We start from the raw sequence: 139,276 nt of genomic DNA on the forward strand, positions 1-139,276 counted from the left end.
AATGTCACTCAGGTGGAAAGGCAGCTCCCTGAAATGGGGAGAAAATAAGAAAAGGATAATTTTTTTCTTGGTGAATTGGGGAAAGGGATTTTCTATACTCTTTTTCATTTTGTGTATGTCTCCCATTTCTCAAAAGATTTTGATCTTACCAACCACATGGGAAAGAACAAATGGATAAAAAAAATGTGTTTTTCCTAGATTATCACATGATGGCTAAAGTTTAGAATGTATTCATTAATATGTATAGAAAAAGAAATAGACAAAGATTTGGGTATAGAAATGAATAAGATAGTGGTTAGGTTGTCTTCAGCAAATTGCAAAGATGTTAAATTTCTTCAAAAAAATAAAGTCTTGGGGCAGCTAGGTGGCGCAGTGGAGTCAGGAGTACTTGAGTTCAAATCTGACCTCAGACACTTAATAATTACCTAGCTGTGTGGCCTTGGGCAAGCCACTTAACCCATTACCTTGCAAAAACCTAAAAAAAAAAGTCTCCTTACATCACCCTCCCCCCAAAAAAGAAAGTTTGGCTAGAGAGGGATTGATTTCAATCTGAGATATGCAATCAATAGTTTCAGCACTGATGAAGATGAGCTGTTCAACCCATCTATCCAAGATCATGAAGATACTATCACTAATCAATGTGGCTCTATCAGCATTGAGTAGTTAAAATGTACCATACATCTTTGACCCATAGATAGCCTTCAAGGACATCATAAAAGCATTTTAGATTGTTACTATTTGCATAAAACTGAATTTCATCTGCTTTCTTTCTGAGCCAATAATCCTGTGCCTCTCTATTTAAAGCTTCACTTGTATTTTACTTTTGATAAAGTTAAATAATTCTTAGAGACAGAGATAGATTGACTTGTGACAATCACAAAGTGGGGGGGGGTCTCTCTCTCTTAGTCATTGATGACAATGATTCTTGCCAGAGTGCTCCTTAATAGTCTGATCCTTTACCTGGAAGATGGGCATCTACCTGACAGCCAGTATGGCTTCAGAAAGAACAGTTGATGTGTTGTTAGCTACCTAACAACTGCAGGAAAAATGCCAGGAGTAGAACAGAGATCTGTGCACAACATTCATCCATCTGACTAGGGTCTTTGATATTGTCTTGAAGTTGTAGGGAAATTACATCAAAATTTGGTTGCCTGAGGAGTTCATCAGAACTGTACTTCAGTTTCATGCTTGCATGGTTTTTGCATAATGGATGATGCTCTTGTACCTTCTCAGTCATCAGTGGAGTGAAGCAAGGTTGTGTTCTTGCTCTCATGCTTTTTAGTATGTTTTCAATAATGTTGTCAGACACTTTCAAGAGGTGACAAATACGGCATCAAGGTCAGTTACTATACTGATGTTAAATTATTTAAATGGAAAAGGCTTACAGGGGCAGCTAGGTGGCCCAGTGGATAGAGCACCAGTCCTGGAGTCAGGAGGACCTGAGTTCAAATGTGACCTCAGACACTTACTAGCTGGGTGACCTTGAGCTAGTCACTTAATCCCTTTGCCTTGCAAAAACAAAAAAAATTGAAAAGGTTACAAGCCAAGACTAAAGTGAAGGGAGATTTGGTACATGATTTTCTGTTTGCAGATGATTTCCTCTAAAGCTAAGATGCAACAAAGTATGGATTGATTCTCCATTGCTTGTGCCAATTTTGGTCTAACAAACTTGGTTATTTGGTAATTTGGTCTTACCACCAAGAAAACATAGGTTTCCCCACCAGTCAGCATCACACCATTCATGAGTGGAACCATTGGAAATTTTGAAAACAATGGATAAGTTCACTTACCATGGCAGTATACTTTCCAGGGATATTGCATAAATGATGAGCTTAACAAACTCATTGCTAGGGCCAGCTCAGTGTTTTGGAAGCTCTGAAGCAAAGTATGGGAGAGAAGAGGTTTTAGACTGCCTAATATACTGAAGGCCATTGTGAATCTCATTTCCATATGCTTATGAAATCTGGACAGTTAGCATCATGCCAGGAAACTGAATCACTTTCCTTTGAAATTTCTTGGGAAGATTCTGAAGATCACCTGGCAGGAGAAGATATAGGCCAATGAGGTTAAACTGCAAGCATTCAAACTCTATTGCAGATAGATGATGAATTGGTTATGTTGTTCAAATGGCAAATGTAGGCTTGCCTAAAAGACTATTTCACTGAGAACTCACATAAGGCAAGAGTTCATATTGTGGTCAGAAGAAGCAATACAAGAAACATTCTCAAAACACTTAATCACACTCTGAAGAACTTTGGAATTGATTGTATGACTTGGACTGCCCAGCATGGCATGCCTTCATTAAAGAAGGTGATGTGCCCTATGAATGAAGTAGAATTGCAGTAGTTCAAAAGAAACATGACATGCACAAATTTAGAGATATCTATACTCCAAAAATGCCTGCGGACTATTTGTGCCCAATCTATAGTAGAGCATTCCAAGCTTGTATTAGTCTGATCAGCCAGTCGGACCTACCATAACCTGACTACAACATAATGATGTCATTTTGGTCCTCTTCAATAATGAAGGATGTTCGATTGGGGAGTGGCTTAACAAACTGTGGTATATGTATGGTATATGTATGTCATGTTGTTCTATTAGAAACCAGGAGGGATGGGAATTCAGGGAAACCTGGAAGGATTTGCATGAACTGATGCTGAGTGAGCTGAGCAGAACCAGAAAAACATTGTACACCCTAATAGCAACATGGGGGCGATGATCAAATTTGATTGACTTGCTCATTCGATCAGTGCAACAATCAGAGATAATTTGGGGCTGTCTGCAATGGAGAATACCATCTGTATCCAGAGAAAGAATTGTGGAATTTGAACAAAGACCAAAGACTATTATCTTCAATTTAGGGAAAAAACCCGCTATCTTTTTATGTAATTTTGTTATCTCTTATACTTTATGTTTCTTCCTTAAGTATATGATTTCTCTCTCATCACATTCAACTCAGATCAATGCATACCATGGAAACAATGTAAAGACTGACTGCTTTCTGTGGGGGTGGGGGGAAGGAAGCAAGAATAGGGGAAAAATTACAGAACTCAAAATAAATAAAATCTTTCTTAAAAAGAAATAATCAAGGACAACAACTGACTCTGTGTGAGGCACTCTCCTAAGTACTGGAAAGGGAAAAAGGCCCTCTTTGGTCCTGTCTCCTTGGATTTTCAAATCAGAGTAGAGAAAAGAGGTAGGAGAAGAGGATATGGTGGGGGGAAGGGACTACAAATTTCTCACTTTCCATCTCTAGCTCCCCAACCCCAACAGTAATGATAATTTGTAGGAGAAACCTATGGTGAGGGAATCTCCTGGACCTCCACTTATTGGTTACCTTTCTGTTTCCTTTTCTGAGAACAGGTCAGAGATGAATTCCAGAGATACTTGGAGGGGATTACCTCTTGGGAAATCCCAAATTCCTGTATTCCTGAGTTCCTAAGGAGTTCTAATCTCTAGTTGGCTCTAAGCCAGACCAATTTGGGAAAGATTTCTTCAATAGCAGTTGCCATGAGAGCAGGGGAGCGGGGTTAGAAGTGAAGTGGGAACCCAAAGCTGGAAGGCTTGAGTCCTAACCTATGGGGTCTGGAGGGGCAGGGAATTGGGAAGGTTGGAACTTGTCAAGCCTCTTCCAAATTACCACCAATTACTTAGACAATTGATGGGAAGTGAATGATGGTTTAGTATACACCCAAATGTCTTTGCTTTCCTAAGACTTTGAATGAATTTTCTGTTTCTGTATGTGGTCATGGCTTCCTAGGAGAATTTTTATCTTAAATACAAAATAAGTTAAATATATATTCTCCCATACTCAATACCTATAATACATTGTACAGTTCTGGTGAGGGAGATGAAGACCCTGTTACCTGAATTTTGGGTAAACTAGACATGAGACACATCTTTTAATCAGGAGTAAAGTTTCAGGGTAAGGGACTGGAATGAGTCAATGAGAGAACCTGAGCCTTTGGACTCAATTCCTAGAATTAAGCCTGGGCTATGAAAGTACAGAATCCTCAGTGGGTCTGGTCATACATAATATTCTTTTCTAGTTCTAGCATCTTATTAGTTAACAAGCATTATTTTATTATTATGTGTTTACCGTGTGCCACTGCGCTAAGCAAGGGACCTCCAAAAAAAGACAAAATACTGCTTCTCTGTACCCAAGGAGTTCACGTTCTAACAAAGTAGACAATATACAGATGACTGTGGACATAGAAGAAATATATAGAGTATAGTATAAATGGAAAGTCAATCGATTATTCTGTAGATGTTTGTCCTTCCTTCTTGAAGAAGATTATCTCATCAGGGAGAATATGCCATGAAATGCATGCGAATTAGATTTGAGTGGGGGAGGGGCTGTTCCAAGCCACCTACCTACTTTCACCCTCCTGAGTCCAGTTGTCAGATATGAATTAGGAGAATTGGAGATGACCCTGACTGAGAGACAATCAGGGATGAGTGACCTGCCTAAGGTCAAGTGTCTGAGGACATATTTGAACTCAGGTCCTTTAAACTCTAGGGCTGTATCCACTGTATCATCTATGGTGGAGAGTGAGAGGAATTTTGAAAGGAGTAAGTTTTTAACTGAATCTTGAAGAAAGCTAAGAAATCCAATTGTTGATAGGTTTAGCAGCTGACTAGTGAAAATTCCTGGAGATGGGAGGTAAAGTGTCTTATGAGGAAGCAGCACTTTGTATCTTAGAGTAAGCTGTAAGAATACTGAAAAGATAGGAAGGGCTGACTTTTAAAAGGCTTTAAATGTCAGCAAATTTTATATTTGATTCTGCAGGAACTAGGGAGGTACTGGAGTTTAAAAAAATAGGATTTGGGATGGTTTGCCATAGCCAGGCATACCCTTTAAGAAAATCACTTTGACTTCTAAGTGGAGGAGAAATAGGGAAGGGAAAGACTTGAAGTAGGGAGAAAGAGATCAGTTAGGAGGCTGTTTTGCCTGTCAGAGCAATAAGCACTCTACTATCATGATGGCTGTGAGTGTGAAGAAAAGGGGATATTCTACGAAAGTAGAAATGACAAGACTTAGTGAAATATAGAGAATGATACCAAGGTTGTGAGTCCAGGTGACAAGGAAGATGGTGGTACTCTGACAGTATTAAAAAAATTGAGTAAAGGAGAGAGGGGTTCTTTTGTGGGGTCTGGGGATGGGAGTGGGAATAATGATATGTTGAGTTTGAGATGTCTACAGGTCCTCCAGTTTGAGATGTCCAAGAGGTAACTGGTGATATGGGATTGGAGCTCAGCAGAGATGGATAGATATGGCAATGAATTTGATAAAGGAGTTGAAGAGCTCACCTATGGAGAATGCATATGTGGTAAGGAGAAAAAAAAATTCAGGACATGACAACCAGTTGAATTAAAGGACCCTCTGTAATTCTTTTCATCCTAGACTCTAAGACAAAGGCATAGTACCTTCCTTCATAAAACTTATAGTTCGGGGCAGCTAGGTGGCGTAGTGGATAAAGCACCAGCCCTGGAGTCAGGAGTACCTGGGTTCAAATCCTGTCTCAAATCCAGTCTCAGACACTTAATAATTACCTAGCTGTGTAGCCTTGGACAAGCCACTTAACCCCATTTGCCTTGCAAAAACCTAAAAAATAAAATAAAAAAAAACTTATAGTTCACCAATGGGGAAAAACAATTGGAAATGTTGAAACTAGACAATAGCCTGGTCTAGGAGAGTCCAGAGTCCTCAGTGGGGTCTGGGGGGGTAAATGAAACCTGCATTGATGATAGGTGCACTGAAGAGAGTCTAAGGGATATGACTGTTGTCCAGGGGCATTGGGGAATGCAGCTTGTGTTAAGGAAGGACCATAAGATAGAGACAGGTAAAAAGAAAAGCGGAGGATGAGACACTGTCGTGGGAAGAAGTAGACAAATTAGAGAAGGCTTCATAAGGGGTGCCAGAGTGCAGATCTTGGCACAGATATTGAGTCTAGCCATGCCTGGCGGTAAATGATTTCCTCTCTCAATCTGTTTCCTTACCTGTAAAATGGACATTATAATTCCTGCCTCATCATTATGGCATGTTACAAGTGTGACAGCCCTTTCTTATTATATGGTACTTTTGCCAGGGTTGTACTAAGTTATATTTAAAGTCCCTTCCAGCTAAACACTGTGATCCTAACTTGTTAGATACTTGTTGGATTGGATTGGCCAAGTCACTTTGGAGGAGACAGCAGCTTGATCACGCCTTGGATGGCAAGCAGAATCTGTAGGGGTGGAAAGAAGCATTTCTGCCCTAGGAATCAGTTGGAACAAAGGCACTACATTGGGGAACCACCCAAAGCATGGGAGTGCTCAACCATGGTGAGGATGCAGGAGAGCCAAAGTGGGCTTAGAGATTGTAAAGCCTTATCCCTAAATCTCATCATCGCCTGCTCATCCAAAGCACTTGGGAACTAGCTAAGTTCCTGCTATGGTCCTGTTTACCCAAGGACCCCTAGATAATTCCTCCCTGGTTTCTAGTTATGCCCAGATAGTTCAAAACTTTCCTAAGCCCCTGTTGGTTTGGGAAAAGGGAAGGAGGTTGATTCTCACTTCCTTCCCCTGGCTATTCCCCATCTATTGGTGAGGAAACTGAATACCCCTGGGTGGGGTCATCACCTCTCCCCAAGGATACCTTTCATACCTACTCAGTCCCTGGCCCTTGGGGGATGGGGTATGAAATTTCTGGATGTTCTTCAGGTGGGAAAGTTGAATTAGAAAGCTGTACTAATAATACCTGTAACCCCTTCCTCTCCCTACCCCAAGGAGAAGCCAAAGGTGGAGAGGGTTAAATCAGCCCTGCTAGGAAAATAGCTTGGGGTCAAAGGAATTAGAATTGAGAGGAAATCTGGGGAATCAGCTAGTCTTGGGATTCTTAACTTGGGTCTAATAAAAAAAAATTATTCCAATATAATTAGTTTCCTTTGTAATCCTATGTATTTTATGCATTTAAAAAATTATACTAAGTAGTTCACATACTTTACTAGCTGACTAGGTGCCTAAAAGAGAGCTTTTTCCTTTTCTCTGCCCATTTTCTCCTCCTCTGTTTCACCCTTCTTTACTCTCTTTCTCTTTTCCCCTCTTCCCTTTTTTCCCCTCGGTCTCTTTTCCTCTGTTTCTCTCTCACTCACTTTCTTTTATTCTATGTTACACAAAAAAATGTTAAGAACTACTGATTTAATCTAGCCCGTTTATTTTTCGAATGAAGTAACTGGGGCTCAGAAAAAAGAAGGGATTTTACTCAAGTAACCCAGTGACTCATGTCATAACAGAATTGAGATTTGAGCCCAGGTCTTTTGATTATGATCTTTTGATTCCAAAGACATATACCCTTTCCACTGCATCATGCTATTTCTCTGGTGATCATGCTCAGCTCCTCCTTGCTGGCCATTGACCTTCTCCAGCTGACTCCCTTCCTCCCCCAGCCTCCTTCCCTTCCCTTGCATTCCCAGGACTTGGGGCATACTGCCTATGTTCTTGTGGAGGAATTGTGCAAGGGGACTTTTAGCTCTGTCCATCCTAGAGAATTTCTCTGTTGAAGCTAGAAGCAAAACAGGCCCAGCCTGGCCCTGCATGCCTGGGGCCCTTGCCATGTTCTGAGGGACCGGCTTGTCTGGGCTTGATGGAGCCTGGGGCTCCTGCAGCTGCACACCCAGCCACCTGGCCCTGCAGGTTTCACCAGCTTAGGACCCAGAGCACCGGCTCCCTCCCCCCACAGAGCAGCCTTGGTGGGGTTGGAGCTTGGAACTGGGATGCCCTTTAGCTACAGTGAAGACTCCACCCCATCCTTCCCCTTACCTGGTCTCTGTCTCTCTCATTAGAATTTAGGAGTTTGGAATTGGAAACAATCTTAGAAATCCAATGCAGCCACTTTATTTTATGGATAAGAAAACTGAGGTCCAAGGAGAGTAAAATAGCTCACTTAGGGTCATACAGCCAACATCAGAGCTGGCTTCCACTGGGATCCAAGTCAACTCTTTCTTTCCATCACCCTCCACTGCCTCTCCTATCACCTCTGGCCCTGCCCTGTTTCTATCCCTGTTCCTGTCTGTCACCCTGTTCTTATGCCTTTATCCTGTCACAGGATCAAAGGATTATGATATTTTAAGGTTGGAAGGGACCTTGAAGATCATCTGTTTCCTCTCCTGGAAAATGAGTGGGCTGAATAGGCAGTCTCTAAGCCCTCTTCAGTTCTGAATTCTAAGCTCTAGTTTAGCCCCCATAATTTCTAAATGGGAGAATTGAACTCACAGAGAAGTCCAAGCACTGCCCTGTTCTCCCTCTCCTCTTGTCCCTGGTCCTGACCCTTACCTCTCCTTCTCAGCTAAGAACCTGACCTCCTATTTTGTGGAGAGTAGCAAATCTCCCTCCTGCTCCCCTATTCTCATTTCTCATTGTATTGTCCCCCTGAATTTTTTTTCCTTTCCTGAAGATCTGGCTCTTTTTTTCTTGCCAAGACCAACCCCATCTCTGTGTCCTTGATCCCAGTCTCCTATCTTCTTTTAAGCCTGGGCTTTGGACATTCTCTCTCTCTCTTCCATTTCTCCCTTTTTTCTCTTTCCTTCTTTTCTCTCTCTCTTCATCTCTCTCTTTCTATTCCCCTCTCTTTTCCCTCTTCCTCTTTCTAGAATTCCCTCTCTCCATCCCCTTCTCATTTTCTTGATCACCACTATACACAAAGAGCCCTAGATCTCCCTATCCTCTTTTACTTGTTTCAGATACCATCCTCAAATGGGAGTTCAAATCCAACCTCAGGTCACTTGCCACTTACTAGCTGTGTGACTTTGGGCAAGTCACTTAACCCTGATTGCCTCACATTCAGTTATCTTGACTCATATCTGACCACTGGACCCAGAAGGCTTTGGAGGAGAAAGTGAGGCTGGTGACTTAGCATAGCACTCTCTCACTCAAATCCAATTTATGTGTTTGTCATGATATCACCTTCCTGATGTCATAGTCTTCTTCAAAAATGAAGGACAAACATTATAATTACCATCCTCAAGCAATCATATGTTTTCTTCTTTTCATACCCAAACTTAGTAGAAAAGTTTTCTACACTTAATTGCCCTTATTTTCTCACCTCCCACTCCAAATCTTTGCAAACTGACTTATGATTCCATCAATTGACTGCAATTGGAAAGGGTTACAATGATCGTTTAAATGGTAAATCTGATGCTGTTATGTTGGCCTTGAATAATCTATGGGACCTCTCTCCAGTCCTGTGCTCCCTTGACTTCCCTGGCATAGCTCTCTCCTGGTTCTCCTCCTACATGTCTGTCTGCTCCTTTTCAGTCTTCCTTGTTGCATCATCCAGCAAACTCCAACCCCTCTGTGTGGGTGTAACCCAAGGCTCTGCTCTGGGGTCTCATTTATTTTCTCTTCACTCTCATCAGTTCCCTTGGGTTCAATTACCTTCTTAAACAGATGATTTTCAAATTTATGTAACAAGTCTAATCTCTTTCCTAAACATCCAAACCACATTGCAAATTGCCTGCTAGAAAGCTCTACCTGGACTTCTCCTAATCAACCCTTCCAAGACAGAACCCTTGTTTCCTTCCCACATCTCTAACCTGAACCCTCTTTCTAACTGTCTCCTGTTAAGGTACTATCATCAATCTAGTTGTTCAGATCTAGAACCTTGGTGTCATCCTTGGCTATTCTAGAACCTTGGTGTCATCCTTGGCTATTTATACTTCATTTATAATTAGTTGTAAAATCTTTTCTCCACTCCCATAGCTACCAGTTCTAGCTCTCTTTAGGTTATTTCCCTACACATATACTCTCTTTTTCCTCAAATCTTCTTCATAGAATCTCTACCTTCCTTCAGGGATCAGCTAGGGGGAAGTCTTCCTTGGCACTTATATCATTTCTGTAAACTATTATCAGTTTATTCACCTGTGTACTTACTGTTTTAAACAAGACTGTTTCTATTGGAATGTTAATTCCTTAAGGGCAGGATCTATTTCATTTTTGGTTACTAGCTGTGTGACTTTGGGCAAGTCACTTAACCCTGATTGCCTCACATTCAGTTATCTTGACTCATATCTGACCACTAGACCCAGATGGCTTTGGAGGAGAAAGTGAGGCTTTGGTTTAAAATGGAAGCACTGAATTTTCATAGACCAGATTCAATAAGGGTAGCTTCTCACTCAATTTTTTTTGGTCCTTTAGAATATAAGAATTTCTCTCATTTTGTTTTTATCTGGTGTTCCCATGGAAATATCAAAATTTAGTTTATGTCTAGACCTTAATAACAAAAGGAAATAGTCCTCATCTCCTTTGCAAGTACCGAACTCTCATAGAAGATGAGTTGCCTTTTATTAAACACATTTTTATTTGTATTTTTTCAATTATTGACCTTTTTTCCTCCTTCTATCTTTTTTTTCACTGGGAAGAAAGTAAATATAAAACCTTTATAACAAATAAATATAAACAAGCAAAATAAATTCTCATATTGGCTTTGTCTAAAAATGTATGTCTCATGCATCTCATGCATCTCATCCTTCTTTATTGGGAGGTGGTTAGAATGCTTCCTCATATATCCACTGAAAACATGATTGATCATTGTGTTAATCAGAGCTCTTGAGTTTTTTAAAACTGTTCATTTTAGGGGCAACTAGGTGGTGCAGTGGATAGAGCACCAGTCTTGGAGTCAGGAGTACCTGGGCTCAAATCTGGTCTCAAACACTTAATAATTACCTAGCTGTGTGGCCTTGGGCAAGCCACTTAACACCGTTTGCCTTGCAAAACAAAAAACTGTTCATTTTTATAATGTTGATGTTATAGTATAAATTGCTCTCCTGATTCTGTTCATTCCACTCTACATCAGTTCATACAGATCTTCCAAGGTTTCTCTGAACCCATCTCTTTTTTCATTTCTTACAGCCCAAGAGTATTTCATTATATTCATATACCATACTTTGTTTAGCCACTACCCAGTTAATGAGTAACCCTTTAGTTTCCAGTTCTTTGGATATATTTAAAGAGTTGCTCTATAAGTATTTTATACCTACAGGATCTTTTCTTCTTTCTTTTATATCTTTGGATCTGGTAGTGATATTTCTGGTTCAAAAAACATACATAGTTTATTAACTTTTAGCTCTTAGTTCAAAATTGCTTTCCAGAATTCTTGAATCAGTTCACAGCTCCACCAATAGTGTATTATTGTCACTTTTCTCCCACAACCCTTCCAATATTTGTCATTTTCCTTATTTTTTGTCAGTGTTGTCAATCTGATGTGTATAAGTTGGAACCTCAGAGTTTCTTTAATTTGTATTTTCCAATTATTCATGATTTGAAGTTTTTTAAAAATATGGTTATATATGACAGCTTTATTTTTTATAATCCAAAAAAATGCTCAGAACTTGAGCCCATAGTATTCAAATCATTTCCCCTTTTTTCTCTGGTTAATCTTTTATACTCCAGGGACTTTTACAATCCTCCAACAGCCCACATTGTGCCTAATAAGTAAGTGCTAAACAGATGTTTGTTGAATTAATTAAATTGATTTGAATTAATTTTCCTCCTATTTCTCCTCCTATTTTCCAGGTCCCTATCCCTGTCATAGCATTAGAAAGGGAGAGGAGTGTTTATGAGACATACCCAATTGATGGTTATCCTTAGCACCTTCAATACCTTCACCCTCATCTTGAACCATAGGGAAAATAATTTAAATAAATTAGAGAGCAGGATAGAACCAGTTATATTCCTTCCCTCAAGCAAAGATTTTGCAGTCCCTTCAAAGTTACATATTTACACATTTGCAAAAAATACTTCATAAATTATCATCATAGACATTATTATCCAATCTATTCAGATTGATTATTCTACCATTACAGGTAATTATCCAATATTAGCATTACATGCATTAGATTCAGCAAAATTCAAACAATTTCTTGGCTTGCTGCATCAGCATTAAGTAGTTATCTAAAGTATATGCACAACATATCACATGCATACATATTGATGACATAAGCACAACATAAAAAATGCATAGTTAATAGTAAAACAACTCAAGATCTAAATAATGATATTACATGCATAGCATGATTATATAAGCAAGTAAAGACAAAAAAATGCAGACCTAATCTAATAATGAACATGTGGAACACCAATACACAAGCAAAAAAATATGAACCAAAAAACCCAGAAAACATGCAGTAATAATTGGTACATGGAACAACATATGCAGTTTTATTCAAAGAATTTCTGGAGTGGGAGATAACTGTGACCTTTATTTCTCATACTCACTGATACAGATTGATAAAATCACTAAAGAATACAGGTAACCTGCATATGTTGTTCTATGCTAATGTTTTAAAACAACGTGCATTGACAATTACTATTATTACATACTTAACAGAGATGTCAAACCTATAGGATAAAATATGAGTTTACCATGCAAAAAGGCCATTAGGCCTCCCAAAGTGCCAAAAGTGTGAATGGCTTTGTTCTTTATGTGTGTTCCTCACTACTAGTATTTATTATAGAATATATCACAGGTTTATGGGAGGAATGTTTGGTAGATACAATTTTACTATTCTGTCTTAATAAATGACTTTGTTGTAGCTACTGGCTTGACTATTAAAGATAAGTGCAGAGTAGAGCCAAGAGAACAATTTACACATCAACATTATGAGATGAACAGCCTTAATGGAAGTCATCGCTCTCTGCAATCTAGAGAGCTAGGACAACCATTTTTGACAGATTGTGGACTATATTATCCCCAATCAGAGGAAGAAAAACAAAAGGAAACAAAACTCACAGAAAGAAAAACACCCCTACTTGAATCTGATGAACACTTTATAAAAATGATCTCTTGTGTATCTATTTCCCTTAATTCTAATTCCTCATGCCAAAAATGACTAATCTGTAAATATGTTCAACAAAATATATATGTAAAATGCTAACTTGGAAATATGCATGTACAAATGGATGAAAATAAATAAATACAAAATAAAGGAAAAAAAGAAAAATGCTACTGATGGGAGCTTATGAGCTATAATTTTATGATTCTGGAGTCACAGAGTCCCTGAAACTTAGGAGTGGTCAACTCCTAGATCTCCAACCTGTAATCCTAAAACATAAAGATCTGTGTATATATGTGAGGGGAGAGGGTGCTAGTTCCCAGGGGGAGCTGCTAATTTTAATTCACATATAATAGTGTGGCAGTAAATGAAATCACTTCTAATAAATTTGCCTGTTCACTGGTCCAAATGGAATCTTGGGATGGAAAGGACCTTAAAATTAGCAGGGATATAAAAGTTATTCAAATCCAACTTCTCATTTTATAGTGGAGAAAGCTACAACTCAGCTATTTCAGATGGCTTTCTGTCCAAGGAAGGGAAGGAGAGAGAGGAAGGGAGAAAAAAACTGCGAAACTCAAAACTTTGCCCCCCCAAAAAATGATTGGTTAGAAACTATCATTACATGTAGGATAAACAAATAAATAAAATCTTTAATTTTGTTTAAAGCTACACTAGGGTCAGCTAGGTGGTGCAGTGGATAGAGCACTGGCCTTGGAGTCAGGAGTACCTGAGTTCAAATCCAGCCTCAGACACTTAATAATTATCCAGCTGTGTGGCCTTGGGTAAGCCACTTAACCCCATTGCCTTGAAGAATCTTAAAAAAAAAAAGCTACAATTAGAGAAAATGATATGACTTATACAAAACCAAAACAACAGCAAGCTGCAGAATTAGGATTCAAACCCAACTTGTCTGGTTTTCAATCCAAGATTCTTTGCATTTTACTCTGCTACCTATTAGTTCTGCCACAGCCCCCTTTCTTGTTCCTGTCTTTGTTCCTGATTATTATTGCTCCAGTATTTCTGTTCTAGACAATTCCCTGGTTGTGTTTCTCCTACTCTCCTTTCAGCCTTGTCCTTCCTTTCCTCTTCTCTTTGTCCCTGTTCTTATCTCTTCCCTTATGCCTACCCTGCTGCCCCCTCCCCTCCCCGGCCCCCCACCATGACCCTACCCCACTCCTTGCTCTGCTTCTACTGGGAAACTTGATCTTGTTCTTTCTGGTCCTTGACAACCCCATACTCCTGTCTTCCTTAGGAAATCTGGGCCCTGGATTGTTTCACAGGAATGGGTGGGAGTTGTGTCCATAAAGGATAACTGAGTGAGGAGGAGGGGAGTGTAGAAGGGCATCTTTGCCCTGGGGTAGTTTTTGGAGCCTCCAGTCATCATCCTTCCTGGGTCCCATGTGGAAGTTGAGGCTTCCCCAGAGGGAAAGGACCCCAGAAGGCCTGGGGTGGGGTGAGCTTGGCTGGGCTCTTCAGGGGCTGTTGTCTGGGAGCTGCGTGGTCAACCTGACTAACCAGAAGCTGAAGGCTTCACTTGGAAAAGTTGAGCTCAACCTCTGGCTGAGAGCCCCAAATTGAATGTTAGCATTAAACCAAGTCCACAGCAAGTGGGGTTGGGTGGGGAGAAATTGGAGGAGGAGGAGGAGGAGGGGGAACAACCCCTTAGAAGGGCTGATTCAGCGCTTTAGGAACTGGGGGGGGGGAAGGGAAGTTTCTAGCCACTTCCATGCTAGGATAGAGCTAAGAGAGTTAGAAAAGAAATTTAAGAGAAAGGGTAAGAGAATTTGGGGTCCAGCTTGCCCCTTATAGACTTGAAGGCTGTGTTCACAGGATGCCCTTAGTCGTTGCCAGCTGTCTCCTTCAGTCTCCAGGCATCCTGATTAATAGCTGGTCACTGGACCCAGATGATTCTGGAGGAGAAAGTGAGGCTGGTGACTTAGCACAGCCCCTCCTCACTCAAATCCTTGTCATGGCATCCCCTCCCTGACGTCCTGGTCTTCAAAAATGAAGGACAAACATTCAGTTCCCCATCCCAGGCCAACTCAACAGTCCTTGAACCCCTAGCTTGGTCCCCTCAGGATGGAAGAATCCCCTAGGAGAGTGTTTTCTCCTAAGTTTCAACTTCAGACACTGTCCCCAAATGAGCCCAACTTTCCTTGAAAATCCCTTTCTCCTTCTCTTAATCTCTCTCACCCTCTCTCTTAATTTCCTTTCTAACTCTTAGCTCTATCCCAGTTTAGAAATGGCTAGAAACTTCCCTTCCCCCAGCTCCTAAAATGCTGATGGTGGTAAATCCAGCCAAATTTCTTCAGCGGTTGTTTTTTTTTTTTCAGGGTAAATGGTTTGAGTTTGTTAATATAAAAGAACATTTTTATTCATGTTTTCTGTGATTCAGTGAACACCATGCTGAAGCTGGAGCAAGGAAGACTGGCAGACAACTCTACACCCTATCTAGCTGTAGGCTGCCCCCCAAAAGTCTCTAGATCTTCATTTCCTCCTCTCTGTAGTCCTTATCTCACAGTGATATTAATGAGGAGTGAATGAAATATGTTGGCAAAACAACATGTTATATGAATGACCAATATTATTATTACAGCTCATGGTCAAGACTCCCCTCCCCCTAAAGACTGGGGGTCTGACCTGAAAGAGTCAGTTCTCTTTCTTTGGTTTATTGCCTTCTTCTGGAGCAGGCCTCAAAATTATGCCCATGGTAGAGTTTGTGTCTGTTTTACCAAATGGGAGTAATGGGGTCCCCAGCTTACTCAATGGGCCAAAGGAGCATTAGTCAACTTCAATGACTTCCAGTGCTGTGGGAGCAAATGCAAAATGGTCTATTTGGTATTTGAAGCCCTTCATAAACTGGCAATCCAGTGACCTGGACTTCTGACTTTTTCACAAACCAAATGCCCCATTTCTCCCCTCTGGGCAATTTCTCTGATCTTCGTCCATGTCTGGAATATTCTCCCTCATCCACTTCAGTAGGTGACCTCCTGATTTCCTTGAAGTCCCAACTAAATTCCCAAGTTCTACAGGAAGCCTTTCCCACTAACTCTTCATTCTGATACCTTCTTTTTATTCTGGATATAGTTTTGCCTTTGTTTTCTTATTGTCTCCCCATTAGATTGTAAACTCCTTGAAGGTAGGGACTGTCTTTTGCCCCTTTTTTGTATCCCTGGAACCTAATTACCACAGTGCCTACACATAGTAGACATTACAGTTTATTGATTAATTTAGATATGGAACAGCTTTTGTTTCAAACACATAAATATAGAAAAAAAACAGAAATACAAGAGACTCCGAGGAGAAGCCTGTGAACAATCATAGAAACCTAAAGAAATTCTTTTTTTTTTTTTTTAAGTAATTTGCTTTATTAGTACATGACAAAGTTAGGCCTAGAATCTAGGTCTTCTAATAAACAGTTTGCCTATTTTTTTTTTTTATTCTGGGTATATTTTATTTATTTTTCCAATTACATGTTAATGAAAGTTTTTCAACATTCATCCATGTGCATATACATATTTTTAAGTTATATAATTTCCTTTCACCCTCTCTTCCCACTCCCCTCCCCTCAGTGTCAAACAGTCAGGTGAATATTGTTCATACACATTTGTGTTTAACATGTTTACATACTAGTCATTTTCTTTTTTATTATATAAATATTTTATTTGTTTTCCAATTATAATGGTAAGATTTTTGGTATGAGGAATTAGAATTAAGGGAAAGGAAAGAAAACCATGATTTAGGAAAGAAATATATAAGAGAAATTTTTAATAAGTGAATGTAGTGTTCATTCAGATTCTTTTATTTTATTTATTTATTTGTTTTTAGTTTTTTTTTTGGCAAGACAATGGGGTTAAGTGACTTGCCTAAGGTCACACTACTAGGCAATTATTAAGTGTCTGAGGTCATATTTGAACTCAGGCCTTCCTGACTCTAGGGCCAGTATTCTATCCACTGCACCATCTAGCTGCCCCCTCATTCAGATTCTTGTAGGGGTTTTTTGGGGGGTTGATTTTGTTTTGGTTTGTTTTTCTTCCTCTAGATGTGGATAGCATTGTTTGTAGCCAGGGTTGTCCTAGCTTTCTGAGTTGCTGAGAGGAGCTGCATCCATCAAAGTTGATCAACTCATAGTGCTGTTGTTAATGTGTGCACTATTCTCTTGGCTCTGCTCCCTTCGATCAGTATCAGTTCCCATAATTTGTTCCATGCTTCTCTAGAGTTCATAGAAATCTAAAGAATTCTAAGCAGCCCATTAGATTGTCCCTGGAAGTTAAAGATACTTTGGGAGGCTGCTGAGTGATTAGGAAGGAATGACAAGAACCAATCAGGGCTCCATTCCTCCATCAGCTGTATCCCCATTGGCTTGGGGATGTGCCACATCCTCTCCACCAGTGGCCCCCTCTGAAGATGCCATCACTCCTGCAGCTCCTTCCTCCTCAAATCTGGTGATTTACTCCTTGTAACCTTTTTTTTAAAAAGGATTTTGCAAGGCAAATGGGTTTAAGTGGCTTGCCCAAGGACAAACAGCTAGATAATTATTAAGTGTCTGAGGTCAGATTTGAACTCAGGTACTTCTGACTCCAGGGTTGGCACTCTATCCACTGCGTCACCTAGCCGCCCCTGGAACCTCCTTTTGAAGAAATACTCAGTGTGGCTCCTGAGTCTTTGGAATACTTTTCCCCCCTTACCCTCCCTTCTCCCCCCACCCCAACTTTCCTCTTTCTATTTCCCTTTTATGTGTTATCTTCCCCATTAGAAAGTAATGAGATTAGGAATTATCTTTTTTTGCTCATTATTTGCCTTTTTAGAGCTTGGTGCTGGGCCTGTCTGTGGTATGGTTTTAATAACTATTTGATCTTGGTTTAGAAGACTAGATTCTGGAATCCTGCTGCCCAAGACAGAAGGATCCTCACTCCTCCACAGAGTAGTTTGGGATTCATGAACAACATCATCCATGAACTTACCCTCTGGACTTTTGCTATGGGCTTTTGAAACAAAATACCCCCATTTGATTTTATGCTCCCCTTTCAATCCCCACATCCCTCATGCTCAGAATGAAGATTTGATCTTCTTTCTCCCATCTGAAACAGGAAAGAAGGAAGAAAAAGCAAGGGAAGGTGGAATGATCAATTTACTTTTCTGGATAGTAGGCAAAGGCAACTTTGCCCACAAGACTCTGTTCCCCCTGATTCTCAGTCAGCAGTCATCTCTGGAGCAGCCCCAAGAATGCTGAGAGCCAATTAGAGGAGTTACATTTGTCCTTTCAGAATTCTGCTGTCCTCTATAGAACTTGTCCTTCACACAAATCCATAATTCCATCAAGCTGATTGGGGAAACTCAACTCATTGATTGGGGTTGCCCTGGTTTTTACCAGATCCCCAGAACCAAGAGGGTGGAGTAGTGGTTTCAGACTTGGAAATTCTGAATTTGATCCTTGACTCTAGTATTTGTGTGACTTTGGGCCTGGTGGGAAATTAAACAATTTTTGTAAGACTGCTCATTAAGCATTCTGCATTTCACGGCTGTTGAGCACAGCCCCATCAAACACCCATCTTCATCTTCTCTCTGGTGGCCTCTTCTCTTTGAAGTCAAAAATTCCCTGAGCTCCAACCCTCTCCTGCTCATGTTTAGGCACTCTCCCCCAGTGATCATTAAAATATTGGGTCCAGGAATTTCCCCCCATCATCAGCCACTGCCAATACAAGGGATGCCACTGTCAAAACCTTGCTAGTGAGGTATTTGCAGGTATTTTAAGTTCTCTCAAGGTCTTATACCAAAGGAAAGACCCAAAAGAGAGGTATCTCCATCTCAGATTCCAGCTTGCCTAGGCCATACATATGTGCCCATAGCTTTCAGCTATGTGGGTGAAAAGCAACCCCCCTCCAGTCACCCCTTTAGTGTATCTACACTGTTCCTGATCAGCAGCTAATTAGAGAATTCAACCAGAAGTAACCCCTCCTCCAACTTTCAGGAACGGTGATTGAACATGATCCTGTGTTTGTGTTCCTGTTTGTGTGTGTGTGTGTGTGTGTGTGTGTGTGTGTGTCTGTTTGTGTGTGTGTGTGTGTGTGTGTGTGTGTGTGTGTGTGTGTGTGTGTGTGTGTCCTCTTGGACGCTCAAACTAGTAGGAGGAGAAGATGCCCAGGCAGGTAATAACATACATTGCATAATAAATACATTTGAGTTGCAAAAGAAAATACTTGGGGTTGAGGGGGAGGGGTGGTAATGATAATAATGGTTCATCTTTATATCTTTTCATCATTATAATCATATGACAAGTTGCTTAAATAATACATTTCCCTTTTTTGCATATGAGAAAAAAGGAGGCTCAGAGAGTTTAAGATATTCCACCAATGTCACACAGTCAATAATGTCCAGGGTAGAATTTGAACCCAATTCTAAGACCAGGGGTCTTCTATCTACATTCTGAACTACCACAGCAATGGTGTCATTATGGAAGTGGTGAACTGGTGTTTAAAGGATAGGGAGGAATTTACCAGATAAAGGGTCACCTCCCTTCTCTTCTATAAATAGACAAAGTAAAAATAAACAAATCCTTCCACACCTCCATGGTAAATATAGCATAAACCCTAGTTCCTTAGCCTGGCATTCAAGGCCTTGCATACCCAGACAGCCTTCCCTCCTTATCTTTTCCCAAGAAGGAAACTTACACTCTAGTCAGGCCTTCTCAAAGTTTCCACCACAGGAATTTTGGGGTATATAAACTGTAAAGAGTTCTATTACTGCCAACTGTAATGATTCACTTGACATGTCTGCCTCCAGCTCTTGGTTGATGTTATCCCTTGCCCTTGGGATGCCCCATCATTCCTTTCCAACTTAGTCATCTTCCAAAGACTTCCTCCTGCTGGAAGTTTCCAGTATTACCATGAACCCTCAGCCCAGTTATCTACTGTCTGTTCTGCTCAATGGAGGCAAAGGATTAAGGTCAACTCTGTCTCCTCTTTAGAAACTTTTCTAGGAGGCAGCCAGGGGTCAAAATTGATAGGGGTTTGGGGCTTGGAATCAGGAAAACTTGTGTTCAAACTTAACCTTAGGCATTTACCAGCCATATGACCCTGGGGAAGTCACTTGACCTCCATCTGCTTCAGTTTCCTCAATTGTAAAATGGGGATAACAACTCCCAGGGTTATTGTGAAGATCAATTGAGATAATATTTGTTTGGAAGTTCTTAGTTCAGTACTGGTATTTACTAAATGTTTCATATTTGTTTTTGTCTTTTCTTGTGAACATTTGTTTATCCAAAGAGACTGTGCCTCCCAGGGGGTAGGGCATGAGACCAAGAATGCACTATCTATAGACAGTCATTCCCAAGTTTCCTCAGACCTATATTTGGGCAAGCACCACCAGTTTGATAATTAGGGTGGACAAATTAGGCAGCATATCTTGGCATAATAAAAAAGCAAGAAACTTTTCTGTGGTCAGCCTGTTGCACACATAGAGCTATAATGATTTTTCAAATCTCTATAGATAAGGTTTTGGTTGATAAAAGACAGATTCACCTTGAAGCATTTCTAAACTATGGCATTTTGCATGCTGAGATTAAAACTATTACTGTGTGGAGGTCCACAAATTTTTTAATATTTATTTTATGGTCTGGTAGGAAATGAAGACACCATTATTAGTCATTGCAATAACATTTCATTCAAAGTGTTTAAGTAAAGAACAAAGTGAGCAGTCCTCATTCCAACTTGTATCAAGATACCAGTACTTGGAAATTCAACAAACCAATTAACAAACAGTAATTAAGTACCTCTTACCAATGTGCTGTACCAAGAATCAGAGATCTGAGTTCAAATCCATTCTCAGCCACTTACTAACAATATCACTCTGGGCAAGTTATTTAACCCCTACCTGCCTCAGTTTTCTCATCTATAAAATGAAGAAAGTAATAGGCTGTTTTGAGAAAAAAGGAAGAGAAAAACATTTGCATTCTTTATGGCTCATATATAAATATTAGCTCCTATGCAAGGGAGGGCAGGTGGCATTGTGGGTGGAGGGTTGGCCTTAGAGGAGCCAGGCAGTCCCAAGTTCTGACTCTGACTCCTACATACTAGCCTGGTGATGCCAAGAGAGAAACCTAACTTCCCAGAACCCCAGGCAAATTCTGCTTATAAGTTATAGAGGAGTTCCCCTCTACCTCTCCTAAGGGAGTTTCTACTTGATTTCCTGGTTACACTGATGAAATCATAGATGTGGACCAAAAGAAATTCACAGGCACTGTGCCAGGTCCTGGGGAAACAGAAAACAAGATAAACCAAAACAATCCTTGCCTTTAGGGAGCTTACGGTCTATTTGGATGAGGGAGAGCAATATGTTCTCAAACAAATAGAAGATCATTTGAAGATGAAGCCAATGCTTACTAATAATTAACACCAACAACATGGGGGGGGGTGAGATGGGAAGAACAGCCAGGAAAGGCTTGGGGGAAGACATGGTACTTGAACAAAGCCTACAAGAAAGATAAAACATTTAGAGAGGGACAGACCTTAGAGGCTTATAAAATCAACCCTTCCCTATCACTCCCTCTCCCCATTTTGTAGATGAGGAAACTGAGACCAGATTTGTCTTAGACTCCATACTGGAATCAGAAGTAATATTTGATTGTTCCTCTTCTTGACTCTATTTATTACCCCAGAGTCACAAAATTGAGGAGACAGTGCATTTGGGGCATGAGGACAGATTGTTTGTATTCAAGGCAGGGAACTGGGAAATAGCACATTGAGCCTGAGGATCCCACACTGTCCAGTTCTGAGGGAATGTAAGGGAGCTTGAAGAGGAGAAGGTGAAATTCATTTGACTGAAGTCATCTTGGGGGAAGTAGTTTCCTTTACTCCAGAAGCAAAAGGGAGCCACTGAACATTTTTGAGCAAGGGAGTGAAGTAATAAGACTTACGTTTCCAGGTTACTTTGAAAGCTGACTGGGGAATTTCTCCACAGATGGTCCTGTTCTTCTGAGTCATTGTATCATAGAGATAGCTTTGAGCACCTGACTATGCCAGAACTTACTAAGTGTGGGTATTTTTCTTATTAAATCGAAAGGGAAGGGAATTATTGACAGGGAAGGAAATGAACATTTAAATAGTTCCTCTGTTATGTGCCAGCCCTATACTACTAATTCAAACATTTGAATTTCAAATTTTAAAATTTTATCAATTCGGAAATTTTCAAATATTATCTAATTTGATCCTCATGATAACCCTGAGATGTAGGTAACATTCCCACTTAACAGTTGAGGAACTGAGCAAACAGGTTCAGTGACTTTTCTAGGGTCATACAGTATTGAGGCTGGATTGAATTCAGGTTTTCTTGTCTCCAGGTCTAGCAGTCTATCCAATGTGGCACCTATCTACCTGTTGAAAAAGCTTTCAATGTGATTCTAGTTTGTCTATCTAAGGTTAGTATATAGGCATCTAGACAGCACAGTGAATGTTGGACCTTAAGTCAAGATAACTCTTCTAAGTTCAAATCTGGTCTCAGATGCTTGTTTGCTGTGTGACTCTAGGTCAGTCACATTAACCCTGTTTGCTTGGGGTTTCCTCATCTGTAAAATAAACTGGAGAAGAGAATGACAAACCACTTCAAGCATTTTTGCTAAGAAAACCCCCCAAATAGGGTCATGAAGAGTTGGACACGACTGAAAAATGTCTAAACTACAACAACAAAAAATATCTGGAGGAAATATTGCTATTGAGTCATGAATTAGGCCTGGAATCTTTTTTTTTTAAATCTGTTTTATTTTATTTTTCCCCTGGTTACATGCAAAAACAAGTTTCTACATTCATTTCTAAAACCTCAAGTTCCAAAATCTCTCTCTTCCTCTCATTCCACTCCCCCTCATTGAGAAAGCACATTACTTGATATAGGTTAAAAATGAGAAGTCATGAAAAACAAAAGTAAACATTAGCCCCCCCCCCCAAAGAGAAACCTCAAGAAAAACAAAGTGGAAAAAAATGTTTGAATCTGTATTCAGATACCATCAGCTCTGTCTTTGGGGTGGATAGTATTCTTTTTCATATGTAAGCCTAGAATCTAATGGGAGTAAGCACTTGGGAAATTTGTGAGTGATTTGAAAGCTATCAAGATGATCAACACAAAAGCCTCATTCCCTTGTGTGTTTAAACACAAATATTCTCTCAATGACACTATATGGCTGAGAAACTCAGAAAACCACAGTCTTCAAAGAATCAGTTACTATCAGTCCAAAGTAAGGTACATTCTGGTGGCTGTATTTCAAGAATGACCTAACCAGAAGGAATGGAGTAAGGGATATCCTAGGTTAAGAAAAGAAGTTTCTGGCTGGAAAAAAAGAGAGGGCAGTCTCTAATACAGGTTAACAGATTGTTGTTTCTTTTGTTCTAGAAGAGGATCGATGACATCAGGAGGGTGATGTCTTGACTTGCAACTGAATTGGATTTGATGGAGGCAGAGCTGTGCCAAGTCATCACCTCACTCTCTCTTCCAGAGTCATCAGAGACTAGTGGCAAGACATAGGATAGGAGGACTGGCGATGGCCCCCATGTGTAAACAGACCAACTTTTAAAGGATAAAGGAAAGCTTCTAATTACTGAGTTTTGGACACCTTATGAGGAAACTAGATAGGATGGAAAGCTTTGGAATGGACTGTGTGATCTGCAGCGAAGAAGGAAATGTCCATGCTAGGGAGAATGCAGATTCCATTTGATTTGAAGCAATGGGGGAGTGGAACAGGGAGGTCAATTAAAAGATATTATTGGAGTGATGAGGAAAATTAATAAGAATCCACGAGAACAGGTAAATGGAGAGGGTGTATCATTATTGCAAACCTTGATATGGTGCTTTTAAGGTAATGCAGTACAGTGGAAAGAGCAACTTGTGAATCAGACTTGGGTTCAAATTTTATCTCTGTCACTATAAATACCAGGGCAAGTCACTTTCTCTCTTTGGGTCTCAGAGTCTTCCTCTCTAAAATAGGGGAGAAGGGGAGGGAAGATTGTGCTAAGTGGTCATTAAAGACAAGACCTCTTCCATCCAGCCCATCTTCCAGGGTTAGTTTGCAATGCACTTTATCTACATGATCTCATTTTGTCCTCAAGAACAATTGGTGAGATCATCACCAATATTACCCACAGTTTATAGATGAGAGAATGAGCTTGAGATAGATTGTTTAATTAGACTTAAGTCACAGAACTCATAGATGAAGTAGAATTTGACTCCGGATCTTCTTGACTTTCAAGGTTGACTTTAAGTTGGTTCTAAAGTTTCTCACCAAATCGAATCCTGCTGTGTTCAATCAAGTGTGCACGTTTCCTGGTACAAATCTGACTCAAAACATTTCAATGATTGACCTTGGGCAAGTCACTTAACCACATTGCCTAACCAAAACAAAAACAACAACAAAAACTTCAGTGGTTCCCTCTTGCCTTCAGGATCAAGAGCTGTTAGACTTTTAGGCATTCACAATATGGCCTCAACTTACCTTTCTAACTTTATTGTGCCTTACTTTCCTACTCACACTCCAAGGTCTCTTGGTTTTCTTTATGCAGAATACTTTTATCTCTCATCTCTATATCTTTTCACTAATTGTCACCTATCTCTTGAATTCACTTCTATCTCACCTGAGTCTAAAAAAACACTTGATGTCCTTCCAAACTCTACTCAAAGGTCATCTTCAGCCTTTCTTTATGCCCTCCCCACAGTTGCTAGGGTCCCCCTAAATTTATTCTGAATTTAGTTTGTCTTAAATATGTCCATATTATCTCCCTAATATAATCTAAGCTCCTTGAGACATTTGACATTTCTGTCTGGATAGTTATAGCCTAGTGGTACAGAGAAAGTACTTAATGATATTTGGAAAGGCTTAAGAACTCAGACCAAGGAAAGGACTGACGCCAGTTAGAATTTTTAAAGGACTCAAAATGAAGCATACTACCCACCTTTTGACAGAGAGGGCTTGAATTTGGGGTACAGATTTTTTTGGGGAGGAATGCATGTATTTGACTGTAATCTCGAGTTTGGTTTGGTTTTTCTTTTTCATGGGGGAGAGGGAAGAAATGGGAGAGGACTTCCATTTGTTGAAATAATAAAATCACTGCTTAAAAAGGCTAACGTTCTTCTACATTCATTACACTTTAAAAGGTTTTTTAATACTGTGAACAGCATTTGTTGATGAAGTGAAAGCTTACGACTTTACAACGGAGGTTCTCAACTGCAAGAATCTGACAGTGCTGAACCACAAAATGTGACGAATGAATGAGTGGATGAGAGGGAAGGTTCTGGAGCAGTGGTTCAGGAACAATCCCTGTGCGGGATGATCAGTGTGGAAGAACGTAGGTCCCGACTGGGGCATAGTCCAGGCTGGGGGAGGAGGAGCGGGAGGCCGGCCCGTGCTCGGCTCCGACGCCCCGCGAGCGCCCCCTGCTGGGGGGCCCCGGCTCCCCGCGCCCGCACGGACCCCAGCCGCATCTGCTCCAGGGCCGCCCCCGGAGCCCCCTTGGCCTTCCTCCATTCTCCCGCCTCGCGGGGCCCCCCAGGCTCGCCGCGGCTCCCCAGGCCCCTCCCGCACGCACGCCCGCGGGGGCGGGGCCTCGCAGGGCCCGGCCTTCCGGGAGCGGCGGCCGCCAAGATGGCGCTGGCGAGCGCGGCCCGGGCGGCCGGAGCCAGGGGCCCCGCGGGAGCCGGAGCCGGAGCCGGAGCCGGGTGCGCGGCGGCGGCGGCGGCGGCCGGGCCGGGCCCCGGGTCCGCGTGAGCCGCGGCTCGTCCTTCCCGCCCGCCAGGCCCGCCGGGGCATGAGCGCCCAGGTAGAGGGGGCGGGGCGGGCGGCGCGGGGCCGGGGCCGGGGCCGGGGCCGGGGGGGCGGGCGGCGCGGGGCCGGGGCCGGGGCGGGCGGCGCGGGGCCGGGGCCGGGGCCGGGGCGGGCGGAGGGTCCTGGGACTCGGCGGGGCCCCGGTCCCGGCCCCGGCCCAGCCCCGCTCTCCCGCCCGCAGCCCGGGCCGGGGCCGGGCCCATGAATTCCGTGTCTCCCGCCGCCGTGCAGTACCGGAGCGGGGCCCAGGACGACGCCTGCCGCCCCGAGGCCCGGAAGCCGCCGCGGGTCCCCGCAGCGCGGGCGGCGGGGGCCGGGCCCGGGCCGGGCGGCCGCCACAACGGCCCCGCGGCGGCAGCGGCCCCCGGCCCCCCCGGCCCCCCCGGCCCCGCGGCCCCCGGCGAGCCGGCCGAGGTGGACAAGCTCAAGAGGAGGCTCCTGTCCGCCTGGAACAACATCAAGTATGGTGAGGGCGGGGCGGGGGCGCGGCCGGGGCGGGAGGGGGGCGAGGGGCGGGGCCGGCCCCTGCGCCCCCAACCCATCTGTCCTTCCCGGAGGCTGGACTGTTCGCACCAAGACCAGCTTCAGCAAGCTGTCCACTGTGCACCTGTGCGGCCGGCGGTACCGCTTCGAGGGGGAAGGTGAGCCGGGCCGGGCCGGGGCTGGGCGGGCCGGGCCCCCCCCATGGTCTGCAAGGAGACCCTCTCCCACAGGTGACATCCAGCGGTTCCAGAGGGACTTTGTGTCCCGCCTGTGGCTCACCTACAGGAAGGACTTCCCGCCCCTGGACGGGGGCAGCTTGACCTCGGACTGTGGCTGGGGCTGCATGCTGCGCAGCGGGCAGATGCTGCTGGCCCAGGGCCTGCTCCTGCACTTCTTCTCCAGAGGTGAGGCCCCTTGGCGAGTTCCGAGGAGGAGGGCTGGGCACCAGAGTCCCAGCCTGGCCTGACCCTCTGCCCTCTGACAGATTGGACTTGGTCAGAAGCAATTCTACCCCCAGGCCCCAGGGAATCCGAGCTTTTCAGAAGCGTGTCTCCCTCCCGGGCCGGGGCAAGCTGGCAGCGGGTTCCTTCGCCGGCCCCGGACCCGGGTTGGGCCGCCTGGACCGCCAGCGGGGCCCAGAGCCACAGGGAGCCGGAGCAGGAGGAGCAGCACAGGCGCATCGTTTCCTGGTTTGGCGATCGGCCCGGGGCTCCCTTTGGCTTGCACCGATTGGTGGAGCTGGGCCGAAGTTCGGGCAAGAGGGCAGGGGACTGGTACGGCCCCTCTGTCGTGGCTCACATCCTCAGGTGAAGTAGTCACTTGGCTGGGAGGGAGAGCAGGAGCCGGGGCTTGCTGCCAGAGCTCAGGGCTGCCATCTCATCCTCAGGAAAGCCGTGGAGAGCAGCTCCGAGGTGGCCCAGCTGGAGGTGTACGTTTCTCAGGATTGTACAGGTGAGGGGCCGGGCACCACCTTAGAGACCCAATCAGAAACTTTGCTCTTGCGAATATCTCCCTGATCCTAGGCCCTGTGGCATGGTGGGAAAAGCAGTACAATGAGAGTCTTGGGGGCATAATGTCTAGGTCTCTGGGCCTCAGATTCCCTGTTTTCAAAATAAGGATGATCTAATTCAATTCATCAGCCATCTAATAAACCCCTCATTTGTGCAAGGTGTTATGGGATACAGGAAAACTACACAGGCCCTGCCCTCAAAGAGCTTACACTCTACTTGAGGATAGGAGATATAGCTTCATGTCACTGACTCGAGGGTGTCAGATTGAAGAACAGTTTGGCTGGATCACAGAGTGACAGACCAGAGGCATGTGAAATAAAGCCAGAAAGTTTAAGCCAGGGACAGCTAATGGAGTAAATAGAGCACCAGCCTTAGGATCAGGAGGATCTGATTTCAAATCTGACCTCAGACATTTGGCACTAGCTGTTTGACATCGGACAAGTCACTTAAAAAAGAAAATGTTGAAGCCAGGCTGTGGGAGGCCACTGATCAGTTGGGGGAGTAGGGAGATTATTTCAATGGGTGTTTGAAGAGGCTAGAGGCAGGGAGGTGAGAAGGCCATGAGTGGCCTATCAGGTTAAGGCCAGAAGGATTGGGTAGGACTGAACAGATAGGACCTCATAAGCCAGTTGAATTCAGTGAGCTTCAGCTTTCCAGGTTGGATAACTGAGCAGTGGGGTATCTATGCCTTCGGAGAGCTAGGGAAGTTGGAGGGTGAGTTTTTTCAGGGAAGGTGAAAAGTTCAGTCTCAGAAGCTAGTGCTTTCCGGGGTTGTGAGGATGGGCAGCAAGTCTTCCAAGAATCAAAAGGTTTTGGACCTTTACCTTGAACTCCCAACAGGAAGGAAGGAGTGCCTCTGAGAAGGAAAACCAGAGATGATGAAGCCAGGGTGACAAAACTGTCCCTTCTCAGAAAAGATCCTGATGTAGAACCTTGTCACCTCTCATGATTATCTGACTCCCCAGCTTTGGGCAGATCCAAAAGGGCAGGAGACAGGGGGAAGTGGCAGCATGATAAGGAGGGAGGGAGGCAGCAAAATGAGAAGTGCACACAAAGCCTGGGCAAGAAGCATACAGTCAGAGATCTTTGTGTAGAGTGGGCACTTAACAAGGCTTTAGAGATTAACTGGACCCTCCCCCTCATTTTACAGAGGAGGAACCAGGTCCAAGTTCATAGGGCTAAGAATGAACTGACTTCACATGCTGGCTCCTTCCTGATACCCATCCCCCCCATCCTCCCTTTCTGTTGATATTAATGTCTTCCCAGTCTACAAGGCCGACGTGGCACAACTGGTGGCCCAGCCAGACCCAAGCACTGAATGGAAGTCGATTGTCATCCTGGTGCCAGTGAGGCTGGGTGGAGAGACCCTCAACCCGGTCTATGTCCCCTGTGTCAAGGTAGGACCCTTGGGTGACCCTACAGGTGATTTGGGGGAAGGGTACCTAGGAATTAAGGCATCAAACACCTGCTTTGATTCCCTAGGGGAGCTCTCATTTATGTTTATTTTGAGGGGGGGTATGGAGGCAATTGGGTTGGTGTGACTTGCCCTGGGTCACACTAATAAATGTCTGAGTCCAGATTTGAATTCAGATCCTTCTGACTTCAGGCAAGTCACTTAATCCTGATTGCCTCTCAAAAAAAAAAGCATAAATTTGGATCTGAAAAGGGCCTTAGAAGACACCTAGTTGGACCTTTTACAGATGAGGAAACTGGCCTGGAGAAATGAAATTATTTGCCTAAGGTCACAAAGGTAGTGAGAGTCAGGATTTGAACCAGACACTACTAACTCTCAACATTGCAATGTGCTCAAAAACAATCCCTACACGGTTCAGATATTGGTGACCTGAGAGCTGGTCCTCCAGAGAGGACCACTCAGGGAGGAATGCCGGGTCTGAGTCTCTTCCCTTTTCACCCTCTCCCCCAGGAGCTCCTGCGTCTAGAATTGTGCATCGGAATCATCGGTGGGAAGCCTCGACACTCCCTTTACTTCGTTGGCTATCAGGGTAGGCTTTGCCTTCCCCACCCCGTCCCTCTCCCCCTGAACCCCTCATTCAGTCGGTTGCTTCCCCCCACAGATGACTTTCTGCTCTACCTCGACCCACACTACTGCCAGCCTTGCGTGGATACCTCCCAAGAGTGCTTCCCCTTGGAAGTGAGTGCATTGCTGGGCTGGGGGGGGGGGGGGGGGGGGGGCGGGACAGCCAGCCAACTTGGCCAAACCTTCCTTTGGTCTTCAGTCCTTTCACTGCACATCCCCCCGGAAGATGGCCTTCAGCAGGATGGACCCCAGCTGCACGATTGGTTTTTATGCTGGCAACAGGAAAGAGTTTGAGCTGCTGTGCTTGCAGCTGACCCAGGTGAGTTGACCGTCTCAGGTTGAGGGGCAGCCACAGGGCCCCTGCAGTTCTTCTGACCTGGTCTTTCTCCACAGGTACTCAACTCTTCCTCAGCCACAGAGAGGTATCCCATGTTTACCCTGTCTGAAGGTCATGCCCAGGAGTATGGTCTGGAGGAGGTCTGCTCCCAGCTCACCCAGCAAACACTCCACCTGCCACAGGCAGGAAAACTTAGCAAGGCTAAGAGGCCCAGCTCAGAGGACTTTGTGTTTTTATAGGGGAGAAGGGGAAGCAGAGTCTGTAATATATATCTATTTTTTATTTATATAACTTTGTGATGGAGCTGCCCCTTGTCCCTACAGATGGGAGGGGTGGCAATATTCTCAGGCTCATCGGGGGTTTGGGGCAGATTACTGATCCCCAACACCTTTCACTCTGCTGTGATTCTGCTGTAGCAAGATTTCCACTGGAAAAATGGTCAAAGCCAGAGGGTGGGAGGGCCTGGGCTGGGCTGTGCTCTCCCTTGCCTGTGGCCAGATTGTGGCCCAAGGGTGAAATTAAAGTACTACTTGAAGAGTGTCTGGATGCATTGAGGTGCTTCCTAGGACAGGTCATCCAATCTGTTGGGACGTCTGCCCTGTGGGGCTAAGCTCAGGCTGACACCCCACTGGTGGCCCTCACTAAAGCAGAACATTCTACCCCTTACATGCTCGAAAACAGAGGGACTTGTGATGGTTACAAACTCAAGAATTTAGAGCCTCAAGGCCATTGGCCAGTTGGAGCCACAGGATCAAGAGCTGAAAGGCACCTTGGAGGTCATCAGCCTCATCTTACCCTGAGAGGAATTGGGGCCCAAGAGCAAGGCTCAGACCAGCCCCCGAGCTGCTCAGATGGGATCCTTGTCCATCCGAGGATGCTCAGGCAGTAGCCTGGGCCTGAGGCCGGGCTCGTTTTCTCCGTTCTCGGCCCAGCTGGCGGTAGTGCAGCCGCTTTGCATTCAGCCCATAGGCCTGCAACCTCTGGTGGCTGAACTCGAAGCCCCCCAATTTCACTCTGGGTCCTAGCAGTCTCCCTTTCCTGCCCCGAGAGCTCTTCTTGGGTCTTGGAGGGGGGGCCTCCTGAGTCCCAGAGAAGGGCCCAGTCCTATCCAGCTTCTCCTGGGTCTCTGTCCCAGAAAGGGTAGCTGTGCCTTTAGCTTTGGGGACCAGGAAGTCCTCTTCCTCCTCAGAGCTGATCTCCAACCTGGGCTTTTTCCTGCTGCTCTCATCTGGGGATTCCACTTCTTGGCCCCTTTTCTTGATGGTGTGTTCTGGATCAGAGGTCTCCTTAGCCCTGCAGGGAGCAAAAAGCCCAGGGTTGCTCTGCAGCCCTTGCTGGGGTAAGGGCCCAGGAACATTGAATTCCCCCAACTGCCCAGTGCACCCCTGGGCCTGGGGTCAGCCCATGCCACTCACAGTTGGGCCAGAGACTGCAGGATCTGCTGCTTTTTCCTAACGTTCTTTGCCTTCAGGGTGTACTGTTTCTGCTCTCGAAGTTCCTCCTGCTCCGATCTGCAGACCCCAAACCCCATTGGACCCCATCAGCTGGGATTCTCCCCAGTCCAAAAGGCTTTCAACAATTCAGCCCCTGCCAGAGGATAAGACCTATTCTCAAGGAGTTTACAATCTATTAGAGGAGGGCAGCTGATCCATAGGAGAATGAAAAGCTTTGTCCAGGGTTATCTTTGTGCTCTGCACCCATTTCAAAATACTGTTTTTAAATGCATAATAATAATAGACAGGATTACAAAAGAAGCTAAGGACAGGGCTTACTTTCTGGTGGGGGGAGTGGAGAGGAAGACCCAGGGAAGGCTCCAGCCATCAATGAAATTGGGCTTTAGAGGGTAGGGTAGGAAATGATCTCAGATAGGTGGAGATCAGGAGAAAGTCTACTCCATCTGTGGGGGGAAAGATCCCAGGGTGCAAGAGTGGGAAGAGTAGGGAGAGCAAAGGCTGGCCAGGTAGGTTGAAGGACCACCTGAGTAGGGAACAGGATGACTACAATGATGAAATTTCTGCATGGGGGAGGAGACAACTCTTGGAGACACCTTGGAGACCATCCTAACAGTAATCAAGGAGGAAGAAGCAGGTCCTTGGGAGATGGTCACAGGGACAGAAGGGGAGGAGACTTGGAGGCAGGTGTGATAGGACTCAGCAAATGGGTTCAATGGGAGGTAGAGGAGGTTGGGAGCCAGAGAGGCTCATAGCCACAAATGCAACATTTGAAGCCCTGAGCTGAGTGCTAGGCCACTGTGGCAGTCTCTCTCCCTGCCCAGGGGCCCTCACCTGTACATGCAGGTCTTCTTGAGGGAGCACCAGCGGTTCAGCTCCTTGTCATCCGAGGCCAGGATCTGCATGGGCAGGAAGAAATACATGGTGTCAGCCTGGCCTCCATGGGCCTGAGCCAACAGAGGGAAGGAGGGAGGACAGGGATAGAGGACACCAGGACCAGCTCAGCTACCTCATCGGTGGTCAGGCCGAAGTCGCAGGGCACAACGGAGCGATACTTGAAGCGACAGGGCAGGTCATCGATGATGTCCTCATAGTCCAGTCTGTAGTATTCATCCAGGTACTCCTCAAAGGTCTTGTCCTCTGATCAGACAGAGCAGGGGTCCTTTAGACTCTCGGGACTCTGCCCTTGCCCACAAACACCCCCAGAGCAGGGCTGGGGCCTGGCCAGGCTCTCAGCCACTCCATTCACTCACTTAGCCACAAGGGGTTAGGCAGTGATTACCCAAGCTCTGGCCCTGCCCCACTGGAGCACAGTCTAGTAAGGGATAAATGGTACCCAACATCAGACAATTAGATGAAAAAAGGACACTGGACCTTACCGGGGTCAAAGACAGGCCTCTCCTGGCTGACCACTTCGGCAAAGTGGGATTTCCGCCTCTTCTTGCCAGTCAGTGGCATATCCCACTTCTTTTTCTTCTTCTTCCCACTCGAGACAGATGGTTGACTGGGGTCATAATCTGCATCCATCTGCCAGAAAGGTTTGTGTGGGTCGTCACAAAAGGCTCGGGGAGGGAGAGGCCCAATTACAGAAACCAGAGAAGTGGGAGTGGGGAGACCTGGGGAGGTTGACCCAGGAAAGGGCTCTGGGATCTGTCCAACCATCTGCCTCCCTGCAGGGGCAGGGGTTGGTCAATAAAGCCCTTGCTTCTGTTCTCAGAAACTCTAGGTCAGGGGAAACGTACATTGAAGTCAGGGTCCTCACAGTGGGGCTCCTCCCCGCTCCAGGTTCCATTCTCCTCAGCCCCTGTCCATGTGTCCCAGTTCCATTCATCTGGTTGGATAGAGAGGAAGAAAGTGAGAGATGGTTGGCTGCTTGTCTACCCTCTCCAGGGCTCGGACAGGACGGGACGGGACAGGACAGGACAGAGACAGGCACTGAAAGACTTACCATCAAACCCCTCCTCCTCCTCAAATTGAGGCTTCTCCTCCTCTCCAATGCCATAGTACTCATCTCCAAAACATTTCTGCAAATGGGAAAGGGGGAGGGTGGGAAGAAAAGGTCACAGAACACACCATCCCCAAAGGAACAGTGTGGAGCCCTGGGAGACTTAAGATACCCTAGGGATTCATTTCCTTCTCAAGAAAGGGGAGAGGACACTCAAAAGAGTCTTCAAGTGCAAGTTAATTAGCAGGAATCCAAACCAAGTGTTCTAGGAGGCCTGAGGGGAAGGACCCACAGAATCCAGAGGTCAGCAAGGTCCCACCTTAGAGGGAGCAAGGGGCAGACAGAGAACTTAAACCAAGTTCTTCTGACTCTAGGGCCTTACCTGCATGAGCTTATCATGCACGGCAGGGTCAAAATCTCCCTCCAGGTCGGCCTCCTCAAAGACACCATCCTTGTTGCCTGTGATCTCCTGGAGCTTCTCCAATTTGTTTAGAATCTCCCGGCGTTTCAGATTTTTCAGTTGCTTCAATTCTTCCTGTTTTTTCAGCTTCTCCTGTAGAAGAGAGAAAAGGTTGCAGGCCCTACTGCCTGGCCCAGCCACCCCCTTCCTCCCCCACCAGGGACTCCAGCATCCCAGGTCTAAAGAGGAAGGTAGCTTCAAGAGCCTCCAGTCCATTTCCTCTCATTTTACAGATGGGGAAACTGAGACCCAGAGAGGAGATAGTGCCCAAGCCAAGCCAACCACTTCTGGCTCCAGGTGTAGTCTTTCCACTCCCCACCCTGGGCTGCTCACAGGCTCCTTACCTTCCTCTTGCGCTCCCGAGTCGCCTCCCGTTTTTCCTTTCTCCTTTCATCCTTTCTCCTCACAGATGAAGCAATGGTCCTAGGATAAGTCTTTACCTGTGAAGGAGAGGGCAGGCTGCTGCCTTTGGGATTCCTCCAGGGGAAACCTGGGACTCTCCTTTCTCCCCTCCTCCACAAGGAGGCTCTAAGAGGGTTACTCATCGGTGGATGGGAAGGGAGAGGCCAGGGCAACAATTCTTCACAATAGGACTAGGAGGCAGGCATTATACATATTATTTTTCCACTTAAACAAAACAAAACTAAACTATTTTTGGTTTAAGACCTGGAGAGGAAATGTCTGCCATTCCCCAATGAAGATGAGTAATTGTTGTGCCACCTTTTGTCTCAGGGATTGCTTGAAGGAAACTAGATGATTTACCCAGGGTCACACCATTCAGCCATGTCCAAGGCAAGGCTTGGACCTTGGCTTTGCCAAGTCTTGAGGCCAGCTCTCTTTCTATTATGCAACCTGCTGCCAGGTCCCTGCTTTATGGACAAAGAAACAAAGAACTCGAAGATCGTTTCAGGGACTCACTCAAGTGTCAAAGAGAGGATGTGAACCCAGACAACTCCCGGACTCCAAGTCTCTCTCCCTTGTCGCTATAGTAAACTTTTGTTAAGCTACCATATGTGAAGAGCCCCACGTTACACAGTGGGTCAGACCAGGACTCCTGCCCTCATGAAGCTGTCAGTTTAGCAAGGTCCTCACCTGCTCAGCATCTGGCTCCTCAAAGCGGAAATTGTATTTCCTCTCAAAGTCCTCCTGCTTCTTCAGGAACAGCTCTCCCTCATCAGAAGAGTCATCGACTTTTAGCTGCCCCCCAGCACTGGAGAACCTGAGGGGAAGAAGAAAGCAAGGAAGGTGAGGCTCAGCCCCTGACCCCAGCTGGAATCAAAGGTTCTAGACCCAGCCCCTCCCTAACCACACTCCAGATAAGCATGTCCCAGCTTTGATAAAGGGCCAGGGAAAATCTGCTGCTTACCCTCTGTCATCCTCATCCTCCTCCTCCTCCTCCTCCTCTTCCTCCTCCTCCTCATAACCCCTGTTCAGAATATAGTCTCTCAGAAATTTCTCCCCATCATCCAGCTGTGGGTTACTCCAATACTCTTTGAGATGGGTCTGTGGATGGAGAAGGCTAGAGTTGAACCCCCTGAAAATCTTCAGGGCTAAGGCCCAGTCTTGCCATACTAGAGCAGAATTTCTCCTGGGATTGGGGTCTAATCTTACTCTGTCAGGGATGAACCCCAGAGACTAAGGAAATTTAGGGACAAGGTCTGACACCTCACCACCAGAACTAACCCCAACATTCAGGCTGAGAGGGTGACAAGGAATCTCCATGGAAAAGGAGTTCAGGAGGAATGTGTGGCCTATTTCCCCCTCTAGAATTGTTGTTGTTTGTCCATTTTTTTTTTTGCAAGGCAATGGTGTTAAGTGGCTTGCCTAAGGCCACATGGCTAGGTAATTATTAAGTGTCTGAGGCTGGATTTGAACTCAGGGACTCCTGACTCCAGGGCCAGTGCTCTATCTACTGTGCCACCTAGGTGCCCCTGTCCATTTTTTTTTTTTTTTTAGGTTTTTGCAAGGCAATGGGGTTAAGTGGCTTGCCCAAGGCCACACAGCTAAGGTAATTATTAAGTGTCTGAAGCTGGATTTGAACCTAGGTACTCCTGACTCCAGGGCTGGTGCTTTATCCACTGCGCCACCTAGCCACCCCTGTCCATTGTTTTTGAAGAGAACTTTCAGAGTCACTGAAGTCCAGTGGCAAAACAAAAATCAATATGACTAAAGATAGCCCAGGATGCGGTGGATGATGTTGGCATCTTCTGACCAAGCTCTAAGCCTCTGCCTGAGACTTTGACCCTTAGACCATCCACCCATTCTGTCTGGATGAAGTCTTCACATGCTTGGGTAGACACCCCCCTACCTCACTAACAGATCTGGGGCCTTCTGATTACCCTCAACCTGGTTTGGCTGAGACTATTTACTGGGGTGTAGTTGCTTGGAGGTGAGAGGTAAGTGCTAGGAAGAAACCAGGGGCGAAGGGGAAGCCCTCACACCAATAGTGCCAGTTCTTGAACACACATGCACCTCTACCTTAGAACAGAAGCTCCATAAAGGGACAGAAGCAATTTTATCACTGACTATTCAGTACCTATCATACACAGTGGGCACTGACTGGCTATACTTGTCCACAGGCTGCTGGTTCCCAGGCTGTGTAACCTATTTCCCTCTTCATCACGAAGTGGGCTTTCTTTGTGTCCCCCCCCCCCCCCCCATCGCTAACTCTTTCCAAAACTTCCCAATTCTTTCTGGAGAAGAACACCACACTCCCATTGCCCCAAGGTCATAACCTCAGAGATACCTTTGACTCCCCTTCTTTCTCCATCCTTTTCTCTCTACTCATAAGGGCCCCTGGTCCAGTTCAGACACTCACTGCTCCTTGCCTAGATAACTTAATTGACTGACTGGTCTCTAAGCTTCCTCGTCTTCTGCCTACAACCTAAACTACACAACTGCCAAAGTAATCTCCTTTAAGACACACAAGTGACTTCACCATTTCCTGCTCAAATACTTCCAGAGGTAGCTACTGCCTATGGTGCCTATGAGATAAATTGCCAACACTTTTGTCTAGCAGTTGAAACCCTTCTTTCCTTCATAAATTCTACATTGCTCCAGACCAGATGAACTACCAGCTACTTCCTGATAGCTGGTGATCCGACTCTCCACCTCCAAGCATTTATCCAAGTCTCCTGCTTGGAGTGTACTTGTTCATCCTCTCTGCTTCTCAGGAATTTCTACCTATCCAAGGTTCAGTTCAGGCTCCACATCCTCAAGCCTTTCCTGATCCTCAGCTCTCAATTTCTTTTCTTTGAAGGCAAAAGGGATTAAGTGACTTACCTAGTGTCATAAAGCTATATATCTGAGGCTGAATTTGAAATCATGTCTCCCTGGCTCAGGGCTGGTGCTCTATCTGCTACACCCCCTTGCAGCCTGCATTCTCAATTTTCCTGGAAAATTCTCCTATCTATACTATCCTCACAAGTTTTTCTTTACCTCTGTACTTTATGCATAGTGAAAAGTGGACTCCATTGAAATGAAATGCTTTTCTCACCAGTTCCCTCAGGTCTTCTTTGTCTTCAGAGTCTTTCTGCCCCTTTAACCAGTCTACATAGTCAGCTTCTTCCTGATCCTGGAAGGAGAAGCAGATGGTTTAAACTTTGGGCCATGAAGTCTCACTTTCAAAGCTGGAAGAGATCAAGCCTCTTCTTTCCGCACAGGAGTAAAGTGAGGCCAAGCAGTCAGGATCTGAACCCATGCCCTTGGAGGAGCTCTTCCCTCACCCACCTGCTGCCTCCCAGCACAGGGGAAGGGCCCTCTCTCTCACCTTCTCCTCCTTGGTTTTGGTCCGTTTCTTCAGCAGACTGGAACCTCCCTCACCAGCACTTTCTTCCCCATCACTGTCTGCAACAAACTGCCGGAAGCTGCCCCAGCACAGAAAGGTCAGCCTGGTTGAAGTGCAGAACCCCCAGGTCTCCCCTCCCTCTGGGTCTCTCACATGGCCCACCCCACAAACCTGGCCTAGGAATGCTGGAAGGGGCCTCATGGGGCTGCAGAATGGCCAAAAGGGCCAGGGATTGAGGGGAGCAGGCAAGGCCAGGAACCTTATCTAACCTTTATTCTGCCACAGCTTTTTGTTAATGAACATGAATTTGGAAAATAGGATTTTTTTTTACATCCTAGTCACTAATTGACTTTTGCCCAAGTGCCTTAAAAAACTCTATAAAAGTGTTTTTAAATTCTTTGGGATGTTCGTGCCACATGATGACTTGGGCAAGAACTTTGGCAGTCTGATTCATTTATGGTTTGAGTGGATTGAGTGAGTGAAGCTTAAGGAGGCCCTTTAAGTAGTATTCCGTGTCAAACTAGCCCAGATGGGCCGAAGTGCTGGCCAACTGTGTCTAGCTCCAACTTGGAACAGGATTTGTGTCTCTGCTCAGTCATTCACTGGGTCAATGCCCCACTGGCAGCCCCTCAAAAGCCTACTTCAGTTAACAAATGTACCTCTCCTTGAGGCGCTTCTGTTCTTCGATGTAACTTCGGGAGGTGGTTTGCTGGGCAGGGAAGAAAACAAAAAGACGACCCCTTGGGAGGCTGCTGCCAAGAGCCTTTCCCTCTCCCAGACACAAGGGCCCTGTGGTCACAGCTCCCTGCTACCAAGGCCAAGTCTACCTTTCCATCCTGAGGTGGGTACCAAAGAACTGGCAGGCAAGCCTGCCCTTTGTTTCCCAGGCTCCTCCAGGGGCAAGGCTGAAAGCCATTCTCCTCCCTCAAACCAAGAAACATTTATTATACCCCTAAGACATATCAAACACCCTGCCAAGAGCTTCATCCAGAAACAAGGCATTTACCTGATGCTTCTGCCTTTCAGCTTCCTCGTCAGAATCTTCCTCATCTACATATTTCCTGCAAGAAAATCAAAGACATTAATGGGTGTGTGAGGACACTGCTGTCCTTTCTCAGCTCTGCAGAAGGACCCCAGCCAAAGCAGCTGAAGACAAATCAGGTTTCCAGGGCACCTGAATGGATTCACAGAATCCCTCTTTTAAAAGTGAAAGTGGCCTGAGAAAGCCCTCTTGACAGATGAGGAAGAAATAAAATAATGTGCCCAGGGTTACAAGTATGTGGCCATGTTGAAGCCTGACCCAGCGTCCTAGACTCCAAGCCTGGCTGCCTCCCTGGTATGGACAGCTGCTTTTGAAGGCATATCAAGCATTCCTCTTCCCAAGACCTTGGGGTCATCAAAAGTGTAAGGATTATCCCTTATTTTACATATGAGAAAACTGAGGCTTAGGTGAACAGTAAAAGCACTAGAATTTGAATGCAGATGCTCCCTCATTCTATCCTCATCCACCACAGCCAATGGAGAGAGTAGCAGTCATCCAAAAATCAGGAAGACTGGAGTTCCAATTCAGTTTCAGACACTTGTGTGACCTTGGGCAAGTCCCTCAAGCCCAGTCTGCCTCAGTTTCCTCAACAATAAAATGGACTGACTTCCTGGGGGGCAAAGGAGGTAAAATTTGCAAAGTACTCAGGAGGAATCTGGCACCCCACAGGCACCTAATCAATGCTTGCTTTCTTCTTCCTTTCCTTCAGTTCTGGGGGCTGCTACGGGGTTTGATGCTATGTACAGAATTAAAGATCAGGTCTCAGCAGTCATTGGACCCAACTCAAGTGGGAGTAGGCATGCCCTGCAACAACCCTGCTGATAAGCAAGGGGAGTCACTATGAGGCAGCCCTTTCCCCTTGGGTCAGCCACAGGCCAACAGCCAAATTGGCCTCAATGGCCAAGCAGTATTCTAGCCTGCTGCGTGCCAGGGCAGCTAGGGGGTGCCAGAGTGCAGTCAGGAAGACTGGTCTTCCTGAGTTCAAATCCAGTCTAAAGGATGTTAACTGTGTGACCTTGGACAGTGAATTCACCCTAACTGCCTAGGTTTCCCCATCTGTAAAATGAGATGCAGAAGGAAATGACAAACCATTCCAGTATCTTTGCCAAGAAAATCCCAAATGGGCTCTTGAAAAGTCGAGCTGAAACTGAAAACCCAACAGTTACTAAATTGAGTAGAGAGACAATTCATTCACAAGAAAATCCAACCCACCCACATAGAAAATTCAAAAAAGGTGGGGGGGAGGGGTCTGAACCATTTATGCAAAGATCTGGAGATGGTTGATTCAAGTAGGTCATATAGAGAGCAGCTACAAGCTGGTCAGTTTTATGGGGAAAAAAAACATAAGGAAAGGATTACTGGGCGGGCTAGGTGGTGTAGTGAACAAAGCACCGGCCTTGGAGTCAGGAATAGCTGGGTTCAAATTCGGTCTCAGACACTTAATAATTACCTAGCTGTGTGGCCTTGGGCAAGACACTTAATCCCATTGCCTTGCAAAAAAAAAAAAAAAAAAAAAAAAAAAGCCTGGTCTGACAAAGGACTCATTTCTAAAACATACAAAGAACTGAGTCATATTTTAAAAAAAAAAAACAAGCCATTCCCCAGTTGACAAATGGTCAAAGGATATACAAAGGCAATTTACAGATGAGATCAAAGTAATCCAAAGTCGTATGAAAAATTACTCTAAATCATTAATTATTAAAGAAACGCAAATTAAAGCTTCTCTGAGGTACCACCTCATACCTCTCAGATTGGTCAATATGACCAGAAAGGATAATGATCACTGTTGGAAGGGTTGTTCGAAATCTGGGACACTATTACACTAAACCAACCTTTCTAGAGAGAAATTTGGAACTATGCCCAAAAGGCAACAAAAATGTGCATACCCTTTGACCCAGCAATACCACTACTGGGTCTATACCCTGAAGAGATGATGAAAAAGGGTAAAAACATCACTTGTACAAAAATATTCATAGCAGCCCTGTTTGTGGTGGCAAAGACTTGGAAATCAAGTAAATGTCCTTCAATTGGGGAATGGCTTAGCAAACTGTGGTATATGCATGTGATGGAACACTACTGTTCTATTTGAAACTGGGAGGGATGGGAATGCAGGGAAGCCTGGAGGGATTTGCATGAACTGATGCTGAGTGAGATGAGCAGAACCAGAAAAACACTGTACACCCTAACAGCAACATGGGGGTGATGATCAACCTTGATGGACTTGCTTGTTCCATCAGTGCAACAATCAGGGACAATTTTGAGCTATCTGCAATGGAGGATACCATCTGTATCCAGATAAAGAACGGTAGGGAAGCTAGGTGGCGTAGTGGATAAAGCACCAAAGAAAGGTGGAGCTTGAACAAAGTTCAAGGACTGTTCTTTTTAGAAAAAAAAAAACAAATATTATTGTCTGATCTTGTGATCTCTTATACTTTTTGTTTCTTCTTTAAGGATATGATTTCTCTCTCAACACACTAAATTTGGATCAATGTACAAAATGGAAACAAAGTAAAGACTGACATTGCTTTCTCTGGGGGTGGGGGAGGGAAGATTGGGGCAAAAATTGCAAAATAAAATAAAATCTTTAACAAGACAAAAAAAAAGAAGCCTGGAAGAAGAGGAAGAGATTGCAGGTTTTTAATACCAAGCAAAGGCCTATTTTATCCAAGAGGCAATGGCTTGGAAGATTTTTTAGATTTCTGGAGGAAGGAGATCAGTGTAGGAATTTATATTTAAAATGTTCTGGCTGTGTTTCTTCCCTTGGACAGCCCTGCAAACACTTGAAGCTAGCTCTCCTGATCCCTTACACTTAAAGACTTTTATAAGTTTTATTCAAACAACAGACAATATAATTTGATTTGTCATTTTAGGGAGAGCTCTGCCTGGTAACTCAATTGTTTCCTAAAGCATTTAGTAAACCCACAGGCTGGCCCCAAGTGCGCCACATTTTGGACAGCCTTGCCCTAAGTCTTTTCTTCTCCAGGTTACAAGATATCAGACTGCAAGCTCCTTGAGGGCAAGAACTTTGGAATATCCTGCTCTTGAATGTGCTTAGCCAAACAGTGCCAAAATAGTAGATGCTTAAATGTTTATCCACAGATTGACTGTCACAGACAGAACCCTGACCCTGGTTCTGATCCAAAGAACCCTCTTTAACTCCTCAAGAACTCACCCTTCCTTTTCCAGAATCACCTTTCTCTCATAGTCCTTTAAGTACATGGGTTTTTCTTTCTTTTTTTTCTTCTCCTTCCCGGAGGGTTTCTCATCTTCCCCTGAAGAGGAGGGGTCTACGAATGACCCCAGAAGGAGACTCTAGATGAAGCATCACGAAAGCCACCCCAGCCCACAGCCCTTCTTTCCCTGTTCGGGTCCCCAAGCCCATCCCCATCGAGCAGGGCCTTATTCCTTCCCCGCCCCCCATTCCGGAGGCTTCTTGGGGTCAGAGAGTAACCCACCGGGCTCCTTATAGAACGTGGCCCCCTCCTGGTAGATCCTGGGGTCCTTTTTCTTCAGCAGGGACAGGGTTCGGTAGAAACCCTTGTCAAGTTCTGGGTCAAACTCCTACAATGGAAACCCAGACCCGGGGGATCGGGGCGGGATCAATTCCCGGGCGGACCTGGAATTCGGGGCTGGAGAGATCTCGGGAGGGCCCTCCGGCTCCAACTCGCCCACCCGGACCACCAACTGGGGCAGGTAGGGAAGCGAGGGTGGCATAGGGACACGGGGGGAGGGGCCCGAGGGGCTCAGCTGGGGGGTCCGGGCCCTGGCGGGGGCGCCCGGCCGGGACACGGAAGGGGCGGGGAGCCCGGGGGCCGCGCCTGGGCAGGGCCGCGTGGGGCCACGTGGGGGAGGGCCGGGCCGGGGCCGGGGCCGGGAAGGGCCGGGGCCGGGGCCGGGCCGGACCGGCGGGGCCTCACCACCCGCTCGTCGCCGGAGTCGGAGGCCGAGCTGGACTCGTCGCTGCCGCCGTCCCCATAACGGTCCTTGACTGGGGGAGAAGGGCAGAGTCAAGGGCTCCCGAGGCGCTGCTCCCGCGCCCGGCCGCCCCGCCGCCCCGCCCGCCCGGACGCCGGCGCCGCTCTCACGTCTCTGCAGCTCCTCGCGCTGCCGGTAGCGCCCGTAGCGCGCCGCGAAGGCCTCGTTCACCCGCAGCTCGGGGCGTCCGCGCGGAGCGGGCATGGCGGCTGCGGCGCGGGGCGCGGGGCGGGCCCGGGCAGCCGACGCTCTGCGCTGCGCAGGCGCCGGCTCCGCCCCCTCCGGGGGCCTTAAAGGAGCCGCAGCGAGGCAGCGCCGCCCGCCCCTCCCCTCCCCCCGGCGGCCCGGGAGACCCGCACCGCCCCCGCCCCCGCCCCCGCGGCTGCTCCGGGAGGAAGCCTTCGTCCCAGCTGGCCGGGCCGGCGGCCGGGATCCCGGGATGCGGGCGCGGGGCAGGCGGGCCCCTCCCCAGCGCCGCTCGGAGGGCACAGCTGGGGCTTCTTGCTCCATCGGCGGTTTCCTGCCGCCCTTCCGTTCCCGGTGCCCAAACCGCTGCCCCACCCAACCCCAGCTGGACCCCTGGGAATCACCCCCTCCCCCCTCCCTGCAGGGCTGGCCGCCCCGGTGCCCCGAACAAGCCTTCCCCGAGCCCCTTCTGGGGGTGCCGCACCGGAGACCCAGGGAACAAACAAAAAAGCCCCTCCCCCACCACACTCCTTCCCTCAACGTTTGTCCCCCGAAAACAGGCAGCAGAAGCTTGTCCGTCGAGGAATGCTCAAAATTAATTTAATGGTTAAAAACATTAAATTATCACACAACATTTCTTCAGAAAGCATAATAAATAGAATCTTTTAAAAACTCTGTACAAGAGGCTGGAAAGAGGCCTTTAACGAAAGAAAACAACACTCCCCCGGCCACCATTCTCTCCTTTTGATCCCCCCCTCATTGGATGGTGTTTCTGGGTTCGCAGAAAGAAGCAGCGCCCTTCTCTCGCCTCCAGCTCCCCTGAGGTGACTCTGCCGAAAGATAGCTGCTTCTGGGGGCCTAGGACTCCCCTGAGGTGGGGGTGGGGCGGGGTGGGGGGCGCAGGGTGCGGAGAAAAGAGGAGCCTCCGCACAGGCTGGGCCGGGCCGGGATGGGGGAGCCCAGAGCTGGAGCGAGCTGTGCCAGCCCGCAGCAAGGGCAGAACTGAACCGTTTCCCGGGCCACCTTCCCTGCCGCGGCCGGGGGGGCCTCGGGCCGGCCCGGGCCGCCTCTGCGTGCCCGCCGGCTCTCGGTGGCCCCGGCCTCCCCCAAGTTTCACATCACACCGAAGGGGAAAATAACCACACAAATAAACACCAACAAACCAGAACTGGGGGTGGGTGGGGTGGGGGCGGGGGGCAGGAAGAGAACGGGCCGTTCCGGGCCTCCCAGAGACACAGACCCCCACCCCCACCCCCGTCCCCGTCCCCAGGCTCTGCTCCGGGGCTTCCCGGGGCCGGTCCCACCGGTGCCGAGCGGCGTCCAGCTGTCCTGGCTGCTCAAGGGGCCCCCGCGCTCACAAGGACGGGCTAGGGAGGTGCCTCTCCAAGATCCGCCCCAACTGCCCGGCTCCACACTGCCGGGCCAGCTCCAGGGGCGTGAGGCCCCCGGCGTCCCGGTGCTGCAGGTCGGACTCGGCGGCCAGGAAGCTGACCACCGCGGCGTGGCCCTCCCGCACGGCCAGGTGGATGGGCAGCGCCCCGGAGCCGTCGGGCACGTTCACGTCAGCGCCGTGCTCCATCAGGACCCGCAGAGTGTCCAGGAAGCCCGTGCGCGCCGCGTCGTGGGCCGGGGAGGTGCCCGAGCCGTCCTGCACGTTGGGGCTGGCCCCCTGCTTCAGCAGCTCCAGGGCGATGGGCGAGCTCCCGAACATCATGACCTGAGGAACCGAGCACAGAGGCCTTGGACCGGGGTCAGCGGGCGCCCCGCCGGCCCCCGGCGCCCAGGCCCGAAGGGGAGGCAGCGCGGGGGGGGGCCCGGCGCGGAGCGGCGGACCAGGGCCCCCCGGGCCGCCGCGGTGGGGCAGACACCCACCTGCAGGGCGGTCTTGCCGAAGCGGTTCAGGGAGTCGGGGTGCACGAGCTCCTGGTGAAGGAGGCGCCGCACTTCGTTCACGTCTCCCCGGGCCGCGGCCCCGCTGAGCCGGTCCCCGGCGCCGATCTCCTCCAGCAACATCTCCGGCCTGCGGGCCCGGCAGCCTGGATCCGACAGGAGAGAGCGCGAGCGCGGAGCGGGGTCAGGCCGGGAGCGGGCTACGGGGCCGCGGCCTTCCCCGGGCGGCGGTGCGGTCCCTCGGCCCGGCTCGGCCCGGCCCCCCGGGCCCGGGGGAGGCGAGCGGGGTGGGCCGCCGGCGCCGGGAGAGCTTCGGGAGCGGCGCGGGGCGAGCCAGCAGGCCGTGCCCTCGAGTCCGCCCAGCCAGGCTCGGCCGCACCGGCGTCCCCCGTCTCTCCAGGAGCCGGCGGCCTGCGACCGAAGCCGGACCCCTCCCCAGCGGGCTCCTCCCACCTGTCAGCCGGGATCCAGAGAGGGGTTGGGAGGCGGACGCGAGGCCCAATCCTCCGGCTTCTCCTACGGCTCCTCCGCCTCCGCCACCCGGCCGGCCCCCGCCCCTTGGGGGCCGGGCTCCCCTGGGGTCTCCCCCCGAACTCACCCTCCCTCCTCCTCCTGAGCGGGCGGGGTTCGCTCTGAACCCAGGCGGCGGCGGCGGCGGCGGCGGCCCGGCAGGGACGTGAGGGGGTGGAGCCGCGACCCCACGTGGGCCGCTCCGAACGCGGAGTATTTGTTTTCTTACGAACTGACACTTTGTATCGGTCCCCTTTGCCCGGCTCCCGACCCTTCGAGGCCCCGCCTCGTTCTCCCGCCACGGCCAATGGCGACGCGTCTCCGGGGCGCCTTCGCGAGCAGGGGCCCGCGGCGTGGCTCCTGATTGGTCGGTGGGCGACGACCGGCAGGGCATCGGTAATGGCGGGGTTTTCAGTTTCAAATGCCAGCGGCAGGCGGGAAAGAGGCCGCCGAGGTAACTGACCGAGGGAGCGGGCGCTGGGTCAGAGTCAGAGCGGGTCCTCTTCGCGCCTCGGATCACCGCTCCTTCTGACCCAACCGGACCAGGGCCACACCCCACCCCGTCCCAACTGTGCGCGAACCCGGGACCCTTCCTCAATTCTGCGGCTCCCGAAGGAGAGACCGCGTGTGACTCGGGACCCTCCTCCGGCCCCAAGTGCTCACAGTTCACAGTCCACCCATTCATCCTCAGTCGTAGCCACACCGGAACTCAGAGCCCCTCCCCCTAAGACCTAGCCGGGGGAGCCTATCCACATCATTATTGGGGCCCTTCCCACCCCAAGGGACCCGTGTTCCGTCTGCCATTCAAGCATCCTCGGCTCCTCTGATGCAGGTCAGCCCCAGAACCCTGCCACCCTGCCACCCTGCTTCTCCTGCTCCTCTGCCTTTCACCAAAGCTAAACAAAATCGATCACTCACTGCAGTCGACTGATCAGGTCTCAAATTTCTTTAATCTTAAATCCCAGAACTAGATAGGGAGGAGAAACAGACACCCACTCTCAGAATAGAGAAGAGTGGAAAACTCAGGGGGTCCAAGGCACAGCCGGTTCTCCCGACCAGGCACTGAGGCACTGGAGGGAGGGGATAGGGGTAAATCAGTTCCCCCACCTTTACTTCATATAAAAATAGGGAGACAGCTCTAGGCAAAGCTCAGCCCCATCTTCAGTAAGGGAAAAATCCTACCTGAGAGTCAGGAGAAGGGGTTCCAGCTCCTTGAGGTCACCTCCAGTCTTGGGCCCCCCAGATCAGAAGTGGGGACAATGAAGGGACTGAGTGAGACTCCCAGACAAGGGCCACGAATGCCCACCCTCCCAAATACAGACAAGGCAGTCTTCATAAGCAGGGATCATGGGAACCCCTCAAATAGATAAGGGCCAAAGTGGCCCCCTAAACACACAGAAAGGGTTGCCTTCCCATTCACAGACACAGATGGGATGTCTCTCAAATAGATGTAAGAATAGGGGTCATTCACTCTCACAAACATACAGCAAAAAATAAAAAATAAACTGGACAAGAGGGTCCACAGGATAAGGCATCGGCTTCCGCTGGTCCAGGATCTGTTTCTTTTCTAACTGGTACGAAGCTGATAATCTACAAGGAGAGGGGACAAATGCCTTAGAAGAGTGATTTCAACTGATCCAACCATTCTGTAGAACAATATGGAGCTATGCACAAAGAACAATAAAACTGTTCACCCTCTGATCCAGTAATCCCATTTCTAGGCCTAAATCCAGAAGAAATAAACAAAAATGGGAAAAGTCTCACATATTCCAAAATATTCATAGCAGCTCTTTTTGTAGTGGCAAAAATTTGGAAATTGAGGGAATGTCCATCAATTGGGGAATGGTTGAACAAGTTATGGTACATGAATATTATGGAAAGCTACTGTTCTATAAGAAACCATAAATGGTTGGACTCTAGAGAAGCACAGAATGAATTGCAGAATCTGATGCTGAGTGATGGGAGCAGAACCAAGAGAAGACCAGATACATTAATAACACTGAAATTATCAACCTTCATGGATGCAACTCCTCTCGGTAGTTCAGAAAACTAGGAAAACCCTATTAGATCAGCTATAGACAATGTTATCCCCATCCGGAGCAAAGAAACCAAAAAAACAAAACAAAACAAAACAAAACAAAAAAACCTTCAGAATCTGATGAACAGCACATTCACTTTTTAAAAAAATACCTCTTGTAGTTCTTTCCCTTAATCCTAATTCCTTTTATGGAAAATGACTAATCTGTAAAAATGTAAACACAAATATACACATACAATGTTCACCAGACTGTTTGTCACTGAAGGGAGAGGGGTGGGAAGGGAGGGTGGAAGGAAATTTTGTTATTTAAAAATATACATATATGCATATGGATGAGTGTTGAAAAACTTTTATAACATATATTTAGAAAAATAAAATATCAATAAAAAAATATTTCAATTTTACCACTTCTAATAAATACAAAACATTCTGCGGGGAAAAAAATAATGATTTCAAGTAGGGGTGGGAACACTTCCTTTTCTCCCTCTTCTCCCCACCCCCCCACAGTGAAGACAGAGAAAGTCTCCAGGGAAAGAAGATCAGACCTAGCCAGGTACCCCATCTAACACTCATACCGCTAATCACCTATTACCCCTTAGTCTGGTGTATCCTTACCCCCACTCTGGGTGATATATCGAACCCAGGGAAGGGCCTGGTACCCACTCTTCTCAATGATCTTCATGTACCGGACCTGTAAGATACCAGGAAAAATTGTTTCAACAGGAATAATAATTACTTATTCAGTCACAATATATATAATCACATATGTTTCTGCCTCTGTTGTTTTCTTCCTTTCAAATCACTCTTCATATCACCACCAGAATATTCTTTCCTATAAGGTCAATTTTTTTTATACAAGTCTAGTCTTGCCCCTCCTTATTTCCCATGGTTGAACTTCAAACTCCTCTCTGCTGCATGGTTAATAAGGCCTTCAGCAATCTGGTGACACTTTTGCTCTTGCCTAGGTATCCCTCATCTTCTCCAGCTGTTCTATGCTCCAGGAAAATTAGGCCTCACTCTGCCTTCTGAAGACAAATTGTGCCTTCCCACCCCTAACCCGTAGTCTATTCATAATGTTCTCTGTACCTATTAAAAGTCTACCCATCTAGTAATTCGTGGATCAATAGCCAACAAGTTTTCCTTGATCTCTCTGATTAACAACTTAGATAGAACCAGAAAGTCCAGAAATTTGTTCTTAACCTAGGTCTGTGGGCTTTTTTTTTAAGGTTTTTGCAAGGCAAATGGAGTTAAGTGCTTTGCCCAAGGCCATACAGCTAGGTAATTATTAAGTGTCTGAGACCAGATTTGAACACAGGTACTCCTGACTCCAGGGCCGGTGCTTTATCCACTGCACCACCTAGCTGCCCCCTTTTTTATTATTTTTTAAATAATTTTGATAATGATTTTAATATAATTGTCTTCCTTTATCAGCTAGGTGGCACCAGAGGGTACAGAGTACTGGGCCTAGAGTCCTTGAGCTGGGATTCAGTCTTAGACACTAGATGCGTGACCTTGGGGAAGTCACTTAGGCTTTGTTAACCTTGAAATAGTAACACCTATTTCCCAGGTTGTTATGAAGATCACATCAGACAACATTTGCTGGTTGTTGTTCAGTTTTTTTCTTTGGTTTTTTTTTAGGGTTTTTTTTTTGCAAGCCAAACAGGATTAAGTGGCTTGCCCAAGGCCACACAGCTAGGTAATTATTAAGTGTCTGAGACCGGATTCGAACACAGGTACTCCTGACTCCAGGACCAGTGCTTTATCCACTACGCCACCTAGCCGCCCCTGTTGTTCAGTTTTGTTTGACTTTGTGACCCTACTTGGAGTTTTCTTGGCAAAGATACTGCCCTAACACTTTGCAAATTTTTACTTGCTGTATAAATATTATTACAATTATTCCTTTGTAATCCTGTGTATTTAATTTTATGAATTTTAAACATCATTGGAAAAGGGGGTCAGGAAGCCTAGAAGATGCACAACACAGAAAGGGTTAGGAACCCCTGATCTCATCTAATCCCATTTTTTAGATAAAGTAATAGAGGCCCAAAAATCTAAAAAAAAAAAGTAAAACTAATGAGAGAGGCAGGACTAAAAGTGGGGGTTTGGTGCTCTTTCCATTAACCTATGCTCATTCAGTACTATGTCTGCATCTCTTTTATGAATTTAAAATAAGTAATACCTGATGTCATATTTTCCTGATCATGTCCTCCAACACAGGAGATCAGGGACTGTCACTGTAATATTCCTTCCTTTACCCCATCACCTAGCACAATGCTCTGTATTTTTTTGTGTTGTGAATGAATAAATGAATGAAGGGAACCTGCTAAAGACATTGCCCTGGGGTCAACTTTCCCTTTTCTCCCTTCCCAAACTCTCCCTCCCACTTACCTGAATCCCAGAGACAGTGAAATAAGGAATCTCAAACTTGACAGAGATGGGTGGCCGGCCCTCCACCTCCTCTTTCTCCACACTGGGTAAGCCAAAGTGAGCTCTCATTAGGTACTCCTTTCCTCCCTGCAAGGACAGATGGATGGTGAGGAACACAGACAGGTAAACAGGTAGAAGAAGGGTGGGATTAATGCCCCTTAAGGGAATCTCTCTCTGGATAGAACATAGATTTTAACACTGTCCTATACCCCAAAAGAGCTTCCAGTACAATCCCTCCACTAAAAGAAGATGAGACCCAGGGAGTTTATAGAGAGGGCTTACTCAAGGTCACACAGAAAACAGCAAAGCTAGGATTTCCACCGAGGTCTTCCTGAGACCCTAAGTCTCTTGTCACTTCATTTGGCTGGTTAAATGAGACTCAGGAGGTTCATTTCAAATAGGAGTCTAGCCCCTTCCCACTGCTCCAAACCTAACCCACCAAGCCCCTTCTGCTGTACCCTGGACCCCTGTTGTTCCCCTCCCACTGTCCCCCTGACCCCACCCACGACCTGCTCCTCCAGTTCTCACAGGAAAGGACTTGATGTTCCAGATAACCACATTTTTCTCAGGCAAGTACTTGGCACTACCAACACTGGTTTTGAATCGAGGGGAGTCTGCATCGCTGGGCACTGGGACTGCAATCTCCACACTGTTGGCCACTGACTGCTTCTTAAACTGACCCTTAGCCTGGCAGAGGTGGGAAAGGAAGTAGAGACTCATCAGACTTGGATGTTCCTGCCTTAGTTTCTACGTTCTTTTCCTCTACTGGTCATCTCTCCCATCTTCCCAGGACCATCACCACCCCTTGCCCTTCTTTCACCCACCATACTCCAGCCAGGTAAATGTCCTCATTGAGATAATGAGAATAACTGCAGTCTGGTTCACTGTAACCACCACCCAGTCTTCTCCTTCTGCCCTTAAATTGGGAGCAGAGCAAGACCATCCATCCTCCTTCATTCCCCCCAGACAGCTCATCAGATACTTGAAGATAACTATTTTGACATTTCCTCCCTTCTTCCATTGTCTCCTCTTTTCCAAGTTAATATTCTCTAATTCCTTCAGTGGATCTTGGTTATGATGATCTTCAGTCCCCTCATCACTGAGCTTATCTTCTTTTGGATTTGCTCTAATTTTCTATTTCCTAAAATGCATTTACTTCTGAATGTCACAGGTTTCAAATGTGGCCTGATCAGAGCAGAGGGGAGAGAGAGAGTAACACCTCTCACATTATGAACCTTAAGCCTCTTTTAATGAAGCCTACTTTGACTTCATTCTTTTTTTTCTGACACTGTCAGTTCAATAAGGCTGTGGTTAACTAACATGTCTATTTTTTTTCAAAGGAATTGTTATCTAAGCATGCCTCTACCAGATGATCTTTTTTTGGACGAAAGCTTTTACAGTGATTCCATATATGTCAACTTATGAGATGCGATCTATTCTAGCCTGGATCATTCAACATCAAACACATTAGGGAACAATGATCAAGGGTGGAAGATGGGCAGGGAAAGTCCAAGGCCCTACGTACCTTAACCATAATTTCTACTCGGCTGTGTGAAAACTTCTCAATGACAGACTCAATCCAGATCAGTGGTTTTACCTGTAGAGATAAGGAGTCTCAAAGCCTCATCCTTAGGGCATGGGATCAGGCAACCCCCCCCAAAAAAAAACCCCATCAGGGCTGGGGTGCTTGCTTAAGTGAAGAGACCCACCTGGGTGTTGAGCCGATAAGACATGAGTTCAAAATCACCATCAGGTGGGATGAAGGAGATGGTTCGATCATTGTCAAATCTTGAAAGCCGTACACACTGATGAAATTTAACATCTTCCAATTCAACAGACTTGTTTTTGTTGCCTGAAACTCAGAGAAGATAAAAATGTTTTAGTTCGACTATACCATCTGGGTTCAAGTCTATAGTCTGCTCTAAGTGACCTTGGACAAGTCACTTTATTTATAAGAGCCTCAGTTTCCCCAACTGTAAAACAAGGGAGTTGGAATAGATATGGGTTTCTTAACTTTTTTGTATGTCATAGACCCTTTGGCAGGCCAGGAAAAGCTACAAACTCTTCAAAATAATGTCTTTGAATGCACAAAACAAAACATATAGGATTATAAGGAAACATTGAAATAATAGTATCTTTAATTACTAATAATTTTTATCAGGACAAGTTTACAGACTCCAAGTTAAGAATCCCTGGATGAGATAATCTAAGGTCTTTTCAATTTTAATTTCAATGATGCAATATATTAAAAGTTCATCTAGTCTAAGTTCTTTATTTTACTGGTGAAGCAACTGAAACTCATAGAAATGATTTGCCCAAGTTCACATGGGTAGCAAAAGAAGACCCAAGGCCTGTTACCTTCCAGATCCTACCATATCACTTTGACTTCTTCACTCCCTCTATCACTGCTAGTCATCCCAAAGGTTGATATTCCCTACCAGCATTCTTATAGGGTGACCCTCCAAGGTTATGCTACCCAAATCCTCCAAAGCAGGACCACTTCCATTCCCTCCTCTCCCATTCTCTAGACCTCTCAAACCATATTAGCCATCCGCAATGAAAATTTTTGACTAGTGAAGGGCTGTAGAAGGGATGTTGATAATACTCCCCTCTATCCCTCCTCCCCCAAGGAGCTAATTCTAAGGGAGAACCTCAGATCCCAGAACTTACGGCCCGTGAGTTCAAAAAGCACTCTGTCATTGAGGCCCAATCTCAACTCTGGCATGCCAGACAAGAACACCTTCAGCTTGATGGTACCCACAATCTCACTCAACAGCACACTTCCATTGGCATTGACCTGAATCAATGGGGAGTAGATGTCAGCAGAGGATGATGGAAGATGGGAGGGAGAGAAGATTCTCATTCTTCTAGTTCCTTTCCCAACTAGTAGTTGCTATTAGGTGGTGGTAAGCACCACCTTGCCCCCCCCATTCCAATAACTGATAATTCCTGACCCTCCCCCCAAGACAGTCACTTGGACTCTGACTAGTGATAATTCTTTTTTTAAATTTTTTTTAGGTTTTATTTATTTATTTTTAGGGTTTTTTTTTTTCTGCAGGGCAATGGGCTTAAGTGGCTTGCCCAAGGCCACACAGCTAGGTAATTATTAAGTGTTTGAGGCCAGATTTGAACTCAGGTACTCCTGACTCCAGGGCTGGTACTCTATCTACTGTGCCACCTAGCCACCCCCTGACTAGTCATAATTCTAATCCCCATTACACCTCCCTACACCATTAGCTTCCCAGGGACTTACCAGGAGGTTGACAGATTCAATAACATCAATGAAAACCTCATTCTTCTTATATTTGATACCCTCTGAGCGCCAAGACACAGCATTGGTGACTGTTGGGGGTACCCGAGATTTTCCTGTCTCTAATTTGTTGCCCTGCTGGGTAATGTACCTAGAGAAAGGAAGGAAAGGGATTAGGTTCATGTTCTTATCTCCCCTCTTTTTACTTCCCACCTGGAAATGCTTCTAGAATGTTACCCATAGAATCTCATTGATCTTCACAACAACCCTGGGAGGTAAATGCTATTATCCCCATTTTACAGATGGGAGAAAAGAAGTAGACAAGATGACTTACCCAGAGTCACATAGTTAAGTATCTGAAGTTGGATTTCAACTCATCTTCCTGACTCTAGAATCAGCTATCTACTAGGTTACCTAGAAGCTGCCTTATGGCAGGTAGTTAATAAATCCTTACTGATTGCTTACACAAAATCACAGATATAGTGACTAGTCGAGCATGGATTTGAACAAGAAACTCTTACAAAAAATTTCATCTTTTTTGTTTCCCTGCTATACTTTCTCCCCACTTTTCCCCACACTAACCCTGTGAGGGGTGAGTAGTAAAATGATTATTATCCCATTTTTAAAGATGAATCAATGATCTCAGAAAGAAAACAGATGGCTGATAAAAGTCAAAGTGAAAACTCAGGTGCAGGCCCAATGTTTTCAAATGCAGAGTATACCATCACATCAGATGGCCCAGGCAGTAAAATCATACAATCATAGACCAAGAGTTGGGCAGGATTTTAGAGATCTTACATCTAACAGATAAAGAAACTAAGAGCCAGGGAAGTCAAAGCACTTGCTCAAGTTCACCCAGATGGTAGGTGGCAAAGATAGAAACAAATCTGTGAATGCCTGTTTCCCCTACTTGTAAAATGAAAAATGAGGTTAGGACCGATGAGTTCTAAGGACCCTTCCAAAGCAGCTAGGTGGTGCAGTGGATACAGCCCTAGCCCTGGAGTCAGAAGAACCTGAGTTCAAATCCCAGTCTTAGACACTTAGCTGTCTGACCCTGGACAAGTCACTTAGTACTCTTTGCTTCAGTTTCCTCAACTGTAAAATGAGAAGGGAATGGTAAACCACTCCAGTATCTTTGTCTAAAAAACTCAATGGAGTCACAGAGTCAGTTATGACTGAAATGGTTCAACAAACAAAGTACCCTTCTAGTTCTGGTATGTCTTACCTCTAGAATCAGCCTCCCTTGTGCTGGTAAAAAGAGCAAAAGGGAGAAATGGAGTAGGTTAGGAACTGGGGAGTAGAGGTGGCCTTGTGATCTTTTGCCAGGCACCTGAGGAAATAATTACATATGATGTCCCTAGGACCTGGTGGGCCTCGAGGAGGTTGCCTTATCTCAGTTCCACTTACTCCTGGAGGATTTTGCTGTCTGTGGTCTGTGGAAAGCCAAAATCCATGAGCTCATCCAACAGTTCATAGACTATGACGAAATTGTCTCTGATGCTCTCCTCCTCTAGCTCCTTGAAGTACTCAGAGAATACCTGTGAGGGAGGGGAAACACATGGGTTGGGGATGGGGAGGCAGGTGGAATAATCAGAATCCTTCCTCCAGAGGGCATATCAGAAAGTTAAGGACTAGAAAATGGAACTAGGGCTCTCACCTCCACAGCCTTGTAGAGGAATGAATACACCAGGGAAGCATTGGCATTCTTGAGCGTAGTGGCTACCACTGTTAGCAATCTAAGGTCAAGGAAAAGGCACCAACATGATGGGGTGGGGGAGTGATACAGGAAATACTATCCCCACCCCCATTCTCTTTCTGCCAATCTGCAGCCCTCCCAACCCCAACAATGGAGTTCCTGCCACAGATCTCAATGTTAGCTCTTGACTGACCTTGTGATACGGGGTATACCACTCCCCTCTTTGAATCCTCATTCACTTCACAGTTCTAAACCATGGGACAGGTGAAGAAGACCCTAGTCAGTCTTTGGGTGATATGATGTAGTGGAAGGAACACTGGGTATTGGAATCAATCAGAGGGTTTGGATAGGAATGCCTAATCTGTATTTGACTACTGCAGTAAACCTTCCCTGAATAACTGAAAGGGTTTTACTAGATTATCTCAAAATACTCTAAATCCTATAAACAAAGATGAAGGGCTACTTTGAAAGTAGGAGAGGAAGGAAAATTTGGTGCAATGAAAAAGAGTGTATTTTTGTCTTAGGTTTGTGTGCACTTCTGACACTGAAAATTTTGTGTACTCTGGCTAGGTCATTTCATCCCTCAGTCTTAATTTTCTTATTTGTAAAATTATAAAAAGGATGAACTTCCCTTCTTTATCCCCTTCCCAGGTCTGTTGTTCTAAGCGTCTCATGAGATGTGTAGAAAATACTTTGTAACTATAAAAAATCATTAAAAAAAACCCAAAAGTATATAAACTACTTTGTAACCATAAAAAGAGGTCTGAAGACCCAAGATCAGTGATCTTAGGTCTGGGCTAGAGCATCAGGGAGGCTGAACAGACAAGGACACAATCCACTTTTTCCAAAGCCCGGGAACAAGGAACCAGGCAGCCACGACTGTGGGCCAGGTTTTGGAACCCAGAGGCAGCTCTAACATGATTGCCTTCCACCCCAGTCCCACTTCCCTCTCCCCAAAGCTGTGGCAGAAGAAAGGATGCAGTAAAGATTGCTGTGTTTGATCCACAAGAAGTGCACTCTGCCGTGGGTCAGCAGGGGGGTCAGGGCTCCCTCTTCTTCCTTCTGCATCAGCAAGGGCATGAAGTGGTCAATCTCTGCCATGTTCACATCCCCCTTGTAGTTCCGACAGATCAATGGCTGGTAAATAGGAATAGGAGGACCGGAGTGAGGTTGCTCCCCAGTCCTAGCCCCACCCCTTTTCCTTTGCTCAGCACTTTCATCACACCCAGTGGGAGAACCTGTGGTCACCTGGGGTGGGGGGTGGGGAGAAAGGAGGGCCCTCACTCGCAAACGGGGTTAGAAGGCCTCCCTTTCCAGGGAACTCTGCCCTCTTTCCAGCTGCTCGACCTCTGGGGCAGTAATGGGCCCAAAAGCCCGGTCACTCGGGACGTCTAGATTCTTCCCTTCGGTCACCTAAAAGGGCCTCTGGGTCCTGCAGAGGATCCCAACTCCTAGGACCGCACCTGAGGCCCGGCAGGCATGCCCCTGTCAGGGTCTGGGACTGGTCCGTCTCCCCCTCCTCCCGCAGGTCTTCCCAGCTCAGCACTCTCTGGCACCCCAGCACCTGGGCAGGTGGGCTTCGCTCACCTTCCCCTTCATGTCCAGAATGAACACGGCCGAGGCAGACATGGCGGTGGCGCGTCTGGTCCGGGCCCAGGCCAGGCCGGGGGCAATAGGGAGATCTTCGGCGCTTCCTCCTTCCTACAGAGGCCGCGTCACCTCACCCAGGTAGGAGCCCAGGTCCAGGTGAGTGGCTCTTAAAGGGGAGGTGACCCAGGTGAGCCACTTCCTCTGCCGACAGAAATTCTCCTCCTGCCCTGGGCGGAGTTAGGGAGGGATCCTAGGGTCCTGGATTTGAAGAGGGAGGGAACTTTTTATTTTCTTTGACTTCAACTTCCTTCTTTTTTTTTTAGATAAGGAAACAAACACTGGGAACAGGTAGTAAACTTCCCAAAGTCACCCACTAGCAGAGCAGGTCTTGGAACACTCCGATTTCCTCGGATTTTTTGACAAATTCAATTTACTATCACTAACAATACATTCCCAAAAAGGAATTATGCAAACAAAGAGGTGTATAGGATAGCAGAGAAATGTTCCTCCGGAAAAGAAAGCGAGGAGGCTGAGAGCTAGAGCCAGGGTCAACTTCTGGACAGTTGGTTTGCTGTCCTGGTGTCCTAGGGATGTGGGGGAAACCAGATAAGGAGGGCATGTTAGATGACGGCCTGGGGGGGGAGTCTAGTTTTCATTTCTAGAAAATTAAAAATTTCTTTCCTCTTGCCCACCCTCCCTCCCCTCATCTCCCTTTCTTCTCTCCTCTACCCCTTCCTCTCTTCCTCTTCCATCTCCCTTCCCTTTCTTTGACCCAGGATGCACAGCCAAACTCACTGTATGTAAAGTAAAGAAGGAGTCCTAAGTTAGTGCAAAGCCCTTTGAAGACATCTACTCTTAGGTCTTCCCGTTCCTGGGTGCCCCAGATCCAGGATCATGGAGTTAAGTTGTCAAACCTAAAATAGGATTGTAGCTCCCTTACTGGAGTGTGTTGGGTAGCCCATACAAAGGAGGAGGCTAGAGACCTCAGCATCTTCTCTTCTCAGCAGTTACTTCTCTCTTGGAACTTTGGGGACTGATTAATCATCCATCCAAATCTTCAATTTCTCTGTCTGCGAGTATTTATTTTGAATGTTTATGGTTATTCTAAAATTTCCCACCACCTTTATTTCTTTAACTCTTTTTTTCCCCACATTTTTAAATAGTTTATTTTAAACAACATTACACATCAATGTAGTTAAATGTGCTTTGTGTCTAGGAGAGGTCATCAGCTCCAATCATTTTAAACAAAAATTTCTATATTCCTACTATTTGCTGATCCCTCCAGAAGCAGGAAAATGTTTCAGGAAAGGAGATATTTTTCTTTTCTTTTCTTTTCTTTTTAACCTTTATTTTCTTCTATATTTTATTTATTTATTAGGGGGGGTGGCTAGGCAATGGGGTTAAGTGACTTGCCCAAGGTCACATAGGTAATTATTAAGTGTATGAGGCTAGATTTGAACTCAGATACTCCTGACTCCAGGGCCGGTGCTCTGTCCAATCTGCTACCTAGGGGCCCCAAAAGTAGATATTTTTCAAAAGATTTTGGTCAACCATTTTTTTTTTACTTTTAAAATGCTTTATTAAAGCCCCTCAAGGGGGCGGTTAGGTGGCAGCTAGGTGGTACAGTGGATAGAGCACTGGCCTTGGAGTCAGGAGTACCTGAGTTCAAATCCGACCTCAGACACTTAATAATTACCTAACTGTGTGGCCTTGGGCAAGCCACTTTACCCCATTGCCTTGAAAAATCTAAAAAAAATTAAAAAAATAAAAAGCTTTCCCCTCCTAAATCTGTCACTATTTATCAATTCTCTTCCCTGACACAGAAATCTTGCTTTTAACAAATATATAGCTGTACATCAAGCCAGACACATCAAGATATCTGAGGATGCACATTTGGTTCTGTATTTCTAGTCCAAGGATTCTCAATCTGTCACTACGTATCTAGTGGATTCTCAACTTTTGGGGTTCTTTGAACTCTTTTCAGCAGCAATGACAAAATGTGTCGTGAACCCTCAGGATCATTTTATATATAAAACATTCTGCAATTATTTACTGATTAGGGCATCATTAAAAAATTTTTAAATTGAACTCCTTTGGTAGAACAGCAGAAGGAAATAAGCATTTATTAAGTTCCTGCTATGTGCCAGCTAGGTGGTACAGAAGATATAGTATCAGACCTGGAGTCAGGAAGTTCTGAATTCAAATCTAGCCTCTTACTAGCTGTGTGACCTGAACATTTCTTAACCTTGTTTGCCTCAGTTTCCTCATCTGTAAAAGGAGTTGGAGAAGAAAATGGCAAGCCACTCTAGTATCTTTACCAAGCAAACCCTAAATGGGGTTGGACACGACTAAAAATTACTATGGAGGGGTGGCTAGGTGGCACAGTGGATAGAGCACCAGCTCTGGAGTCAGGAGGACCTGAGTTCAATTCTGGCCTCAAGCACTTAATGATTACCTAGCTGTGTGGCCTTGGGCAAGCCACTTAACCCCATTTGCCTTGCAAAAACCTAAAAAAAAATTACTGTGGAATAAGAAGTATGTGTCATAAACTGTGAATTTTTGTATTTTTTTTTTGAAGCATGAGGGTTAAATGACTTGCCCAAGGTCACATAGCTAGTAAGTATGAGTTTGTGAGGACACATTTGAACTCAGGTCCTCCTGACCCTAGGGAGATGCCACCTAACTGACTCTTGTGCTAAGTACTTTTACAAATATTACTTTATTTGATCCTCATCGAAATCCTAAAGGATGAGATTGTTAATCTCTATTTTACAGTTGAAAAAACTGAGGCTCACAGAAGTTAAAGTTTGCCCAAAGTCATACAACCAGTAAGTATCTGAAGTAACATTTGAACTCAGGTCTTCCTGACTTGCAGCCTAGGATTCTATTGATTTTGATAGCTAGCTTCCCTTGGACTTTCAGATTCTCAAGGGAGTTCTGAACTACAACATGGAAACCACAGCTCTCTTCTATCAACTCTGCCAGAAGCATACATAAATGTGCTTCATCATTAGTGACTGTTTCAGCCACAGTTCAGGGTTCTTCCTGTTGTTCATACTTTGTTTTTGAAAAGGATCAATCCCTTCACTTTATTACTATCATGAAATAAATAGTTTTCCTAATTCTATTCACTTCATTTTGCAATCAGTTCATACAGTTCTCCAAATTTCTCAGAATTTGTCTGATTCCTTCTTTTTTATGGTGCAATCAAATTTTTTTTTTAATTCATATACCCTAGTCACTTTCATTTCCCCAAATATATCCCTCCTGCCTGAGAGTCAACCTCTGGATACCATTTTATTGCATATATATTACTGTGAGGTCTCCACCCCCAATTTTGGGGCGGAAGTCTGAGGTTATTGCATTCTCCACCCTCAAACCACCCAGTTCGATGAAAGAACCTGGAAGGGAGATTGATGAGGTGCTGATGGTAGATAACTCCTTTGCTGGAAGTAGGATGAGGAAATTCTGTGTAAGGCCACCCAGAGTTCTCCCAACAGCAACCAGTAAGGCAAGATAAAGGGAAAGCCTCAGGTGTGGGAGAGCCTGAGGCTTAGAGCAATTTTCTCTCTTATCCACAGTGTCATCATGGAAAATGGGGACAATAATCCTTGGGGGTTTTTTTGTTTTTGTTTTTGTTTTGTTTTAGGTTTTTGCAAGGCAAATGGGGTTAAGAAGTGGCTTGCCCAAGGCCACACAGCTAGGTTTTTATTAAGTGTCTGAGACCAGATTTGAACCCAGGTGCTCCTGACTCCAGGGCCGGTGCTTTATCCACTGTGCCACCTAGCTACCCCTGACAATAATCCTTGTTAGCTACTTCACAGGGCCACTGTGAGAAAAACTATTTTATAAATCTTAATATGCCACAGATGAATATTTTGATGAATTTTAATTTGCATCCTTAAGCTGCATCCTTCTCCTGTGTAATTCTACATTTTCCCATAAAATCCTTTATAGAGGTCCTATCCAATGTATTAGAGGCCTTCTTCTGGAATTTTTTTTCTCAATTAATTAATTAATTAATTAATGTATTTTAGGTTTTTTTTCCAAGACAGTGGGGTTAAGTGGTTTGCCCAAGGCCACACAGCTAGGTAATTATTAAGTGTCTGAGGTCATATTTGAACTCAGGTGCTCCTGACTCCAGGGCCTGTGGTCTATCCACTTTGCCACCTAGCCACCCCAATTTTTTTCTCAATTTAAATATTTATTTGTTTTTCCAACAGCATGCGCTCGTAGTTTTCACATTTTTCCCAATTGATATTTTCTTTTATTTTTCCATTTATATGTTATGAAAGCTTTTCAACATTCATCCACATGCATATGAATATTAATAAGTTACATAATTTCCTTCTACCCTTCCTTCCCACAGCAAATAATCTGATGAACATGGTACATATATATTTGTGTTTAACATGTTTTCAAATTAGTCATTTTCTGTATGAGGAATTAGTACTAAAGGGGAAAAAAAGAAAATCATAAGATTGGAAGGGAAAACATAAGAGAAATTTTTAAAAAGTGAATGTAGTGGGGCAGGTAGGTGCTGCAGCGGATAGAGTACTGGCCCTGGAGTCAGGAGTACCTGGAGTCATGGTTCAATTCTGGCCTCAGACACTTCATAATTACCTAGCTGTGTGGCCCTGAGCAAGCCACTTAACCCCATTTGCTTTGCAAAAACCTTTAAAAAAAAAGTGAATGTAGTGTTAAACCAGATTCTTTTGGGTTTTGTTTTGTTTTTCTGTCTCTGGATATGGATATCATTGTTCACCACAGATCTCCCGGGGTTGTGTTAGCTCTCTGAACTGCTGAAAGGAGCTGCATCATCAAGGTTGATCATCTCACAATGTTGTAAACATATACAATGTTCTCTTGGTTCTGCTCCCTTTGCTCAGCATTAGGTCCTGTCATTCGTTTCGTGTTTCTCTAGAGTCTAACCATTCTTATAGAAGGTTTCTTATAGAACTCCATAATATTCATGTACCATAACTTGTTCAGCCTCAATTGATAGCATTCTTTCAATTTTCAATTCTTTGCCACTACAGAAAGAGCTGCAATGAATATTTTGAAACATGTGGGACTTTTCCCATTTTTTATGATTTCTCCTGGATATAGGCCTAGTATTAGTAGTGCTGGGTATGAATCTTTTATATTGCTCTTTGGGCATAGTTCCATATTGCTTTCCAGAATTCAACAATCATTTTTTTTTGCAAGGTTTTTGAGTTATACATTTTTCTCCCTCCCTCCTTTCTTTCCCCTCTTCCCCCTGACAGCCCCCCCTGAGACTTTTAACACCATCTGAATTATGTAGGGTTTGGGTTTTAAAAAAATTCATATGCATTATACATTGGGTCTTTACAACATCCTGAGATTATAGGCATTACTTCCACCTAGAAGGATCAGAGCCTATGGTATAAAATAAAATCTTGAACTAAGAGGTTGAATGATTGGGCTTCCAATCCCTAATCAGACACTTCCACATTGTGTAATGCTAGGCAAGCCATTGAACTTATGATCCTTAAGGCTACTCTCTAGGATTTACCTCTAAATTTCTAGATTAGTCATTAAATATTCATTAAGTTCCTATCATATGTCCAGTTGTTGTTGTTGTTCAGTCATGTCCTTGTGACTCCATTTGAGGTTTTCTTGGCAAAGATGCTAGAGTAGTTTGCCGTTTCCTTCACATTTTACAGTTGAAGAAACTGAGACAAACAGACTAAGAAGGTCACACAGCTAGTGTCAGAGGTTCATATACTGTTCTGAGTGCTAGAGATACAAAGAAGGTCAAAAGACCATCTTTGTTCTCTAGAGATTCACCAGTCTGATGGGGAAGACAACATGTAACCAGCTAAGTACAAACATGATAAATATAGGATCGTTTGGAAATAATCAATAGAGGAAAGGCATTTGAATCAAAGGGATTAACCAGAGACCAGGGATGAACCAAAGGGATGAACCAGAGACTTCATTCTTTGGCTTATATACCAAGGAAGTTATGTATAAGAAAAAAGTCCCATATACTCCAAAATAAGTAGAGAGCAGCATTTTAAGTGATAAGAGTTGGAAACAAAGTAGATTCCCATTGATTGGGGATGGTTGGGGAAGGGTCAAACAAATGTGGAACCTGAATATAAGGGAATACTACAATACTATAAGAAATTATGTATGGGATGGATACAGAGAAGTATAAAAAGATTTATGTGGACCATACAGATTGAAGTAAACAGAGCCAAGAAAACACTATATACAGTGATTAAAACAATGAACATGGAAAAAAACAATAACACACCGATAAATCAAAAGGAAATGTAATAAAATTATAATGATCAAAGGTATGTGTTTGTCTGTTTGTGTGTCTGTCTCTGTGTGTTTCTGTGCATCTAGTGGCATAGTAGATACAGCACTTGCCCTGCAGTTTATAGGACCTGAGTTCAAATTTGACTTCAGACACTTACTCGCTGTGTAGCTGTGTGACACTGAGCAAGTCATTTAATCCTGATTACATCCCCTACCAAAAAAAGGAGAAAAAAATAAAGGAGAATTCCAAAGAAGAAATATGAGAAGACATCCCCAACCTGCCTGGGAGATCCACAAGTATTACACATTGCAAGTATTTTTGGACTTTCTCAATGCATCAATGAATTGTGCTGACTCCCTTCCCTTCTAAAAATTACTGTTTTTCACATGGGATAGCTATAGGGAGACATCCATGGTTATGTAAGAATCAGATACAATCAATAAAAATTTATATTTTATAAAAGATTTTTAAAAAATCAAGATTGGGGGCAGCTAGGTGGTTCAGTGGATAGAGCACTGGCCCTGGAGTCAGGAGTACCTGAGTTCAAATCCAGTCTCAGACACTTAATAATTACCTAGTTGTGTGGCCTTGGGCAAGCCACTTAACCCCATTGCCTTGCAAAAAATAAAAAAAAAATTAAGATTGGCAGCAACAGCTACTGTGAAAAAATATGGAAGTAACCTTTATGATGAACTTGTGATAAAGAATGTGATCCACCCAAGACAGAGCTGATGATAACAGAACACAGATTGAAACACATTTTTTTCTCTTTCTTTAGCTTTATTTCTCATGAGGTTTTATATTTTTGCGGGGAAGGGGGTATTATGTTTACTCTTTTTTTTTTTTTTTTTAGATTTTTGCAAGGTAAATGGGGTTAAGTGGCTTGCCCAAGGCCACACAGCTAGGTAATTATTAAGTGTCTGAGACCGGATTTGAACCCAGGTACTCCTGACTCCAAGACCAGTGCTTTATCCACTACACCACCTAGCTGCCCCATGTTTACTCTTAAACAAGAATATTTTAGTAATGAGTAAATAAATTAAAGAGAATTAAAAAAATTAAGACTGGGAAAGGTTTCTTGCAAGAGGTAGATTTTAACTGAGAATTGAAGGAAATCTAGAGAAATCAGGAGGGACAGATGAAGAGGAAGACAGTTGCAGCCAGTGAAAATATCCAGAGTTGAGAGATGACCATCTAATGTGGTCATTAATGTGTCATTAATGTGTCATGTTGTCATCTAATATGAGGAGCAGCTAAGAGATCAGTGTCACTGGAGCACTGAGGACATGGATGTAACACTAAGAAGGGTTAAAGGGCAGCTAGGTGATTCAGTAGATAAAGACCTGACCCTGGAGTCATGAGTACCTGAGTTCAAATCCAGCCTCAGACACTACTTAATAATTACTTAATTGTGTGACCTTGGGCAAGTCACTTAAGCCCATTGCCTTGCCAAAAAAAAAAAGACTGGCTTATCCGCCTCCCCCAAGGTAACAAAATTTAAGTATAACCTCAATACATATTTACTGACTGTTCATAGATAAGGAAATGGAAGCTTATAGAGGCTATATGACTTGTCTATGGTCATACAATCTGTAAGAATCAGAAGCAGAATTTGAACATAGGTCTCTCTTGGCTTCAAGTCCTTCATTTTTTTTTTTGAGGTTTTTGCAAGGCAAATGGGGTTAAGTGGCTTGCCCGAGGCCACACAGCTAGGTCATTATTAAGTGACTGAGGTTGGATTTGAACCCAGGTACTCCTGACTCCAGGGCCCCGGTGCTTTATCCACTGCGCCACCTAGCCTTCCCTCAAGTCCTTCATTTAAAAAAAAAAATTCCTATAAGGCAAACATTTATCACCTCACCAAAAAAACCTGAACAAAACAAAAAATTCCTAATGAATATGTATAGTCAAGGAAAAGAAATTTTTGCATTGACTAAGCATAGGGTGATACAATAGATAGTGTGCTGGGCCTGGACCCAGGAAAAATTGAATTCCAATCTAGCCTCTGCTATGTGACCTTAGGCAAGTCACTTAACCACTGTTTGCCCTAGTTATCTCAGTTGTAAAATTGTGATAATAATAACTCTCCAGGTTCTTCTGAGGATCTAATGAGAAAATATTTGTAAAAATTTGTGGAGTCAAGCAGTAAAATGTAAAATTTAAACTGTTTAGGCACAGTATGTGCTTGTTTCCTCCCTCCCTGGAGTCAGGAAAGCCTGAGTTCAAATCGGGCCTCAGATGCATATCAGCCATGTGACCTTGGGCAAGTTTATTAACCCTGTTTGTCTTAGTTTCCTCATTTGTAAAATGAGCAGGAGAGGGAAATGGCAAATTGCTTCAGTATCTTTGCCAAGAAAACCCTAAATGAGATCTTGAAATCATCAGGCATGGCTGAAATGACTGAACAACAAATTCTTCTCTCTCTAATATCTTCAAATGTTTATCTCATTCTGCATCTTAAGTCCTTCCTTTCTCTTCTAATTACAAGCAAGGATAGTTTTCAATATTTATCTTGGTATAAGCTTTTGAGATCCACATTTTTCTCCCACCCTCCCTTTTTACCTGTTTCTCTCTGAGTCAATCTTCCTTACCTACCAGGTCTCCTTTCTTTGTTCCTTCTAAGCTCAGATGAAGAGCCATCTATTCTTTTTATTTTATGTTATTTTTCCAATTACATGCAAAGATAATTTTCAACATTCATCTTTTTGTGAGGTTTTGAGTTCTCTATTTTTCTACCTCCCTCCCTTCCCTCCCCACCTCCCCATGGCAGTGAGTAATCTGATATAGTTTATGCATGTACAATCATGTTTAATATAATTCCATATTAGTCATGTTGTGAAAGAAAAATCAGAACTAAAGGGGGGAAAATGAGAAAAAGAAAAAGACATAAAACAAGTTTTAAAAAGCAAAAACAGTATGCTTTGGTCTGCATTCAGACTCTATAGCTTTTTCTCTGGATGTGGATGACATTTTCCAACATAAGTGTTTTAGAATTATCCTTGGTCCCTGAACTGCTGAGAGGAGCTAAGTTCCTCATAGATGATTATCACATAATGGTGCTATTAATGTGTACAACGTTATTCTGGTTCTGCTTACTTTACTCAGCATCAGTTCATGAAAAACTTTCTAAGCTTTTCTGAAGTCTGCCCCCAAAGCCACCTATTCTAAGAAGTCTTCCTGAACTATATGAAGGAAGGAATAGAGTAATTAATCTTAGATCTAGAAGGAAGCTTAGATTTAGATATAGAGCAGTGGGGAGCTCAGGAGTTCCAATCTTCCCCCAAGAACCTAGTCATTAAATCTTGATAACCCAGGGGTTCTGAGTGTTCTGAACTCTCAGCCCTTCCCTTTAAGATTCCAGTAAACATCTATTAGATTAAACCGAACAACAGCTCCATCAGCCCAGCACTGTGGAATCTGAAACTCAGGGCTGGTTTGGTTGAAAAATTTATGAGCCGGACAGTTCCAAGGAACAGCTAGAGAACAGAGGCTGCCTGTCTGTTCAGCAGCCCCTCCTCTTCCCTCCCCAGTCTCTGGTAGGGATATGGAGTGGTGGTTGTGTTGGTGGTGGTGGGAAGCAATGCCCATCTGTCTGCAGCCTGTTGTCCCTAGAGGTAGCTCCATAGCCCTGAGAAGTTTTTTAACCCGGAAGTTTTTTTGGGGGAAGGGGAAAGGGTAGAAGAGGGGGGAGTTTCCTGATTCCAGACCACAGAGTTATTGCACCTGACAGGTCCCAAGATCTGCAGACTTGGAGGTTAGTTTAGAGGACTGAATGTCTGACAAACTAGGGGAAAAGATGAGGGGTATTTGATTTTAATTCCTAATTGTTTTCCGGGAGAGATCTGGGGAAACCACTTCTCAGGCACTGCTTCAGTTTCTTCTCTTGCCTTTCAAAAGGAAAAAAAAAACTCACATCTGGACAGAATTAAGGTTTACAAAATTTATCTTACATAGCCATCCTGTGAGGTAACCCAAGTATTCTTGCCTCCATAGCTCCCTATTGCCTCCTGGACAAAATGTAAACTCTTGGACATGTCATTTCCATCCTTTGCCAGCATGGCTTCAGCCTACTTTTCCAGCTTTACTGATATTCTTCTCTTCTATTTTATTTTTTTTTGTTTTTGGATTTTTGCAAGACAGTAGGGTTAAATGACCTGCCCAAGATCACAGGGCTTAGTAAGTATTAAGTGTCTGAAGCCAAATTTGAACTCGGGTCCTCCTAACTCCAGAGTCAGTGCTCAATCCACTGTACCACCTAGTGCCCCCCCATATGTCTAAATTCCAGATAATCTTTGCTGTCATGGGTGTGCAATAGCTCATCTCTTCTTACTCTTGTCTTTGAAGAGGCTGGACACCCTGGCCAGGATTGGTTCCCTCTCATTTTGTCATCCTTCAAGGCTCATCTGAAATAATGATTTCTACAGAGGTCCGTCATGATCCCTCCACTGTACTGAAGTTCCTTAGTGTCCTCTTCTATCTTATGTTTCTCTCTTTCTGTGTTTGTATTGTTTCCTAGAAGTAAGCTCCCCGAGGTCAGGGGCTGTTTCACTGTAGTTTGTGTATTCCAATTGTTTTACTACTGTAAGATAGTGCTTGAATGTAGTATATAGTGCTTTTTGAAAGCATACTGAAAGAGCCCATCTTCCTAGCTGGAAGAGCCTGAATTCAAATTAAGGGGAAAACACATTCCTCTGGAGAAGAAGGCACCTCTCTATCTTCTTAGGTATCTCTGCTGGCAGCTCCAGAGCTGGGGGGTAAAAGCTCTAATTGGAGAGGCTGAGGTGAGCCTTGGGCAATATAAAGCAAAAAGAGCTTTGGACTCTTATCTTCTGTGTTCCTAACCATCTCCCTGAGACCTAAGAGCAGATGGAAAGTTCTGGAACTGTGATTGAGAAGATTCAGGTTGTAATGCAGAGATTAATTCTTGCCTTTGAGTCCTGTGATGTTGGGCCTCAGTTTCTTTATCTGAAAAATGGGAGGACAATGCTATTCAGGGCAAAGTGCTATGGGTTGGCAGTCATGAGATCAAGGGGTTTTAGTCCCTTAGAGAATCTCAGAACTGAAAAGGACTCTTACCCTGGAGTAGGAATCCTCTCAACATTTATCCCCCAACAAATCTATAGGATCTCAAATGACGGTGAATCTTAGTCAGTCAATGACCATTTATTAAGTGCCCTCAAAGTGCTAGGTGAGAGCAGCAAAGTGTGGAAGTGGATAGAGATCCATGCCTTGCGTCAGAAAGATTCATCTTCTTGAATTCAGTCAGGTCTCAGACACTTACTAGCTATGTGACCCTGGGCAAGTCACTTAACCCTGTTTGCCTCAATTTCCTCATCTGTAAAAATGAGCTAGAGAAGGAAATGACAGCCCTCTTGCCAAGAAAACCCTCAAGTAGGTCCAACTCATGAAGAGTTGGACAGGACTGAAACGACTGAATAACAAATGTGGTCGGCTTCAGTCTCCCTCTTGTCATTTTCCTCTGTTGCTCCTAGTTCTGATCCCGGGGACCCAGCTGCACAAATTGATCCCCTTTTCACCAAGGCAGCTGACATGTCCTTCCACCTATTGTTGCGTGACATTCCCAGTTGCTTCGGTCTATCCTTTGGTTTCTAGATCTTTCGCCTCTGAACTCTCATCAATGTTCTTCCTAAACGGTGGAAGTAGACCTGAAAAGGAAAGTTTATGTGAGTGAGTTGACCAGACCAGAATTTAACTGCAAGAAACTTCTCTCTGGACCTCATTTTTTTTCTCCCAGCAATGAAATGATGAGGTTAGATTCACATTGCAGTGGAGATTCTTTTTCAGGTATAAGTTGGAATGTTGAGGTCCCTCCCACTTCAGAAATCGCCCCTTCTGCGAAGATCCTGAAGCCCCGATCTAGGGCAGACATTCTGAGATCCGAGAATCGGGTGATTTCTAAACCCCTTCCTCCTCGGAGATGGTAAATTAGGGATGGGCCCCAATCCGTCCTGGGCTCCTCCCCCGCCCCCGCCCGCTCCCCCTTCTCATTGGAGGGGCCGCAGGGGGCGGGCAGCATCTCTTAGACTCCCGCCACCTCTTGCTCCAACCAGCCTGGGCTGGGGCGCCCTCGGCTTTCTTGCGCCCCTTGCCTCCCCCACCATGGAGGATGGCCGAAAAGAGTCTGAAGGACCCTACGGTAAGGTCTAACCCCCCCATTCTCGGTCGGGGAAGGGGGGCCGTTCTCCCGGCTTGGAGGGGAGGCAGGGCTGTCTCTCAGAGGCACCCCGAGCCGTGGGGTGGAGGTGGGGGGCCAGAGGGTCCCGAGTGTCTGGTTCGTGTCCGTTCTGTTGTCTGAGACACGTGGACAACCTTGGGGTTCCCGGATGGATTTACCGAACCCCACAGCATCCCTGATCCCTGTCTACGATAGCGCATGCTCCGCTGCTAAAGGGGGCCCGTTATTTGCACCGTTTGGAAGGTGCCCAGCCGCGGGGAGCGGGGAGCCCGGCCTCGCCTCGGGGCTTGGAGCCCAGGAAACTGGAATCCTGAACCCCAATCCCTCGCGGGCGGGGCGGCTGATGTCAGGCATTTCCCCTCGTCACCCAGGGAAACTGAGGCGGCGGCGGAGACAAAGGAGGCCCCAGAGCTAGGCGGTGGCTGCCCGGAGTCCCCCGAGGCCTGACCCTCTGCCGGGGAACTGGGGGTGGGGGCGGGGGGAGGCGGAGCAGGATGAGAGGCTGGACATTATTGGTAGCCTTCCAACTCCGGAGGCCGGGCACGCAAAGCTGGGCAGAGGACCCAGGGATGGGGGGCCAGGGGAGGAGGAAGCTTGAGGCGGGGTAGCCCCTAAAAGCGGGGCTAGGAGGGCCGCGGCTCGCGGAACCCTCCCCCCAACGCAGATTCCCCTGGGGACCCTCCTGGGTGGTTTGTGTGCTTGAGTCTTAGCTCCGTTTCCGGACCGGGGAGGGGGAAGGGACTGTTTGGAGATGGGGGGGCGGGGGTGGTGCCCTGGGGGAGGGACTCTGGGTCCGGCTCCCTGCACCCCTCTCCCACACTGCTCCCCCCTCCCCTCGTCCCCGGCCACCTTCTGGGGGCTCCTCTATTAGGCTGCGGTTCCCACGGAGCCCGAGCCCGAAAGCCTTGGCAGCTGCTGTATTTTTAGCCTCGAGGTTCCCAGGGCCCTAAAAAGGCTTGGAGAGGACTTGAGCACCCCCCCCCCCCCCGAGCATCCAGCCCCAGACTCGGAATGGGAAGGGAGGGCCTCAGGGTCTGGGAATGGATGTGCCTAGGAATGGGAGGGGGTGGTGGGCTGGGAGGCGGTTGTGCCCGCTGGGCCAGGGCGCTCTGACTGCGGAAACTGGCTTCAGGCTATCGCTGAAAAACAGAAGGGCTGGTCTGGGAGGGCTGAGACCTGGGCCTGCAGGATCTGGGGGGGATTAGCCCCTCCGTATCGGGAGCAAATCTGCCCCTTCCAGGGGGAATGGATGACTAAGTAGCTGCCCTTTGCCTTCCTCTGAGCCCAGAGAGAAATAGAGCCGCCTCGAGTAGCTGGTGGGCACGGGGCCTGGTGCCTGAATAGCCTGAGGCCCGAGAGGAATCCCTGGCCACACCCCTTACTCCCCCTCTCTCCAGAAGTCTGGAAACTGCTGGCGAAAGGCTGGCCCTGAGGCTTCTACTGTTCTGTTAGAGGAGGGTGACCAGGCCCCGGCCCTCCCTTCTTTTCCCTGTCCAGTCCAGAATCTAAGCGAGGACTGCCTCACTTTTGAACTTGTATCCCTAACACCTAACCGGTCCTAAGTACCCAGAGCGTATTTAATAATTCCTTAATGCTTATTCATCGAAGAGAGCTTTAGGAAGTACCTATTATTTACAGAACACTGTGTTGCCAGTCTTGAAATGTAAGGCCTCTTGGGGCCAAGGGTAATCGGAGAATAAAGCAACAAGAACAATACACAAGCTTTTACTATACGACAGTATATGGTGGGACCTGAGGATGTCCAAGGGTAGAGGTGAGATCAGGTAAGGCTTCATGGAAGTGGTGGCATTGGAGATCAGTTTAAAAGGGTGACTGAGGGGCAGCGCAGTGGATAGAGCACCGGCCCTGGAGTCAGGAGTACCTGAGTTCAAATGCAGCCTCAGACACTTAATCGTTACCTAGCTGTGTGGCCTTGGGCAAGCCACTTAACCCCATTGGCCTGGCAAAAACAAAAACAAAACAGAACAAAAAAAAAACTACCTAAAAGGGTGACTCAGAATTTAGGAGGAGGAGGAGGATAGGAAGGACATTCTGGGCTTAAGTATTTCAGGGGTGGAATTGACAGGACTTGGTAACTATCTAAGAGCAGAGGGAAAGGGAAATGTCAAAAATAACCCTAAGAGGGGCAGCTGGATGGCACAGTGAATGGGGCAACTAAGTGGTGCAGTGGATAGAGCACCCAGCCTTGGAGTCAGGAGGACTTGAGTTCAAATCTGTTCTCAGATACTTAGTAATTACCTAGCTGTGTGACCTTGGGCAAGTCGTTTAATCCCATTGCCTTGCAAGAACCTAAAAAACAAAACAAAAATAACCCTAAGGCTTGAAAAATATGAGGCAGGGCTATTAATCTTGCCATTGATAAAAATAGTGAAGTCATAAAGAAGAGTTGTTTTTATTTTGACTTGGGATTTGTGGATTCAGTACCTACTATATTCTTAGAAAATTGTCTGGGACGCTGAGATGTTAGATGGTTAGCCCAGTATGTGTCAGAGGCAGGATTTGGACTCAAATATTCCTGACTGAGATTAATTTACATTACACACTGCTTTTCAACTTTGTTACAGATGAGGAAAATGAACAGAATGGTCAGTGTTTCGCCCAGAGTTATACAAATACTTGAGTGCAGGAATGAGAATTTATTTGAATCTAGGTCTTCTAACCTGAGATCTGGACCAGACTAATTTCTAGAGTCAATTTATGCCTTGGTTTGGGACATGTTTGAGTTTGAGGTGTGGCTAAATATTCTAAGAAGTTTTCTTCTCCTTGGGCAGTTGGGAGATGCTGGTCTGGAGCTCCAGAGAGAGAGATCTGGGTGGAAGAATGGGATTTGGGCTGCTTCAGTCTTGGGATGATTGAAGCTGTGGGAGTGAATGAGATCACATAGGGAGAGAGCCTAGAGATAAAAAAGAAGGCGGAGTCTTGGGGAACACCCACCAGAAGGGTGATGGGAAGAAGATGAGGAGACCCAGGAAGAAAGGTAAGATGAAAATCTGGAGAGTGTGGTCCTCTTCTACCTAGGAAGGAAATTGGGGTTAATGCATATCAGATGCTGGGGAGAAGTCCAGGAAAATGGGGGTGAAAATGGTCACTGAATTCAGCTATTGAGACATTACTGGTGACTTTTGAATGTAATTTCAGTAGTAGAGAGAGTGGAAGGCATTTATTTTGGAAATGGAGACAGTGTGTGACAGGGAAATCGGGTTGTTAAATCTAGCTGACTTTTTTCCCAGAAGTTTGGCTGTGAAAGGGAGAGGGAGATAGTCTTGGCTAAGGAAGAAGGGTTAAAGAAAGGCTTTTTTGAGGATAGAGAAGACTTGAGCTTGTTTGTAGACTGATGGAAAGGAGCCAGTTCAGGAGGAAAGATTGAAGATACATAAAAAAAGAGAGGGAGTGGCAGTGGAAGGGGAAGGAAGGAATAGAACCCTGGGTACTATAAGCAAAGGGAGTAGGTGGAGATAAAACTGGGCTGGTAAGTTTAAGCCAGTTTGTAGAAGGCCTTGAAATGCAGAGTCAGGAGTTTTTGCTTCATTCTTTGGTCAATGGGGAGCCACTGCTTGTATTTAAATAGAAGAGAGATAGTACTTTTGGAAGATTATGCAGGTATCCTAGCTAACCGATTAGAGAATAGACTGGTGAGAGGGAAGAGTCAAACTAAACCATCCTTGGTGGCCTTAGGTTTATGAGAGTTGAGACATATTTTAAAAAATAAGATCTGGCAATTGATTGGATGAGTAGGAGTGAGGGACAGCTGAAAGTCAAAAACAGTAGTGGTACAGTGGGTGAAGTACAAGGGCTTAAAGTTGTTTTTGATGTTCAGTTGCTTTAGTCATAATAGACACCTCAAGACCCTTTTTGGAGTTTTCTTGGCAAAGATATTGGAATGGTTTTCCATTTCCTTCTCCAGCTCATTTTACAGATGAAGAAACTGAGACAAACAGGATTAAATGACTTCCCCAGGGTCACACAGCCAGTTGGTGTTGGGAGCCATTTTTGAAGATGAAAATGAGTCTTTCTGATTCAAGCTCAAGACATTCTCAAATATTTCAACACCTAGCTGCCTGGAATCAGTAAGACTCAGTTCAGGCCTCTACCCCTAGGCAACTCACAGTCACTCTGTCTCAGTTTCTGTAAAATGGGGATAATAATAGCATGTGTCTGAAGATAAAATTTATAAAGTACTTAGCACAGTGACAGGTCCATATTAGGTGCTCTATAAATGCTAGCTATTATTATCTTAAAAGTTTCAAGACTAGATGGCAATGCTAATAACAAAAATGGAAAACTATCAGGAGGGGTAGCTTTACAGGTGCTGATGACAAATTCAGCTTTCCACACTTCCAGATAGAGTTGCCACTCAGGCGATTGGAATTCAGGGAGAGGTTCTGGCAGTGTTGCTAATACATCGGCATAGTTTTTGATAACTGAAGCCTTAGAAGTAGAGAAGATTAGGAAGAACTATGGGATCCAAATTCAGAACAAATCACACTTTTTTCACTTTTTAAAATTTGCATTTTGCTTTTTCTTTCTTAGATTTTTCCATTTTTATTCCGCCTCTTTCATACAATTGATATGGAAATATGTGTAACACAATTGTACATTTATAATAACCTATATCAGATAACTTGCTATCCTAAGGTTGAAAGAAAAAAACTTTACAAAAATGAATGTTAAAAATTATCTTTCCATATAATTGGAAAAATAAAAAAGACTGAAAAAAATTAAAAAAAGAAAAGATGACTAAGGGAGAGAACTATTATCAAGCCTGAGCTAGTGTCATGGTTGTCATGTTAGGGTCTAATCTCCCTTTCAGGTGTAGTTGTTCTCTTGGGGGGGGTGGGACCAGACAAAAGGCACAAATCAATTCATCACACAAATTTCATTCAACTGTAATTGTTTATAAGAATCCTGTTGGGCTACTTTAAAGACCCAAGCAAAACAGACCTTTCTGTCAAGAAACTTCCATTCTCATTGGGGAGGTAGGGAAACAATATGGATACAGATAAGTATATACAAAGTAATTATTGGGGGAAACTAGAAACTGAAAGGAAATCAGGATAAACTGCCCATAGAAAGTTGTACTTGAAGTTGAGCCAGGAAGGGAGTTAGGAAGGGAGGAGTCATGGGGCACAGCCTGGGCAAAGTCAGATTGAGGAGTGATGGAATGTTGTGAGGAATAACAAATAGGCCAGTTTGGTTCAGGGATGGTTGGACACAGAGAGGATGCCGGAAGCAAAAGAGGTAGGCTAGGATCTGTTCACTAAAAGGCTTCAAATACCAGGCCAAAGAGCTGATATTTTGTCCTAGAGACCAAAGGGGGATACCTACTGGGACTTCTTGTTCAGAAAAATGATGACTGGATCAGACTTACCCATGCTTTTAAGGAGATTACTTTAGGAGGTGATGTGGGGGATCAGCTGGAGAAAGGAAGACACTTCGAGGCTGAGAGACCAATAGGTTATAGGATCAAGGGGTATGGAATTTGAAGTGAAGTAGAGAAGAGATTGGACGGGAACTAGGTAGTAGAAGGCCTTGAATTCTAGTGGGGAGTTTTTATTTTTTTCTCCAGGTGAGAGATCTCCAGGGTGAGAGGTAATCAGGGAAATAAACTAGGGTTGTGACTGTCTGATCCAGAGAAAAGCAAGGGAAATTAAGAAGACAGGAAGATTTTAAGGAAAAGGTCATGAGTTCTATTGTAGAGATGTTGAGTTGGAACTGGAAATGTCCTATAGGCAGCTGAGTCTGTGAGAATGGAACTAAGATTTAAGAGAGAAGAGAGCCCAGTACAGAGCCCTATTCACACACAGAGGAACATACATTGATGATGACAATCTAGCAAAGGGAAATGAGAAAGTCTGGCCAAATAAGTAGAAGATCTAAGAGAACAGTGTCACAAAAGCCCAGGGGGGAAAAAAGTCTGGTAGTGGGTAGGTGGGGGAGGTAGTCAATGTGTCAAGTACTGCTAAAAAGTTGAGAACTGAGACATTTCAGTTGAGTGATATTTGTCCTTCAGTCTCAAAGATTACTTTCTCTGACTTTATGGGATTTTGAGATATAAAATGAGAAGAACTGTAGTTATAGTCACCTCTGTTTGCTGTTTGATCACTGTCTACTTGGGAATATAGCAGAAAGCTGTCTCTTCCGGTCTTCCCTTGGGCTCTGTACTGGGCTCTCTTCTCTCTTAAATGACTCCAGGGAGGTGAAGCACATGAGTTGGATTTGGGTGAGGTTCTTCTGTTCTAAGTCCTCCAGAGCCATCTGGGTCCAGTAGTCAAATATGAATCAGGACTACTGGAGATGGCCCTGGATGCAAGGCAATCAGGGTTAAGTGACTTGCCTAAGGTCACACAGCTAAAGTTGCAAAAGTCTAAGGCTGGATTCAAACTCCTATCCCCTTGATTCCAAGACCAGTGCTCTATCCACTACCCACCTACCTTCCTCTACTTGAATGATGAGAGTAAAAGCCAATTCAGAAGGTATTGGAAAGTCATCGAGAGTAGAGAAACAGAGGGCTGCTAGGTGATGCAGTGAATAGAACCCAGTTCAAATCTAGCCTCAGACATTCATCACTAACTAGCTGAGTGACCTTGGCCAAGTCACCTAATGCTAATTGCCTCTTATCCAGTCATCTCTAGTTATCCTGATTCATATCTAGCCACTGTACCCAGATGGCTGTGGAGGAGAAAGTAGATTGGTGGCTTAGAACAGCACCCCCTTGCTTAAATCCAATTCACTTGCTGCTTGTAGCATCATTCCCTGATCTCCTGGTCCATTATCATCATAAGAAAGCTTTACCTAGGAGTTTCTCTGCAAAGGGGGAAGCTCTAGGATGACAATTTGAAAGGATGGTACAATCAAGTGAAAGTTTTTTGGTTTATTTTTTTAAGGATAGCAGAGATTTGTGCATGCTGGTAGACAGAAAGGAAAGAGTCAAAATGGAGAGACTGAAAATTAGAGAAGGAATATTTGCCAGAGTAAGCTGCCAGCCAGAGAAGATGTGAGGAGATAGCTAGAAATAGGGATAGGATCCAGGGCATAAATTGGGTTGGTCTTGGAGAGAAAGGCTACTTTGTTAAATCCCCAGCCTAGATCAAATTCTTAACCCTGGGGGTTTTTCTTTAAAAAAAAAATCCTATTTATTACAGTATTTCAGTATAATTGGTTTCTTTTGTAATTTGATGCATTTTGTTTTATGCTTTTGAAAACATTTTGAGGAGAAACACCTCCCCCCCCAGCCTCATTGGATGGCTCTTGAGGTTCACAATAACAAAGTTTTAAAGACTTTTGCTATGAAGATAAAGTAGGGGATGACTTTATGGGTTTTGAGATATGAAATGAGAAGAAAAGGGAGCTTCTTCCCTTGGCCTTAATTTTCCCCCAGAAAGGAGGAAATGAGACAATCTTTGGAGATGGAGGAGGTGGTGTGGAATTTTTTTAGCCCCAACTGCCAGGATGCAGAACTGTAGTTCTAAGTCACTTCTGTTTGCTGTTTGGTCAGTACCTACTTGGGAATATAGCAGAAAGCTGTCTCTTCAGGTCTTCCCTTGGGGTCAAGGCTCACACAATAAGATGATTATCTGGAAGACCTGAGCTCCATGTAGGGCTGTAGTCCTGACCTCAATGGACACTATATCTTTAGGGTCAGTAGCCACCCACAGGATTGTAAACTATTTAGAGAAACCTCAGCATGGCTATTTTGGGGTAAGTTATATCTATTTGTACTTTGCCTGGTTAGCCAAGGGGACCCACAGCCAAGGCCTTCATTGCCCTTCTCTTTCCCCACTGTTCAGTCAATCACAGAGCCCTTTTGTCCTGCCCTCGACTAAGAGTTCCTTATACCAGCCAGTGGGGTCTGGGTCTTTGCCTCATCCCTTACAAAATTCCAGCTTAAAGCAATCCTAGGTAGTTCAGCAGGATGTCTGAGAGATGTTTGAGGGGAACAGGGAGGTGGTAGTTGGCACTGCCACTCTGTTGGTACTAGAACTCAATAAATCAAGTATTTATGAAAGTGCTAAATATCAGAATGAGATAAGATGGAGGTGTCAAATTGGGGCTGCTACACTTCAGTGCAGTCAGAATCAGATTAAAATCTAATTGGGAAGCATTTGATAAAATATAGTAAAATCGAAATAATGTAAATTTGTGGTTTTCTTATTTTTCCAATTACAGGCGAATGTAGTTTTCAACATTGATCCATTTGCAAGTTTCCAAGTTCCACATTTTTCTATCACCCTCCCTCTTCTCCCTATAGCAGCAAACAATCTGGTAAAAGATGTAATATACCATCGTGGAATTTGACACCACTGTTGTGGATAGGGTTGGTCAGTCATGTCCATTCTTCTTGACCCCATTTGGGGCTTTCTTGGTAAAGATACTGGAGTACTTTTGCCATTTCCTTATGTAGCTTATTTTAGATGAGGAAACTAAGGCAACCAGGGTTAAGTGACCTAAGTGACCCTAAGCCTAGGGGTCACACAACTAGTAAGGATCTGGGTCTAGAATGTGAACTCAGATCTTCCTGACTCTAGGCCCAGCACTGAGCCCCCTAAGCTACCCAGTGGATTAGAGAGCTTTCCTCAAAGCCAGAAAGACCTGGTGAGTTCAAGTCTTGCCTCTGATTTATTGACTGTGAGATCCTCAGAATTCACTTAACTTCTTCTCAGCACTTCCAAGCTACTTTAATTCTAAGAGTTCCATAGAAGATACTTCTTAAATTGTAGAGAGGGTACTGATCTCTTATTGGTGGAGAGTGTTTCTTTGTACGTGGAGTTCCCTGTACTGATAGATCACAGATCCCACAAAAATGAAGTAGTTGTTGCCCCAAACATTCTGTTGGGAAGAGGTCTGATTTTTCCTTGATGTTCAACTGATGACATTAGAGTCACTCAAGACCCTAAGTACTCATCTTTCTATTTCTTTTCTTCCATCCAAGAATCAATCAATACTCAATAAAGGTTTCAGGCCCTAAGCTAAATTCTGGGAAGAAGGGGGAGGAAAGATGTTATCAAGAGTAGAAATACTTAAGCTATATGGTGCAGTGGATAGAGCACCAGCCCTGGAGTCAGGAAGACCTAAATTCAAACCTAACTAACTCGGTGACCTTGGGCAACTCATTTAACCCTGATTGCCTTCTCCAATTGACCCAATCCATAGCTGGCCTTGGACCAAGATAGCTTCTGAAGAAAAAGTGAGGCTGCTGATAGCTTAGAACAGCCTCCCTGCTCCCCCAAATACAATTCATTTGCTAGTCTTGGCATCTCCACCCTGAAGTCTAAGGACAAGGAGCAGCTAGGTGAGGCAGTGGATAGAGCACCAGCCCTGGAGTCAGGAGGACCTGAGTTCAAATATGATCTCAAACATTTAATAATTGCCTAGCTGTGTGACCTTGGTAAGTCACTGAACCCCATTGCCTTAAATAAATAAAAAAAAGAAAATAAAGGACAAACATCACTTAACTGGAAGAAATGATTGGATTTATGATCCGTGATCTTTACCTTCCATCCTCTCCCTTTGTCTCAACATATAAGAGGGCTGAATTAAGGTCCTTTCTGGGGGATTGAGAGAAGTCTTCCTAAAAGTATCTGCAAATAAACCATTGAAAGGGAAACTTTTAAGTGGGAAAACTGGTCATAACCAGGAGATTGGTTATTTAGTAGGATGGGTCCCCCACAAGGAGTTGGGTCACCAGAGATCTATTTCCCTTTAGAGATCTGCTAGCTTTCTGTAGTGTAAGATCCCATGGACTAAGCAGCTGCAAATTCGTAGCTGGTCTCTAAGTTCTATACTTAATATCTCATGATTTTTTCTTTCACTCAACTCTCACCATTTATTAAATGTAGTTAGGCAGAGAGAGATAAGGCATTGAGATACAGAGTTATAGGATGTCATAACTGTAGTACAAAGCTAAATGGGTTGAGTACTTGAGTTATAAAAACAAAAATGGAGGGGAAAGTTCAGAGGAGGGAGGGCTCTTTACTGTCTGGGAAAGCTCCCAGATTTCTTGAAGGTGGTGGCCCCTGAATTGGGCTTTTAAAATGTGTAAGAGAAAGGGACTGGAAGGGGGTATTTCAGGTGGCTTTTGGATTTAAGATTTCAGGTGGAAAGCTGGAATTTTTTGAATGGAGAACAAAAGAGTTGTTACAGTTTTACTTAACTGCAGATATTAGACTGAGAGGCAATGAGTGTGCTACAAGATTGGAAAATCTGGAGGGCCAGATACATGATCCGATGAATTTGGATTCTAACCTGTCGGCATTCAAGAATCGCAGAAGATTTTTGAGTAGGAGAGTAATTGGACTGATTCTCTCTTCAGAAATCAGGGTAGGATGGATTGAAGAGAATAAGAAAATGTCGGAAGGCCTAAATTTGAATCTTGGCTCTGCTTCTCAAGACTTGGGTGACCTTGGGTGAGTCACTTCAGTTTTGGCTTCAGTCTCTCCATTTGCAAAAGGAGTTTCACTAGGGGACCTCGAAAGTCCAAGACCTTCCAACTTTAAACCCTGTGATCCTTGGAGAAGGCAGAGAATCTAGGTTTAAAAACTAGTGCAGGAGAGAAGAGGGACAAGATGGAAGGAGTCTGAAAGGCTGGTGGAGTAACTACTTTTACTTGGTGATCTCCGCCCCGTCCTCCATTTATCTTGGACTTTCCCTGGTCTTGTCTCCGCCTTCATTTCTACCTAGAACCGGCACATCGAGGTACAGCTCCGGTCCAGTTGGGGCGCGGGGAAGTTCTGACGGCCCCCAGCCTTCCCGTGGGGGGAGTCTAAGGAGGGTTGAGGAAAGAGGGGAGATTTGGTGCAGTCCCACGGGAAGCCTAAATGTTTCCCCTTTCCCACCTGGTGGGAAGTTTAGAGTTGGAAGGGACCTTAGGCTATGATTTTCTCTCCTGGCCACGAGATATGTGACCTTGCGCAAGTGTCTTTCCCCTCTGAGCCTCAGTTTCTCCACCGGGACTGAGCTGGAGGATCCCTTCGGGCCCTGGTAGCACTGACCTTCTCGGAGGCTGCCAGCGGCCGCCCTCCCCCGCGGGTCCCGACTTAAGTGACGGGAGCAGCTGCCCCCTCTGCTCCGCCGCCTCCTCCTCCTCCTCCTCCTCCTCCTCCTCCCCCCGGCCCCGCCCCGAGAGGCCCCTCTCCCAGCTCGGCCACCGCCCCGGCCCCACCCGACCTTTCCACTGGTCCGCGGCTACCTTCTGGGAGAGCCTAGGGGGTGGGGGCTGCCTTCGCCTGGCCCAGCTCGGCGGGGCGGGGGGAATTGGAGGCAGTCGCTAATCGGGACCGGTTAGACCGGTCTGAGCCTCTGGGTAGAGTCTCTTATTGGGCCACCTCGGCCCAGCTGACCGAGCAGGGCCCGGGCACCCGGGAAGGGGTCTCGGACCAGAGGCAGAGCCAGCATGGGGGGCGATCGGCAGCACTACTATGGCCAGCATGGTAGGTGGGCAGCCCCCTTGCCTCCCCTCCCCCAGCCTCTGCCTCTGCCCTGCAGGCAGCGTGGTGGGGCTTCTCCAGGGATCCCCCAGCGCTCTCCAGCGCCTCTGGGTCCAGGAATGCTGGACGGAGGAATGTCTGAATCCCCTCCTCATGCCTGTCCCCTTCCCAGTTGCAGTTCCCGGTGCTGTGTATTGGGGGTGGGGGGAGACGGCTGCCCTGGGGCATCTGATCCCCTTGACTTATGCCCAGCCTGGTGCTCTCAGCCTGCTCCCCCCTCAGGATCCCCAAATGCAGCAGGAGTTAGCACTGGGGCCAAGCCACGGGGGCGGATGCTGCCCTGCTGCCCATTTGAGCCCTTTTTGGCTGTCCTTGGCCCTTGCCTCCTCTTCTGCCCCCCCCTTCCTTTCCCTCCCCTCTGAAACATACTTTCACCAGTCCAATTTGGGCCGAGTGGGTGTATGTGTGTGGGGGGGTGAGTAGGGGTTCTGAAAGGCTCTGGTTCTGAAGTTCAACCCAATTGGCCCTGTCCTGTGCCCCGCCCCCCAACTTCTTTGACTTGTGCTGCTCTGGGTGTGTGTGTGGGGGGATTGTGTTAATTAAGATAATGGTAGTAATTAATATCTTTTGAATCCCTTAGGGGATTGACTAGGCCTTGGAGATCTGTGTGTGGGAGGCAGCAGAACAATGTCATTCTGTATTGGCCCCAAGTTTTTCAGCCCAGGCCTCTGGCCACCCCCTCTCCCCCACCCCTCATCAGGTTCCTCTAGTAATTACTTCAAGAGTAACCCCAGCAACCTCCCTGGTAGAAATTGGAGAAGGGGTATCATTAATGATGTTAAGAATTTTTGGGGAGACCTTGACTGGCAGCCAGGTCTTCTAATTCTGGGTAAATCAGAGCCCAAATTGAGGAGGGGTCCAGGCCACTGGTTTCCCTGACTCGGCTTTGGCATGTGTTTTCTCAGGAACACCTCAGAAATATGACCCAACATTCAAGGGCCCCATTTATAACAGGTGAGATTGGGCCTGATGGGGGAGGGGAAGGTCCCCACTCCCTTCTGCTTAACCCCCTCTCTCTGGTCCTCAGTCCATCTGTCTTCACCCTCTATACCAGGCTCATTTCCCAAAACCCCAGTTCCCCTGGGTCCTGCATGGCTCTTCCCTACCACTATTCTTTTTTCATCCAACAGCTTTTTGTCCCCCTTTCTGGTCCATGGGCCCCATCTCTCTAACATGCTTTGCACTCTAATTTGTAGATCTCTTGCCTCATCCCTGGCATATTTTTTTGAGGGGGCTGGTGAGTGACATTCTCACGGGGTTGTTTGTCTGGGCCTGACTTCCCTTTCCTTTTCAGGGGTTGCACCGATGTTATCTGCTGTGTAGTCTTATTCATAGCCATTGTGGGATATGTAGCTGTGGGCATCATAGGTACGTAGGGGATGGCACAATCCAGGCCATGATTCTGAAATTTTGTGTTTTTGATATTTTTTGTAGGGGGTAAAAATGATTAATCCAATTGTTATTTCAACCCACATTTAAACACCTACTCTGTGCTTTGTGAATCCCCCATGCTCAGTGCTGAGGAATATAAAGGTGAAAAATTTTCAGATAACAGTTTCAAAGAGGCAGGTATAGAAAGATGTGAACTAATGAGTCAGGCAACATTTTTTAGGTGCCTGAGCTGGGCTGGGCATTGTGCTCTGTGTAGAAGCAAAGAAACACAAAAGACAGTTATTCCTTGTTCTCAAGTGGATCTAATAGAATGAGAAAGGCAAAAAGGGATTTGCAGTTAGTACTGAAAAAGATCACTTGCAGCTAAAGAGCAGAGGGAAGACTTCATGGGAGATAATGGCACCAGATTTGGGCCTTGAAAAAGGAGGTAGAGCTGAGGAAGGATACTGTAGGCAATGAAGTAATCTGTGGAATACAAAGATATACAGTGGAACATGGAAACAGTGGAAGGGAAGTTTGGGGAGGGGGAAGGGAGAGAGAGAGAGAGAGAGAGAGAGAGAGAGAGAGAGAGAGAGAGAGAGAGAGAGACAAGAAGAGTAAGACAAGATTGCTAAAGTGCTTTTAGATTCACTAAGTACAATCTTCATTTCAACCCTGAGAGGGAGGGAGGCAGGCAGTAGGAGACAGTGAGATAATTGGCTTCCAAGTCAGAGGACCTTGCATTTGAATTTTGTTTCTGCTGCTATCACATAGGAATCCTGGGCAATCTATAAAATTGAAGAAATTGGGCTATGCAATCTTAAATGACCCTTCTAACTAGAAATTCTCTGATTCTATCCCCATTTTATAGATGGAGAAAACTGAGGTTCAGAGTGTATAAGTCACTTAGCTCTTGTCCATCACCTTGGTGTATAATGCTCAAATACCCAGGTCTCCTGATTCCAAAACTGAACTTTTGGGTGGGACCATAGTGGGGGTATGATAGCTGAGGAGTGGTAGGATATGTTGAATTAAAAAGCTTTGACTTGTCTGCAGCCTGGACCCATGGAGACCCCCGAAAGGTGATTTATCCTACAGACAGCCGTGGACAGTTCTGTGGGCAAAAGGGGACACCTAATGAGTAGGTCTTATTCCCTGCTCCTGAGAATTCCCCTATCCCTGCTCCCCATTTCCCCTGACCTTGGTTCCTAGGCCAGTCCAGCCTCTTATCATAGCAGGGTGGCCTATGGTGGGGGAGGGAAGTCCTGAGTCCTATGCCATTTCTGGGAGAGTGGGTGGGGAACTTAGGATGGGATTTGGGACTGATACCCTCCCTTGCAATGTCTTCCAGGAACAAGCCTTTCTTGTTTTACTTCAACATTCTGAAATGTGCTAGTCCTTTGGTGCTCTTGGAGTTTCAGTGCCCAACTACGCAGGTGACTGACCCCAAAACACCAGACTGAAGGCCCCTTTGCTGTCTCCATGCTCTACTTTTTTGGGGGGGTGGGGAGGAGTAATCCCCAGAAGGTCTCTGGGCTGGGTCTGTGGGTGATAACCATAGCTTCTGGTGCAAACTGCAAAGAAAGCCAGACCCTGGTCCCAGCTGTGTCTGGATGACATACTTTTATTCCTTCTCCTCCCCCAGATCTGTGTGGAAAAATGTCCCTCTCGATATCTTACCCTTCTACAAGCCTATCCCCGCCAGCAGGATCTGAACTATTATAAACAATTCTGTGTTCCACAGTTTGACCAAAGCAAAGTTAAGGTATTTGGGGCAAAGGGACTAGCATCAACTAGCTTTGATGCTTGGGGTAGGGGCAAAAGTCTGTCACTGTCTGAGAGGCAGGGGATTTGGGGTGGAAGGAGCACCTATAATTGGGTCGTGAGAGTGAATCCCAGCTCTGTTGCTCAGTATCATTGTGTTTCAGGGAAAACTTGAATTCAAATCCTACCCAGGACTTTTACCTTGTGAGACCCCCTTTCCAACTCTGCCATGCTTCCTGTGACCTGAGTTAACTTGGCAGTTCATTTCCTTTCCCTGGGCTGAAGTTCCCTTATCTGTAAAATGTAGACTGGGTGGGGAAGGAAGGAGTCTAAATAAATATCCAAAAGCCAACATTTGCATAGTGAATGCTTGAGGTTAGCAAGTTTTCCTCACCCCCCTACCTTATGATGTAGGTGATGTAAGTATGTTCTTTTTTGTGTATATCTCTAGATCTTGTGATTTCTTTAGTGTCAGGAAACTGTGGGGAAACTCTCTGCTAATGCAGTGTATCCTTCCTTCTGCAATTTCTAGTCTGAAAGTATAGCCCTGGGGTACTTGGGAGGGGGTGTCATAAGGCCAATATTTGAGTTTCCTAACTCTTGAGGCTACCTTTCTGTCCTCCTCTACTCCATGATGCCCTTCATCTTCATTTTACATATTAGGAAATTGAGGGGTCAGTGATTTCCTCAGGCTTATATAGAGTAGTGCGACCAGAATGTGAGCCTCAGGTCTTCATATCTGAGATCTGCTTCTTCCTGTTGCCTCTAAATGATGTCTAAGGTGTCTCTTGGATTTAAATATTATTATTCTGTGATGTAATACCTAGGCCCTGAAGCCTTCTGACCATGGGGGTTGAATGAGACTGAGTGTGGGGGTAGAGGGGGTTCTCAGCAGGCTGACCTCTCCCTTTTCATCTTTTCCTCCCCATCTTCTCCCAGAGTGCAGCAGAGATTCTCAAGAATGGAGACTGCCCTGCTATGCTCACGCCCAGCAAACCTTGTGAGTATTGAAACTAGGGAAGGGAGGGATTGTGCTTCTGGGTCAGAGAGGTCAGGGTTGATTCTGACCACAGACCTTTCTCTCCAACAGTGGCTCGTCGATGCCTCCCAGCCATTGAGACCCACAAAGGGGTGATCACTGTGGGCAATGAGACCACTTTTGATGATGGTCATGGCCAGAAGAGAAACGTATCCGAGTTGGTGGAGGGAGCCAAGTGAGGAGAGGGTGCCCTGAGATTCTGGGGCCTTCCTTCTCTTTTTCCTCAGACTCATTTCCCCCTTTTTCCTTGAGAGGGAAGGGAGGGCGGGATGGAGAGCTCCCTGGATCATATCAGATTTACTCTTACTGCTTACCCACATCCTTTCTAGGATCTTTGAGAAGGGTTAGAGGGACCAGGCTGAGTTGACTCTCCTCCAGATAGTCTCCTTCCTCTTTCCCTCATCTTCTCAACTTCTTCTCCCAAACACCTCAGGAAGGCAAATGTGGTTCTGGAGGCAAGACAGCTGGCCATGCGTGTGTTTGAGGATTATACTGTTTCCTGGTATTGGATTCTCATGTGAGTCTAGCCCCAAATCTGTATATGTCCCTGTGTGGATCCCTTTGGAGTTCTAGTGGAGTGAACATGGGGAGAGAATGCACATCATAGGACTGAGGATGTGGCCCCACTCTGTTCCTTTGCCTCTTACTCACTTGGATGGAAAAAGTACAGACCTGGGGCTCAGAGTCTCTCTCTTTTTTTTTTAAGTTTTTTTTGCAAGGCAATGGGGTTAAATGACTTGCCCAAGGCCACACAGCTAGGTAATTAAGTGACTGAGGCCAGCTTTGAACTCAGGTCCTCCTGATGCCAGGGCTGGTGCTCTATCCACTGCGCCACCTAGCCGCCCTTTTTTTTTTCAGAGTCTCTTGATGGTTGTGTGTTTCCAGCTGTCTTTATTTTTGGCTCTCTTGAGTGGGGCAGGTGGGGGAGTTGGTGCAGGCACAATGCCTGGGAAGGGGAAGTGGTAGTCTGACTCACTCCTCTTCTCCACCCCCCTACAGTGGCCTGGTGATTGCCATGGTGCTGAGCCTCATCTTCATCGTTCTCCTTCGATTCCTGGCTGGGATCATGGTCTGGATTATGATAGTCATGGTCATCTTGGTGCTGGGCTATGGTGAGGACTCAGGACTCATAGAATCCTACCTTCCCCACATCTAGAGAACTATTCCAGAACAATTCCAGAGCCCCCTCTTGACCTGCCAGAGATTTGAGATCTCCCCCATAAGAACCTTCATTATGTTTTGGCAGGCCCTGTTCTGAGATACTCATTGAGAAGTATCTATCCCTAGCTTATAAGCCTGAGCTCAAGGACCCAGAATTATCTTCTCTTCTCCTCTCCCAGGAATCTTTCACTGTTACATGGAGTATGCCCGACTCCGAGGTGAAGCAGGCTCTGATATCTCCATTGCGGACCTGGGCTTCCAGACTGACTTTCGGGTATATCTGCACCTGAGGCAGACCTGGCTGGCCTTCAGTACGTGCACACATCTGCTTCTCCAATCCCCAGTTCTTGACCCTGGTGGCCCCACCCCCATTTCCTTCCTAGAACTGCTCATTGAGTTTCACTGTTAAAGGGCATTTTAGCATCTATTATTGCCAAGTGCTTTATAAATATGATTTTATGGAAATAATAGGCCTTGGGAAGTTGGCACTTTTTATCACCATTTTAGAGTTGAGGAAACTAAGGCAAATAGGATAAGTAACTTGCCCATTCTCACGCTGCTAGTAAGTACCTGAGACTGAATCTGAATTAGCATCTTCCTGACTCCAGACCCTGTAAACAGAACCCAGACAGGGAGCCAGGGCTGTTAGGTTAGGACCTTATATTCCTCCAACCTCCATCTGTCTCACCATAGGTCTCTGAGCTATAGAGAGCCTATTATCCTTATTTACTGATTTATTGTCTTCATGACTCAGGGCAAGTCCCTTGCCCTCTCTGGGCCTTTATTTCCCCCATTTGTAAAGTGAAGAAGAGGCCATTGGACTCCCTTTCATGATATTTGAGGCCCCTTCCAGCCCTGTCCTCATGTACCATTTTTATATGCTCCTTCCCTTCTAGGGGGAATGGGGTGGACTGACCTAGGCTCCCATTCCAGTTCTATCCTTAGGCACCATATTTCTATTCTCCTTCCTTTCCATGAGGGATGGGGTGGGTTGATTTGGCCTCCTTTCTCCCCCATCCAAAGTGATCATCTTGTGCGTGGTGGAGCTCATCATAATCCTCCTCCTCATCTTCCTGAGAAAACGCATCCTCATTGCTATTGCCCTCATCAAAGAGGCTAGCAGGTGATAAAACTGGTGGTGAATGGGGAACTGAGGGACTTCAGAGAGAGGAACTGGGTAGGAGACTGGAGGGGACTGGGGAGAGCACTTGGTAGGAGGCTAGAGGGGACTGGGGAGCAAACTGGGCAGGAGAGTGGAGGGGACTGGGGAGAGCTTTGGACAGGAGGCTGGAGAGGATTGGAGGGGAATGGGGACAGAGCTGAGGCTGGGAACTGGAGAGGGGACCAGGAGGGGCATAGGAGGCTGTGAGGAAGTAGGACTTGGGAGATGAACTGAGGAAGCTCTACAGCAGAGACAGCTCTAACCTTAACCCCTCTTTTTTGTTTCCCCAGGGCTGTGGGTTATGTCATGACCTCCCTGCTGTACCCACTTTTTACCTTTTTCCTTCTCTGCCTCTGCATTGCCTACTGGGCCAGCACTGCTGTGTATCCTCCTGCTAAAACTCCCAACCATCCACTGTTCCCTCTGTCCAGTTATCCATTTCCCCTAGGCCCTGGTCAGTTCTGCCCTCCCTCCTTTCCCTTTCCTTGGGACCTTGGGGAAGGAAGGGGATCTGGAGACCTCACTTAATTATGATCCCTTGGGAGGGTTGGGTTTTCTAGTGCATGAGGGACTTGACTCCCACCATGTGGCTAAGTTAAAAGACCTTATTGAGCATCTAGCTTCCTGTCCACTTCCAATGAGGCTGTCTACAAGGTCTTCAACGACACAGCTTGTGTAGCTGCTGGTCAGACATGTAATCCAGAGGTGAGGGACCAGTAGACCAAGATTGGGGGTAGGGAGCATCTTCCATGGAGTCCTCTGCAAACCCCTCCTCTCCATTGGCATTCTGGCTAACTCCTCCCACTCCCATCAGTGTCCTTCCCATTTTGATCTTGCCTGTCTTCATCTCTCCACAGACTTTCCAGTCCTCAAATGTGACCCGACTGTGCCATGATGCTCGATGCCAGTTTGCCTTCTATGGTGGGGAGACTGGTTATCACAAGGCACTACTTGGTCTGCAGATCTACAATATCTTCATGTTCTTCTGGCTGGCAAACTTTGCGCTGGCTTTGGGCCAGGTGACACTGGCTGGAGCCTTTGCCTCCTACTATTGGGCCATAAAGAAGCCAGATGACCTTCCTGCCTTTCCCCTCTTCTCCTCCTTTGGCAGGGCACTCAGGTCTGCAAGGGTTAGGGCTGGAACCAGGACCTTGGGTACCTTCTCCAGGGAAAGGGAAAGAAAACCAGAATGGGGGACTGACCCTGAGGGAGAAGCTAAGGTGGGAGGGATTCCTGGCAATACAGAAACCCAGCTGACATTCCCTTACTTCCCTATTATCCTAGGACTCTTCTCTCCTAGATTGGGTCACATTTGTAGAAGGAAAGAAGGGAAAGGACCTAAATTCTCCTCTAAATACCTTCCCCATCACAGTAGGACATAACTGACACAATGACCTGTCCCCTGCTCAGGTACCACACAGGCTCCTTGGCCTTTGGTTCCCTCCTCCTAGCCATCGTGCAGGTAATACGTGTGATACTTGAGTACCTGGATCAGCGTCTCAAAGGTGAGGGGACTTTGTGGGGCATCAGCTTTGAGATGGGGTAAGGCCTGGCCTGGAAGCTGGTTCCCTAGCACCCTGGGGGGGGAGAGGGGAGGTTAGGGGAGGAGTCAGGAAGTGGCAGGAGTCACTTCTCATGCATTTTGTATTCCCTCCCCTCCAGTTGCAGAGAACAGGTTTGCCAAGTTCCTCATGACCTGTCTCAAGTGCTGTTTTTGGTGCCTAGAGAAATTCCTCAAATTCCTCAATAGGAATGCTTATATCATGGTGAGAGTCCTGAGAATCCTGGCCCCCTACACTAGCTCCTTCCTTACCATCCCCCTCTGATCTCCTGGTTGTTCTCCCACCTTCCCCCAAGGAATATTCATGCCTTTATCTTCCCGGTCTGAGCCCTCCCAGCTGCCCTAGATACCCTGAACTTGGTATTTTCTTCATATCCCTGAACTGCTTCCAGTTATTTCCTTTTTCAAGTACCTCAATTGGAAAACTTGATAAAATCCTTTGAGGATATGTGGGTCTTCACTTGCCATGAGGCCATCCTTCTCCTCCTCACCATACACTCATATACACACACAGATCGCCATCTATGGTACCAACTTCTGTACGTCTGCCAAGAATGCCTTCTTCTTGCTCATGCGGAACATTATTAGGTGAGATTGGAAAACATTCCATCCCCCCCTCCTTTATGTCCTCCCTCCCTGACTTCCCTGGTGCCTACATTCTTTGGGCTCTCTGCCTTCAGTCTGATTCTCATCTTCTCTCCTCTACCCCAGGGTAGCTGTCTTGGACAAGGTCACTGATTTCCTTTTCCTCTTGGGGAAACTTCTGGTTGTGGGAAGTGTTGGTAAGTCAGGTCTGTTCTTCCCCCAGTGCCTAGGGAAGAGCCCCAAATTTCTCTGTTCTTGATATTCCATTTTCCACAGGAAAGAAGAAAGTATGAATTTAGATGGGTTGGGGGGGTGGTTTAGAGTGGGTCTTCTGGCCTCAATGAAGAAGCCTGACTTCAAGTGGCTTTCTGTCACCTGGGAATGTGGAAGGTTCTGGGCTGAGTGGGTATTTTGGAAGGACTAAATTCATTCTCCTAACTGCCTTGTCCCTGGGCTTCCTTATTTTTCCAGGAATCCTGGCATTCTTCTTCTTCACCCACCGAATCAAGATTGTACAGGACACAGCACCCCCTCTCAATTACTACTGGGTTCCCATTCTGGTAGGAACCTTCATGGGGTCTGGACAAGACTCAGAACTTGAGAGGTCTTCAGATCTCAGAGGATCCTAGCCAGTCAGATCCACTCACTTTACAGTCATGAGCACAGTGGAACCTGGGAGAAGTGAAAGGAGCTGTCCAAAGTCACAGCTGTAGTCAATAGTCAATAAGCATTGAGTAATATTGATATATTAGAAGTAAAAGTCAGGGTCAATATTCTAACTCAATATCTCCCAAGTCTTTAATGATGTAGACTGTGCTGGCGACAGGCTCAAGGACAAAGCTAGAAAGACCATGGTTGTAAATAACTGTGTGTGTGTGTGTGTGTTCTAGATGGGACTTGAGTTGAAAATTTTCTCTTAGGAATTTCAGCCTGGACAATTGGTAAAGGGAAGTTCGAAGAAGAGGAAAGGTCTAGGGTAAGGCTAGGTTAATTGACTTGCCCAGGTAGTAGATGTTAAAAGCAGGATTTGAAGTGGTGGCTCTTGTCTTTGAGGAGCTCACTCTCCACTTTGCTGTGTTGTCATTCATGGGGTCATTAATGACCCCAAATGAACTTATAAAGGTAGCCTGGGGTCTGGCCAGAAGATTTTTAGATTTTGTTTTGTACTAATGAGTCTGGCTTTTGAAATGAGGAGTCACTGAAGATTAGGGAGGAGAGAGTTGACCAGAGGAAGTTTATTTTATTGAGCTGAATCTGGTAGCCTGCTGCAGCCTGGTGATGAGAAGGTGCTTTTTTAAAGGAGGCCAGAGACCAGACTAGATTTGAGCAGGGACAGTGACTCGGCTGTTTTCTTCCTTGACAGACAGTGATCATCGGCTCCTACTTGATTGCTCACGGCTTTTTCAGTGTCTATGGAATGTGTGTGGACACTCTTTTCCTCTGTTTCTGTGAGTACCCAGAGGGCCTGGGCACCAGCTTTCCCATACATAAGGTCATGCTGCCCCAGCCTTTCCCTCTTTTAAGGCTTCCATGAGAATGTGCACACGGACTAGTGCCCAGCTCCCATCAGGGGCTCTGAGCCCTCTGTTCCCCACCATCCCATCCTGCTTCCTTCTCCCCTACTTCACACTCACTCCCTGCTACCGCTACCACTGCTGCTGCCCCCTGTGCCCCTCTACTCCATGTTGTAGCTCTGACCATCTTCTTGACCTGCCCAACTCCCCATTGGGGGTGCCACCCTGAGGGATTGAGTGCTTGGTGTTTCTGGCCTTGGTTGGGGAATCTGTGGCTGCCACTAACTGGTTTCTCCGTCTTTCTTTTCTCTCTCTCTCCCATGTCCCTGACCCTTCTCTGCTCCTCTGCTGCCTGGCTCCCTATGTCCCCTTGTCTTTCTTTCCCTGCCTGTTCCCCTCCTTGCCCTACCCCCCCAATTCCTGGGGGTGGGGGGGAGCTCAGGTGAGGACCTGGAGCGTAACGATGGCTCCCCCGAGCGTCCATACTTCATGTCCCCTGAGCTGAGAGACATCCTGCTGAAGGGGAATGCTGAGGCCGGGAAGAGTGAAGCACAGGAGGAATAGGGTGTTCTGGGGTGTGGGGGTGTTCTGGGTCCCCTCCTGACACATGGGGTGCCAGGGAGATATAATAAACCAGGAACCAGGCAAGGGCCCAAGACTACTTTTCTCACTTGGAATGTGGTGGGGTGTGGGCATGAAGACATGAAATCTCCTTGGCAGAGAGAAAGAGAAGGCTGGTTTGTGATTGTGACTAGGGTGAACCTGCTCCCTCATCTCCCTTCTGCTGGCCAAAGCCACTGCCCCTCCCCCATGTTCCCTGCCTCTCCCTCCTGCCCCCATTCCCCAAGGTCTGTGCCCTCTCATGGACCCCCCTCTCCTGGGCCCTCTCTCTGCAGTGGAGGACCTGGAGCGGAATGATGGCTCTGCAGAGCGACCGTACTTCATGTCTTCCAACCTGAAGAAGCTCTTAAACAAGACCAACAAGAAGCCAACTGAAGGATAGGCCTCCTCCCAGGCCTCAATGGAGGGTAGGGGAGGAGGTGGTTTACATTAGGGTCAGTACTTGCCATGGCCCCTTAAAGGCCTCTGCCCCCCCCCACTAACTGCTGCCAACCCAATGATGGAGCCTAAAGTCCACCCACCCTTCCACAGGCTATTTGAAAGGGGGGGGGGCCTTACTACTGCACTATGGTTTACACTCTTAGGGTAGGGCAGCTGGGCCACCAACCACAGTCCATCCTTGGACCCCTTTTTCAGTGAAGTCATTCATGTAAGAGACTGCCGCAGGCCCTCAAAGGATTACTTTTTTGGGGGGGGTGTAATTACTCTTGTGCTGAGAAATCTTTAAAAAAAAATGTTTTCTCTCTTCTCTTGGTTTCCTGGTCAAGGAGCTTTTTCCTCCTTGTTAGCCCTTTTGGCTTGAGGCCAGGCTCTCTTTTTCACCTGATCTGAGAAGGGTTGAGGAGGTAGGCTGAGCTGCCTGGATTCACTTCTGGGATCTACCAGACCAGTTAGCAAGAGTAGGTGAAAGGGAACGTTAATAACTTATTCTGCTGCTTTAAAGTTGACTTTTTTAACCTACTTCTCTGGCCATTGTGTCCCTATCTGAAAAGGGTCTATTTTTTGACTCATTTCATTACTTGTGGGTGATAAAAAAAATCCCTTGAATTTTGCATATGTATTCTTGTTCTCAGGCTCCTGAGGCTGAGGTTGGGTGTGGGGCATGGATGGACCTATCAGAGGTATAGGGTGTGTGTGTGTGTGTCTGTGTGTGTGTCTGTGTGTGTGTCTGTGTGTGTGTCTGTGTATGTCAAGAAAGAGAGGAGAGCTATCCCTTTTACTTGTACATCTGCTTTTGGCATGTTTCAAGTTGGTTTGTAGGGAGACTGAGTGGTGGAGTGGGAGGCCCTTTGTTTTTCTCTCCCCTCAGGGGAAGAGGGAATGGGATGGGAGGCAAGGGCCTGGTGGAGTGAGGCAGGCATAAGAAATGTTAGACCGGGGAGGAGGATGAAAAACTAATAGCCTTTTAATGGAAACCTGATGGAAGGGCTGGGCTGGTTCTCCTCCCTCATTGTTGATATGGCTGGGGTCCCAAGGGTATTCTCTTTATATGAAAGGAGAAAGGCTGGCAAAGAAGGTAACCAGGAGTTGGTACAGGGCAAATGAGCCTTCTCTCTTCTTAGGCCCTAGAGGCCAGGCTCAGCTAATCAGGATTGCTTTGTTTCATTTGCTTATGTGGATGTAGGCTTTCTTGAGCCTAGTATTTTAATGTCCTAAAATTCTATCCAGTAAGCTTTATTTCATTTTCCCAAAGAGGGAGTATTTCCCAGTCTTGGGGCCTCCCACATCCTGTGCCTGCTCTGAGACTTGTCCTCCTCTGGCTCAATTGTCTGTGTACCCTCTGATTCCTTACTCCCTATGTCTAACTGCATTCCAACCATTAATAAAGTGCCTATTTGTACCAGGAACCCAGGTCCTGTGGTGCTTTATTCTAAGTAGGGCTGGGAGAAAGAGGGAATCAATCTCTATTTCCAAGACCAGTGTCCCAAATCAACCCCAGGTTTGTGTGAGCTGAACCTGATAGACACAGAGCTTCTGAGGAAGGAGGTTTGTCCTGGGTTTTTTTTTTTATAGGCTCAGGTTTCCTTTCCCCATCCCCTCCTTCCCTCCCCCCAGGAGTTGGGAACAATCAGCCCTTATCAACTTTGAGTCCCACATCCAGAAGAAAACACTAGGGGCCAACCTCATGCTCTGGTGCAAACTGAACCTAACCAGTTCTGTGCAAGGCCTCATGTTGGGCACCAAAGGAGAGACAAGGTGAGTTTATGATTAGGTGAGAGCTTAAGATAATGTATCCATCCATCCAAATAGAGTGGTATAGGTAAGCTTGATATCCCAGCTAGATCTTAATTCCATATCTAGATTGTCTACCAGCCAGTTAACCAGTGATGACTTCTTTTGCCATTTGTGCCCAACTTGTGGTAAGGCACTCTGAGCTCATATTGGTCTGATCAGACACAGTAACATACTGTAATTTGTCTCAAACATAGTGATGTTGTTTTGGTTTTCTTCCATAATGAAGGACAAGAACCAACCAACTTCTTTTGTCCAGGGGACTCATGAAATAACCAAGGAGAACTTACCTCAAAACTAGAAAACCCTGGGTTCAAGACTTTCCTTTACTGCATCACTCTAATACATACTAACAGAACTTCTTACAGCTTTGGGCAACTCCTAAGTGATAGAGAAGGTGTACAGATGGTTTCCTCACTAGGAGTTCCTTAAGCTGATGAAATTGCAGGTTGTGAATAAAAGTTTGACCTAACCATATACACAGGAAAAAACCATATGGAGGATTCTTAGAGTCTAGATTATGAAATGGAATTAGATGGATAGCCCAAATAGCTGATCAGTTAGTGGAAGCGTATTCTAAATGGGCAGACGATGGACAATACATTTGGACTCAGAATTCACTAAGAAAGCAGGCTTGATGGTATTTAGAAAACTGAATGCTACTTCTTTAAAAATGAACAAATCTACCTTGAAAAAATAAAAGTTCTTACAATACACATAGATAATAAGCAAAACAAAATCTGACATAGGCCATGTCCAAAAATTCAGTGTCCCAAGTCCATCACTTCCCATGCTACCATGCTTCATCATGAATCCTAGAATCATAGTTGATCATTCATTGGGTTGAATATTTTTAAGACTTTCAAAGTTGTCTTTATAGGGTTATATAAATTTTTCTCTTGCTCATTTCACTGAGTCAGTTCATGCAAGACTCTCCCAAAGGTTTCTCTGGAAACGTCTTCATTTGTCATTGCACGATAGTATTCTTTGTCCTTTAACATAATCTGTTCAGCCATTCTCTGAGGAGTTATTTTCTAGTTCTTGATTGCTAGAAAGAACTACTATAAAATAACTGAAGTGCTTTTAATGACCCCAAGCTTCACCCTGAAATGATCCATATCTTAACAATAGTGTTCTCAGTAATAGAAGGATCCAGTCTTCAAAGAACTGAGTTTCACTCCTAGGAAAATGATAGGCCTAAGATAGTTACAACCAATGTATATATTTTCAAAGATGAACTATGCAAAAGGGGCTTAACAGATGCTATTGGGGAGATGGATGACTGGAGGAGGAAGTGGGCTGGTCATGAAGGAAAACCTGGGATGGCACACCGCCAGCTTGAATGCTCTTGAAGTATCCGTACAAAGATGAGAGATTATACAGAAAAGTCCCCAGAATGCTGAGTGGATCCCCTAAGAAGCTGGCAAGAGGATGTAAACAATCTGTACTGTGGGTGCACTGAGAAGATCATTCATTTAGGCACAGTTGAGCAATGTGGATAAACAGAAAGGCAAAAAACAATGTCCTCCAAGGAGTTCACCTTCTAATAGGGAGACAACATGCAAATAACTATGTATATACAAAAAATATGGTAATGGAGTGGGGAAGAATGGAGGAATCCTTGGGAAGGACCTAGACAGGCTTTCAGCATGTGAGATTTGAATTTTTGAATTTTGACTCGAATTCTTGTTTGTTTGGTTTTTTTTAGATTTTTCAAGACAATGGGGTTAAGTGGCTTGCCCAAGGCCACAATGGCTAAGTAATTATTAAGTGTCTGAGGCCGGATTTGAACTCAGGTACTCCTGACTCCAAGGCCAGTGCTCTATCCACTGTGCCACCTAGCCACCCCTTTGACTTGAATTCTGAATCAAATCCAGAAAGAAATTCCAGGCATGAGGGACTGCCAGTAATGGAACATGGAGTTGGGAGATAGGAGTGTCTTGTGCCCAGTTCACTGAATCTTAAAGAGTATAAGGGAAAAAGGAAAGTGAAGACTAGGAAGAGGTTATCAAGGACTTAAAATGTCAAATAGGACTTTTAGGGGACATTTAGCCAATTGGGGACAAGTGTCAAGTATCAGGTCACATTTGAACTACAGTCCTCCTGACTATATGACCAGGACTCTTGTCTATCCACTGCATCTAATTGTTCTCAAACATCTGATGCTAGAGGTATAAAGGATTGGAATTTGTTGATTAGGATGGGTGAAATGGTGAGTCAGACCTTGATCTAGGAAATCACTTAGATAGATTATAATGAAAGACATGAAACAGGAAGACTACATGAAACAGGAAGACTTTCAGTGGTGTAGGTGAGGGGAGGAGGGCCTAGAGTAGTTATGGGAGGGGGAAGGGGCTGGATGTGAGATTTTGTGAAGGTATAAAGTGCCAGCCTAGACAATAGATTAGTTATGTAGGGTGTAGGAGAGGGAGGAATCTGGAATGACATAGAAGTTTAGAGCCTGCGTGATTAGGAGGATGAGGTACTTAATAATTGTAAAGTTGGGAAAGGTTTTTATTTTTTGTGAAAGATTTTAATTATTTTGAATTTTACAATTTTTCCCCCAATCTTGCTTCCCTCCCTTCCAGTCTTTACATTGTTTCCATGCTATACATTGTTGTAAATTGAATGTGTTGAGAGAGAAATCATATCCTTAAGATGAAAAAAACATAAAAGAGATAGCAAGATTACATAAGATAACGGTTTTTTTAATTAAAGGTAATAGTCTTTGGTCTTTGTTTGAACTCTACAATTCTCTCTCTGGATACAGATGGTATTCTCCATTGCAGATACCCCCAAATTGTGCCTGATTGATGCACTGATGGAATGAGCAATTCATTTGCTCATAATGAGCAATTCACCTTATCATCAGTCCCATGTTGCTGTTAGGGTATACAATGTTTTTCTGGTTCTGCTCATTTCCCTCAGCATCAGTTCATGCAAATCCTTCTAGATTTCCCTGAATTCAAAGTTGTGAAAGGTTTTGAGAGGAAAGAGAATAAATGTTTTTTTGTTTATGCTGAGATTGAGGTGTTGAAAACATCAGATCTAAGATGTTCAAAAGATAGCTTTTGTTTAAAAAAGTATTGCTCCCTGCCCATAATATATTGTAAAAATTTTTGCATTCCTTTTTTTGATGGGGACTCTGGAATTCAGGAAAGAGACTAGGAGAGTAGTCATGGGGGACATTCATGGTTAAAAGCCATAAGTCTTCATTTTTCATTTCATAATAGTATGCTAGTCTCATGAAGATTCAGCAAAGGAAACTTGGAAAGAACATTCAAAAGGAAAGGAGGAAAACCAGGAAAGAAAGAACTGTCACAAAAACCAGTGTCAGCAGCTGGGTGACTCAGTAGATAAGAGGGCTAAGTCTAATTACAGGAAGACTTGAGTTCAAATTTGACCAGATACTTCCCAGTTGTGTGACCCTGGGCAAATTATTTCTGTTTGTCTCAGTTTCCTCATCTAGAAAATGAATAATAGCATCTGCCTTCCACAGGTTATATTTGTATAAATATATTTACAAATAAGATATTTGTAAAGCATTAGCTAGTGAATAGCTACTAAAGGCTAAAAAAAGGTCAAACAGAATGACTATTGTAAATGTAGACAGAACAGTTCCATGTGAATAATGAGATCAGCAGACAGACTGTAGAAGTTTTGCAAATGGGCAAGAAGAGAGGAAGTGGCCCCTAGTATAGACAGGAGGAAGAGAGAAATATCAGATGACACTAAGCAGGGATGGTCAGATCAAAAGAGTTTTTAAAAATTTTTCCAACTATATTACAAAGGTAGTTTGTACTCATTTTTTTTGCAAGGTTTTGTGTTTTATAATTCCCCCCCTTCTTCCCTCCACCCCCCAGAAAGCAATCTAAGATTAAGAGGTTGTAAGGAGGGGAAAAACAAAGGTTTGTAGCAGGGGAGGAGCCTATATATAGGAAGAGATGGTGAGGACATTTAGAGAAGATGGGAAAGAAAAGGTTAAGAGTACATTATAGAGGGGTTACTTTAGCAAGAAGAGCCACCTCTGTCAGAGACAGGTATGTTGGAGGAAAATGAGGAAGATGTCTGATGAGATGAACAAGTGAAAAAGAGAAAACCTTAATTTGTGTGTGTGGTAATAGGAAATAAGGAACCCAGCTGAAAAGGAGATACCATGGGAGGCTGCAAAGAAATGAGTGTTATAACTGTGAGGGGCAAAGTGCTGACTTTTCAGAAACAGTGCTAAATTAGTCTAAGCCATAGGCCACAGTTTCTATTTCTCAAGAATCAGGTGAGCGTGGGAACCCGGATCTCCAGCTAGAAAAATCATGTCACCTTAACCTTATAAGATGTAAACAAAGACTAACTTTCCTGGGAGTATACTCAGGTATACTCCCCTTCTCTTTGGACCATCAAATTTGACCAATTGTAAGGGTCGGCAGAAAAGAGGAGGGGGAATGGGTTGTGGTTTTTGTGGTTTTTTAACCCTGCTTCAGCTTCTGTAATTTGTCTTTTCCTGCTCTCTCTCTCTCATAGAGAGTTAGGAACTGCCCCGCTTCTTACAAGAATGATTTAAAATTTTAACTCTTTGCTGCCACTTTGAGAGGACTCCAAGTAGTCATTTTGAGTTAGGGTTTAAATTCCCTGCACATAACTGTTGAGGTGAGCTAATTGATGAATTGATTAGGGAGGTCTGTACAAAGGATTACTGTGCTGTAGTGAGGGCCTAGCAAAGATCATGTAACAGATTTGTTGTGACTCCATGCAGCAGGGTTTCATGACTTCCTCCCAAATTGTTTAGTGGCATTTGAATCAGGAGGATGCTGGGAGTAGATCAACTGACTGAGTAGGGTTTTGAGACTTTGTCAGCTCTATTCAGTGGCATTTGAATCAGTGAAGGAGAATGGTGGTGCTGATCCAGGGTTGGAGTTTGTGGAAGTGTAATTGGCCATAGGACAAGGAATACAAGAGTATAGAGGATAGTGTGAAGTTGAACTGGTTCATCAAGGTGTTTAGATCGAAAAGGGAGGCAACGTAGAGGAGATTGGGAAAGAACTGAAGGGTAGATGTGGAGGTCATTATGGGGTTAGGAATTCTAAAGCCTCAAGAATGATGGGATGAGGGGCGGCTAGGTGGCACAGTGGAGTCAGGAGTACCTGGGTTTAAATCCGGTCTCAGACACTTAATTACCTAGCTGTGTGTGGCTTTGGGCAAGCCACTTAACCCTGTTTGCCTTGCAAAAACCTAAAAAAAAATGATGGGATGATAAACAATTTTAAGATAAGGGTATTTCAAAGTCTATTAACAGGGAAGCTGAACAGTTATGGGTGTTAGCAAGATGGAGGATGTGACCATCTTTATGTTTATTAGACGTAGATTTGGAGGAATCCATCACAGAAATATGCTGAAAATGAAATTAACTGAGGAAGTCTCTATTTGTATGTTGAAATCTGATAGCATTAAGACAGAAATTCTGGTAGAGAGGAGAGTTGTGAGTCAGGCAATAAACTCATTTATTGTCCTGAACACCTGCAGTTTATAGCTGATAAAGGTGCCTTTTGCCACAACAGGTGTCTGAAGTAGGTAGAATGTGAATTTTTTTTTTTAACAGAGATATAAACCACGGGGTGTGAGACTTCAAGGGCTAAATGGGATTTCTATTGGCTGAGTATAAGCAAGTTTTTTGGGAAGTGGCACTACAAGTGACTCTTTCCCTCACCAATGGTCCCTAGGACCCCTTTATGCAGATGATATATATTTATCTATCAAGTTCTGAATTCTCCCTGACCTTCACTTTTGTATCTTAAATCACCTATTTTAAACTTAACATGTTCAAAATTGAACAAATTACTTTTCATCCCAAAATGTTTGCTTTTCCAAATTCCCCTAATATGTATGACACTACCATCCTCCCAATAAACCAGGTATGAAACCTAGCTGTCCTCTTTTATGCCCCATAAACAGTCTGTGGGAAATCTCTATTCTACCACATCATCTCCATGAGCACCTTCTTTTCCCTTCAAAACCTCTCCTCTGACATTGTCAGCCACCCTGGTATAGACCCTTATTAGTTCACATCTGGAGTACTGAAATAGCCTTCTGCTTCGTCTCTCTATTCTCCACTTGGGATGCCATGATGATCTTCCCCAGTCCCAGGAATGACAGATCATGTGACTCTCCTACTTAATTCCATTGGCTCCTTATAGCCTCCAGATGAGATATATAAAAAAATCATTTGGCTTTTAAAGCTTTTCATAACCTGGCCCCTTTCTACATTTCCAATCTTATATTATTTCTTCCCATGAACTCTAGGATTCTGTAATTTGCTGTTTCTTTTCTAAAGAGGCTCCACTTTCTAATCCTGTGCATTTAAAAAAAATTTTAATTAAGGCAATGGGGTTAAGTGACTTGCCCAAGGTCACATGGTTAGGCAATTATTGTCTGAGGTTATATTTGAACTCAGATCCTCCTGATTCCAGGGTTGGAGCTCTATCCATTGTGCAACCTAGATGTCCCCAATCCTGTACATTTTTATTAGATGACCCCCAAGACTGGAATGCTCTCCTTCCCATCTCTGCTCCCTGGTTTCTTCCATTTCTCAACTTTCCTAGTCCCTTAAAGTTAATGTCTTCCCTCTGACAGGTACCTCCAATGGACATTGTACATATGTACACATTTATATACATAATTACTTGCATTTTGTGTCCATTATGTGAGCTCCTTGAGGGTAAGGACCATTCTTGATTTTCTTTGTATTATCAGAGCTTTTAGATTATATGGAATCCTTTGAAGTTTACAAAGGGTTTGCTTGTATTAACTCCTATCCCCAACACTAAGCTTGGTACAAGGTAAACACTTAACATGCTTGTTGAGAGGGCTACTGGAATCCTATCCCAAACACTGGCAGAAGGTATTCTTTTCATCTTCATTGCTCTAGTCCTCTTCTAAGACTAAGGCTGGAGAGTTTGGAAGCTCATGGATGCCCTCTGGCGGCAAGCAGTTTTATTCTGGCATCAGTTATGATTTGTGGTTTCCATTTTTGCTTGGGATAATCCCTAATAGTTCTTTTAAAAGGTATAACTTTAGAACAAAACCTTTTCATCTTACACCTCCAATTCCCTCTTTCATCCCCAACCTAAGCTCCTTAAGTGTAGGTATTTTATTGGTCAGAGGCTAAGTCTGAGCTGTTAAATTGAACTCTGTTCACTATCACCTTATTCTATTTCTACCTCTCCTCTCAAAAATTCCTGGAGAGTAATCTTGTTTACCTCTATTTTTCTGCCTCTAATTACTTTCCTCCACAAATTCCCCAATATTTGCTTTTGACCTGTAGTCAAACTGAATGAAAAATACTAGTGATTGTGAACAAAGCACACAGTAATATACACAAAGAGAAATACAAGCTAGTCCTTGCCCTGGAGAAATGGCTAGTCTAACAGAAGATCAGACCCTGATCTTCACATAAAAGGTTAAAGGGCAAGGATGACCCTAAGTAGTAGGCACGGAAGACATGGGGGCCTTGAGTAAAAACAGACACAGGGATTGCAGAGCCAGTAATTAAGTCACCAATAAAATTCCTGGTTTTATCAAGGATCTAGGAAGGACTCAATGCAGATCTGAATACTGGGGAGGGGACTCAATTGGGAACCCCATCAACAACACATAGAGGTTTCAGCTTTAGGACACATGGAAGATACTGTGGTCCTTAAGGTTACAGTGGTCAAGATGATAGTAATTGATCCTAATATCATTTGTTACTAAACCAGATGTTTCCTGTGCTGGAAATAACATTTTTTTGGCTTCATGGGCCAGTGGTATGGATGGGCTATATATGCATGTTTCTATCTTCCAGCCCCAGGGTTTATTGCCTTTTTGAAGCCATTGTTTAAGTCTTACACTCTTTAATTCTACATTCTTGATAAAAATTTTATCCTCTCATTGAGGTTTGTAGGACTGGATATTAGCCTGGCCCTCCTCAAGGTCTGTCTCTCTCATCATCTGTCTGAAGGCAGACTGTGTGAAACAGCCTGGTTCCCCTCTAATTGCACCTGCAAGTTTAGGCTTTCACAGTTTTGTAATCACTAAAGATTATCCCAAGAAGGCAGGAAACTGGTCTGGTTATCTCTAAAAGAGGCTAAAATTCTTATACTTATGACATTTTGGAAGGAGAGAAATCCCAATGTTTATATGTCTATTTTTTTCTGATAACATTAAGTCAGAAGAGGAAAGAGTAGTCCTGTTGCTAATTATTGATTCTGACAGCAAAGATCTTAAGAATGGGTTAGAGAATTATAATCAATTAACACCTTTATGTACTGTGTAACCTGATGGGTTGGTTGTCAAAATTTTACAATCCTTTGTGAAATTTCTATATTGTTTCCTCATTAACCTCTTAGTTAACATTTTAAATACCATTTACCGTGTTAAGATCCTTGAGAATAAAATTTCATGGATTAAACTTTTTGTTATTTCAATTTTAGCCTAAAGATGATTATGGTTAACACCACTGATCAGCAGTTGATGTTGGGATTGGTAATGGCAAAGCACTCTCCCACAAAGGTCCCCTACCACCACCCCAAGGATTTTGAGCTGTCTTTTCCAGAGCTGGAGGGGAGGTAGTTTGATCTAATGTTGCCTCTTGTCTCTCAACATGTCTTGCTGCTTTGAGCAGGCTGGCTTGCCTTCTTGAAAGGGAGGCAAATAAGCGTGAGGAAAAGAACCTCTTAGATGGTTTACACCATGGAAACCATAGATATAATTGAGAAACTTATTGAACTGGTCTTGGAAATTCAAAAGATCCTTAGCTTCTAATCCAGGTGTTACATGGCTATCAGAAAATAGCTCAACTTTTCTGAGCTTCAGTGTCCTCTAAAACAGGGATCTTATCCTAGTATCCATCTTACCAGGTTATGAAGATCAGATGGGATCATGTAGAGCTCTAGGGAAGGGGTATTTGTAAATGTCAGTTCTCAGACCTAAGAAGCCCTGTAGTCTGCCTCTTTGTTTTACAGATGAGGCAACTGAGGCAGAAAGGTTTTTTTTTAGTTTTTGCAAGGCAATGGGGTTAAGTGGCTTGCCCAAGACCACACAGCTATGTAATTATTAAGTGTCTGAGAACGGATTTGAACCCAGGTCCTCCTGACTCCAAGGCTGGTGCTCTATCCACTGCACCACCTAGCCGCCCCGCAGAAAGGTTTTCTTGACCAAGTTTACACCTGTAGTAATGGATTTGCACCAGTAGGATGGAGTCAGAGGTAGGTCATCTGACACACTTGACACTAGTAGTAAGAAGCAGAACTGGTGGTATGGATTCAGCGGGCCATCTGACCCATATGTCTTCTCTCTGACCATTTGCTCAGCACCTAACTTGTATCTGTTGTAGACCTGTTTCCCCATTAGAAGGTGAGCTCCTTGAAGGCTGGCACTGTCCTTGGCAATTACACATAATTGATAATGATCAAGTAAGAAAGGCTTAACTCGGCTGAATTATAAATGGTGGAAAAAAGGTGAGAAAGACCCTGACCTGGAGGGAGGATAATGTTGAGCCAATTTCCACCTTCAACTGTCCAAGTTTCTAATCTCGTCTCCTAAATCTGTCCTTCCACCCTCGGCTATTCTATTCATGGGCAAGGCTGCACAAGTCACAAGAGGATGAGCCTCAGAGGTGGAGCTGGGAGCAGGTGGCATCAGCGCCCATGAGGTGGGCCAGAGACTGTCCCTGGGCCGGCGCCATCAATCAGGCAAATTTGATACTTCTCTTGAGCTCAGAAGTCTATTAAAAAAATAAGGGGTTCCAGGTCAGGGGGACGATGGATTGGAGGGTGGCGGCAAGTAAATCACTAAGGGTGGAGGATGGTCGAGTTAAACCAGTGCTGGGGGCGGAGCCGGAGCCACCGCCGCATGGGAGCCGTTGCTTGGCTGCTTGGGCGCCGGGCTGGATGCGGCCGGGAGGCCGGGGGCCGGGGGCCGGGAGGCCGGGGGCCGGGGACCGGGAGGCCGGGAGGCCGGGGGCCGGGGACCGGGAGGCCGGGGGCCGGGAGGCCGGGGCCGGGAGGCCGGGGCCCGGCCCCTCCAGGCCGCTACGTCGGCGCCTTCGTAAATGAGAAGCTTCCACGGCGGCTCCCTTGTCACGTGACCATGGCAACCCCGGGCAACGGGCCCAACCCCGGGCCGGGAAGACGCTCCGGCGGCACGTGATCGGGACCGCGCGGGACGCCACCGTCACGTGCCGCGGGCCACGTTCCCGCCCCCTCCTCCCCGGAGCTCCCGGGTCCAGGAGCCTGCGCGGAGAGGAGCGGAGAAAAAGGGGCGGGGCGCCTCGGTCACGTGCCCCCATCTTTCCGGCGCGCGCTCCCGCCCGCCCGCCCGCTCGCCCCCGGCCCCGGCTCCTCCTCCTCCTCTCGCCATTGCAGTCGGACCGAGCAGCCCAGCGCACCGCGTGGTTGGGGGACCCGGGGGCCGTCGCCGGAGGAGGCAGCGGCGGCAGCGGCTGCTGCTGCTGGCGAGGGGGTGCCCACAAGGTAAGGGCGGGCCCCGGCGGGGCTCTCCTCCTCCCTCCCCCCTGCGCACGGCGGCCCAGCGGCCTCCCCCGGGCCCGGTCCCCCGCGGGCGTGAGGGAGGGAGCCGGGGGGTCCCCGGCGCGCCGTGCGGCACCCCCGGGGGGGGGCGGCGCGGCCTGCGCTCCCGGGCCCCGGCGCCGGCCCCCGTCCCCGCCCGCCCCCCCGCCGCCGGGCCCCCTCCCCCCTCCCGGCCTCGCTCCCGCGCTCGGCCGTTACTCTCCCCCATTGTGCCGAGGAAACAAGATGGCGGCGGCGAGGCCCCGGTGCGCGCGCATGTTCGCTCCCTCCTCACGCCCCCCGGCCCCGCGCCCGGCGGAGCCCCGCGCCCGTGGCGGCGGCATGCGCGTGCCGGGCCCGCACCCCGCCCGCCCCGGCCGGCCGGGCCCGGCCCCGCCGAGGAGGGCGGGGTGCGTGCGTGCGTGCGAGCGGCGGGCGGCCCCTGCTGCCGGCGCGGCCCTCCGGCTTTGTCCTCCGTCCACGCCCCCCGGGACCCGCGGGCGCGGCGGGGCGCCCACCTGCCTCGGAGGGCCGGGCGCCGCCGCCGCCGCGGAACACGCCCCTTTCTGGTGGAGCATCCCCGTCCGCGCCCGCCCGGGCACCGGGGCCAGGCCGGGCGGCGGGCACCGGCGCGTGGGCCTCGCCTGGGCCTCGGGCGAATTGGGACCCTCTTCGTGTCCTGTCGGGAGGTGAGGAAGGGGCTGCGTCTTTGCCTGGTGGGACCTTTGCCGCCTCCTTCGTCCTCCTCGGGCGCCGGGGTGCCCCCTTAGGTGCTCAGGGCGAGCCCCGAGTGGCCCGTGGCCTGCGGGCACCATGCGCGCACTCGGCTTGCTGATCTCTTCCATGATGCTCCCGAGAAGGGAGGTGGGATGGGGAATGACTGGGACGGATGTATTTCTAATGATAGTCTTTTCTCTAATGAGAGAAAAGGGAGATTAATAATTGCCTTGAGGGAAACTTTTCCACACCCCACTGAAATCCACCCCCCCCAAAAAAAAGGCAAAGGAAAAAATGGAACTGTGATAAACAGTCATCTTCAAAATCTTCCATTGTTCCCTCATAGATTTCATGATTTGAGTTTTTCTAACATTTGTACATTTAGATCTGTGACAAGTTGTGTTTCCTACACCTTTGAAACCTCATATTCAATCAAGCTTTTAGGATGCTAAGGTACCAAATTGGGTCTTGCTGTAGCCCTGACGATGAAATGTGGAAAGACAGTTCAGTTGAAAGATGGGAGAGGAAGAAGTTCACATGCCACTTTTCTATTTATTCTGTTGATCTGCATCTTTGTCTTCGCAAAAGCAATTAAAACTCTTGACCAGCTATCAACGTTTTTTCTGAGATTGCTTTTTGTTCTCCATCTAAATGTTGGAGGCAGACATCCTGTAGAAACTGACCTCCTTTACACAAGGTTCAGGTTCATTGCTTTACAGAGCTTGGTATCTCAAAGGGCTTAGTGACTTGCAACTGCACTGTCCTTAATCTTGTGGAAGCCTTCTCACTGAAGAAAGTGGCCCTAGGCAATAATTTCCTTAGTTGGTTCCAGTATGCACACAATTCTGCAGTCTCCTTTCTGTGGACTGTTGGAATCATATTTTTTTCCTCACATTTGAGTATTTGTTTTCAAGTGGTACGCTAGTAGTGCTAGTAATAATATTTTTGAACGTTGATTTTCTGTACATTCTAAGCACTCATGATAGAATAGAGGAGGGATTGGAGACAGAGCAAGTGTTGGGAAAAGTTTCCTAAGAATAGCATCTTCCTTATTTGTGGTAATAAATTTTGTCTGTTCACCCCCCCTTTTTTTTCTTTTTTTTTTTTTTTTTTGGTTCTTTAGCAGATCTTGCATATTGAGAATGAAATATACTTTTAAAATGTTGTTTAGGCACTGGTACCTAACTTCTTACATGGACTCTGTCAGATTTCATCTTTAACTCTTTCCAAGAAAAATATGTTCTTTTGTTATGTGTGGCATATAAAGCTCTGTCTCAGGAGATACATAAGAGGTTTCTTGACAAACCTAAGGCTATGGTCTTTTCTTACCTGCAAAAGTTCTACCTCTAAACTAATAGTATGGGCTTCATATTTGTTACAGTTTTTGGTTACTTGGGCTACAATAACTTTTAACTTATCTTTTTTTAAGGTAAGTGTATGTCTACTCTTGCCAGGCATAAAAATATTAGCAGAAATAAGGTTTCTAAACATGAGTTAGATGTATTTGTTTTGTTCATCCTCATCAGTTTATTAATTTTGTGTCTCCTAGGGTATATGATCTGTTAAACATCCAGAGACTCTTCCAAGACAGTACTTGACAGGTATAACAATATAGTTGGCAAGTGGTAAAGTTAAATTTGGAATGGTTGATATTCTTAAGAATCTTTGAAAAGGGATGACCAGTTGAATTTTTTCCTCTCCTTATGGCTTAGTTTACAAACTCTTTAAAATGTAGAATTGCAGCTTTTAGTTAACAAAGTATCTGTTAGGTGTATCTTTTATTTCATACTATGTTTGATAAATTCTTAGGGTTTGTGTAATGATAATAGTTTGAAAGTATCATTTTTTTGTAAGTTATTTTAACATGGGCAAAAGTACCTTCACTTTCAAATTAAAAAAAGCTTTACTCTGGAAATTTGAAATGTTGAATTGTCATCAAGACTAGTCTCATTAGAAATTTGAATTTTGAAATTATTTCTTTGAGTAATGCTTATTCTTAGATTTACTTTAAATGATTTTGGTGAGGATCAATGATTCGACAGTTAGCAGAACTTCAGGCACTGTTGCTAAGCAACAGGGATACTGCAAAAGGCAAAGGTCCCTGCCCTCAACACACTCACATTCTAATGGAGAAGACAAGCATGTGAACAACACTGTACATACAAGAAATATGTACAGTGTATAGGGAGGCTAAAGATGAAGATTATTAGATTACTTGATACTCTTTTTCCTCTCCCTCCTGAGTCAGCTGCTTTTTTACTTTTCCACTACAGTCAGAGGAGGTGGCTTGGATAAATTAAATGATAAATTAAATTCACTTTTGCTTCTTCTTAGTTTAATAGTTTTCTGATCCAAGATGGGAACTAGTGTCTCAAGGGGGGATTTTTGCATTTTTTCTGAATTTTAGTAATTCCATACCATATTCCAGTGACTTTAGCCTTAACTAATCAAAAAAAAGTAGTACTACTACTATTGTTTGGAATCTGACTTTTTAGGGAGAGGTGAGTGAGAAGTTGCTGGTTAAACATTACAACACAGTAAACATGGAATTTCTTATAAATGGAAGGTGGTAAAACAGTTTTTAAAATGTTTTACACAGAATTAGTTATTGCGAAAATGTATTTATATGAGGGTTTCATTTTACATTACAATCTTACCACTTTTTTGTATTGGATCGTAAGTTTACTAAGTGGTATTGATACTCATTATCCAAGTTGACACATACCTTCAGATTTGTTAAGTCCTTAAATTATTGTCATTTGGACTCTTCATAACTGCTTGAAGATGTGAAACAATTACCACTTCCTTTCACTGGTGGGTCTGAGAGTGGCTAGAGATGGATAAATGAGGTTTGCTTGAGCCAATGTAAACTTCAGGGCTTAGTGCCTTTTGAATTGAAACTTATTCCCTCTGGGATTTGTATTGACTCGCAGTCCCTTATTATTACTTGATTGAGACATTATTTCATTAGTTGAAAATTCTAATCACTGCTTTTTGGTGTAACCCTAACTAGGGATAATATGAGTGGAAGCTTGTTGCTGGGGGGGTGGGGAATGGTCCCCCTTCATCCAATTTATAAATTTATCCAAATTTAAATAGGTTGTCCTTGAACAACCTACATTTAAACCATCACTAAACCCTCTCTACCAGAAGCCTTTCTAGCTTGGTATAGAATTTAGCAGAGATTGTGCTCAGCTGATAAGAAGGTTTAAGAACCTTGACTCAAAACTCTTCTCCCCCCCATTCCAGACCCCAACTACCTAGGATACTCCCCATGTCACAGTGAAGCATTAGAGGAAAACTTAATAAGATTCTTCCTAAATATTATAACAATATATATTTGTATAGTTTTCAGGTTTACAAAGTCTTTCTTTGTATTGATGTTAGGTTGGTAGTATTTGAAAACAAATTATTTTCATATTGTAGATGAAGAAACAGGTTTGGAGGAGTCACACAGTTTTAAATGTCAGAGCTCTTATGATGCCAGTCTAGTCCTCTCCTGACCTAAAGTCCACTGTGTATTTTTTGCCTCTTAAATGCCTTAAACTGATTTTTGTTTTGAATGTTCTTAGATTCTGACTGGTGTGCAGAGCAGTGTCAGAAAAGGAGACTTCTGAATTGAGAATACAGAAACATATTCCATTTGAAGAATCAGAAATTTTTTATGTCAAGTTGCAAAAAACTCATTCTAATGGTTAGGGAGAGGTTGTCAGATGGCAGTTGAATGCATTCTTTGTTTTAGGCAGGTATTCAGGGCTAGAGAAATAGACTACTGATTAGAGGAGAAAAAACTTGACCCCTCAATAAGTAAATTCTTTAGTGTAGAATTTTTTTTTTCTTGGGATGCTTTTCCTCCAGTTTTTGAATATTTAAGAACAGAATTTCAGGTTTTAGTAAGACTCACCATTTAGTTTGTTTGGCATGGCATTCAGATTCCAGGCTTACTAGAATCTAGGCCTAACATTTTTGTCAGCCTCTAGAAGCTTTGCACTAGCAAAGGTCTTTGAGTAGAATAGATACTACTCCCTGGAAGGACTATAGAAAAGTACTTTCTCCTTGTGAAACTTAACAGCCTTTAAAAGGGGGGGGGATAGAAATGCATGCTTAACTTGCTGTAATTAATTAATTATCCATTAATATTTTTTACCCTTTCCCACTAGACCTATTTTCTTTTTTTTCCCTTTTTCTTTTTTTAGATTTTTTGCAAGACAAACAGGGTTAAATGGCTTTCCCGAGGCCGCCCCTAGATCTATCTTTCTATATATACCTCTTATCACTTTAGTTGATATCATTTATCTTCCAACACTACCCCACACAAGATTTTTTTCTTTTGTGATTTTCTCAAAGATTATAAAAATGTTCAGCCCTGTGCAACTTGGAGAGGAGTGTCTTAGGGCTCAAGGAATCTGTGTGTATGCTTTCCTCAAAGCTGAAAGGGATGGGCGGCTAGGTGGCTTAGTGGATAAAGCACTGGCCCTGGAGTCAGGAGTACCTGGGTTCAAATCCAGTCTCAGACACTTAATAATTACCTAACCGTGTGGCCTTGGGCAAGCCACTTAACCCCATTTGCCTTGCCAAAAAAAAAACTAAAAACTGAAAAGGAGAAAATAGTGCTTTGATCAAAGTGAGAGGTTAATTCTTCCACATGTGACTTAGTTATATTTTTCCATAAAATTAGAATCATAAAGACAGTTAAGTGTTGTAGAAGCTTTGAGGGCTGTGTGCCAGAAATCATGTGCACGACTTAATAATCTTTTTGGAAAGATATTCCCTTTTACAAAGAATAGATTTAAGAACAGAATTGAATTAGTGAGATATATACCCCAACTATTCATTGCCTAGGGATTTTTAAGATTGGTTTAGTTTGTATATATATGAGATAAATAGAACAGCATAAGAGTTTATTAGACTGTAAAGGAATTTAACTCTCAACCTTTTAAAGTATTTTGATAATTAGCCCTTAATTTTATTCATAAAAACATATGCCATTTATTGTCATATGATTGCACTTTGAGCTGGTGCTAGGGGAAAAACTGATGAAATGATTTAATCAAAATTAGGCAGTGGAATATTGTGAGAGGCATTAAATTAGTAAGGCTTTTAACAATCTACTTGATTTCATCTATTGGTATTGTCTCGGAGACAGTAAATAGAAAACAGGAATAAAAGTATCCTTCTCTTTTAGACTTCAGTATTCTGCTAACTCTTAACTGGTCTTTTTCTTTTCAAGTTACTGATATATTTATTTCTTATTACCTTCATTTCTTCATTTAGTTCCTTCACTACATCAGAAAACCATTCCTTAAAACAAAGACCAAAAATCAAAGGAGGAAAAAAGACAATTTAGTAAAACTAAGCACATCAGATACACCTATTGGTATATGCAATATTCCCCATCCATAGTTCCCTGAACCTTGGCAAATAAGATAGAGAGGTGCATTCCCCCCTCCTGCTTTTTTGGAGGGCCTGGAGGGAAACCAGAGCTGTGATAGCTTGTCATAGATTGAAAACTAGAGAAGAATTCAATATGTCAGTGCACATCTGCTTTTTATTGGCATTATAGCCTTAGAGAGTTTCCTGTGACAGTGAAGTACCTTGCTTAGGGTCACACAGCAAGCTAGTATGTGTTCAACATGGAACTATGTCACTTCAGGACCAATTCTCTGTCATCATACAGTCTCTTCAGGGCCAAACTTGGTCATAATTTTGCTACAACATCAGTTTCATTTCCAATTATATCCCTCTCTTAACTAGAGAGCTAGCTCATAAAACTGTTCAGCAAAACCAGTGCATCACTTGATTCTGACAAAATATATACAATATTCTGTACCCATAGACACCCTCTGCCCACACACACCTTCGCAAAGAAGGGAGAGAGTAATTTTATTTTTTCATTTTATTTAAGACAATAGAGTTAAATGACTTGCCCACCATCATGCAACTAGGCAATTATTAAGTGTCTGAGATCATATTTGAACCCAGGTCTTCCTGACTCCAGGGTCCGGTGCTCTATCCATTGTGTCACCTAGCTGCCTCTATTATTTCTTTTTTGACCCAAGCTTGATCTTTATAGTTATAGAGTGTTCCATTTTTTAAAATGTTTTTCTTTCCATTTCCATTATTTTCATTTTGCATATTTTCTTATCTCCTTTCCTCCATATCAATTTATTTCTTTCCAGGTTTCCAAGGATTCTTTTTGTTTCTTATGGAGCAGTAATATTCCGTTGATATTCATGTTTCACAATTTGTTTAGCTATTTGTCAATTGATGCAAACCAGTTTTTTGCTACTACAAAAAATGTTGCTATAAATAATTTGTGTGTGTGTGTGTGTAACTTCGTTTTTGACTTCTTTGGGGTTATGTGCTGAGCAGTGGGAACTCTTGGGTGGAGAGAGAATGAGTGTTTGAGGTTCTGTTAACAAATTTTTCAAATTGCTTTTCAGAATGGTTGTAGCAACAGTACCAACATGACATTTGTGTTCCAGCCATGTTTATTTCACACATATTGTCACACCCCAGGGTATTTCTAAATTTTTTTTTTGAAGTGTTGAATATAAACAGATTTTAGTCTAAATAATATAAACAAGTTTATTATTGATGAAAAGTAACTCTTGGTTTATGGAATCAGTTTGAAATGAAGAATTCATCAGGTTTTTTTTCTGTTTGGGAGATGGGGCCATGTAATGAAACATTGGTGGTGTTGCCTAGTGTTTTGGTTGGAGATTTTTTAATTTATTTGGTTTGTGAACATCAAGGTCCTTTATTGGCAACTGTGATTTAGCCTTTTATTTTTATATTGTGGTCCAAGCTAGTGGCCATAGTTCTAATCCCTTTAATAGAAACTGTCCCAGATTTGGGCCAAGTGTATGATCATACAAATACCTAATGATTTTTAAAATTAACATTTGACTAGCTTGTATTCCTTACAATATTCCTATTCAACTAGTTAGAAACCTGAGGTTATTTATTGAGTGATGGTTGTGGCAACTGATGATCTTCTTTATGTACATACCATAACACCATGACTTTTGCTCTTAAACGTGTAATTTTGTGTAGATTCCCGAAGTGAATTCACCTGTACAGTTATTTAAATAGAAAACATTTGAATTTATAATTAGAACTATTTAGTCCTAAAACCTTGTTGGGATGATGTTAATTCAGCCCTCAGAACTATGTAAATATTGTCCCTTATAGTATTGACCTGACCTTGACATTCAGATTTTAAAATGTGAGTCAGCAGTTCTATAGAATGAATAATTATCAGGAGCTTGCTATATTCGGTCAGTTGATCTGTTTCTTCATTGGATGATTATTCTCATGCAGATTAGATTATTTGAATGGAAGAGCAATTCATAGTCCTTGGTAGACTGACTACATTGTAATCTTAGCTGTGTTTATGTTGAAAATGTTAGTGGATATTAGTCTAATGTACATTTAAGTTGTTATATAAATGATAGAAAACTGAGCTCTGATGGCTTGTCTTGATTGATGATGATCTTAACATAGTTGACATTTGAATGAAAGAGGAATTTGTAGTTTGTAGTCCACTTGTACTGACTACATTGTAATCTTAGCTGTGTTTATTTTGAAGATGTTAGGCTAGTGTACATTTAAGTTGTTATAAATGATAGAAATCTGAGATCTGAAGACTTGTCTTGATTGATGGTGATGTCATATCTTAACATATTTGACATGTTATTTTGAGAAGATTTTAAGGCCCTTTCTCCCCTTCTAAATTTTATGGCTCACTGAATCACTGCTCTGTCTTCTGTCTGTATAGTATCTTGAACACCATTCTAGTGGAATCACTTGGAGGCAGTTTAGAATTGGTTTTTAAAACTCTTAGCTCCTTAGTGTTTGAAAACACAATTGAGCACTGTCCTACTGTGTGCTCTGGCTTCATCAGTATGGCAAATAACCACTACTTATCCATGCATTTTATAGTAACTATTGATGGAAGCCATAGTTTACTGGTCTGAACCTTTTGAAACTAAATACCTCTTCTGGTTTTTTAGATAAAAGTTGAAGAATTGATACAACCAAGGACAACTGTCATACGGTTTGAAAAATTAGCAGAAAATTTAATTCTCAGACACTACAAAAGAAATCCCAAGAAATAAAAAAAAATGGTAAGCTGCTTGGCTCTTGCATGTTTATGATAATCTATTTCTCTTCAAGATTTATAACTTTGAATTGTCTATTTTCCAGCGACCAATGCGTATTTTTGTGAATGATGACCGCCATGTGATGGCAAAGCACTCTGCTGTTTATCCAACTCAGGAGGAATTGGAAGCTGTTCAGAACATGGTATCCCATACAGAACGAGCACTTAAAGCTGTGTCTGATTGGATAGATGAACAGGAAAAAGTTAGTGGAGAGCAGCCTGAACCTGAGGCTATAGATGAGGTAGCTGAAGAAGAAAACAAAGAAGGGGGGTAAGTTTCTTTTGTGTCTTTTTGGCAGGCCAGTGAGTGTAAACATCTCTTTTCTTTCAAAAAAAAAATGTGGGATGACTGGGTTCTCAACCAAAGTGAGTTTACCTTCATAACATTTATTGGTTTGTCTCTCAGGGAACAGAAGACTGAGCACTTGACCAGGACTCTTCGAGGAGTGATGCGGGTTGGCTTGGTAGCAAAGGGTCTCCTGCTCAAGGGGGATCTGGATCTGGAATTAGTACTTTTGTGTAAGGAGAAACCCACAACTGCCCTTTTGGACAAAGTGGCGGACAACTTGGGAGTCCAGCTTGCTGTGAGTATGGTTCTTGGAAGGTAGTAGCCATGCCCACTATGTCTAGCACAGACTGAGGATCATTTTTTTTGAAACCATTCTGTAAAATTTTATAAAATGCTACCCTCATTTTGGGCATATTTTTATATATATGACACTGAATATTTTCATCTGTGTGGCATTATGGTCTTTTAGTTATTAATGTTTTGTACTTCATTTATTGTAAGTCTATTAAGCACTGAGTCTTGTACCTATGGGAGTGCCAAAAATACAGCTAATTTGCTTGATACCAGAATTATTAAATTTCTTTTATTTTTTTTTTAGAATTTAGATTTATTAAAATTTAATTGCTCTGGTAGTTAACTCTTGCTAGGACACAGAGAGCATAATTAAACTTTAGATATTCTGCAAAATACAATTTAGCCTCTACTAACTCTGTATTGTTTCACATAGAGATGTTCCTAGAAAGTTTCAGATAAATTTATATGTGTGTGCTTGCGTATACCACATACATAGATATATTTAAGTGGACTCAAGCTGCACTTATTTGATTCTCTGTTAGGTAGCTGTGAGGTAAAGCATATGATTTAGCATCTCTTAGCTTATTTTGAAGTTTTTATATGATTGAGATTTTCTTTAAGGAAACCAATCATTTTTCTGAGATATGAAAAGACCACGTCGACATGTGTGAGAGGGAGTCTATCAAACAGCTTGGTCGAATGACAAAGCTAATAAACAAGCTCTAATAATTGTCTCTCTCTTGCTGTAGGGTGGTTCTAGGTTGAGATATTAACTACAGCCTAAGGTGAAACACATTTTGATTTTTTTTTTTTTGCAATTTTGTATTGCAGGCTATTACAGAAGACAAATATGAAATAATCCAATCAATTGGTGAAGCAGCAATTGTAATAAAAAATACAAAAGAGCCTCCATTGTCCTTGACCATTCATTTGACATCACCTGTTGTCAGGGAAGAAATGGAAAAACTTTTAGCTGGAGGTATGGAAGGCTGAATACAGTCAGCAGTCGTCTGGAAACTTGAAAATATTGATGTTAACTCACTATTCAAATGTGCTATTCAGTTTTAGAGTGTATTGGTTAAATTATGTCTAAATAGATGTCATCACCTTATCTTAAAGATCCAAATCTCATGTTCACCTTTGTGAAACTTAAGAGGATTGACAATGGATGTACTAAAATTGAGTAGCACTTTTTATTTGGGACTTCACCGTTTTCATTTGGGGCCTTTAGTGTGTTTATGTAAATGTTGTGAAAATGTTTTTGTGTCAATCCATTATGTGGCCCTTTGAAACCGTGAAAAGATGGTAACTTTAGCCTTTTAAAACTTGTTGAAGACTACTGAATGAATTCTGCATGTTCATCAAGTTGGAGATATGCAAACAGTTTGTGTTGCTGCAAAAATGACGGGTGTTTCATTTGGTCTTTCTCATCTGACCGTTTTTAGTGGTTGAAGTTTACAAAATCCCCCAAAGTGTGATGTGGAGTTATGCATAAAGAAAGATTCTCATCTAATTATATTTTTGAAATTATAAGGTGACTTAATGTCTGATCATTTGAAATTTTTTTGTGTTTTATTCAAATGAATGAATAAATTCTGTATCACAAGCATCACACAAATGCTCATTAGTTTGCAAATAAAGCTTTTGAACCAGCCTTAACTAAAACCCTGATCTACAGATTAAAAAAAAAACTTCAATTTTGCTGCAGCACAGTCTGAAGATGCTTTCTTTTACCCCTGTGATCTGTTGATTGCCTTTGGTTCTGATATCTGACTTCGTCTACCAAGCCTTCTAGTTTGTCGACTTTAGGGACGCTGGACCTTTGACCAACAGGACTCTCTCTGTCACAGGCTGGGGCCAAGGCAGTCAAGCCTTGTGGGCGGAAGTGGTTCCCTTTGCTCTAGAAACTTTAAAAAATGACATGGAAAGCAGAGAGGGATTTTATTTTAATACCCCCTTTTTCTTAGTTATTGTAGCTTTATAGAGTAGGTAGTTTTGGGGGGGAAAACATCCCAAAAGTAATGTAGAGTGAATTTATAAACCTGCCCTTTAAATAGGACTTTTCCTTTTGCAATAACTTCCCTTTTTGCAGTTTTTAAGTTTTCCTCTTAGGGAAGAGTCAAATACACTCTAGGTTCTCCTTCCCTGGTAAAGGGTAGAGATCAACATCTTTTGGGAGCCTCAGCTGCCCTTTAGGAAGCTGCCACATCCCCTTTCCACCTGACAGAAACCCCTTGGTCAAACTGTACCTTGTCTTCTTATTCCATCCATGAATAGAAACGCTATCAGTCAACGACCCCCCGGACGTTCTGGACAGGCAGAAATGCCTTGCTGCCTTGGCGTCACTCCGACACGCCAAGTGGTTCCAGGTTTGCATCTTGTTCTTATATTTGTCTTTAAGTAGCAAATTCATAAACTTTAACTGGCTAACTTTATATTAAAGTACTTAACATGGGATGGCAGCTGTGCTGAATTTAGCGCCTGTCAAAGTACAGTAGCTAAAGGAGCACATGAATGAATTTAACATCCCAAAAGGGGACTTGTAAAGGAGTAGAGGCATAGTTGCTGCTTTGTGTTAAGAGTAATGTTGCTTTTCTACATCATAATGACTCAACTATAAACTTTAATGTTGTGACTCTACATTGTTTACCCTTGACAAAGTAGCACCGCAAGACATTCTTTGCCTTTGGTGTATGTGGGTGCTTTGGTTTAAAGTGCCTGTGCTTTGTTACTCTAGGCCAGAGCTAATGGGCTGAAGTCGTGTGTCATAGTCATCAGGGTTCTGAGAGACCTATGCACCCGTGTTCCTACTTGGGCTCCCCTTAGAGGATGGGTAAGGGTACCTTTTGATGGCCATTTCTAGTTTTATGTACTTTCTTTGTATGATTTTCTATGTGAATGGCAAAAATCATCTTGTAACTTGAAATCATTTCCAGCTTCACAGAAATTGCTTTTTGGGAAATGAAAGTGAGATTTTATCATTTTGCTATATATTTTCACAATCATGTCTTCACCTAAATAAACTTCATATCTCCCCCCACACAGAACAGTATTTGAAAACAGTGCTTATTAATGTTTGTTGAGTTTAATTCAGTCAGTTAGAGGACTTTGATATAGAAAACTCAGATTTCCTTTTAGATGAGTCCAGATCCTTTGTTTTAGGAAGAGTTGTTGAACATGCAGAAGCCCTCTCATGGAATTTGCCACAGATAGACACACACACACACACACACACACACACACACATTTCAGGAAAATAATTAGTTAGAATCTTTGGCACCTTTTTCTTGTTCCTTTATTTTTTTTTTAAAGTTTCTATTATTTTTCAGCCCCTGGAGCTTCTCTGTGAGAAGTCAATTGGAACAGCAAATCGACCAATGGGAGCTGGCGAGGCCCTCAGAAGAGTGTTGGAGTGCCTGGCATCTGGAATCGTTATGCCAGGTTGGGTGACTTCTCAGCTTTAAAACTTGCAGGGAGAGGAAAGGGACTGAGGCTTGTTCCTCAGTGGTGCATCGACTGGGTTAGGGCAACAGTACCTTGTCCACTACTTAGGGTATAAGCATGTGACTACCCTCTTGCACCATCATATCCAGCCCTGTGCCAGAATCCGCAGCTGTGAAATCAGTGCTTTAGCGGACCGATTCAAGGGCAGTGGTGACCCACTCCCACGTGACTTACATGCTCTGACATACATGTGGATTATTTCTTAAAAGGGCTGGACGCTGAGTGGGTCACCTCGCTCAGTGTGTTTCCAGAGCTGGGTGTGGATGGGGCGGGAGGGGAAGCACCTGATTCCCTCTACCAACACAACCTCTTCAGAGACGCTAAAAGATAATCCTCTGCATATCTTCCTTGTTTCCTGCCTTCAGATGGTTCTGGCATTTATGACCCTTGTGAAAAAGAAGCCACTGATGCTATTGGGCATCTAGACAGACAGCAACGGGAAGATATCACACAGAGTGCTCAGGTATAGTTATCTCCATTACAAATGTGAACCCTTACCCAGTCTTTAATAACTGGCCTCCAGTTCTGTTACTGGGTATTTTTAGTGTAGCTCTTTGAAACGTAGTCAGATATGGGACCAAAGGTAAATGGATCCTATACTAATACAGGGGATCCCAATCTGGGTTTCTCTTTCCCCCTGGTGCCATGCGTGGTTGTTTTTTATCCCCAATTCGAGTGCTGTTTTGGACACCGAGGTCAAGGGGAAATTTATTCAGTTTACCTTGCTGCTAATAGGGCTTGTTTCCTTGCAGAGAAATGATATAGCTTCGTATGGCACACGGGCCCCAGTTTGGGAACCCCTGTAATAACGAGAGGGCAAGGGGAATGGTCACAGGCCAGTCTTCTACCACAGCAAGGTTGGGGGTCCTAACAGTCAGGATTGAGTCCAGGCTTGTTGGGGACCACCTTGCTGTTGTAGGGGAAAAGCCAGCATTGACACCCAACTTTTGGGGTCGGGAGGGTCAGAGACCCCTCATCAGTAGTAGAGAGCACACACCATAATGGCAGACAACATAGGGCAGACAAGTAAAACTCCTCTTCCCATTTTAGCATGCTCTGCGACTTGCTGCTTTTGGCCAGCTTCACAAAGTCCTTGGTATGGACCCTCTCCCTTCCAAGATGCCCAAGAAACCAAAGAATGAAAACCCTGTTGACTATACTAGTAAGTATCCAATCCTAAATTCCAGTGTTTGGTTTGATTTTCATCTTGCTATCAATTTTTATTGTTTTCTTAGCAATCTTGGGTTTCAACCTTCATCTTTCCTTATATTTGCTCTTACAGTTCAGATCCCTCCCAGTACCACCTATGCCATTACCCCAATGAAACGTCCCATGGAAGAGGATGGAGAAGAAAAATCTCCTAGCAAGAAGAAAAAGAAGATTCAAAAAAAAGGTACTGAACTCCTATCAGATGGAGTAGTTTGAGATCAGTAAGAAGGTTGAAAATTTGAGTTTGGCTGGGGACATGTTATTGAAAAAGCATGTTTATTTATACATATTCTATGGTAATAAATAGCAGAAAGAACTAAGAAGAAATTTTCTTAATTTAGAAAATTGTGCAAATGCTGTTAGACCAATTGGTAAGTAAGCTGACCTGTCAAATTCCTAAAAAGAGAAATGTCTTTTGTTCCTATTTAGAGGAGAAGACAGAACCCCCACAAGCTATGAATGCACTGATGAGACTGAATCAGCTGAAACCTGGGCTTCAGTATAAACTGGTCTCCCAAACTGGCCCAGTCCATGCTCCCATCTTTACTATGTCTGTTGAAGTGGATGGAAGTTCATTTGAGGCTTCTGGACCATCCAAAAAGACTGCCAAGTTACATGTGGCTGTAAAGGTAAGCATGGCCCATAATTTGCAGTTTTCTGATTTTATTGACATAATAGTAAATCAAGTCCAGTCTATGTTCAATTCTGCTCAAACTGTTTGACACAGTTTGACTCTAAAAGTGGAAAATGTGAACTTCGCACTGAAATGTCTTGTGTTTTTGAGCATAGGAACAAGGACTGCTTCTTGTGGGAATATTTGTTGACAGCTCTTGGGGGATTTTTCTTTCCTTGACAGGTGTTACAGGACATGGGTCTGCCTACAGGAGCAGAAGGTAAAGAATCGAATAAAGGGGAGGACTCTGCTGAGGAAACAGAACAGAAGCCTGTGGTAGTTGCACCTCCACCTGTAGTAGAAACTGTTGCTACCCCCAGTGCTACTTTTCCTTCTCCGGACCAGACATCGGAGGTGAGCACCTCGGGGTTTTCATTGACTTGGCAACCAAGGGGCAGGAAACAGCCCTCTGCTGTCTGGGCTTTTCCTTAGGAAGTTGAATACTTAAAGCCATGGACCTCTAAAGCTCTGAGTGCCATTCCCCTTTGTTTTCGTATCTGACAAAGTTTGCCTTGTCTGGATAAAGGCATGGTCCATATAGCTTGTGGTGGAAAATGTGGGCTTGATTGGTAGTGCTGCCCTGTGTACACATTTGGGTTTGATGAACTTGGTGTAAGGAAGAACACTTGATTTAGGTTGGAATCCCAAGTCTTGTGCATTGTCACACTGTAAATTGGCGTAAATCGTGTAATCCTCCTGAGAATATTTCCTCAGCTAGGAAAATGACAAGAGTAAGATTGGTAATACTTGATAATATTGATAGTAATACAAATAGGGTTTGTAGTGAACTTTCTTTACAGGGTTGTTGTGAGAAAATTAATGTTTAACCTGTAAAGTACTCAGAAATGTATGTGTGTGATTGTTTTGGGTTAATTTTAAAGAAGTCTTTTTAAATTTATATTTAGTGTTTTTGGTGAGAAAAAGGAGAAAAGGTAACAGGAAGTAAATGGTTTAAACAGCTGATATTAATGTCCTGCACTAAGGGAGCACTTAGTGACCTTGAGTGTAATTGATAGAGATGTGTTGGCAAATTATATGTAGTCGTGCCTTATTTGAAGAGCAGTATTGAATGCATGTTATTAAGAAATTAAAAAAAAAATAGTCTGCCTGTTGTGAGAATCCTGGATAAGCTGTGCTGAAGGTGTCAGCAGGGCAGGATCTGATTGATTCCTTAGAAAAATTAGAATGAGGCACAGAAAATGTCTGAAATTCTAATTGGTTCACATTTTCTTTTTAGAATGTAAAACAACAGGGTCCAATCTTGACTAAACATGGAAAGAATCCTGTCATGGAACTGAATGAGAAGAGACGTGGCCTCAAGTATGAGCTTATCTCTGAAACTGGGGGCAGTCATGATAAACGCTTTGTTATGGAGGTGAGTGGGACTCCTCCCCCAAGAGAACAAGTTTAAGTTGTCCTTTATCATTTGAACTTAATGGAATCAATTAGACTTCCCAGGATATACCTGAAAATTGGTGTTTTCCAACTTACCCTATTGAAGTGTTTTAAGTGCCATTGGTATCTTTGGGGGCTAGAATTTTTCCTGAGATGACTTGACTGTTGCTTTCTCTGATCATAATGATTTCACGATCCTCCTATGCATTTGTTCTTTCATAGGTTGAAGTAGACGGGCAGAAGTTTCAAGGAGCTGGTTCAAATAAAAAGGTGGCAAAGGCATTTGCTGCTCTCACTGCATTAGAAAAGCTGTTCCCGGATGCTCCTATTGCTTTGGAGCCTAATAAGAAGAAGAGAGCACCAGTACCTGTGAGAGGGGGACCGAAGTTTGCAGCAAAGGTGGGTACCTTTGATGGACAGTGGTAGGAGGTTTTTATTTTCTAGCAAGGTAGCTGCTAATACTATCGTTCCCATTTTTTATGGTTAAGGGAGTATTGAATATTTAGTTCAGTGATTTGTCTAGGTCAAAGCTAGTCATTAACTAAGACAAGATTTTGAACCCAGGACTTTATTACTCCAAATCCACTTTTTTAACCCTCTATCCCACATAGAAAATAGCAGTGTAGGTTTTTTTTAATCTTGCTTTCAAGTTGCCCTTACATTTCTTTGAAGGAATCTAGAAAGAATACACCACATGATCTATCATTAGAAGTATCATAGATTATTTGTGTGAGTTTAACCAGACTCTGTTTTTTAAATTCTCTTTTATAGCAGCACAATCCAGGATTTGGAATGGGAGGCCCTATGCACAATGAGGTTCCTCCTCCCCCAAATATTCGTGGTCGAGGTAGAGGTGGGAACATCCGAGGTCGGGGTAGAGGCCGAGGTGGATTTGGTGGTGCCAACCATGGTGGCTACATGAATGCTGGTAAGAGAGCAGATTCTGTTCCCCTCTGCTTCTAAACTTGTTTTGCAAGATGGGGTCATTTAATGTGTTGAATATGGAATTTACAAATAAGTATTTGTCCCTAGTGTTCCCCTATTGAAATCTTCTCAGAAGTTATTTGAAAGCTGTGAAGAGAAGCCATCCCTCCTGGCTGCCCTTACTTAGGGCTCAACCAATAGTCAAATAATTTTACTCTGTTCTATTCCAGGAGCTGGCTATGGAAGTTATGGCTACGGTGGCAATTCTGCGACAGCAGGATATAGTAAGTGTTAGTTTGTGTTTTATCAATTGAAAGTTAAAAAGAAACCCACATACACTACTTGCCTTAGAACAGTAGAAATCTGGCCTACTTGTACCTAAGACTTAGTAGCACAGCCCTTTTTTGGCAGATGGGACAGGTTGTTGAGCAAGAGATTAATAATTGTTTAACCGTTAAAGTGCAAAAACCCTTGTGACTTGACAATTCCTTTTTAATATGTAAATATTTTAAATTTCTCTGCTTTAAGCCATGTGAAGCAATACACCACTCTTGTGAATATGCTTTCCTGACAATGCCCAGCTATTTGTATTCAGAAGAAGCCTTCATTGGGGGGTTACAGGAGCAGAGAAATCTAAAACATGAGTTTCATATGTGGCGCTCTGTGCCATCTTCAAAACAATTCTAATTTTTTTTCTCTGCTCTGTCTCCCCCTTTTGTAGGTGACTTTTTCACAGACTGCTACGGCTATCATGATTTTGGGTCTTCCTAGATCATCTAAAAGTATTGCACAAAAAACAGCTTTTTACTCCAATTTTCTCGAACTCCAAAACCCAAAGTGTCCGTGCTGTGTCCCTGTGCTTCACTGGGTTTCTCAACCGTGGCTTTTCACCGCAGCTTGTCTGAAACTCTTAGCCTGCAGAACTTAAGACAGTGGCAGTTTTTATTGTGATTTGCCTTTGAACTTGGTCGTATTGATGTTCACAATAAGCGGAAAGTAATTTTCAGAGAATGTTTTTGTGCCAAGTTGCACAAAATTCTAGAGCCAGCTTTGTTCAGCATAAAGGCAAAAGCCCACCTTTGCTTTTTATGGAAAGCATTACTTTATTTAAGGGACAGATACAGAAGCATTTTAATCTACCTTTGTCTTAATTTACAGCAGGTTTTGTATGAATTTTAAACCTTTTAACAAACTCCCAAACCTGGTTGATACCTTTGATGGTAATAAGAAAGACTTCACCATGTCTGAATCTAGTGCAGCCCGACTCTTTTTTAAGCATGCACAATGTTAAATTGTATGTGGAATCGTAAGATGTGCTAAGTTAACTTCTCCATCCTTTTGTAATACACTGGTGGGTTATTGCTTGAGGGATGGGGTTAATTGTGGCTGATAGCTAGTTAGTGTACTTTCAAAGGAATTGTAACTGTGCTTCCAATACTGGTACAATAAATATCCAGGCATTAAGGAGTTGATGTAAAATTTTGCAAGTCCTGATCACAGCTGAAAATGCATGGATTCAGATTTTTTTATGGGCTTTTTTTATAATCAAGTATAAAGGGCCTTAAGCACTTGACATTGGGTTAGCAAACCAGCAGCCAGGGATTTGTGTTGCTGGGACTTTTGCTATAACTGACTTTTGGCCAAGACCTGGAAAATTATCATGACTTCTACAGAAGTATGTAGAGTCATTTGGTCATTCCAACTAGATTCTCTTTCACTTGTAAGTGTATGGCCCTTTATTCTTGCTGTAATACTATGTTTTAAATTTGTATGGTCCTCTTCTGTCTTGTTTCGGTCAGCGGTTCTTATCGCACAAAGCCTGCATCTTTGCATTGACTTGCAAGATTTTGAGTTTGTTCAGACACAGAAACTGGTCAAAATGATTACTCACCACTTGTTCAAAGAGGTTTGAAACATTCAGTGAATACTTTTTAAAACTTTTAATGCATGATGTATTTTTTTTAGAAAGTTATTGTTTGAGAATAATGTCTTTTTATACCAGGGAATAGATGTTGTCCTGAATGAGGTGGAAAACTGCCACCCCCTCCCTTTTTTTTTTTAAATCAATACATGTTAAAGTAAATCATTGGATACTTTGGTGTCTTCATTCATGTTAATTGAGGGAAGAGACTGAACATAGGTGTTCAAGTGTATGTTAAGCTTAGTGCTGATGTTATTAAACCCTTCTTGAAATGTAGATGTGGGGAGGCCATGGAAATATTTGTTTGTAATCTTCCTGAAGGAGAAATTTCTGCTTTTCCCCATCTCTCCACAATCTCTTCACTGAGCATTGCATGTTTGCTTTGCTGCATTGTTGGATGTGTCTCCTTTCTTGGCGTTTTGGCTTTGTTACTTGAAAATGAGCTTGGTCTAATTGTTCTTCAAGCTGCCCAGGACTCAGTGATAGTGGGTTGGTAGGGGGGGAATGTTGGGGAGGGTGAACACTCAATTCCATTAGTCCAATAACAGAGGCTTTAAATAAATACCTAGTGATTAGAATGTGAAGGCCAAGCTGTGCTGGTAATATTGTTCATCCTTCCTATCCTTGCCACAGGCTAGGCATCATAGGGGCTGGTCCTTAACTTTCTGTTCCAGTTACCTACTAGAAAAGCCAATGCCAACTTGTCAAGGAAAACATACTCCATGGGTGTGCCCACTTACAGAGAGCTTAGGTACTCCTGTTTTCTGTTTGGGGTTACTGGACTGAATTGTAAAGTGTTGTTCCCTTACCCCTCACCCCCCCCCCCCCCACATGTCACTTTGGTTTGGGGGCTTGAATTGAGTGACTTCTGGAAAATAGAATTGGGCCAACCCCCCCCCCCCACACACACACACATACATTACACACACACACAGACACATACCTGCTACTTGAAAAGCCTGAGGTGGTTCACATGTTGAGACTGATATTGAAAGTCTCTTTAACTTGAGCCTTGCCTCTTTGGTCTTGAAGCCCTGAGTTACTTGTACACACCAGAGAAAAAAATGCATAAGGTATCTTAACCTGAAGAGACCTCGCACCATACCTTACATACTTAGTGGGTATTTGGTGTTGCATTTTATTAAAGAAGGATTATTATGCCCCAGAGCCAGACATGAGGGTCTGATGGAGGTCACAGTCTCACCTTCAATTCCTGAGAATGTGGCAGCTACATCCATCCCATGCTTTGCAATCCCACTGCATGTTCCTTTCTCTCTGGGGCTGTGACCCAGAGCTGAACTCTAAACCTGACTCCCAAGCATGGTGCTAGTGACCCATTGGAAAAACCTGCCTGGTCAGGGTAGGGGCATTTCCATGATCCCCTGTCCTGGGGATATCTGGGAGAAGCAGTGCTTGCCTTTTGGCCTTAGTAGTACTAAGTGTGTGTTCTGGCCTCACCAGCTCTCTTGCACTGTGGGTTTCTGGGATGAGCCTGAGGGGCACATCTCCACTTGTAAGGGACAACTGGTCATTTTCCTGGGAATGATCCTGTGATGAAACAGCTTATTTTGCCAAGTCTGCAGGCAGTCTCAGAATAATTGTCTGATTTGGCAGCTTCAATCCAGGCATTCCTTCAGCCCCTGGTCAAAGGAGGTTTGTGACTGTAATGAAGATTTGCCTGTCCTTCCAGGGAGATGAGCATGGGCCTGTGCTGGCCTTGTCACAGTGAAGTACAGGGGTGGACAGAGAGGTTTCCATAGAACAGTCCCACACTGGCTGCTTCTCCTTGGACCCTGGGGTTACAGTCAGCCTTGCTTTTCTTTTCCTTTCTTTGGGAGGTGGGGGGGGCGAGGGATCCACCAGTGGGGAAAAGAGGTTATTTGACTGATTTCATCAGTGTAGGGAATTCACAGTCTAGAAATCCCTTCACTGATGCAGATTGATAACTTGTCTGAAACTTGATGGCCTGAGCCAGTGGCCTGGGGCATTAAGGGTTTTATTGGCTTGCCCTGGTAATCAGCAGTGTGTGAGAGAGGCAGGTCTGGGGATCAGGGAGACCTGAGTTCCAGTCTGGCTTTCTGCCATGCCATGCTGCCTCAGCCCTGCTTTTTTGGGGAGCTTTGGGGAGGTTTGGGTGTGTTAAATGGTCATAAGTCATCAGCTAAACCAGCCCATCTATGATCTTAAAAACATTAATAGCCACTGCAAGAGCTAACATCTTCCCTGCTTACACCTGAGCATCTCCTGAAGGAGGATTAGTTCTTAGCATCAGCTGCTAAAAGGGGGTAAAGAGGATTTGAGAGCAAACCCAGACCTCTTTTCTTGAATGAAATGGGTGATTGCTCAGATTTCTCTGGACCTCAGAATAAGTCCCTAAAACTTTAGCATTAGCTTCTCTGAGTACATGGAGTAGGAGTTCTAAGGGAAGTAGTTGTCAGATATAACCTCAAAGGCCGGGGGTATAATATGAGTTACTTTTACTTAATTGAATCTGGAGTCTTCCCTTTTCCACTTCCCTAATTATTGCCATCCCTTCCATTTAGGTCAATTCTACAGCAACGGTGGGCATTCTGGGAATGCTGGTGGAGGCGGGGGTGGCGGTGGAGGCGGCTCTTCCGGCTATGGGTCCTACTACCAAGGCGACAACTACAATTCGCCAGTACCCCCAAAGCACGGTGGAAAGAAGCAGCAACATGGGGGCCAGCAGAAGCCTTCTTATGGTTCAGGGTACCAGTCTCACCAAGGCCAACAACAGTCTTCATACAGCCAAAACCAGTACAGCAATTATGGCCCACCCCAAGGCAAACAAAAGGGCTACAATCATGGACAAGGCAACTACTCCTCCTATTCGAATTCCTACAACTCCCCAGGTGGTGGAGGTGGATCAGACTATAACTACGAGAGCAAATTCAGTGAGTTGGCTTTGGGTGACCCACGTCTTCATAGTACCTCTATTGAAACCAGGGCATTGGGTGGGGTAGCAAACCCCATAGAAATTCTGAAGTGCTTCTAGTCTGGAAGCTAGTGAAGGCAAGTAGGCTTGCTGGGCTACAAGCTCAGGACTCAGCTCTGCCCCAGCACTGCTCTGATCAACAGCTGGTAAGAACTTAATGGAGACAGGGCCCAAAGTAGTAATAGGAAAGAGGGTCCTGGAGATTTGTGCGACTTTTGAACTTCCAAATTTAATTTCTTGGCACCTGATTTTCTGTTTTACTTATTTAAGTTGAAGATCCAGCTTTTGCAGCTGGCTCCTAGATGGTTTCTCGACTTCTCTATATCCAGAAACTCTGTGTCATGAACTTCCTACTGGTCCTGGATGGGGAAGACTTCAACTGATTTGAGATCATGCCTTGCCATGAACAAATGATTTTTTCCTGAATGTCCATTACTTTGTCTAAAGCAAACTAAACCCTTCAAAATAATGATTAGTCCTTAACAATATGGCTTCCTTGTTCCTCGTAGTGATTTTTCAATCTTACAAATTGAACTTGAGTAGTTTATTTAGTGGAACCTGAGTGGTTCTTTGCCATCACTGAACTATGATTTTACCTTTTTCTTGACCTTCTCCATAGGGTTAGATGAATGAATCAGTTTTCCTAGAGTAACATCTGTGAATATTTTTTGAAACAGTGAATGGCTGGCATAAATGCTGACCTTTTAAGAAACCGCACTAGGGGGAAATAGAAGGATGGGAAACCTGAGAGGAATTGTCAAGGGGAACTATCCTAGAAACCAATTATGTCTTAATTCAATGGTGTAAGTAGGAAATTCAACAGAATTGATTGGTAGCATTTTTTTATTTTGTGAGAGCAGCTTAGTCCCTGGACTGATGTCATTGGAGGGAGATTGAATAGTCAGGGACTTCTGTCACCTAAGTGTGGCCATGGGGAAGTTCACTTAAACATTACCCACTCCCTTTTAGTAGTTCATTTATCAGCAGTTGCAAAGCCTGGTCCTTGGTGTAGGCTGCGTAACTCCAGGTTTCTCTATCTTCTGATTCCTCTTTACCCTCCTTGATAGGGTAAATTTCCATTGCCAGGTTCTGTTGAGAGGAAGTTAACAGTATTTTGTTCTGCACTCCACTCCAGATTACAGTGGCAGCGGGGGCCGAGGTGGTGGTGGGAACAGCTACGGGTCAGGTGGATCGTCCTATAACACAGGGTCACATGGCGGCTATGGAGGCAGCTCTGGTGGTGGCTCCTCCTACCAAGGCAAACAAGGTTGGTATCTTTTCCACCTGGGATTGGGGTCTCGGAAAGGGGGATGGAAGAGAAAGCATAGCTAGAACATTCTCATCCTAATCCCAACCTGTATTTTCTGTCCCGACTCTCCCTAGGTGGCTACTCTTCACAGTCCAATTACAACTCCCCAGGCTCAGGCCAGAATTACAGTGGGCCTCCCAGTTCCTACCAGTCTTCGCAAGGTGGCTATGGCAGAAATGATCACAGCATGAATTACCAGTACAGATAAACTACCTTTACTCCCCGGGGTGAAGTTTTGTTACCTTCTGCACTCGCCCCCCAATTTGAATATTCAGTTTTATTGCATCACAGTTAACATGTCAACCCTTCCCCCCCAGGTTCCATGTTGCCGTGTTCTGTGTGATATGCAGGCGGCTACTCTGATGGTGGCATCTCCCTGTAATTCCATACTTAGCTGTGTTTGGGACATCTGTGTATTTAATGGTTTGTTAGTTACCATTACAACTTTGTCTGAATAGAGTTTTTGAGTTAATACAACTCAGTATCCCTTCGTCTATTTAACATTGGTGTTAGTGTTAACTAAGTTCGTCTTTAAATAGTTACGTGAGGGATACGTCATCTGTTAATGCTTTTGTGAAGTGAGTTAAACAAGCTTTCTGTACTTTAATGCTTTAGTGTTTCAGTTTTATAAGTGAAGATTTTATTTTAAAAACCAGTGGGAAAGAGTGGGGTTTTTTGTTTGTTTGTTGTTTTTTTTTGGTTTTTTTTTTGTATGTCTGGGTCATTCAGGCAGGACATCTGAATTAAGCTGAATGTAGACAAATAAAGATAAAGAAAACTCTTTGGGCCGATGTCTGGCCTGCGTGTCTGTCCCACCAACCCTGAAAAAGCTGCCACCTCACCTGGTCCAAAGCCAGGGAGAGAGCAGGTACAGGGAGGCAGGTGGGGAAAGACAGGTTGGAGGGGGCAGGATTTTCTTGGGGCTTCTTAATTCCCTGAGTTTTTGGAAACAAGTACCCTTAGTAGGTAAAGTCTTCCTGTCCATGAAGAGCCATTAAATATCCCCCAAAAGTTAGAGGGGCAGGGGGTAGAGAGACATCATCAAGATAGACTGAGAGGGGTGGGGTGGGGAAAGCTTTCTCCCTGAGGAGAAGGGGTATTAGATTTTTCTATGCATATGTAGGCTAGGCTAGGATCCTTAAGAAGGCCCTGAAGCACAGAGCTATTCTGGTAGAGCCTACTTTTTTTTTTTTTTTTTTTTTAGCCTAGGAGTTGGTGCCTGTTAAGGCAGGCTTAAGGACAGAAGACTTATGGAGGACCAGGCATTTGCTTGACATCTCTCCTTGTTTTGACTAGAGTCCTGAGGCTGCTTCTTTTTCTTGTCATGACTTTTAAGACTACTCTCTGCCTTGCTCCCTGCCAAGGTATTTTATAACCAAGGATGTTGGAGTGGGAGGAATGATCTGAGTAATGTGGATTGAAACAGTTATGGAAGGGATCTGAGGCCAGGCCTTGGAGTTTTCACTTAAGTTCTTCAGTTTAGGTCAGGGTGAAGACCTAAGAAGATTCTATTCTTGAACTGGATTCATTAACCCTTCTTCAGGGCCAGGGATAATGAGAGAGGGGGAATAAGCTCAGACCATCTTCCTCACTCTAAATTTAGAGAGTTTAGTGGACTGCAAGCTCAATACAAGTCAGTTGTGTGCAAAGTCGTGATCTTAGATTGCATTGAGAAAAGCAGTGTTTGGGCCAAGTAGGATAGTTCTGCTCTACCTACCCTGGTGAGAATTTTATTTTCTTTTGGGTACTATAGTTTCAGGAGGACATTGATAAATAGAAGGGGGAGAAGGATAGTCAGGATGCCAAAGGGTCTTCAAAGAAAGGTCAGTTCAAGGAATTGAGGATGTTGAGCCTAGAGGAAACTTGGGATAATGATGACTGTTTCCAGGTATCTGAAGGACTTTCATGTGGGAGAAGAAGTAGCCTTAGTTTCTTTTGTTCCAGAGGATGGAATGAAGAGCAGAGAACAAAAGGGGCAAATTTAGCTTTGATGTCAAGAAAGATTTTTTGTGACAATAAGTGTGCTGTCTTGGCAGATAGTTTGGTTTTCAGCTAAGGTTTGAAGTAGAGGCAGAATAATCATTGTTGGGTATGTTATAGAAGGGATTCTTTTTCAGGTCTGGGTCAGACTAGAGTGATCTCTGAGGTCTCTTCCAATGCTGAGAACCTTGTATATACTTGCTTGAATGCTATTTTGAATAGTAACCTATCAGTGGTAGGTTTATATTGATCCTCTCTCTGGGAATTAAATCCCTGTTCTCATCCAACCTATGTGACCTTGGAAAAACAATTCCACCCCTCTAGACTTCAGTTAAACAGAAAAAAATGAGAGGGTAGGACTAATTGATCAGAGGTGGTGTGTGTGTGATTGTCAGATGGAGCACTGCAGTTCAAAGACCTGGGTTTGAATTTTGTCTTGGCTATTTTACTGTGACCTGGAACAAATAACATTGTTTTTGAGCCTGTTTCTTCATTATGAAGTGAAGAGATTGGATTAGGTGATATCCATGGTTCCTTCAAGATCTCTATTCTATGATTCTAATAGAATTGATTAGGCCAAGGGCAAAGATATAGCTTCAGATCTCATGTGACAGGACTCTAGATAGGGATGAAGGGGGCATAGCTAAGGTTTGGGGGAATTTAAGCTCCAGAAGTCAGCAATGAGAACTTGGAGAGAGAGAGAGAGAGGGGAAAGCTTAGATCTAGCTAACAGTATGTAACATCAGTTTGTAAAAGGACTGTCCAAATTACTGGAAATTAACACTGGTTTTATACTAGGAAGTGGCCACAGCTCAGAAATCAAGTGTTGATGACCTAGTGTAGTTTCTTTCACCAGAAAAACAAACTTGGTAAGTAGTGATAGTTTTGTATTTGTAAAGCCAGCAACTGATGTAGCTGGAAAGGATCTGTGGGGTCACCTGATCTACTTCTGGTTTCATCTGTGAAATGAGGTGTTTGCAGTGATTTGTCCAGAGTTTCAGGCAGTAAATTGAAGAGTCAAGACTCTACCTTCAGTGTTTTGCTTACAAGTTCACTGCATTGAAACTTTCCAGTTAACCTGTCTGATGTATAGGAAGGCTTGTTAAATACTTGCCGATAGTAGGCTCATAAATGCTTGTTCATTCTACAGAAGCTCTCAAAAGTCAGTGGGGAGATCCTGAGCAGAGCTATCTACGGCAGTCTAAGTGGGCCCAGGAGCTGGACTTGGTTCAGAAATCTTGACTTTTTTTCTCTTCAAGTTTCAGATACATTTCTTCTTCCTGTCAAAGAACTCAGCCTTAGTGATGAATTCTAAGTTGAGAGTTGGAAAGATATCTTAAAGATCATTTATAATTCATTCTCTCATTTTACAGGGGAGAAAACTCCCAGGAAGAGAGAAGTGACCTGAATGAATGAAAAAGCATTTAAATGTTTACTATTTCCCAAACACTGGATACACATAGAAGAGTAAGACAGTCACTGTTATCAGGAACTTATGTTCTAAATGGGGGAGACAGCATAGATGAGAGATGTCAGCTGCATGACAGAAGGGCCAGGACAATAAGGGGGGGTGGCTGCAGGGTGTATGGCAGGTCAGATAGCAGTTCCTGGGGGTCAGGAGGGAGTTGTGGTAGGGCAAAAAGAGCAAGTGACTTACATCTTGCCAGAATGATTGTAGTTGGTGACTCTGCTCATCTAAGTGGTGTGAGCAGCCCTATCTTAACTTGACCCAGGTTCGCTGACTCCAAGTCCAGCACTCTTTCCACTACACCATAATGCCTTATCTTTCACCTGTTCCCTTTACCTGGCGGACAGTTAAGTGTACTTTTTAGTCACCCACATGCAGGTCTCCTTGGTAGGACTTGGTTAGAAAATGAACTATAGCTGTTTTCCTGCCCCAGAAGACACTGTAAGGTTTTACATGACTTTAGGGAATTCCCTAGCTGACCTAGAGCTCAATTTACAAGAGTAGATTAGTGTCCCAGGTCCAGGTCATTTGTCAAGCCCATCATGACTTTCTGGATTTTTGTACTGTTCCCTTAACTCTTGACCTTGGTTACAATCTAAAGTAACTTTTCCAAAGTGTATAAACTATTAAGCTATATAAGCTTAAATCTAATTAAAGCTGCACTAAGACTTTTGGGGTACCCTATCAAATACATACTGTGTCCTTTGGTAAGGGATCTTTTTGATGCCTTTTCCCAATGTCACCATGACCAAAGGAAAAGTTTGTTTTTGTTTCCTGCCTTTATTGATTATATTGCTAGCCCAGAGAACAGAGTTAAATAGGAAACTCTTGACATTGGCCCTGAGGGTCCATAGAGGGAGATTGTGATTTCTATACAGATAGTACTGGGGCACAGGTTTTGCTTGCCTCCTGAGAGGTAAACTAGAGCCTCAGCAGCTCTTGGGGCAGAAAGCCATTTGACAAGAGCAAATTGAAGATAACTTCATTGGTGGAACTTGATTCAGTCCTACTGAAAGCTTTGACTGCTTGTGGGCTCTGCTCTGAGCTGTTGAGGGCATCACCCCACAAACTTTAATCTTGCAAGTTGATACTCTTTACATTTGGGGTAGCAGCTAAGACTAGGTCACTGGACATCCCATGTATTCAAATTCTCTGCAGTAGGGAGGGTACTTGATCCAGGTGCTGACTGGATCCTGTTGGGTTCCACATTCCTATAAATGTGTCCTGTAATGAAGCTCTTAAACTGGGATCCCTGGGAAGGCAGCACCTGCTGCATATGAACCCAGGCTTTGTTACAAAGACATTACCATCTTTCTTGAGCACAGAGTGGGCAGTGGCAAGCTTCCCCCTTCCAGTCCTACCAGAGTCTTAAGATTCAGATTGTGATATGTATCTTGGAAGCCCATCTGGAGTGATGGTCGTGCTTTCTGTCCTCATCCACCAACATATCACATAGACGTGTAGGAAAGAGGAATGGAGTCAGGCCCATCAGGAAGAACTTCGGACATCACGGTTTTGTGGCCTCATGTGTGTCTGCTGGCTTCCTGGGGTTTGGTCATGACGATCATCAAAAGGAGGGGGCCAGCAGGATTTCCCATGCACTTGTCTGGATGGTTGAGCAGGAAGGGGCAAATGTGGGCTTGCACCTCCTCCAAAGGGTCCTTAATCTGCCTCTGGACCTTCTCATTGATGTGTGGGTGACTCTAGGAGTAGCGTTAAAAGCCCCCTGAAGACAGCACCTGACCAACCCCAGAGCACCAGATGTCCCCATATTAGTCTCATGGTGCCAGTAGTGTCCTGGGCAAGGGAGGATCAAGATCAGGGTAGGGACCTACAAACAGTTTCTGATATCAGTCCTTCCTCTCTCCCAGGCTAGGAGAGGTTTCCTGGTGGAGATAGAAATCTGGGAACAGCAAAGGAAATAAAGGCACAAATGGTATATGTCTGCTCACCTCCCCCTTAACTTTGGCAAAACCTTAAATGGGGCCCTAGAGATTGGTCAGTGAAACTGTACTGAGGGTATCCTTTGTCTTTGTCTTATGCTAGCAGCCCTGATCTCTCCCTCCCCACAAGGAACAGGTACTCTCACTATAGCTAACCTCCACATAGGGCTCTGGTAGGAGGGGCTAAAATGGGTGAAATTTGTATTTGTTTCAGTTAAGAATTTCATGGGATCCCACAGCAAGCAGATGCCTCTTTAGTAAAGTTAAATACTGATGTGTAGGAAGGTGAAATGTGAACATGAAACCAGACAAGGTCAGATAGGTTTTTTTATCCATAAGCTGGAAGGGATTTTAAAAATCATTTTGTCCATCCCCCTCATTTTGCAAATGGAGAAACTGACTTTCAGAGAGAGAGCAGTGATTTGCCCAATACTAAATTGAGTTGGGTGGATCCCAACTCAAGAACCTAGTTCTCTTGTCTTCCAAACCAAGGGCCCTTCCTATCACATCAATCTGCCCCCCCCCCGGATTTTTTTTCCTCACCTCTCAGCAATTCCTTTTCCCAGTCTAAATTCAGCTCTCAGGGATAGTGTTAGGATGACAGGGGACCTAATAATACCAGCTCTCTTTGCCCTACTCATGTCCCTGCAGAAATCTCCAGCCCAGACAATAGTCCTCAGGGACTAAATGAAGGTGCACCTTGGTTTCCCGTCTTCACTGTTGCTTGCTGCCTTCCCTTCATTTTCATAATCAGTTTTATTGCATCAGTTAACACATCACCCAGTCCAAAGTACCTTACTGCCATGTTCTGTGTGGTTAGTCAATCACTCAAGAGGCTAGGTATCCTCATTACACAACTTGCTGCCTGTATGGGATATATTTGTGTCCTGGTCTTTTCCATTAGCATTAAGACTTCCACAGAGAAAAAAAAAAGAGTTAAGCTAGCACTATGGGGTGGTATATTGAGGTGATTATTGCTAAACATAGGGAGTCAAGGAAAGTTGTGATCATTTTGCAGAAGCTACAAATCCAAAAACCATCTGGTGGCTCTGAAATTACCTAGGAAATTTTTTTAAAGAATTTGTGGTGGGGGACTAGGCCCAAAAGTGCTTTAAGTTCTGCCACAGGTTCTACATTCTAAAGGCTGTCATCCAGCCTCCTGGACAGTTCATGTGCCAGCTTTCATTTACAACAGGATTTCTGAGACAGTTTGAATAACAGACTGGAAGATACTCTTCGGTGTCCAGTGTCAGTTCTACAGACTTTGAAGGGTCTGAATTTACTGGAAAATGGTGCAGAATAGTTTCTGAGGTGACACAGGAGCACCTATCTCCATAACTACTGAGGAGATTCAGGGTCCCTAACCCTGTGCTCTGACCTAGTTATCTGTCTTGAGGCTGTCGTCCTCTTTGCCCACCAGCTACCCTCTGTGGAACTGAAGATTTCTGAAAGCTGTATTCTATTGTTCTGGAACTCAAGGCCTGAGGACAGTGAGATGAACAGGATCCTCTAAGTCATGAACCCACAATCTAGATTATTAACAGGCTCTCTTCATCCTGGATCTCTTCTCTTTTCACTCTCATGACAACTTGCCTCTCCCAGAATGATGCCTTACCTTGGTCACCATTTCCAGTGTTGCTTGTTCCTCCTCAGAACGTGCCCATCCCAACAGTAGGAGTTGGTACCATCATACTCCTCTTTTCCCCTCAAATTACCGCTTGAATACCCACCATCCCTGCAGCCTTTGTAGATGATGCCATCCATCTCTAGGACCCAGCCCAGGCGTTTGCTGCTGTAATTGTACCCACTGCAGGTTACTTTTTCCTCATTTCAAAGGAATTCAGTCAGGAGCCAGCTTACAGCTTTCCACTCGAACCCCTGCCTCTTTACTTGTGGACTTCCTCTACGTGGCATCTTCCTTGAACACTTAGGCCCTGTTAAACTCAGATCCCATGACCTTCATCTTCACAAAATCTTGGCCTACTCTAAGGGGAGATAAGAAATGCTTGTGAAAGCATTTTGTGTTTTGTTCTAGTTAGGCCTCATCTAAGGTACTGAATTCAGTTTTGAGATAAACAGTTTAGGAAATCACATTGAAAAACCATAGTGTGTTGAGGATGGTGCCCAGTGTGGTGAGGGCACTGGACCTGACCACATGAAGATTGGAACAACTGATACTTGGCTTAGAATAATTTGGGGGAAGGGAAAGAGTATCATTGAACTTTTGAAGTGTTACTTGTGAAAAAGGGATTAGACTTGATACTGCTTGGCCCCAGCAGTCAGAAGAACTAGGAACAAATTGGATGTAAAAGAGGCAGGTTTCAATTGGGGGTAAAATTTCCCTCAAGTCCAAAGGTCCCCAAAAAGCCTGAACTGCCTCAGGAGTTGGTGATTTTCCTTCACTGGAGGTCTTCAAACGGTGACCAGATGACTTGGTTGGATTGTTTAAGGAGATTTCTATTCAGTTGTGGGTTGGACCAGACACCCTTTGAGGTACCCATAAGCCCTGAGCTTCAGTGATTCATTTAAATCTCTTGTACCTACCTCATGGGGTTGTTAGGAGGATCAAATGAACTTGTATGTAAAGTGCTTTACAAACTTCAAAGCACTGTATAAATGTCAGCTTTTATAATTCTGTGATAGAAGCACTGTAAAAATGGGAAGGTTTTTTTTTCCTATTAAGTTATTGATGGTAGCTGCTCTTGTGTGTCTAGCTGCTAATCTATCTGTGGACACTCCAGTCTAGGTGACCACACTATTTTAAACACTGCCCTGGTAACTCCCTTGTGTCTTATTTCCAGTCCTAGAGCTTTGTGCTGGGAGCCTGGGGTGGGCAGGAAGCTTCTTGTGACTAAAGTGTATGCCTGGATCATTCCAGCACCCTGAATTAAGATGAATGTAATTTAATGGGGATGTGTGGGGGAAACGTCCCCACTGTCGACCATATCCCTGACAGATGATTCTACCCCACATCGACTGGTTAGAAGGGGGAGAATTTGCAGCTGCCTTGGTGAGAGCCTTGGCACAAACTTTGAGAGACAGGATGAAGAAATACTCAATCAGGGCATCGGAAGAGAGAAGAGGAAAAAATGCATATGGAGTCGAGAATCATCTCATTCTGGGGGCTAATGGCAGAAGGCTTGCCCCCTTATGTGGTGGGAAGCTGTGACTGCAGACATTGAATCCCAACTGAGGTTCTTGCCCTGAGAGGGGCAGAGTTTCAAGACCTCCTATATTGTCCTGAGATGTGATTCTTTTCAGAACTTGAGCTTCCTGGGTTCAATTGCTGGGCAAGTTGCTAATAGACCTTTAGGGTCTAGGTTGCTGTGGCATATTGATACACAGGAAAGGGTCCAGAAAGCCAACTCAAGATCCTGTTCTTATCCTGTTCAACAGTACAGTGCCAAGCTGTTAAGCCATCGGGGAAGCTGAGACAGGAGGATGAACAACCTACATTCCTTTGAAGTTTGAGAGGTTGTAGTTTGGGAAACGGGTGGTGAGAAGGTTTGCTGCTTGATTCTTATCTCTTGTTATATATCTTTTGTTTCAAGTAAATGTCCTCTTGCATTGCTATGATGTCATGTGATTAATTCTGGCTGGTGGGTTTCAGAAAGGGGGAAAATGGCTTGGGAGCAGAGATTCATAGGATCATTTTTTTAGAACTGGAATTGATAGTACTTTGATACAATCTAGATCAACTCATTTTGCAGGAGACAGAATGGGAGAGGTGATCACCTGCCTGAAATCACAGGTAGGGCACAAACTAGGACAGAGCTGGGATTTGAACCCAGGTCTTCTACCTCCAGAACTTTTCCCACCACATGCTAGCGACTTGATGGACCTAGGAACCTGTATGTATGGTCCTCTACATAAATAAAGGAAAATGGGTCTGCCCTGATGGATGTGTGTTTTATGTGTCTGCCTCCCTGTAATGGAGAAATTTCAGCCTCTTAACTCTGGTCTCCCATTGGAGTGTGACCCAAGTCCTGCCCCTCCATATCTGTGGTTTTATCCAGACATTTTAACACAGCATGAGCATGATTTTCAGAGACTGGGAGAGTTAAGTTCATAGAATTTTTATAGTTGAAAGGGATCACTGAATCAGACCAGTTGATTTTTCAGATGAGCCGACTGGTATCCTAGAAAGAAGCTAAGATCATGAGTTGGCCAAGGTCATGGAGTAAGTAGCAGTTGCCAGAGCCAGGTTTTTCAACCACAGGTCCACTATTTTCAACATTATAGACTCATCCCTGGCAGCCCTGACTTGGAACAATCAGGAATTTGGGGTTCAGATGAAATGTGAAGACTGGAGGCTTGTGGAAACTTCCAAAATGCTTTCCCTAAATGAGTTTTTGGGACCCACTCATCTGGTCTTCCATCAGACTTTATATTGCTAAGGCAACTGGGAAGCACTGGTTTTGGTGGGCCACAGGAAACAGTGTTGGTGATCCCAAGTTGAATGTGTATTGCAGCTGCTCCTTGGCAAATATTTTTCTAAGTCTAGAAAAAGTACTTCATTGGATCTAGACCCTTTCACGAGGTATGTCTCATCTTCACCCTGCCAATCCCAGCAAGATAAGCGTATATCAGTTCCCAGCCAGGTGTTGCCTTAGAGAATGTCAATAGCATCATATGTGGGAAACGGGTCCAGAACAGACATCCCCACCAGTGATGCACAGAACCGCTTCCTTTGCAGCAGGCTGTTTTCCTTATTAGACCTTTCCTTCTCCCCTCTCCTCCCTTACCCTACTTGATCCCTCTTGTACCTACTTTTACTCCTAAAGGCATTTCTGTCACCACCTTTAATAGGAATATTCAAGTCTGGGGAAACTGGGGGGGGGGGGTGTGTGACGGAAGTGGTTCAGGCTTTGTTGCAAGGAGTAGGAATCAGAAGAGCCCTCCAGTTTAGAAAATGCTTGCTGAAAGAAGAGGGAAATATATTAGGATCCAGCTGAGAAGTGTGTCCATGCCATCACTTCAGAAGGCAGGTGGTGTTACCTTTTTGAAAGGCCAGACCTGAAGCTCTTGATGGTTGAAGGGATGGACAAGGGCAACACCATGGAAGTCACAGCGATAGTATAATCGTCTGAATATCAGAAAGACACTGGGAGGACTGGAAGTGGGTTGCACCCCTAGCTTGTGCAGGCACAGCCCCACAAAGACATCTTCCAAGTGGACAGCTGGTACTCTCCGGGCAATGGAGAGAACCTTAAGGGCCAAGAGTCCAGACAGCACGTAACCAGGACTGCAGCAGTAAGGTGGATACCTAGTATGGGAATAATGTGTTTAGTGGCATGTATTGAGGATGGGACTGCCTTCGAATGGGGATTCGGTTTCTGTAGATAAGCCAGTGATGAAGTCTGGCCTGGGTTCATGCTCAGGCTTCAGGATCTGCTGCACCAGGAAACTCGGGTTCAGGAAGACATTTCCATTCACCTTAAGCACATAATGGGTCCTGGGGCAGTATTGGGCCACCCACTCCAGTGCCATGAGGGTTTTGAAGGTCTGTTTGTGGTAGGTATCTAAGAATCCCACCTGGAGGAGATCCCCATACTTTTCATTCTTTTCTAGCAAGTGGTGGGAGGAGAAATTAGATGATAGGCCTATTAGGAAGAGGCCTTGGATGATGACACCTGGTACAGCGCTTTCCTTCCCCCATGTATACCGGATGGCGGCTCTCAGCACCTGGCCCTGGGGCTGGGTCATCACCAACATTAGTAAGAAAGCCCCCCCCCCCCCCCCCCCCCGAAACGATACACTTATCTGGATGGTTGCGCAGGAAGAGGAAGACCTGGGTGAGCTCCCTGTCCAAGGGAAATGGGAACTGAGCTTGCCAGGTGAACTTTAAGGTGGGGTTCAGAGTGTCTTCTGTCTTGATGCTAGGCATCCAGGTGCCTCGTGACCACCCTATCAGCACCAGTAGTGTTCCACAGGTTGCACCCAGAAGGACCTTCAGTACTGGATGCCCCCTGGTCAGCTTCATGATACCAACAGTTCTAAACAGGGAGGAGGGAGAAATCAGGCTAGGGTAGGGAGCCTGACTTTCCCCCTCCCCTTTGAAAGATGCAACTGCTCCCTGGTGACTAGGGGGTAGAGAAGAGCTGTGCTGCTGGAGAAGAGGGGAGGTTCAAGAAAGGGCTTTGAAGATCAGTGATACCTAGAAAAGTGGAAATGCCATCTGATTGTACAAACCTCAGTGGGTGGAGTTGAGTAGAGTTCACAAAATTTGGGAGGAAGTCAAAAGCTCAACTTTTCATTTTACAGAGGAGAAAACAGGTTGAGAGAGATGAATTGTCTTGCCCAAGGCCACACACAAGTAATAAGTGGGAAAGCCAAGATTTCAACCTATTCTTTGACTCCAAATACATTTCACGACCTTAGGATCCTTTACCTTAGTTTCCTTTGAATGCTATTTTCCACATGAAACTTTTCCTTCAGATGCTGCTGCCTATGTTATGTAACTCTTTTGTATGGACTTATAGATGGTATATACATATTTCCCTTAGTTAAAATAGAATCTCCTTAAAGGTGGAAGCTAATTTTTTTCATATAAATTTGTTTATATGAACTATATGCAAAGATTAAATGAGTTGTTTGAGTCTACATAGTGACAAGGTGAGAGATAGAAACAGAATCCAAGTGTCCTGGCACCCAAGGTAGGGTGCCTACCTAACATCTAAACCTGGAACACAGTTGTGACATTTTCTTCCCCCTTACCTCTCCCTTCTCATGTCATTTTCCCAGAGAATCTTCTATTTTCAATTAAGAGATCTTAGGTCTCAAGTCAAGTCCTCTCACCTTTTATCACTTTCACCTTGGCCAGGTCATAGCAGGAATCCTAACTCACTCCTGGAAAGAAGAGGAACCTTGGCTTACCTTCTGCATTGGCCTCCATCCATTGAATAATTAGTTTTTATTGCATCACAGTAAACCTGTTATTCTCCACCCCCACATGGGACTGTGTTCTGTGGGGTTGGGTGTTGGGTCACTTGGAAAGTGTTGTCTGCACCTACATGCAAAGATAATTTTCAGCATTCATATTTTTTGTAAGATTTTCATTCCACATTTTTCTTTCCCCTTCTTTCCCCCCCTCCCCTTGAGAGTAGGTAATATGATAGAGGTTATATGTGTTTAGCTGTGTTAAATATATTTCCAGATTAATCATGTTGCAAAAGAAGAATCAGAACAAATGGGGAAAAAACTAAGACAGGAACTATTTCATTTTTGTCTTTGAATCCTGAGATCTTAACATAATATCTGTTCCTAG

The 139,276-nt window shown here is 44.7% G+C and overlaps 6 protein-coding genes, 2 long non-coding RNA genes and 1 pseudogene across 19 annotated transcripts; 3 read left to right on the forward strand and 6 right to left on the reverse strand.

Annotated features, from left to right (window-relative positions):
- Positions 1-25,530: 25,530 nt before the first annotated feature.
- Positions 25,531-30,019, forward strand: ATG4D (autophagy related 4D cysteine peptidase). Its single transcript, XM_074203374.1, has 11 exons — positions 25,531-25,606; positions 25,793-26,077; positions 26,169-26,252; positions 26,325-26,498; positions 26,579-26,900; positions 26,981-27,045; positions 28,371-28,501; positions 29,029-29,107; positions 29,180-29,256; positions 29,342-29,461; positions 29,536-30,019. The coding sequence occupies exons 2-11, from the start codon at positions 25,813-25,815 to the stop codon at positions 29,716-29,718; spliced, it is 1,500 nt and encodes a 499-aa protein (XP_074059475.1). The 5' UTR covers positions 25,531-25,606; positions 25,793-25,812; the 3' UTR covers positions 29,719-30,019.
- On the reverse strand, positions 29,338-42,374 carry KRI1 (KRI1 homolog). Its single transcript, XM_074203373.1, has 19 exons — positions 42,250-42,374; positions 42,082-42,152; positions 41,620-41,725; positions 41,337-41,451; positions 38,129-38,183; positions 37,782-37,831; positions 37,105-37,201; positions 36,832-36,909; positions 34,702-34,838; positions 34,428-34,554; positions 33,680-33,775; positions 33,258-33,428; positions 32,879-32,954; positions 32,673-32,761; positions 32,310-32,457; positions 31,940-32,070; positions 31,765-31,829; positions 30,895-30,990; positions 29,338-30,772 (listed from the first exon to the last, which is right to left on the reverse strand). Exons 1-19 carry the CDS (start codon positions 42,341-42,343, stop codon positions 30,358-30,360), a joined length of 2,217 nt encoding a protein of 738 aa, XP_074059474.1. The 5' UTR covers positions 42,344-42,374; the 3' UTR covers positions 29,338-30,357.
- Positions 42,375-42,842: 468 nt separating this feature from the next.
- On the reverse strand, positions 42,843-44,973 carry CDKN2D (cyclin dependent kinase inhibitor 2D). Of its 2 annotated transcripts, none has more exons than XM_074203375.1 (3): positions 44,814-44,973; positions 44,198-44,361; positions 42,843-44,042 (listed from the first exon to the last, which is right to left on the reverse strand). In XM_074203375.1, exons 2-3 carry the CDS (start codon positions 44,336-44,338, stop codon positions 43,680-43,682), a joined length of 504 nt encoding a protein of 167 aa, XP_074059476.1. In that variant the 5' UTR covers positions 44,339-44,361; positions 44,814-44,973; the 3' UTR covers positions 42,843-43,679. The 2 variants fall into 2 exon arrangements, with proteins under 2 accessions (XP_074059476.1, XP_074059477.1); XM_074203376.1 differs by lacking the exon at positions 44,814-44,973 and adding an exon at positions 44,669-44,807.
- Positions 44,974-45,603: 630 nt separating this feature from the next.
- AP1M2 (adaptor related protein complex 1 subunit mu 2) lies at positions 45,604-55,927 on the reverse strand. Of its 2 annotated transcripts, none has more exons than XM_074203377.1 (12): positions 55,724-55,927; positions 55,117-55,273; positions 54,098-54,165; positions 53,848-53,978; positions 52,444-52,591; positions 51,861-51,987; positions 50,900-51,048; positions 50,716-50,787; positions 49,719-49,877; positions 49,152-49,277; positions 47,379-47,454; positions 45,604-46,315 (listed from the first exon to the last, which is right to left on the reverse strand). In XM_074203377.1, the coding sequence occupies exons 1-12, from the start codon at positions 55,763-55,765 to the stop codon at positions 46,293-46,295; spliced, it is 1,278 nt and encodes a 425-aa protein (XP_074059478.1). In that variant the 5' UTR covers positions 55,766-55,927; the 3' UTR covers positions 45,604-46,292. The 2 variants fall into 2 exon arrangements, with proteins under 2 accessions (XP_074059478.1, XP_074059479.1); XM_074203378.1 differs by having other exon boundaries at positions 45,607-46,315; positions 50,900-51,042; positions 55,724-55,924.
- A 9,552-nt stretch (positions 55,928-65,479) lies between these two features.
- On the reverse strand, positions 65,480-79,290 carry LOC141500303 (uncharacterized). Its single transcript, XR_012471903.1, has 3 exons — positions 79,224-79,290; positions 77,689-77,813; positions 65,480-67,684 (listed from the first exon to the last, which is right to left on the reverse strand). It is a non-coding gene; the product is annotated as an uncharacterized LOC141500303 (long non-coding RNA).
- Positions 67,956-94,973, forward strand: SLC44A2 (solute carrier family 44 member 2 (CTL2 blood group)). 5 transcript variants are annotated; one of them, XM_074203380.1, is made up of 22 exons: positions 67,956-68,175; positions 80,624-80,672; positions 81,013-81,086; positions 82,146-82,230; positions 82,441-82,525; positions 82,735-82,854; positions 83,793-83,853; positions 83,944-84,067; positions 84,326-84,409; positions 84,892-85,004; positions 85,233-85,364; positions 86,077-86,176; positions 86,506-86,598; positions 86,836-86,920; positions 87,073-87,335; positions 87,626-87,720; positions 87,878-87,981; positions 88,291-88,364; positions 88,488-88,558; positions 88,833-88,921; positions 89,725-89,809; positions 90,772-94,973. In XM_074203380.1, the coding sequence occupies exons 1-22, from the start codon at positions 67,971-67,973 to the stop codon at positions 90,876-90,878; spliced, it is 2,298 nt and encodes a 765-aa protein (XP_074059481.1). In that variant the 5' UTR covers positions 67,956-67,970; the 3' UTR covers positions 90,879-94,973. The 5 variants fall into 5 exon arrangements, with proteins under 5 accessions (XP_074059481.1, XP_074059480.1, XP_074059483.1 ...); XM_074203379.1 differs by lacking the exon at positions 90,772-94,973 and adding an exon at positions 90,318-90,764; XM_074203382.1 differs by lacking the exons at positions 67,956-68,175; positions 90,772-94,973 and adding exons at positions 69,321-71,212; positions 90,318-90,764.
- A 7,886-nt stretch (positions 94,974-102,859) lies between these two features.
- ILF3 (interleukin enhancer binding factor 3) lies at positions 102,860-127,405 on the forward strand. 6 transcript variants are annotated; one of them, XM_074203388.1, is made up of 21 exons: positions 102,860-103,230; positions 105,533-105,584; positions 111,999-112,112; positions 112,192-112,418; positions 112,554-112,731; positions 113,562-113,709; positions 115,008-115,099; positions 115,468-115,563; positions 116,060-116,171; positions 116,600-116,697; positions 117,285-117,396; positions 117,517-117,627; positions 117,873-118,072; positions 118,300-118,470; positions 119,354-119,491; positions 119,734-119,910; positions 120,286-120,439; positions 120,666-120,719; positions 124,900-125,268; positions 126,445-126,576; positions 126,693-127,405. In XM_074203388.1, the coding sequence occupies exons 3-21, from the start codon at positions 112,110-112,112 to the stop codon at positions 126,824-126,826; spliced, it is 2,706 nt and encodes a 901-aa protein (XP_074059489.1). In that variant the 5' UTR covers positions 102,860-103,230; positions 105,533-105,584; positions 111,999-112,109; the 3' UTR covers positions 126,827-127,405. The 6 variants fall into 6 exon arrangements, with proteins under 6 accessions (XP_074059489.1, XP_074059490.1, XP_074059486.1 ...); XM_074203385.1 differs by having other exon boundaries at positions 102,861-103,230; positions 120,283-120,439; XM_074203386.1 differs by lacking the exon at positions 102,860-103,230 and adding an exon at positions 103,874-103,955 and having other exon boundaries at positions 120,283-120,439.
- Positions 126,135-126,981, reverse strand: LOC141500306 (uncharacterized). Its single transcript, XR_012471904.1, has 2 exons — positions 126,767-126,981; positions 126,135-126,398 (listed from the first exon to the last, which is right to left on the reverse strand). It is a non-coding gene; the product is annotated as an uncharacterized LOC141500306 (long non-coding RNA).
- A 9,461-nt stretch (positions 127,406-136,866) lies between the features above and the next one.
- Positions 136,867-138,001, reverse strand: LOC141500305 (beta-1,3-galactosyltransferase 2-like; annotated as a pseudogene).
- Positions 138,002-139,276: the final 1,275 nt, after the last annotated feature.

Source organism: Macrotis lagotis, chromosome X, assembly GCF_037893015.1.
Source record: "Macrotis lagotis isolate mMagLag1 chromosome X, bilby.v1.9.chrom.fasta, whole genome shotgun sequence".
Lineage (NCBI taxonomy): Eukaryota > Metazoa > Chordata > Mammalia > Peramelemorphia > Peramelidae > Macrotis > Macrotis lagotis.

Coding starts and splice junctions, on each gene's coding strand:
- ATG4D (XM_074203374.1), top strand. CDS start 25,813: ATGAATTCCGTGTCTCCCGCCGCCGTGCAGTACCGGAGCGGGGCCCAG. Junction 27,046..28,370: donor CGTTTCTCAGGATTGTACAG/GTGAGGGGCCGG, acceptor ATGTCTTCCCAG/TCTACAAGGCCGACGTGGCA. Junction 29,108..29,179: donor TTACTTCGTTGGCTATCAGG/GTAGGCTTTGCC, acceptor TTCCCCCCACAG/ATGACTTTCTGCTCTACCTC.
- KRI1 (XM_074203373.1), bottom strand. CDS start 42,343: ATGCCCGCTCCGCGCGGACGCCCCGAGCTGCGGGTGAACGAGGCCTTC. Junction 41,452..41,619: donor CACGTTCTATAAGGAGCCCG/GTGGGTTACTCT, acceptor GGTCATTCGTAG/ACCCCTCCTCTTCAGGGGAA. Junction 32,955..33,257: donor TGCATGATAAGCTCATGCAG/GTAAGGCCCTAG, acceptor TCCCATTTGCAG/AAATGTTTTGGAGATGAGTA.
- CDKN2D (XM_074203375.1), bottom strand. CDS start 44,338: ATGTTGCTGGAGGAGATCGGCGCCGGGGACCGGCTCAGCGGGGCCGCG. Junction 44,043..44,197: donor TCGGCAAGACCGCCCTGCAG/GTGGGTGTCTGC, acceptor TCGGTTCCTCAG/GTCATGATGTTCGGGAGCTC.
- AP1M2 (XM_074203377.1), bottom strand. CDS start 55,765: ATGTCTGCCTCGGCCGTGTTCATTCTGGACATGAAGGGGAAG. Junction 54,166..55,116: donor CAAACACAGCAATCTTTACT/GCATCCTTTCTT, acceptor GATTGCTAACAG/TGGTAGCCACTACGCTCAAG. Junction 51,988..52,443: donor TTGAATCTGTCAACCTCCTG/GTAAGTCCCTGG, acceptor CCATTGATTCAG/GTCAATGCCAATGGAAGTGT.
- SLC44A2 (XM_074203379.1), top strand. CDS start 67,971: ATGGGCCCCAATCCGTCCTGGGCTCCTCCCCCGCCCCCGCCCGCTCCC. Junction 81,087..82,145: donor TGTAGCTGTGGGCATCATAG/GTACGTAGGGGA, acceptor ACTTGTCTGCAG/CCTGGACCCATGGAGACCCC. Junction 87,982..88,290: donor ATAGGAATGCTTATATCATG/GTGAGAGTCCTG, acceptor ATACACACACAG/ATCGCCATCTATGGTACCAA.
- ILF3 (XM_074203385.1), top strand. Junction 115,564..116,059: donor GGGCTCCCCTTAGAGGATGG/GTAAGGGTACCT, acceptor ATTATTTTTCAG/CCCCTGGAGCTTCTCTGTGA. Junction 117,628..117,872: donor AAAGAAGATTCAAAAAAAAG/GTACTGAACTCC, acceptor GTTCCTATTTAG/AGGAGAAGACAGAACCCCCA.